The following is a 118580-nucleotide window of genomic DNA, read 5'->3' as shown; positions in this document are numbered from 1 at the left end:
AATTTTCATAAACTAATAGACGTTGAATTCCTCCTGAAATAATATCCTTTTTCACATTTCGTAAGAGGTTTCTCATTATGTCAGCAAAAAACAAAAACATAAAATGTTAAAAACCTGAAGTTACGTCTCAACCAAAACTATACAATCCCTTTAAACAGTGGTAAGGCAAGAAGTAATAATTGCAACAGAGAAGACTGGGGTATAGTGAACACGAAGAGACCCATTATCGCCTCTATTTCATTGAAGACACTGCTGTCTTGATTTTCAAGAAACACCAATTCAATATGGCATCCGGCCACTTCTCTCATCGGGAATTATTGCCTTCCCTGACCCCACCCCTTCCCCAAATATTCATTATGATCCCAAGTGATATTGAAAGTCAAATGCAGGCAAGTGTGGTAATCATAATAATTAGTGTGGACTATTCGTTATGCGTCCTATTGTAAATAAATACACACACATGTATTTTGTGTCAATTGCTTTTAATAACTGCCTCGGACAGCTGTTGGAGGTATTAACTCACCTTTTTTTTTTTCTGTCGTCTTCACCTCTGACACAGTAGTTGTTCTTTCTTAGAATGTAATTTTGCAAAAGAGCTTGCAGGCATCATCAACTTATACAATCAATCCCTTTACAATGTACATGCGTATGATTCATTGAAAGTGTACTGAATCACGTCGGTGTTTCTTGCAACTCAAAATACATTTGTCATATAATATGTTACGAATGTACATAAGAACATGACATTGGATCCTAGACGAATTAAACGATTAAGTGACTGCAAGACTCCTTATAGAATTCAAATTGAAATTCAATCAAATTCGATCAAGTGAAACCAATATTTTCTTTTAATGAAAACTGAACTCCCCTTCTAAGCCTTCACTGCTTAATCTGTGTGAGTTGTATAAACCATGGATTTGTATACTTATATCATGGCATGCACTGATTGGTATAGAAAGTCAACAATGCAGGTGAGACTGTTATGTAGAAGTGACCTAAATGTTCCTCCTTTACGTATAACTCGTTTATTGTCATTAATTTCAAGCTTCGTTTATTTTACCCTCATGAAAAACAACAAAGCCAAGAGAGAGAGAGAGAGAGAGAGAGAGAGACAAAATCCAGCAAATGAACATATTTCATTAAAGTTTCCCACTTCAAAGTCCTCTCCCTGCCAGTAGATTGGCTTGTAGAATTACATGCACTTCAACGATTAAAGAAATTATTATGATAAACGATTGAACGACTCAATTTGCAGCGCACACTCCATCTTTTTTAGTGGAATGTTCCCGGTGAGTTGTAGCTGCTCGCAGACATCATGAAAATAACGAACTGTATGGATACTTTAATATAATATATTAATCCGTCACACACAATGAGCTGTCGTTTAATATACCTACCGAAACAAGTCGCTCCTGAGTGCCGCATTTTGTCGCCCAGAAGAGGAGGGAAGTTACGAAGCATCATGGTGATTATCTTGGCTCAAAAAAAGATCCAACCTTTTTTTTCTTGCTACTTCTTACAGTGTCATTGACATTACAGATTCAGCAACTTTGTCCACGCGATCGGTTTCACTCGGACGACCATTCGCATGGGGGAAACCATGCTTTTAATTACTCCACTGGAACAAGAAATCCGCGCAACGCTGCTTTTCTATATAGAACGACAAGTTGGTAGAAACACAGAGCGATATACAGGAGATGTTTAGCCCAACAATTCTTACGGCTGCCTCAGTTTTAGGTCGTTTTAGAGGGGTGAACAATTAGAAGACAAACATGTGGTTGGTTTGTTGGGGAGATACGCCTTTTGTTTGAATTGCGCTCGAGGTGCCTCCGCATTCTGTGTGTTACAATGGAATGGAACTCCTCGAAATCAAAGGAGGTAGTGATTGTGTATTAGCAAACGAGCCAGTCTCCGCTATATCCACGTTGCTTCGTTTCTTCTCGCGCCATTCGAGGATACAAACATCATTCCATTAAGGCATGGTTTTCCCTCGATCAAATAAATCATTGTTAAAGGATACAAAAGAACTGAAACTGGCATCACGGAGTAAACAGAGTGCCATCGACATAACGCATTATGACTTTTATGAGAAAATTGAACGTAATGTTATAAAAGAATGAAAACACACAGTCCAATCAAATGGACAGATTAATGACAAAGATCGAAGGAGAAAATCTGGCGCAAAATACAAGACACCAGAATACTTTAACAAAGAGTAAAAAATCACGAAGGGATTGCAATCAACATTATTATTACAATAGAGCTATGCACTTCGGGTAGTAGGCCTACCACTAACGCATTCCCCATTTTTATACGGTAGCTATCTATAGGGAATGATGATTATAAACCCCCTGCCAAACACTGCCAGTAGAAAAAAAAAATGCAATTCATGAAATCCGTCGAAAAACACCGGTCCATGCATGTGTGTGCCTGTATGTGTGCATGTTGTGTGATATATATTTTTCTCTCATTTTGTTTTCTTTGTTTATCATAGAAAGGTTGGTTTGACTTTGACTAGAGCAAATAGATAAAGCTCTAGCTCACACAAGTCATGTGCCTTCCTGATCTGATTTTGCTTAACGTCGACACTGCGTCATAATTTGTATATCATTTTTGTCATTTATCTTGTAACATAATGAAGACTAATGAAGCCCCCCCCCCAAAAAAAAAGAGAGAAACAAACAAACAAACAAACAAACAAACAAACAAACAAACAAACAAACAAACAAACAAACCCGTAATTTCAGTGATATGTATATTGCAGATATTGCTTTTTTTTTTTGGGAGGAGGTGGGGGGACCATTTTGCCAAATGATTTTATGTGCTAATCTGAATCAACTTATGAAACCTTGCTGGTAAATTGAAGTATATAATGTAACAAACACTTTGCCATAACACTCTTACTGGTCTGTAGCTACGCTCTAATGGAAAGACTGTTGAAAAAGTTGTTTCACAGGATTAAGAATTTGGTATATTAAGAATTATTACATTCTTATCACCATTCACATCTATAACACTTACTGAGTACAACATTTTGGTCGATGACTATTTTGTGTGTGTGAGCAGTTGGTTGTTGAGGCTATCACTGTTATCTCTTACAAGTTAACTAAGCTCTACCTCAAACACATGGAACATCAGAAACCGAGGTCGAAATATCGGCTGATATACTGTACTATACAATGCATGTAACTATGTTATAATGCTTTATCCCTCAAGGATACACACTGGATTTATATTGATTTGGTGAGAAACATTGATTATTATTGTTACTATTGTAATTACTGCGATTTCTAAATGTCTTTTAAAGGAAATTATATTATGTATACATGCATGCTGGTCACATTCTGTGTATTCATTATCGTATGCATTCTTATTTTACCTTGTTTAATACTAGTATGTCAGTGCTAAATCTGTGAATCTAAATGTCAAACTGTTCTCTGATATAATACATTGTTATTGTTATTGCTGTTAAACACCATTATTTTTATTGCTGTTATACAAATTAACTTAAACTCAAACCCAAAATCAGAGTTTCTTGAGTACATACAAAATAATACACTATTGCAAGGAGGAAAACGTGTGAATCATATACATATTTTTTGATGTACTACAGCTGCTTTCACAAAACAACAACAAAACGAACAAAGATTTAAGTTTTTGTTGTTGTTGTTGTTGTTGTTGTTGTTGTTGTTGTTGTTGTTGTTGTTGTTGTTGTTGTTGTTGTTGTTGTTGTTGTTAGTTTCCCGTCTGGGAAAAGTGATTTAAAAAATGTTCAAGGTATCACTTTTGATGCATATGTGAAGGTCAGTAAAGTATCACAAAACATCCTACCATATAACATTTTTTGCAAGAAAGCCTAAAATGAAAGGAGATATCACCATTTTTCTCATTAAACCATACTTACTGTAGACGGTTTACTCTAGAATTTTTTTTTTTTATATTGTAACTATTGTTCACATTTTGTAGGGATACTAATTAAACAATATACTTAACATCGATTATACTGGTTCAATTCATTACATTGGTTGTTTCTATCTCTAACTCAACTTTGAGAACTGTTTCGAAGCACTAATGCTGTGTTCTTGTTTCATCTGCAAATGGTAAATGATGCCTATAATGATGGAGTCTTTGAATGCCTGTCGAATGTCTGTCTGACACTCCTGGAGTAGAAAAGTGAGCTTCCTCTTTAAAACCTGTTGAGGGCGAGACGAGAGTATACTCGGGCATTGGTGTCTAAGGGAAATGCATGTTGTGGCAAAATCAGCAAAAATATTTTTTCTCTCTCTTCTTTCTTTCTTTGAAACAACAACAACAACAACAACAACAACAACAACAACAACAACAACAACAACAACAACAACAACAACGACAACAACCACAACAACAGCAGCAGCAGCAACAAAATCAGTCCCTTGTATGAGCAACGAGTAAAAGAAAATTAGCATGTGCGAGTCACTTGAGAACACACACACACACACACACACATACATACACGCACATACACTACATTTCTGAAGTATGTGAGCATCCTATGTTATCATCCTTGTTCAGTGTAATTTGTTTAAGATTTTACAAAAATTAGCATGTTCGAGTCACTTGAAAACACACACACATACACACACGCACATACACTACATTTCTGAAGTATGTGAGCTATCCTATGTTATCATCCTTGTTCAGTGTAATTTGTTTAAGATTTTACAGAGTATTGGTTTCTCTGCTCAAGGACCACAATAAATTCCGCAAATCTATACATGTAGATGTCGATTTATGTACTACACGATTTGAAATTATGAAAATCGTCTGGAATGCCCCTTTAATAATTTCTCATATACCAAGAAGTCAGAGAGTTCTATAATACAATACAACGAAGTACTCACATTCTCTCTCCGGAGTACCGGGATGGTGGGGCCTATTTTGGGGGCATTCTATCAGAAATATATAACTGTAAAGAGCATTGTAAGTTCTTTTTGAATGTCTCCTTTTGATAGGAATCGTTCAACTGAGTTTTACAACGGTTCTGGCTAACACATTACGTCGTATTAGTCTTGTCAAAGGTCCTCTTTTGCCTGCTTTAAAAAAAGCTAAGACAGCATGAGACAGGTCGGAGTAAAGCAAACAGCGAAAGGCAAGCCCCGGGATGGGCTCGCTATGCTCTCGGGGACAACAGCTTGAGGGTCTATGAACAAGACTATCGCATCATATGATCGGGGCGGATCCAGGAATTTCGTAGAGGCGTCTTTACAAAATTAAAGGGGGCGCACGTGCTCCCCCATTTTTTCTTTTTCTTTTTGTTTCAGCCAAAAAAGAAAAAAAATGAATAAAATAAAATAAAAAATAAAGAGGGGGCGCGCGCGCCATGCGCCCCTTTGGATCCGCCACTAGGCCTACATGATGTTGAGAACTCATTTCAGGACAATGAAGTGAAAATGCTCATTGACTGTGCACACAAAAAGGTTACCTATGGTCATGGCAGAGTTCATGCATAGCAGTATTTTGAGCTACAGATGGCGCTCACTTCATGCCATTTGGAACAACTACAGCTGTAGGAGGCTTCCGCTCGGCATAATTAATGACATTCACTATTGCCAGCTCAATCATCAGAATCATTCCCTGGTTCACGTCCCTTGCATTATTAAAAAAAGTGCATGTACAGTGTATTATTCTCTGTAGATGTTACTCGACACAAGCCGTCGGCTAACTTTCTGGCTTGCAAGGGGTGGGTAGATAACTTAGGCCTACTGGAGCAACTCAAAATTTTACAAACGGATTCATATTGATTATATCATACTGTCCAAATGAAAGATTTTATGGCACAATGCGTGACTCACAAGGTAATGGGTAAGAAACATATTCAATATACAATAAACAAATTGGTTTCAAGATTGTTTATTAGCATGAAATTGGGAAAAATCACAATGATTTATAAAAATAGAGTCTACCGACGCATTGGTCACATTCACTTAGAAAAAAAAAATCTGAATGGAAGTTTACTTTCAAACATAACTTTCCTGTTTTCACTACTCCCTTCTTTAACATGTACAGTACACACACACACACACAAATCATGTATGATCCACCTTTATGAATAAACGATGGTGAGTTGTTACCTAGGCATAAACATAATCTTAATCTCAGGATCACACCAAAAATTTTCCTTTGAGCTGTGAACTCATTTAAAAACAAAATTGTCTACATTGTGTTTCGGTGAATAAGTGCAAACACAATATTTGCCATAGCGTGCAGAGTGAGAAACTGTGACCAAAATGATGACACAGATGATAACTTCCAAAACTTACTGACACAGATGTAGATCTATGAGACCCGTAATAATTGCGTACCTGTATGCAATTAGTCTTTATACATGTTTGATATTCATGTCAACAAACTAAAGTCAAAATCTTGGTAATATTGCAGCTTCAGGTTCAGTTTTGCCAATCTTGCCCAGAAATATGCAATAATAATATTGCAATGAAATAACATGATAGTTTGATAACATCATGATATATCACAATAAATATAAAGCAATACTATAATGATAAATATATTTTTCTTACATCTCTGAATTTGACTGAATAAAATAGTAGACTTTGGTCATTTCTTATTTTGCATTATTTTTTGATTACTTTTGCCAGGAAATTTCTGACAAATATACTTCTAGTCTTTAACTATAGCAAAATGTTTGTTACAATCCCGTGTGTGAAATTGTCATGCTTTGCTAATGAGCAGTACAAATTAATGGATTATGGATTTTGACAGACCTATGACAATGCATAGTACAGCAAAGTCCACTGGTTTCGATATTGACAATTAGAATAAATACTGCCGTCTATCTGAGAAGGACAAAAATGCTGACATGTTGACAATATAGAATATTGAAATTGAGAATCAGAGACAAATTTTCTTGACATAAAGCATAGATAAAGCATCAAGATCTTCCAAACCCTCTACTGGTGGCCTTTAATCACTCTGCCTTTAAAGGGTGTGTACAGTTAGGGTCGAGGTGTAGAGTTAGCTTTTAACATTTTGTGAGATATTCAGAAACCACTCTATGAGATGCAAGGGGGAATGCAGTTCTGAGGGGTATCAAAAGTTTATTCGATGAAAATCGGTTTTGAAATGGCTGAGATATCCAAAGACAAGGTGAAACAAAGAGATCCTAATAAAGTTGTGGCATGTCGCCTTTTATTATTAGCACTTGTTTGGATATCTCAGCCATTTGAAAAACAAATTTCATCAAATAAATGTTGAATCCCTCTTAAAATTACATGCTCTTTCATATTTCATAAGAGGCTTTTCATTATCTCACTTAGGAATGTTCAAAACATGAATCCCTACCTCAACCAGTACTGTACAGTCCCTTTAAGCAATCTATACCATTGTACCGATATCATATCGTTCATTGTAATTTGACTATTAACAAACAGAGTGCTGCAAAGCTGCACAACAACAAAAGACCCTCTCATTTTATGTGGAGACTTTCTCCCTCTAGACTCACACCCCACAGTGTAAAACCAACAAGACTAACATATTATGTTAAAGCATCTTTCTAAAGACTGCCTGGCTGCAAGGTGGCTTCTGATAGACACCCTATGAACAACAAGAAAAAAAGATATTCCATAGAAGACTATTATATACATGACAATCTAAAAGCTGTCAAATCATTGGTCAAAATACAGAATAGGTGTACAATGCTTTGAGTGTGTCAGATGCCACACCCAATGAACTTAACAGGATGAAGACTTAGTGAAAGATATGCCCCCAAAATAATTTTTAATTGTACAGTAATAAACTTAGATACAAGACAATAACTCATGGCAAATCAAAATCCAGGAAGATATAGACTTACTTGCCCCCCCCCCCCCATATGGCACATTCAGCATTTCTACCGTTTCATAAAACAAATAAAACAAAACCAAACCAAACAACAACAACAACAACAACAAAAGAAAACAAACAAAAAGAGAAAATAATGATAGCGTAACTACATCCAACAAACAAATTTTACTAGCCTGATCAAAACAACGTTCATACTGATGGCACTACAGCATATCCCATGTCTCACATAAGGCATTGACTGGACATGGTTTGTATTTGTACACATTTACGAAATCATGACGTTCACTCTGTACATTAATTTGGGGGGGGGGGGGGGAGAATAGAGAAGACATTTTCAATATATACACACACAAACAGGTTTCCTGACTACATGTATTAAAGATTAGTACTGATTGCATACATCAGACAGATTGCATGTAAATTGAGAAACATGATAAGATATCACCAATGAGAAAAGATGACCGTTTTACATTCAGAGCTTATGAAGGACTGTAATGATAACAAATACGGCTGTGGGAAGAGTAATAATAATAGATCACTGTCAGTATGACAAATGTTTTCCCAACTTTATAATCACAATAGAATAAACCAGAAAAGCACTTGGAGAGCACAGACCTTCACCAAGAAAGCAACTCATTTCCACCCTTAAATACATGCATGCCATTTCCAAAAATTGAAGCATTTTGTTTTAAATAGTGACTTGCCCGAGCACAGCATGTGCTTCAGTGCGCATATTTATGTAAACCTCCAGGATGCACAAGTGAACCCCAAGTTTGTTGACCTTCTTTGCTAAAAGATTGAAAATCCTTAAAAAATTCATAAAAATTCCCAGATCACTACCAAAACTGAATGAGGTGTTTCTTGTGTCAATATCAATTTTTTATTGAAAGTTTCATTTGTCAAAATCTTTTTGAGTTATTTTGCAAACAGATAAACCAACAACGATGACCACTTAACCTTCTCCTTCCTTGGCGGAGGTAATCATCAGTATGATGATGTTTTCTAACATTATGGTCACAATAGCAATAACGTACAGCATTCATAGTCCTCACTCTATTCAAACCACTCTGAGGCAGAGTCTTCACAGTATTCAAAGTTTTGAAGGTTCTTACTTTCTTTCCCTTCAAACATTCATATCTCTCTTGAAGTAGAATTGGGTCAACTTGATATCCCTACATCGTGTAAAGGGTATTATCTGATTCAAATAATGTAATGAATTTGTGTACCACTATCATCAACGACTTACTTTGCACTATTTACACACAGTTCTGCTTGGCTTATATGTTGCTACATACAACTGAATGTCCTTGATTTGTTACTTTGTGTATTTTGAATTCATTGTTGTTCTTTCTTATTCTGTGAGAATAACAGTGTATAAACCACTGATGGGGCTACCCTGGGTAAGGAATACTGAATAAAATAAAATAAAATAAAAATCCACATATATGGCTGCTTTTATCAGGGACTGCTATAAAATTCTATGCATCAAAAAAGGACGATTCAACTAGCTACAATCTACTAGGTTGTTAAGATGAGGTGATTTTAATACACTTTGATTAGTTTGTGGCAGTACAATGTAGAGAAGACTTTCATTAAATTTGATATACATGTACAGCATTAACAAAATGAATTCATTTTCAATCGGATGATGGGCATCGTTCATAATATGATTAATCATCATAGCCAAATATGGCATCATCATGCTACTGTATACGATATTATACAATTGTATGTTTATGTTCATTCATTGTGGCCTCTTCAGTATAAGCACTGCTTTCTAAAAGTGCCTTGACGTTACAAATATTACTCTGGTGTTTTGGTTCAATTGCAAGAAAGGTGTGTGTGTATGTACGTGTTGTTTTGTTATGATGCAGATAAAGTTCTGAAAAATACACAGGTCTTACGCAGGCAGAAAACAAGATAAAAGCAAATAAGGCTGGCATTTGAGGGCAAGTTCCTGCTGAAATGAAGATACAAAATTCATCTATTTTAATTCTTTGTTTTTGCTAGTCATAACTGGGACCATTTTCTCACCTTGCATCTGCTTTATCCACAGCTTTCTACTGGTGTTGTTTTTATTTTCTTCTAATCATGACTGGGGTAGCGGAATATAAAGATGAGAAAGGTCATACACTCAAGAAATGACGATCCAGCCCTCTGAAGGTTCAGAAGACGGCAACCTTGCGCAGTCACCTTGACATCCTTACTCACTCATTATGTTCTGATCTGTGATTATACTCACAGCTCATCCGTTATCATTATCTTAAGATGGCGCCCGTGTGGCAGCATGCATCAGCATCACCCTCCACTTTCATTACTCCAGTCATCTTCACTGGAAGGTATTGGATGATATTTTCTGTCCTGTGTGGCACCCTGAGGAGTACAGAACCACTCAAACACCGAAAGGATCTTTGATGTGATGTCATTTTCTTGTTTCTTGTACTTGGGAAATCAGCTTCCAGTTACCTGATATGTACTGACTGAAGTCATCAGTCCCATACACAACGTTTGCTGAGGTGAATTTAGCTTTGGGACTTGCTGCTGGCAACACATGAACCTCTCACAATGTTCTTTGGAGCAAGAAGACCTCGCCTGAAAGGAAGTGTTGCCTCTTTGTTCTCTGGACTAATCCTCATTCAAGCTTGGATGGTATGCCTGGTGGCTTGCACACCTCTGTCAGACAGTCCTTTGTTCGCTATCTCATGCAACAATAGGCCTGATTACCGCAGGACTATGATTACCTACAGCAGAGAAGAACTATTGACAATCGGGAGTGGCTGCCCTGTCTTTCCAATCATTGACCCAAGTGTTATGTGTAGAATCCGCAGCTGTGGAGTGAATGTTATTCCCAGTACTCAGAGAGGTTGTCGCAGTGGCCAGAATAAGCGCTTCATTAGGAATCCTGTTTCAAATCCCAGTGCTCAAAGGGGACATTTTATATGTCAATGCCAAGATGGAGAGAAGTCAAATGTAAACAAGATGTTCCTCTTCCTCCCAATCCTGACACTGTAGCTCTAGCAAACGACTTTGGGAGTTTCTTCATGCAGAAAATTGAATCAATTCGCCTGAAAATTGATGAACTCACTCCAGATGGATGTCCCACTACACCTCCCTCCATGTCCAGCTCTGTGTCCTCATGTCCTCCTGATGACATTGTGCTTGACCACTTCTCCACCTTATCGGTCACAGATGTCAAGGCCCTTGTTGTGAGGTGCGGAAAAAAGTCTTGCCAGTGTGATCCAATGCCTTCTCAACTTGTTGTGAGTTGTCTGGACCCACTTCTTCCAGTCTTGAGAGATGTCATTAACTTATCCCTACAGTCTGGAACATTCACTGAAGACTGGAAAGAGGCCTTCATTACACCCCTGTTAAAGAGACATGGATTGGAGTGTGACTTCAAGAACTACCGTCCGATTAGCAATCTGAGCTTCCTGTCCAAACTGGTCGAGAGTGCTGTTTGTGACCAGCTTCAGCATCACATGGGCAAGCATTCTCTGTTTCCTCTCTTCCAGTCTGCGTACAGAAAAAATCATAGCACTGAAACTGCTTTGTTGAAAATCAAGAATGACATTCTCCTCAACATGAACTCGCAACAAGTCACTCTACTTGTGTTGTTGGACCTGAGCTCCGCTTTTGACACCGTCGACCACAAAACTCTTCTCAGACGTTTGCACACCAAGATAGGGCTTTCCAGACATACACTGGAATGGTTTCAGTCATACCTGCTTGGTAGGAGTCAACGAGTAACCATCTGTGGCTCTCAGTCTGAGAGGTTTGATCTGCACTGTGGTGTCCCACAAGGATCCTGTTTGGGTCCCCTCTTGTTCTCCATCTATACATCTGACCTGTTTGATGTCCTAGAAAAACATCTCCCGCGCGCCCACTGCTACGCTGATGATACTCAAGTTTACTTTTCATTCAGGCCTGATGGCAATGTTAGTGAAAGAGAAGCTGTAGAAGTGATGGAGTGCTGTCTCAGGGATATTCGAACTTGGATGGCAACAAACAGATTGTTAATCAACGATGATAAGACCGAGTTCGTCATCATTGGCACACGGCGACAACTCCAAAAGATCAACATTCCCAACATCACGATTGGCAACGCTAATATTGTTCCTGCATCTTATGTCAAGAATTTGGGTTGCATCTTCGATTCAACCTTGAACATGGATCAGCATGTCCTAATGACATGTAAGGCAGCCTTTTACCATCTGCACAACATCCGTCGAATTCACAAATATCTGGACCAGAGATCATTACTCACCATCATTCATGCCTTCATCACCAGCCGCCTCGACTACTGTAATGGCCTGCTCTACGGTGCCACTGCTACCCAGATTGAGAAATTACAGCGGGTTCAGAATGCAGCTGCCAGACTTGCCACAGGCACATCCAAATTTTCCCACATGCAACCTGTCCTCCGTCAACTGAACTGGCTTCCCATCAGGTCCAGGATCCACTACAAGATACTTCTGCTCACTTTCAAATGTATCCATGGTCTTGCCCCTCCTTACTTATCTGATCTCATAACCATCCGTCACCCATCCCGGTACACCCTCCGCTCCTCACAAGGTATCACACTGAATCACCCAACTTCCAAGATGCTGGCCACACTTGGTGATAAAGCATTTTCATCTGCTGCTCCCAAACTGTGGAATCAACTTCCCAAAACTCTCCGCAGCCAGCAATCTCTCGTCACCTTCAAAAAACATCTAAAAACCCACTTGTTCCGTTAATATCAATAATCCACTGGTAAAGCGCATTTGAACATGTATGTCTATGGAAAATGCGCTATATAAATGTATTATTATTATAAATGTATTATTATTATCACATGCACATCCTATCAACATTACACTTGTGGTCCTGCATCACCAACAAAACCAACAAAAACATTGCATGAGCTGAATCTTCAATGTGACTGTTTATTTCTAATACTAGTTCTATCAATCCCAATGTCTGAGGTTAGGATTTGTAAATTCAAGTACTACCTTTCTGCAGGGATTTTTACTTGTGAATTTTGTTTTATTTTGCATATTTTTTTTTTTTTTTTTTTGCATTTTTTTTTTTGGGGGGGGGGGGAGGTAGGGGTGTCCTTGTATGTTCAGGTGACGTATGGAAGTGTTCAGTGTTATTCTAAATATTATAAAGCAGAGAATCTCTCCCTTCCATATTTGACCCAAATTGAAAAAACAAAAGAAAACAATGAAGTTCAGCAAATTCAGGCAACGTTTTTGCTGGCCTTGTGAGGCAAGATCACATTTATGCATGAACATATCTAGGGGCTTTTGCAAAGTCACTGAACAATGTACCAGCTGTGTATGAAGGCAGCAACATAAATTGTAGCTGTATTAGATCGACAGCTCGGCGATGTCTTTGTTTCTCTAGGTTTACTTTGTACACTGCATGGTTTATTGCCACTTGGTCTAATATCAGATGGTCTACTTCCCAGTTTGTCGCACACCATTACGGCTAAACTCATTTGGGCTACTATCAATTTTGTTTAATGCCCATTTGATCTAATCGTCACCTAGTCTAATGTCCGGTTTGGCTAATTACTGTTCTCTCTAATGACCAGATGGTCTGATTGCAATTTTGTCTCCTTGGATTTTTCCCCACTTTGTCTAATATACTGTAGGTATTAGACGAAATGGGCATAGCCCATCTGGAAGTAGACCAACTGGAAATGAGGATAAGTGTGAATTGGACTAAATGGTCACTAGACAAACTGGTTGTGGATGAAACGGGATTAGACCATCTGGGTTGAGGCTAAACAGGTATTAGACAAAGCGGGAGTAGACCAAGTGATAGATCACCTACTATACATATACACAGTAGGTTTCACAAACCTAAGAGCATTGCTCGCAATTTGCATTTTTTTTTCATCAATTCCACAAGTGAGCTCATGCACAACATACACCATCCATTTCATTTCATATAATTCACTTTGATTTTTACATTGCATATGATATTCTGTTTTTTATGGTGTCTTTAGGTTACTATATTGTTGTCTTCCGGTAGTAATGGTTCCGTCTCATTATTGACGCTGAGGATGTCTGAGGTCGGGATGGGCATCTCTTTGTAGTTTGTCTTCAGTCTCTTCCACGATGCCAACACCATCAGCTGAAATATGGCAGAATGAAACAGAAATGCTCATTGCTGTAAAGTCACTCATAACACTCATAAGCCCTAATTACTGTATATCTAACCGTGCATCACAAAACCAACAAAAAGTTGCACCCCTTGATTTTATGTGAGGACTCCAAAACGGTGAAATGGGCCAACCAAGTCAATTCAAGAGCTGTTCTTCTTCTACATTACTCTAAAGTTTGGGGTCATAAAATTAATGGAAAAGTGTGTTTCCAGCAATTTTTCTACAACCTTCTTTTGTAGATTAGTGTGATTAGGTATAAGTCATAGAGGCTCCTTTTCATTAAAAAAAAAAAAAATTCCTTTGAACACCCTTAATTTTCAACTCTAATAACTTTTGAAAGGATGGTGCTACCACCTTGAAAGTTGGTATTAATCATGGACAGAATGTGTTAATAAAACATGCTCAATTTCAGCTTAATCTGATAATCCCTGCATTGTTGTTGGTACAGCGGCTTACATCCTGTTTTTTGTCCCATTCATGGCACAGCCAGAATGGTTTGGTATTAACAAATTAAAGTGCTTGAATAGAACCTGTACTTCAGAGCCTCTTTTCTCAGTTCACACGTTTCGAGATTGTAAGCTTTCTTTGCAGTATTTAGATATGTTAGGAGTGTCCATCTGAATGGAGTTATACGTCGTTTTAAAGCTTAGAGTCTGCTATTTCAGAATCTGCCCTTAACTAAAAATCCATGTCTGGCGACTTTTTGTTGGTTTTGCGATGCTGGGTCACATATCATACTGTATGATCTCTACTTCACATACCACGGCTGCCATTTTGCTTTTTACAGGCAATCTGATTACATCAATATACATTATATGTACTATGATTGGCATTTATCTTGTCACAATTCAAAGCTGCATGGTTATAATCAATCTTGAATGCTCTTCTTTTTACCCTGTAAAATTAGGAATGTTCGCGGGCACTTTAATTTTGCAAAGTTTGTGAGAGCCAACATTCACAAAATCAAACTGCATACAAAGTTCTTGTCTACACTATATGCAGTAAATACCACAGGCAATACACAAAAACTTCATGCGGTGAAAATATCTTATATTACAGTAATTCTGATACTTTATTGGAATTTCAATTATGAAGCTCAACAGAAATATCACCTCAGGTTTCTGTATTTCTCCTTTTTGTCATGTCTTGTTTTGCTTTGTGGGGAGGATTGGAGAGAGGATTTTTCACATCAGTTCTATCTATTAAAAGGGGCTTTCGCACAAAGCCTGCATAGAATTGCGTAGCATGGCGTACTGAGTGCGGTAAACTAGGCTGCTTACTCATTAAACAAAATTTTGAAGGCATAATTTACCATTTGCAGATGACACAAAAACCCAGCATTAGTGCTTTCAAATATTCTTACATGACTTCTGCACACAAAACAATGACAGGAACTTGGAATTTACTTGCAAATCCAGAAGGGAATACCACTAGATAGTCAATCAATGAAATACAAGGTACAAGTGGCAGGAATGAAATTGCGAGAAACGGTTTTATTATACTATGTCATTTGGTGACTTATTGATTGGTTTGGGCAGGTTTGCATGTTTGAGCAGAATATGCGAATTTGACTCGCTGTCGACTGAGTCGATGTGCGAACGTGGCATATAAACAGACAAAATTTTGGAGGAAGGAAGCAATCACAGAAATGAGAAGGAGTGTTTGGGTAAATCCTTGAATAATAATTATGTCGAATCTAAAGTAATATCACACAATGTTGTCACTATTCATACTGTACAATTTCAAACTAGGTCACTACAAAACTTCATTTCGCTTCCCATGAACTATCAAGATATTACGATAGTGCTTACCAGCGCCAGTGCGAAGAGTACCACCATAACGATGAGCATGAGGAAAGGTCGCTCCACCGTGGCCGCACTCCAGATGGGGCCCATGATGGTGGCCAGGCCACCTGTTGCTCGCCGGATGCCCTGACTGAAACCTGGAAGTTTGAAATACACAAGCACATCGAGATGATAGGAATGTTTCATTCAAAAATGCAGGGCTGCCAATATTAAAAAAGAAAAAGAAAAAATGATAATTTTAGATTCCCTCCAGAGACCTTTCAGGGTGATACTTGAGCGCCACATGAATCTCAACGGGCAACATTTCAGAAGAATGAAACCCAAACGTACATGGAGGACATGTATACTGGAGGGATCAATAACAGGAGAAATTGAGCTTTGTCTGCCAAAAAAGCTTATGCAAAATCAAAGATCTGAGCTAACTGCATGTTTGCTTTCTTGGAACTTTTAAAGGACAAGTTCATCCAAATATATTTGTGTGGATTGAGTGAATGCAGCAATACTAGTTGCACACATCAGTGAAGTTTGAGGGAAACCGGACAATCAGTCCAAAAGTTATGAATTTGCAAAGCTCTGGTGCAGCTATCGCTTGACAAGAAGACTACTACAGTTTGTGGCACCATGCACATACAACAATATAAAGGAAGGCTGAGAAAAGAGTGGAGGAAAATAATCACTTGACACCTCATTTCCTCACTAGTTACCATCCCCACAGTTTGGATGTTCAATCACTAACTCTGTTTGTTAGGAATATCTAATTTGGATGAGTACTTCTTCATTTTGAAACTGATAATCTCTTCAAACACTGACCTGAACAGAAAAAAAAACAACAACAACAACACCAAAACAAACAAAACTCATTTGAACATTCCCTGTTGGTTTTGTGATGTAAGGTAGCATATAAACTAAGTAGTCAACTTCACCTCAGTCCAAACCAATGGGAGTGGGGAAATTCCCTTGGCTTACATGAATTTTGTCTTTATACATGATTATAGCAATCCAGGGTAGAACACTTCTTCGACTTAGCCAATATCTTAACTTGTGCGAGGTCCAATTAGGTGAGGTTGACTGTGCATACAATGTGCACCTGACATTTTGTTTGGTAGGGTCGGAGCACCACAGGAAATGGAGACGGGACCCACTCACCTTGAATTTTTTCGGGAACAATCTTGGAGAAGAGGGAGATGATGGAGACGGCTAGAAAGGCGAGGCCTGAGACCTGGATGGCGCAGGGGATGATAAACATGGCAAAGTTGTGCTTGGGATCATCTGCAAAACAAGAGGTTAACCAGAGTCAAGAGGTTAAAGGCATAATTTACTATTTGCACAAGAAACAAAAACCCAGCATTAGTGCTTTAAGATAGTTCTGAAATGAGAGTTAGGGAGAGAAACAACCACTGTAAAAATTTGAATCCGTATAATCGATACTAAGTATCATTAAATACACAAAATGTGAATAATAGTTAAAATTAAAATGTTTCCAGACTAAACCGTCTACAGTTACGGTTTAATGAGAAAAATACTGATATCTCCTTATATTTTAGGCCTTATTGCAAAAATGTTATATGGTGGGATGTTTTGTGACAAAACAAACCTACACATATGCATCAAATGTGATATCTTTACAATTTTTTGAATCACTGTTCCCAAAAGTCAACAGGACCTTTAAAGTCTGGAAGGGTGGCTGTGTAAAATCAACAGTAGATCATTGGTTGGATGACCAAGTGAATGGGATTGAAAGATATGTGCTTTTAATGTGTGGAATAGGAGAGAATGAAAGAGTTTCAGATACTGTATATCAAGCTGTTATTTATATGTAAAGATATTTTCACAAAAGAGGAGGTCTTGGACATTTTCGCGATATGTTGTTTTCGCGAAGTGAAATTGAGGCTACAGTTAGTGTACCATCTCTCTGGACATGGTGACATTTTCACGTGTTGTTTAATCCGCGGTCCAACTGTGATTTGGCAACTTCGCGAAAATCAAACTCTTAGCGAAAATTACAGCTTATACAGTATATATGTGTACTCCCACTCTTTTTTTTTTTCTGGACGGACAGATGAATGGACAGACGGAAGGACAGACAACCCTAATGCATGATGTTTCTGTAACCTACTGGGGCAGTGGTCTTTGGTACAGTATTGGTGGAGATGAGAATTGGGCTTTTAACTTTTTGCGAAATACAAAGAAAACACTTATGATACAGTACAGAGCATACCATTTTATTAACCCGTTGAGGACGAGTCCTGAGTATACTCGGGCAAGCGTCTATGGGAAATGCGTGTTGTAGCATAATCAAACGGTCCTCAACGGGTTAAGAGGAATTCAAAGTTTATATGATGAAAATTGGGTTTGGAATGACTGAAACATCCAAAAACAAAGAAAAACAAAGTGATCATAATAAAAGGTGGGTCCCACAATTTATTAGAATCGCTCTGTTTTGGATATCTCAGCCATCTCAAAACCAATTGTCATCAAATAAACATTGAATTTCTCATGGAATTACATGCTTTTTCATATTTCATAAGAGGTTTCTCATTACCTCACCAAAAAAATGTTAGAAACCTGAAATTAGGTCTCAACCAAAACTATACGATCCCTTTAAAAAGCGACCTTTGTATTATCATTTTCATCAACTCACGTTCGATGGCCCTGGGGACGAAGATAGTTAGCAGGGCTAATGATACCAGCTCGATGACCAGGCCAACCAGCAGGATGGTGCGGTCAGACACTTTCTTACTGATCACTTTGACAACCAAGAAGAAGATTAGCAGCTGAAACAAGAGTTTTGAAAGACAGAAGTGAGAAAGAGGATGTCTTCTTTACCTCTCATACACATTCTGTGTCTCATGTTAGTCTCTGACATCCAGCTGATTGATTAAATGATGTGAAAAACAGACAGTAGGCAGGGGCTGTGGAATGATTCATTGAACATGAGGGGTTGACGGACTGAACGGTGGGAGGGAAAGGGGTTTGTCTTTTACCTGCTGAAGACGAGTCCCGCATATACTTGGGCAGGTGTCAAAGAAAAAGGTGCGTTTAAGAAGCAAAATCAGCTTGTCCTCAATGGGTTGATGCTTGTGGTGAACTCAAGGCAGAACTCCACCACCCCCACAGAGGATGAATTTGGACTAATCCAGAATATTCTTGGTTTCAGGAGGTTTGTAATTAATTTTGATACTGCAAAAGTATGGACCACTGCAGCCCCCAACCCTGCCCCAATTTCATGGCCCACACTGACAGCATGCAATCTCATGTCCCCGCAAACTACAAAAAAGGGGAGGGGGAGGATTATTGTCACTTCCTTGAGAAGTTTACAGTGTTCTTTCCCACTGTGGATTCTTCTGTTTTTAATTACCCGAGTATAAACAGTAGCATTATTCAGTCACAATTACTTTGTACGGCCCAAATCTTGTCTGATGTGGGGCTTACAGTCAGTCCGCAGCACCCGATAATTCGCTCGTATTTATTCAACTCGTATGCAAGCCCGCTTTAGGCTTGCATACGTAATGAGCTGCGTAAGGGGATTTTGTCCTTGGGCTTTCGGCTACAAAAATACACCTTATGTTCACAAATTTGGTATCAAATTCAAGGAAAATATGTAAACTATCATCACATGTTACTCAAATTATTGTAAATGAAAAATATCATAGCGTAATTTGAGCTTGAAAAATGATGAAAAAAGTACTTCGTGCAGTACACTTTCAAGACGTCAAAAAAATACCAAATTCACCTTGCGTCTCAATGAAAATGCTTTATTTGGTAGTCCATCTCCTAATCTTTGTATCCATGTAAATATCTTGACAATTTGTTGCTTAATCCGGTCAGGAACCAGTAAAATATACATTGATGTCAGTGCTGATCAGCTTGAAACCGTGCAATCTCAAGAGTAAGCTCTCTCATTGGACAGCGCCTGCACTCAGCGCTTGCATTACGTCATTACGCTGCTACATAACGGTTTCATGCCACTTGCGGTTTCTTGGCACGCATGTAGTTCAAGCGCTGAACGCACGCACTGTCCAATGAGAGAGCTCTTTCGCACCACTGTACACTTTGTGCGGAGCATACTTCTGGCTTAGGAGTAAATTTTACAGACATTTCAAAACGGAAAAACTAGTATAAATCATGCTTGCGTCTCCTTGACTCCAATATATGATGAGTATCTAAGTTTCTTCTCTACGAAAAAGCCAAAATCAGAAACAGTAGTTTCTTAATCCGGTCAGGAACCAAAAAAGAACTTTAGATGACAAAATCTTCTGTGAAAAGCAGGTAAAATTTACGCAAATTCAACTGATTATATAGTCATGATAAGATCCGATGTTATAGGCAAATTTAGTATCAAAATAAAGATCAAAGTCTGGAAAACAATTTACCGTGACTTGCAGCCACGACGAATGTATGTACAAGTCGCTACACTGTGAAAACCATAGCCCTATCAAAGTCTCGCAAAATCTCGCACGACGAGACACCTTTTCAAACGCAAAGATCGTTAACGAGAGTGCTGAATAAATCTTGCCGGATCGGCTCATTAGCATACGTGCTGCGGACTGACTGCTTAGAAGAACCTGGGGCGAGAAGACCTCGTATTTACAAAATGTCAAATGTTCAGGAGAGCAAAAAAACATGGCGGCCAAAGCACTATAACGAATGGGATAGCCTTTCCTTTGAAATGGCGTGGTGGCTTCATTTTTGGAGTAAGACAGTTGGGATTTGGACAGGACATAACTTAACCCATTATTTAACTATTAGTCCAAAGAAGTCATTTTCATCAAAATTGCAGATACAAGGTCTTGACACCCCAGCAACGATATGCATCTGGAAACATCGAATGGTGGGAACACATTGCAATAAACCCAAGCAAAAAATCCCCCCACCCCCACACACACAAAAAAAAGAAAAAAAAAAAGAGAAAAGGGATATAGTGCAAAACTGCTTAGGGGAACTGGAGTCAGAGCAAACCTATTACAGCCATGAAAGCTCTTTAATATAGCCAGTAGGATTATCTTTCATGGCATGACTACACCTGCTAATTAACTATTCGTGTGCCACCTCTGCTTGCCTGTCTCAGTGGACAGGTACCAAACTTTGCACACATTGTTAAGATGCACAACAACACAAACACCCATTAAAAAAAAATCAAAATATGCCACAGCACATTCAAAGCATCACTAGCTACTCAGTAACTCTGTTCCTCACATCACAGCAAAGTCTGCAATATTTTCTAAAACTCTGCTGGACTGCATATCTACCATAATAGTTCTACAAGAATTCATATGGCTTTGAATAATGAGTTTTCAAAAAGCACTCATCCCTTGTGGTCTTGGAATAAAGTGCCACATGGAGATTGCAATGTGGCACACAAAGACGTAACAATTATTCCTCAGAGGTTTGTTTTGTTTTGTTTTTTTAATACAGTTGACTAGAATTGGACATAGATTGAAAGCCTTCCTTTTTATACAACTCACCTCCACTCCACACACACAGTAAAATATACTGTTGTCGATTTCACTGAAATCTAGGTAGAGCTCATTAAGAGGAACAACAGCAGTCTGTAGAAAACAAATCAAAGAACAAGACAAATGATACTGTGGGTTGATAAAGTCAGAAAAGTGACAGTGTTATGGGACTTGTTGAAAGTCATCAATACATCAATAATGGTTCTGATGCTTCAAAAGCTTAGAATCAAAAAGGACTGTGGGATATACTTGTAGATGTACACATGTATCCAATTAAACGAACAGAAAAACAATCTCCACTCTTTGCTTTTCATTTTATTTTTTTTTCTTTACTCTTATTCTTCTGACCATTCTCAAAATTTCAGAAAATCAACAAATTTCAACAACATTGCATACCCTTTCCTGTCTTCTGTCTAATATGCGTAGCAATGAAAATTCCCTGATTCTATGGTTTGGTCTAATAGCTACATTATGTGTAGTGAAGTTGAATGTAGTGGCCCTTTTTCATTCAATGGACTTATCTTTTTTTTTTCTTGCAAGATTAGTAAACAATGAGTTCATGTGTTTCTTACCTCTAGACCAGGTTGGTTGAAGTAGAAAACAAATTGCACGGCAAGCATGACAACTATCTCTTCATTCAAGCATTCTGAGGAGAAATAACAGGATAAACGAGTGTTCCAACAATTATAACACATGGTTTTATGAGATACCACACAAGCAGCAATCTTTAAAATCATCTAACACTGTCAGGCTACTGCAGACACTAGATTGGGAAGTATATCATTAGAGAGCACACTCGAAATCCAGAATACAAAAAAAGAAAGGAAATTTGGATTTGAGCCTTGATATTCTTTTTAAAGTCAATAAAATCAAAAGAGTTGCGAAAACATTTTAAGGTTGATCATCTGTTAAGTAGTTACCTTTTGTCAAAACCTGAATACAACTATTTGTATAAAGAGACTGTAATATCACTGCATCAAATAAATATCACGTAGCACTGCATCATTTTTTTATTTATTTTTTTTACAATCACTTGTAAGAAAAAAAAATTATGATGGGAAAGCTATTTCTTTCTTTTTTTTTTGTAGCATCAAGTGTGTGCTGTGCAGAAAAACCACAAGATGAAACATTACATTGTGCACAACTAAAAAAAAAAAAAGGGTAACAGAAAATATGGATGAATAGAGGGGTTGATATCACGACCGCATGCTCACATAGTTGAAGAACTGTTAGAATGCATTGAAAACACAAATAAGTCAAAACATCTAGGGTAGCGCGATTCTATTATTTGCATTACTGATTGGTGGTAGAGAAATATAAAGTTTACGCCCCCTTCAGATCTCAGTTGGTGCATACACAGTAAATACGGTGTGGTAGGGTCAGTCGACACCACGGGGACACCACTTGAGGGAGAATTATGCAATGGAGATAACGTTTGTTGGTTTTCAGATATCATTTGGTCCACTGCTGCTATGCAAGTGCATATGAGTGCTGCTCTACAAATCTTATAGGCAGCTTTTTTTGTCACATTGGTCCACAATGAAACTGTCTTGACTAGTGATACGGAGACCACAATCAACTGAAACTGTACTGGGTCTATACTGATGTACGAGGTGACAACATTGCTCCTGTGACAATTGCTCCAGTCTTATTTTCTCCAAGGACTTAGGGTTAGGGTTAGGGTTGTGATAGGGTTTTAGGTTTAATTTGATGTGAAGATTAGGATTAGGGTTAGGGTTATGCTTGTGGGTAGAAATTATGTTTGGCTTAACGTGCAGTTTCTGCATGGGAGCAATTGTCGCAGGAGCAAAAACTGTCATGGAACCCAATCAATAGATATGGCAGAGCTATTTCACACTTGATTAAGTCAGAATATCATTGTTTGCAAATGTTCATAGTGGTATGTAGGAGTTTAATATGGTACCTCTATGAATGTACAAAGCCAATGATTGACATATAACAAAAGCATGTACAGCAAGCAGATCATTCCTTAGCTGACTGATAAAGTGATTAATTTCACAGTCAAAACATTTTGAATTCCCCTGACAAAAACCAAAACAAATCATGTAGAACTATACCAATGGACTAAACCAAGAGAGCAGAATATAAATTCTTCGTGGTATACTCTGAGTAAACATATTTGTAGCAAACTCTATTTTATTCAGTGTTTTCACATCCCAAATGGACATTACCGCTACATAACAACTTGATATATTTTTGTTTGTGTTTTTGTTAAAAGTTTACTTCAATCTCCACTGAAAAAGGTTGTTTGCTGTTGTCACAGCACATAGCATTAGGAGGGAATACAACTGATTTGTACAATAATCAAAGAAGACCAGCAGTTGTTGCAGGATATAAAGCTAAGAGGAAATAAGACTTTGTTTTGTACAATAACAGAAGATCTACCTTGGAACACTGTTGTTGTCAATGGATATAATGTAAAGAGGAATTAAGACTTTGATTTGTATGATAATAGAAGAAGGTTAACTATCAGCAGTTTGGGTCTTTTTTGTTGCTGTTGTTGCTGTTGCAGGATATAATGTGAAGAGGGATTAAAGACTATAGATTTGGACAATAATGGACATCACTAGACTGATTAACTTGCCAATGACAAGTCTTAAGTATACTTGGGTTTGGGTGTGCAGAGAAAATTAGGCCTTAACTCCATGTTATGCAGGGGTTAATAACTACCCCCCCCCCCCTTGGTTCCCAATGCTTAAATTGTGAGCCTGATTAAGTATAATTTTAGGCTCTGTTGAACGCTTACTGTGTCTTTGAAAACTGTCGGGCACGTACTAGAGTTATTTCCAATAAGGGAGACTTATTTGGGGACAGGATGGAAGACAATCACCAACATCATGATTCTTCACATAGACAGGATTAACAGCCAATTCTACTAAATATGAAGCACAACAGTGGTTAAGTGGCTATCACAGCCCACCACTAAAATTTCGACAAAAAAAAAAAAAAGAAGTCTGTGGTCTGTACAGTCATTATTATGTACGATAATTGCACTCTCCATACACCATGCCCTGAAATCATTAATACAGCGTTATCACAAGTCCTTATGCATAAAGATAACAAATTTGTGCCTATTGACTGAATTCACAGGACTAGACGGGAGGAAGGTCATAACTCCCTGTGGTCTGCAAACACTGGTGTACATTGCACTTCAGATTACGCACGATATGTTCAACGATACACTACGTATGGCAAGAAGAGTGACCTTTGGTACACAGTCACACAGTGTTGAGGAATCTAGTTCATTGTACATGGAAGAACATAAACGTGAATTACAGGTGATTGATCTACAAATGTATCCATATATGTGAATGTTCGAAAGCAATTAATTTTTGAAGTTTCTGCTCAGTCACTGCTGGATGAGAAGACTACTGCAGCTTGTGATGTCACATGTGTACAACGATGTGAAGAAAACATTGAAAAAAAAATCAACTTATCATCACTTTTCTCGCATAGTAAAAGAAAGCTTGACTTGCCTATTTCAGAAGGCAGGAGGAACAATATTACCCTTACATACATTAGTGAGAGGTTGACGAAATGTACACTTTTTTTTCAAAAAATTGAATTTTGTGAAATTCTCTTTTTTATTTTCCTTATATCGTTGTACACATGTGACATCATACACTGTAGTAGTCTTCTCATCCTGCAAAGACTGCATAGATACTTTAAAAATTCATAACTTTTGAACAGGTTGTCAGATTTTCCCCAGACTTTCACTAATGTGTTCTAATAATATTGATGCATTCACTCAATTCACATGTATACGAAGGTGGACTTTTCCTTTAACAGTTGACTTACCATTGAGAGACCAGCAGAACCCAGGAGGTTTCTCCTTCTCCTTACCATCCCCCTCATCCTCCTCCATGAGGGCGTGGCCATTGTGGTGCTGCATGTACGCCTCCTCCTGGGGGAGAGCAGAGATGTACTCCCCGGATCCTCCTCCATCTATTCAAACAGAGAGTAGCACAAAACAATGCTTTATGTTTTAGCCAGGACTCATTATCATCGGTGGCCTGTATGGGGCCACCAGAAACTAATGTTGGGCCACCAAACTTTAAAAACTCTATATTTTGGTGACCCAAATTAAATGGGCAAATGAAATTTGAAAATGAATTGTAATATTTACATTTACATGTACCCACATACCTGTTTATGGTGGAAACCGAGGACCTGTGTCACAAATGTACACACAAGTAGTTATGAACATGTATTAAGGCTGTATGCATGGTTGTTTTAATGTGTATGTACACAGGTAGACCAGATTAATGGAGAACATTCTATATGATATAGATATAGTACAATCTGTACATACAGGCTGACCAGATCAGTGGCGAAATTTCTATGTGGTATACAATGTAGCTACAGTACATGTATGCATGTGACAGGAAATACATTATAGCTCACTCAATCTAGAATGATTTAACCCATTCCAGAAAATTCTGGGAAGTGCTTACATATTTGGATGAGTGAGGCACTGTCCCTGTAGCCCAGTGTGATTGGTAGTTAATTTTGGCAATGATGTTATGCACATAGTTAGGCAGTCAGTCATCCAGGATTCCTGGAATTTGGACTTGCTAGTATGTTCAGGTATGTGGCCCCAGGTTGGAGAAAATTACAGAACATACTAGAAAGGGGTGAATGGATAGTATATAAGCTGGAGATATTCTGCAGTAGGCAGAGTACCCAACACCTCTGCTCTGAGAGATACGTCACTTCTGGCTCTGAAGCGACTTGTTATAGTCAGTCCTGTGTTACCTGCTGACCTGTAATGTTTGTGGAGATAAGGCCTGGGAGACATTTTGCCTGCAGAGAATTAATTTGCCTACATTGGAGATAGACTCCATATTTTAGTGTCAACGGACATTATTACGGCAAAGCTGTGACGGGCTGGATTCCTTGCTGGACATTATAAAGTGAATCATCATTCAATGCATCAACGGGACATGGTCGTCATAACATTTGGATTCTGCACGTTTCGCTGTGGACGTATATCCTGGATTTTTACCCGGATTAATACCGAGGATTATCACAACCTGCGCCTTTGGATTTACGTCTGAGGTATCATTCATCGGTGCATCGCGGATCATTCATCTGTGCATCAAACATCGTATCTGGACACTGTCAAAGGATTACTTGCTTTCAAATTTGGCTGTACTACGTGTAAGTGATTCCACTACCGATTTATAATTGTTTCTATTGATCATTATTGTACTGATGTGAAAACCGATTACGAGTCTGTACCCACAATATCACTGTTAATAAACCGCCTGAACATTAGTTGATTGTTTCTTTTGTGCGATCATTCTCAGAGTGATTTTTGGTCGTAACACCTGTTTTACCCACAAGAATTTTACCACATAACTCAGGACCTGTGTGTAAGTAGGAATCTTGTCAACTGAGGACTCATTTGTACACTACCATACAGCCGAGGACTTACGTACTACAGTTATGTTAATCGAGGACCTACAAACATATCCCTACTCCTTTGTAAATGCAAAAGTAGACTGTCTGGAATGGTCTGCGAACGGAGGATGTTTCATTGTGTGTCCTCGGTTTAATTGTAAAGTTCATGTGTATGTCATTTTCCATCATGGGTAAGAGCACTGTATTCATGCCCTGTTTCAGCACACTAGTTTTTGTCACTGTTATTGTTTGTAACCACTTGCTTGAACATTGGAGTTTGTGCTTCCCATGGTCATTTTACTATGAATACAAAGTACATACTTGGGTATGAAGGGGCAAAGGGTAAAGACAGGGTGCAGCTGTTTGTGCATGGCAGAAGATGGAAACATGGGTACTAGCCCAGCTGTCCATGGGTGGAGTGAGGATAGGGTTTACTGTAAAAGAGGATATTTTCGTGCAACTACTTATGAGGAGAAATTTTGAGAAGAGTTTCACATGTTTTCGATTCTGCGGAAACAAGACATCAACTACTGGAACATATGGCAAGAAAAAAATATTTGTGTGCTTTTATTTTCGCGCTACCTTCTGCTTGCGCGAAATACGCGGAAATCTTAACATCGTGAAAATTTCCACTTTTACAGTTACCAAAAATTTTAAATATCAAATTTGGCCACTACAGGTCAGGTTTGGCCACTATAGGTCAACATTGGCCAGTATGGGTCTAGTCTGGTTTGAGGGAGTCAGTTTGGGCAGTAAGGGTCATTTGACCACCACTGGTCAGGTTTGGCCAGTATTGGCCAGGTGTTACAGGGTCAGGCTGGGTTAAATACAAGTAGATTGTTACATTTGGCCAGAATGCAAGATGGAATAATGCCTTTAAAAGCAAAAGTGGGATAGTCAGGCTGCCTGGATTATCTGTCAATGGAAATAAATGATTACAGGTCATCATTACAAGCACTGAAATCACTGACAAAACAAGACTTAACTTTACACTTTAGTACTGTTTTGTTAGTTTTCAGCTGGTACCAAGGTGATAATCCTCTTCAGCCAGATTCATTTGAAATCTTAGAAGATATAACAATAGTTGATTCCAGCAAAAATGTACTAGCAGGTAAATGGGTAGGAACTTTGGTGCTAGGCAGTGGCTTAAATGAACAATAGAACCAGTAATGTACATTGAGTACCAGGTACTATACCATGTAAAAAGAAGGCAGTGAAGCTACATGTAATATTATGCTGATGGTATGAAATCATGCGCACACCATTCTCCATACATACTGACTTTAAGATCAAACACACACCTTTCATTTGGATGCTACACATTATCACCTATAATACTACAGCAGCTTTTGAGTTAAATTGTACATGATGCCTTTAACGTGCTGGCAAAAGTGAGACTGAACTACAGTATGTTTTTGACTTCTATGAGGCCGGGTAGGATCACTAAACTCTTTACGTACTAAAAATGTAGCAGGTGTATAGGGATTGTGAACATTGTGCAGCACCATGTGTTTACAGTGCAATCCAACACCATGCTAAATTTGGCTTTTAAAGGAAACCAAAACCCAAAGAGCAATGTGGATCGAGTGATAGCAGCAAAATTATAAGAACACATCAGTGAAAGTTTGAGGAAAATTGGACAATTGAGGCAAAAGTTATGAATTTTTACAATTTTCCTCAAACTTTCACTGATGTGTTCTACTATTAAATGTTGCTGCTTTCACTGAATCCATATTGCTCTTTGGGTTTTGGTTTCCTTTAATTCAGAGTAAAACCAAGTTAACAGAAGAGTAAAATTTTAACCAACATCAGACCTTACACAGGAAAGCTTTCAAATTCTCAATTCTCCCTGTTTTCACAAATCAGTTTTATCAGTCACAACCACACACTCAAATTGGAGAAGTAATAATGTCACCTCTTAATCCGTTGACGATGAGTCCCAAGTATACTCGGGCAAGTGTCTATGGGAAATGCATGGTGTAGCAAAAAATCAGTCTGTTCTCAATGAATGAGTTACGTGTATAGAGTTGTCTGTAAAACACGGAGTACAGCATGAAGTGGAAATTGAATCTTAAGCCACAGAGTGTCAGAGGTGAGCCCTACCAATTGCATCAGAGAGGACGCCATGTTGACCAATGGCCTGCTCGTAGCGATCCGTGATCAGCGTCTGGCCTCCGTTGCTGATCCCCCTACCGCTCCCGCCATTGATGCTGCCTGCGGACAGCGTGGCGTAGTCGCGGCACGGCCTCCCGTCCTCCTGCTGCTCCATCCGCTTCTGCTCCTCCAGGGTGGGGATGTCGAAGTAGATGAAAAAAAAGACGATATTCTGCAGCACCCACAGGATGGCCATGAAGAGCTGTGCAGGAGACAAAACATTTTCAAATGAATGGCCTCACACTGATTAGAAAATATAATAACAACACTAAAATTCTATTGAACATTGCTCTTTATAGACTTTTGAACACTACTGAACACTGCTCTTTATACAAGTACCATTTCTAGGCTTTTATAGTGGGTAACGTATGTGGACAGACAAAACTGTCACACTTATGTAAACTATTTTGTGGTATAAATTCCACCAGTCTGCATATGGCATAGTTGATTTGCATGTACTACATGATGTGAAATTATATACATAAAATTGTTTGGAATGCCCCATTAAGGAAAACGTTTTAAAATTAAATGCACTGACAACATACCCCAGGCGATGTGTACTTGTTGACCGGAAACTTGCCGATGTAGAAGTCACATTTTTGCAGACCCAGGTTGAGTCCTGGTCCAAAGAGGAGACCAAATTGTCTGGCAGCCATCAGCAGCGAGATGGCCGATGCCCTCTCTGCCTCTGTCGTCGTCTGGGCGATGACCGCAAAGATGGCCGAACCAACACCAGCACCCACCCCTAATAGGAATGCCATTACGTTAAAGAGTTATTTGAAATTTCAAATTGTTTCAATTTTTCGAAAGATAAACTATCTAGATCTATTAGTAGTATAAAACATTCGTCTTCCACTAATATGAAGAAATAACATAACATACGTGTAGCAGTTTCAAACAGCTCTTCCTTGCCCAAATCGGAAAACGGCTTCCGATCTACAATGTAACTTATGATAAGGATATGCAGAGACGTCATAACTAGGAAACAACACAGCAGGCGTGCATTGACCGAACTAAATGTGTGTTCACTATCCATGCGAAATTGCACATGAAAGATGTTACTGGGAGGATCATTGTTTGGCAAATTAATGCAGTTTTAGTGTGATATGTTGCAATTCTTTCTACAGTAGGTGTAGGAAATTATAGTTTTCGATAGGGACCACCACGCCAGGACCACAGCACATTCATTTTTGGTAGCCCCTACCAGGTAGAATTGAGACTTTCGTATCATGATGTCTACAAGTTCGCCTTGTTCCTTTCCCTCTTTATTTCATTCCACAAGTTTTGACTGGGGTTTGTCTACTTATTCATATAGGATTTCACCCTTGCTCTTGGATATTTACATAGACAGAGCCTCATGTCTAATCTACACATTGTTATCATTCTTTTTAGTTCTTTTAAAGGTCACAGAAAGGATCTTTTCTACATAGTAACTTTAGAATTTGACCTTCACCCGCTGAAGACGAGTCCTGAGTGTACTCGGGCGGGCAGGTGTCTATGGGAAATGCGTGTTGTAGTTAAATCTTTATTCTTTATACACTCAGAATAGGGGCACTCTGTATTAATGATCATATATATGTCCTGTCATAATTCATACTCATGCTCTTGCCAAATTGATCGGGAATATTGCAATACAATGTAACCATTGGCATCTCCAGATATTTCATGCATCAACTGTATACAACGTAACTGAATTGGACTGTATTTAAACAAGAAGAGCGTAGTTTGATTTGCAAACTGCTGTAAAAACACCATTTGATCAGCAGACTGAATGTCAAATGCTTTGTAATTGGCAGTGTTTGCAGTGTCTATAAAATGAAAAGCATCTCCTGAAACTAAAAGAATATTTCGGTGGACATAAAAAGGAAGGCATGAGAACATAACAAGAGAACAACTATACAGTGTGGTTTTCACGCATACAACATAATTATACACAATGTGAACAGTGACATCAATCAACTCTACCATTCCCATTTATAATGGTGAACACTCACGCATCGTGAAAGTGATACTTCAGCACTTGACTGATTTTTTTTTTCCTTGAACTCTATAAACATAATGACATATATTATGTGAAATATCACAAAGTCAGACTAAGTATTCTTTTTAATGATTCTGTTTATCAACTAAGTGCGTTTGTCATTCAAAGTGTACTTGATATGATCCCCACTTGTTTTTTTTTTTTTTTTTTTCTATTTTACAGATTTTCTTCTGTATCATGTCCCACAGATATCAATGTACAATGTATGCAAATTTAGATTTGCTTCCTGGCTGGTTCTTTTATTTTCTTGTTATCTCTCCTACAATGTACTCCATAATGCATGGTTTAGTACCAGTTGGTGAGCTCTGAAGCTTTCACTGGTAGAGTGTATTAATTAGTGTCTAGGTTTTGTGTACACTGTAGTAGGTTTACACCAACAACAACAACAAAGAAAAATCTTCTTCATATGTTTATTGCTCACCTGCAAGAAGTCTGCCTCCCAGGACGTAGTACTTGTTGAGACCGATGAAGTAGAGGATATTTCCTGGAAATTTGAAAGGGGGGGGGGGGGAATGATAGGGAAACACAGGTGATATGGATGGACTGTCCTACAAGCCAACATTTTTTGAACATCAATGTCTTACAATACAAACAAATCACAAAGCGTAGGGTTACGTTTTTAAATAAAATGGATGTCTTGAATAAAGATCTATAGGTCTCCCGCTGTACTGTAATTATCATGTCTCTGTATGTTTTGTTTTTTTCCTTTGAGTGGTCAGAGTCATTGCAATGGGGGTGAAACATTAAAATCATTTCAACACACCTAATATTTTTTATTTATGAATATATCTTTACAATACTGGAGAGATTTCAGCACAAGAAATTATAAGTTTCTTATTTGCATTGCTTCATACATCCCACTGAGGTAAATACTTCAATGATTTCCTTTGCTACAATGTACATGTACAGTGTCTGTATACAGTACGCAGTAGAATTGGCCAATTTTACTCAATTTGCTTTCAGATGAATAAATCTACATATTGGAATGGAATTTCCCATTGTGTCTCGGACAATTTCATACGCTCATTATCGATACAAAAATCCCCATTTTTTTCTAACCTCAATTTTTTTTTCTTTTTTTTTCACAATGATTCTTGAAGAGAATGGGCATACAGCTGTATATATTTTGTATGCCCCAATTCAATATCCGGACAGGTGGAGAAAGAGGAACAACTGCCATCAAAATATGAAGAGCTGCCACTATTATGTTGCCTGTGTTAGTGTGTACTACAGTTTACACACAATCTTCATATTCTTCATGTCTCACACAATGAAAAAAGATGTAAACTGAATGCCATTACTATGTACAATGTAGCCTACAGCCTCTGGAAATTATGTGAATAGGAACACGTGTAGCAACATTTTGTACCATTAGCATGAACATCATTTACATTTTATGATTTAATGTGTTTACATGAGAACAAAATCACACATTGTTATCACCAAATGCCACAGTGAACATGTCTCTAAATATCATAAACGTCTTACGTCTAGCAATATCCACTTGTTACTATATATATCGGCTTTTCCCAGCCAAGCAGTATACATTGTACTGGAAGACAAGAAATATTCTGGGCATGAAATTGTTGTAAATCGCAGCGGATGGCCTTCTCCGTGGCATGGAATTTTGGTTGACTGCCCTATAATGTACACAAGAACTTTCTCATGCATATTAATTTTGCAAATCTTGGCTCTCGCTGATTAAAATGCACGTAAAATTTTCTGGTTTGACAAGACTTATCTATTGCAGCTGTGACACAATGACTCCTGAGAACAGTGGTAGAAACAATACTTGTAAGCCATTGCTTCTATGACATTGTATTTACAGAGCTGTACCTTGTGCTACTAAAAGTCTATAGTCCATTTTATAGGAATCATATCTCAAAAGCAAAGGGTAACTGCTTAACTGGAAATCTTTGTGGTGTGGAAATTTTTGTGCATTTGGTGCAACATGAAAGTAGCGTGAAATTGAGCCTGAGTGTACAAGTTGCTTTTGCGCTTCATAATTTTATGTTATTTGATCTTTGATTGATGACATTAAAAATGTCAGACTCAGCAACATTCAGTTTGCCCAGCTCAGTACAAAAGAATTTACTTCCATGAAGGTTTTTACTTTGATAGTAATGGTTTGAACAGTGTTCGATCCCGGAATTCAAACAGAATTTACATTGCACCCTTATAGGAAGCAACCAAACTATGAAAAAAAAAAGGCTGCCAAATCATTTGCACCCACACCAAAGAAAACACCATGTGAGTGACATTTATTAGCTTTTTTAATAGTTTCAAATGATAGTCTGCTAGTGTCCTTCTGACAATAAATGACCAAAAAAGGGGACATCTTTCATTACTGCCAAACCATCACTTCCTTTTATTTATATTTCCACCTGCCCATATCAAACATTACTTTTCAGGTACTTTTAGTGCAAAGCATACATGTGCACAACTGTCACTAATTTTCAGACACTTCCTACAATGTAAACTATGTACACGTACTCTACAACAATAGCCAAGTGCAGGTATTCAACAAGCTGTTATAAAGTACAAGTGTAAAATGTTGTTCTTGATTTTGGAAACAAACAGTGCTTCATCGGCACTAGATTTTCCACAGGGGCAGATCCAGGAATTCTGTAAAGGGGAGGCGCATACAATATTTCTGGTGCTACTTCCACATTTCATCTCATTTTCTTCTTTTTTCTTTCTTTTTTAAAAACAAATAAAGAGGGGCGCGCGCGCCCGGTCCACCCCTCTCTTGATCCGCCACTGTTCCAATAGGCCTACACTTCTTGCCAATACAGCAAGGATAGACAGAGAGAATACTCATGTATTTGTGAAAACATTTTCAGCCCCAAAACTTGTTGCAAATCATAAATTGATATGAATTTGATAAATCTTTTGGATTCATGTTGACCAAGCAATCAAATTTGCAACAATTTTTTACTTCTTTAGACAAGTCATTGGAAAGAAGAAACATTCAACTGCAAAATGAGAACACACCATAAAGGAAAAAGAATCCTTTAATAGTCTAGTTTGACTGTAAGACAACAATCATGACAACAAAACAAACCAACAAGCAAATCTAAAAAGTAAGATATTGACACACAACCCAACTTCCTAGGCCCAGCCATATTTGAAACTATGTAGGCCCACAAGTACATTTTGGATTTAAAGGGGAAGGCTAGTAACTGATCAGTGGGAATCAGTGGAAATGCTGGGAGATGATTGTTCCAATCCTTATGGGATTCATTCAAGAGTTCATTGTATATCTATTGTTGTGTGAAAATGATTTGCTTCAGAACGGTCTCATATTCAAGTAATGTGCAAATTAATGCTCCGTCACTGACCAGGGACGCTAACCTGGAAGCATTACTAGCCTTCCCCTTTAAGGTAAATAAAAGCAACAAAATGGTTTTGGGCCAACCCTGCCTAGCTTGATCTTGATATGAAGTAAGTTGATCAGAATTTTGTAATCATGACAAAGCTAACTACGAATGTCGCTACAGTGACTGGTTATACCCCCGCCAAACAACATTTCATAAGCTTTGGTCAAAACAACATTTCATAAGCTTTGGTCAAAAAACTGAGGAAGTAGTTAAATCCGCAAGATCTTTCCTTGATCTTCTGCCATTAATATGCCGTTACCATGGCAACATACTTTCGGGTACTGTCGAAAAATGCGTCTTGCACATCTACAACCAAAGGCACACATCTGTACCAAGTTTCATGGAAATTGGGCAAAAACTGAGGAAGTAGTTTGCAACACAAAATTTTAGGCTGTGCGCGAGCACTCAAATATGCACCAAAGTGAACCAAATCCTACCACACAGTTTACCGTGCAAGACAGGCCAATGGAGCATTTGAGCACTCTGTACAGAAAGTGTACCTCATGAGTTATTTTTGGACTCGAGTCACAGTAGTCACATGTTTTTTAGCAACAGGGTCGTGCACCTGATGATACGCGACGTACATGTATGTACAGGTGTCCTAAAGAAAGAGAATCAACTCCTCATCAACTCTGCATTACGACGTCACGCATGTTACTCACATTCTTCTCTCCGATGCTAACTTTTGGTACGGTTAAAGGTACATTGTACACAATGTACATGTACATAGTGTATTATTATGGAGCACATCTGAAAGTGGTCTACATTTGGCAATTTTGGCAATTTAAAATTGAATCATTATTAAAGACTTATAGGTGTTGTGTGGGCATGTGCTGTTACATCTAAGTAAAAGTACATTTATCAAAGTTTGAAACAAACGTAGTGTGAACATACAATGTGTAACTAATAATGCTGGGGTCAACTGGGAGAAGAGCAAAATACAGCTTTACAAGTGTATCATATTTAAGGAGTCTACCATACATGTTCATAAAATGTCATACTTCAAGATTTAAATCATGATTTGTTTTGTTTGAAACATGATTGCTAAGGAAGCAAGGAGTTAGTAGGTATTAAAGGAAACTTTGTACCGGTAGTGTACCGGTAGTGTGCCGCCCTACGTAACTTGAGTGCACATGCGCCAAAACTGGGGCAAGTTTGTCCGTAGAGCTATCCCACAATGCATCTAAAATGCTGCTCTGTGCCCAGCACCAAGGTATGATACCGAGAATTGGACTACTCATGTTTTGCCGACTTCCAGGTGTTTCAGTCCTCTCTGAGGGGTTGGGTAATATTAGGAAAGAGAGGCTTGCCTGAAGGCATCACCACTGCAGCTTGGGGTCTTGAATCAGGGACCTTGTGATTGAATGTCCTTGATCATATCCACTGGGCCACAACAGATAATGATTAAAAGATAAAAAGGAAAAAAAAAAGAACAATTTGAGAGAATGTGGAGAAAATTTGAAAGAAGCTACAGCAAATTGTAACTCACTCCTATATTTTGACATTTGTCAAATGCTTGCCAATAAGTCTCACCTGCAATCTCCCACATGTTGGCAAACAGAATCATCATTTTGGTCTTGTGCGTTCTGTCGTACCAGATCCCAAAGAATGGCGCCACCAAGAGGCCCGAGAGGGAGAATGCGGAGAGAACCAGACCGTAGAAGAACTGCTTGGCATGGAATTCATTCTGCAGGTAGTCATTCAACGTTGGCAGAATCACAGCTGGAAAATACAAGGGCAGGACATAAAATGAGAGACAGTGTAATTATGACTTTCAAAAGACCAATCTATGTACAAGGTAATTTCCTGCTAGAGCAGATACATGTAGTACATACTGTATGTCATTAAATGACAATGTGTGAAAATGACATCCATTCCCATTACTGGTTCATTTCACTCTGTATTATTCTATAATGCTCAATTTGTCTGATATTACCCATGCAAAATTGTATGAAATTAAGGCTCCTTTAATACAATAAGATCTATATAAGTTGATGTTGACTCAGCATGAAACTTGCACACAGGTGCTAACAGGCTTTAATGTTATTCACTGGAAGTAAATCCACTCTGCAGAGTGGATTTGGCACTATATAAATCATATCAAGTAGTATCAAGTAGTATACAATTGTAAATTTTAGTTGACTATCTGGACACATTGTAAGTTTGTCCAAAAAGAAAAAAAAATAATCGTCTTGTACATAACAAGTAATCCCCTGTAAAAAACAAACAAACAAACAAGAAAAAAGAAAAGTCAGAACAATGAATGCGTACAAAAAATATTACTTTCCATGCCACAGAAAATGTATTATTAACAAATGTCAGTATGCTTGAAAGCAGTAAAGAGCAGATGGTAAATTTGCCGTTAACATCAAATCTTTTTCAAACTCAGACAAGTTCCTACATATTGAGGATCTGATCTTCATTGGGAACATAAATTACAAGGACAAGTGCCATGCCAATTTGTAAAATGTTTCCTGATTCCTGGCATATTTTGAAAATCTATAACTGAATCTGTGCTCGTTTTGCTTAAATGTCACATTTCGTATGACTAGAATATTTCCAAATGATTAGTCATCCATACTGTTTACATGTGGCTTGAATGAAAGCTCAACAAAATAGTTCCAAATAAAAGACACCTGGCAAAAGAGAGAGAGAGAAAGAAACAAAAACAAAACAAGAGATGTTCATTGCAAACAGAGATGGCTCAGGAAAAATAGTAACTAAATATTGGTACAAATTGTATGTAGGCCTACAACAAGCATATCCACACGATCACCGTTCTATCTAATTCAAGTGCAAGCATTTTGTATTTGATCGCAAACAATGGTCTTTAAGGGTACAAATGATGTATTGATGCTGCATAACATTGTATATGAATGCACTTCTCAGTTCTGTCACCCTTTTTTTTTTTTTTTTTTTGCAAGCAGTATGTGCTGTCAATTACATAAAGAATTACAATGTACAAGGTACGTGTACACATACGTGACTGTGAGTACAGTAGTCCTCTCTGGAAAGTTTCAAGTTTAAAGTTTTTATTGTAAAGCTGCATACTAAATTGTTATTTTTGTGCTCAGCAGAAGATCATCAAAGCCTAAGGGTATTGATAGTTTATGACAGTGTAATTTTCACTCTTGTGTCCAATATTGCATTTTCTTTTGATACGTAATACATAAAAATGTACGTATGCAAGGTCAGATCAAAATGCAGCGTCATTGTGTGTTGTTGTTGTTATCATTTACAGAAGTAATCACTTCACAGTTTTGATTTTAAATAACACACAATACAGAGCATCTGTACAAACATGAATGTCATGATGCACGCCCCACAATCATCAGTGTAATGCTCATGTGCAGTTTTTTTAAAGTTAAAAATCACTAAAATTTTCACTGTACCAGTAAAAAACAACAACACTAATTTCTATTTGTTGCATTGAATATTGTGGACTAAGATTTAGTGAAGTGGGTTATGTCATAACTCTCACTGTGGTACAAAATTCCATGCCAACTAGACTGGCAGTTTTCTTTCATTTCTACCGAAATTTTGTTGAATAACATAACAAATAAACAATAAAAAAAACATAGAGAGGATAATGTTGCAGCCTGAATTTTTACTGCGTTGTAACCGGAATTTCATTATAACTATGTTCTCTATAACAGGAGTGCACTGTATCATACACAGTGCATCGTATTCAAAAAGGGAAGTGAGTTGAACAGCAAAATGAATCTCATTGAGTGGGTGTGAACAGGTTAGTTTAGATTTGACTTGGTACAATACGTCCTCTGATTACGGTATTGCATGCACCTGTGCGGCAGGCATGCGATGATTCATAATCGGAAGACCAAGATACAATGTAGCTGACCCTCACTATGAACACTATCATCCAAAACAATGAATATTCACTGTATCGTTATAAAGCCAGGCTGTTTGGGAGAGGAGAGCGATGTTTACGGCTATGCTATTTTGGAAAGCCTTCTGTCACATTGTTTAAAAAAGAAAAAGAAAATCCCTTAAGGCTGGGATGAGTTTTGTTTCTACAACAATATAAAAACATACATAGAATTTGTTGTCACTGGTGTTTTGAATTACATCTACCATGTACTCTGTACGTGTGAGTCAAAAGAAATCAATGCCATGATTAAAAGTTGTCGCAATACTATGAATAATATGAATATCACGCAAGCACATAAAAATAAGTTTCCGAAGATTATTCTGCACAAGTCCTGGTAATACATTTTCAAGAAAAAATAAAATTGAAATATTCCTTCAAAAAATGTTTATTTCAAACACTTTCTGAAACTGGCCTAAATTGTTCATTTAGCAACACAGTGTAAAATTGCACAAAACTGTTTCCACTGTGACACCACTTACAACCTTGTAAATACTATTGTATTTTCAAGGTGTTTCTGTAGAGGTACTGTGAGTTTTGTTTGTTATCTTGAATTTCACCAGCAGGCCCTGTCTCAAAAGGGGTGCTTCTGTAGGATGGGTCCAAAGGTTGATTCTTCGTTAATGTCTAGAGATGATGCAAGGGTAATGAACTACAAAGTTTGATCTATCAGTATGTGTACACACTGTAGACTCCTGACAAATAATGGTCCAGGCACAAATTTGTGTGTCAGAAGGGGAATGGCTCGACCGGGCACAAACACTTGCCTCATTTCAGACTAGTGCAGCATTACATAAGCACATTTTTACCTGGAAAAGTACAACTGTGTATTCTAATCACCATCTTCCCTTCTCATGTTAAAAGAGGTTCACCACTTTGCTGATGCCTTGTTTTCAAAAATTTGCAAATCAAAGACATTTTACAGTATATTAACTGTCCTGCCATCTTCAAGTATGACTGTACATGAAGTGCTTGTTGCTTACAGTTAATAATGTTTGCCTTACTTTAAAGGGTGTGTACAGTTCTGGTCGGGGTGAGGATTTAGCTTTTAACGTTTTGCGAGATATTCAGAAACCACTCTATGAGATGTCAAAGAGCATGCAATTCTAGGGGTATCAAAAGTTTATTTGATGAAAATCGGTTTTGAAATGGCTGAGATATCCAAAAACAAGGTGAAACAAAGAGATCCTAATAAAGGTGGGGCATGTCGCCTTTTATTATTATCACTTTTGGGGATATCTCAGCCATTTGAAAACCAATTTTCATTAAATAAACGTTGAATCCTTCTTAAAATCACATGCTCTTGCATATTTCATACGAGGTTTCTCCCTATCTCACTTAGGAATGTTCAAAACATGAATCCCCACCTCAACCACTACTGTACAGTCCCTTTAAGAATTCTATAATGAAAGGCACAGTACACCTCAAATGTAATGGAAAATAATTCTGTCATTGGATAAAGATAAGACAGATAATGGGAAAGTTTCTGGAGTATATCAAGTACCGGTACTGTACAAAATCAATGTGAGATTTTCAGTGATACTGCAATTTGTAATGTGTATTTCTTTACTTTGATAAAACACCCGTCTGTTTAAAAAACATAAAAAAATGGTAGGGCCTACTGTAAAAGTTGATACTTTTGCACGAGTAATTTTCCGTGCTCAGCCAGGTAAGATGAATTTTGTGCGTTTTTAATTCAGGTATGGTAGAAAGCAAAAATATTCATCTGGATGTGCTCTTCCCTTCACACTACACTAATAGCAGTTGCTCACTTTTATTTACAAAATGTTCACTTTTATTTACAGTAAGCTGTAAAGATGTAAATAACACTATAAAAAAAAAAATTGATCATAAAACTCACCATATTCGATTCCTGCAAACAGGAAGAAGATGGCGGTGCAGAAACGTGTCAAAAGCTTCTTCTTCTGCAGACTGATGTTCATTTGCCACTTCATGTTTGCGGCCTTGCGTCTTTCAGACTCAACACAAAACCTGCACAATAAGGGAAACAATGAAGAGGGATTTTGAACTGCCATGGACTCAAACTTTTCTACTATTATCAGATTAGAGACAAATCAAATCATAGCTACATTACTATTAAGTAGCACACTGTAAAACGAGGAATGTTCGCGTGCATTTTAATTTTGCGAATTTTGCGAGCGCCAGGATTCGGGAAATTAAAATGCATGCGCAATTTCTTGTCTACACTATGCATTGAACTCCAGTGGCAATTCGTGAAAATTTCATGCGAAGAAAAAGGCTGTCGGCTCCAATTCCCGAAAATTTTGTGCCAAGAATATAACGTATGTATTTCATGTTCATTACAGTACTTACTATGGTACACACTTCATGAATGCCCTTTGTATGAATGTAATCCTAATATCACAAAATAGGACAGGTTGTGACAGTATTAATGTAAACCTGTTTGCAAATGGGGGGGAGGGGTGGGTTGGAAAACTGGACTACAGGATAGCCTTACCCGGGGTAGCTCATCTACATGTACATTACTTTGTACATTGTACAATGTATACGTGTACAGTGTTGAGCACTAGAACCCTGGCCTGGACAGATCGACCTGGCCGAGGTGTCCAGGATAATTTAAAAAGCAATTGGACAACGTGACCCAACGCAATGGCAGAGGTCTAGATCATAAAGTTACTAATACCGTACTACAATGTGGGTCTAGGGCAATTACAATGTACCCCCTGAGCAATTACATGTACCCTGGACCCTTCATCTGGCCCTTATCCTGATCTTAATCCTGAACCTAATCTTAACCCGAATCCAAACTCCTAACCCTAAACCCACACTTGTAACCCTAACCCTAATCTTCACTCTAACCTTACCACTAATTCAGTATTTAGCTGGGGGGGGGGGGGGGGGGAGAGTAATTGCCCTCTGGGGGTAATTGCCTGGATGCGCTGCAATGTGTACGTAAAAATTTACATTGGTTTCATGTTTACCTACTTGGTTAATTTTTTAAAGATCAACACGTGTTGATCTTTTTAATTTTAAATTATTTAATGGTTAATTTTTTTTAAAGACCAGCATGATTACAAAAGATCAGTCTGTCCGCAGGAGTCTTCTTTTGACGTTATCACTCTCGATTCTTTGTCAAAGCCAGATGATCATGTCTCTACGGAGCCAAGGAGGTTTAAGGGTTGGAGTTCCAACTGGCTATATTGTTCAAACAGTTGTCAGGTTTTCTTGTGCATTGGATGATCTATGTTTGACGACGCTGCCTTGCTGAGCAATCTGTAGATTCATTTTGAAGGTTAACATACAGATGATACACTTGCAATGTGGGCTATATTTTGCTCATTCATTTATCAAATGAAATGAAATATCACATAATGATAAAGCATGTAAAACAAAAGTCAATTCTGTCCAGATATTTGTGCAAAAGTGTAAATCAGAGCTGTATCATGTGAAAATGTTTGAAACTGTATTATCCTGGAAAGACGGTTTTATCACTTTTCCACTTAATTTCCACAAATAAAACTAATGGAATAATCTTTAAGTATAACACTGATAGATACATCAGATTAGTGCCCGGGTATGCCCAGTCAAATAATTTTCATCTTTATTTCAGCATATTTTTGCACATCCTCGTGTCTGTACCACCTAGGCTCCTGAGTCCTACGTGTACCTTAAGGGATGGCAAAAAGTAATTACCATCACAAAGACGTATTCTATCTTCCTTAGAAAGTGGCTGGTGATGATGCAATGAGACACAAGTAAATTGTCTTCCTACAAGTGTATCTGCGTGGCAGATCCTGCTTGGCACTATAAACTGCGAAACACAGCCCGAACGCCGAACACGAAGCCCACAGACAGTATAAACTGTGTACAAGGAGCGCCCCCGGGGTTTACAGCCCCAGGCCGGGCTTAGTTTGGCACAATGCTTCAAATATTTTTGAGCGGCGGTATGGAACATCTATGATCTAGCAAAGGAAATAAGACGGTCATGCCTCCTTTCTCTTGTGAACCTCCTTGGGCAGTTGGGGAAAATACATCTAAGGGGCGACCAGATACAGACCGATTGACCAGATATGGGGGGGGGGGGTGGGAGGGTGTTGCACAAAGCTGCTCTTAAAAGTTAAGATTTTTATAAGAATGACTTAAGAACAACTGGTGATCAGTTCTTGTGCTGAATTATTGAGATTCTGATAAGTAGTCTAGTCTATACATTCTATAAATAGCACATAATGTCATACTCATATTCCTAAGATAAGAACTGATCACCAGTAGGGAGCTCCTATGGCAGTAATTTTACAGTAACTTTTAATTACTAAAATTAGTTCCATTTTAAGTCCTTCGCTCCGTAAATTTAAGAACACTCAAAGAACAGCTTTGTTTGTTTGTTTGTATGTTTGTTTTTTCTTTTTTTGTGAAACACCCCCAGACCAATCTTTCAGTCAAGGACAGAAGTAACCGCACCAGCGATCCCCAACACGCACCGTGTTCATCAACAGCGCTCCGCGCCGGGGTTGCTAAAGGACTAAATACACCGCCCAGTCGCCGCTGTACATACGTAGCGCGACACAGCGTCTGGTCGGGCTACTAAAGGACGGAAGATGCTGTCCACAACCAAGTGCTGCAGAGATCGGCCCCCCGCCGCAGCATCAAATCACGCAGAAACGCTGGGCCCCTCCTAACCGTTAGCTAGACCCAGCTATGGGATGGCATAAGATTTATGCTAATTCTATAGGGCTTTTTACACTTGTAAATTTTTGCTTAGCCCCGGACCAACGGTGGGGCTAAGGGGGGGGGGGGGGGGGGGGCCTTAGCCCCACCGTTGGTACGGGACTATCCTTAGCCCACTTTCTGTTTACACTCGTTTTTGCCAAAGTGGGCTAGCCCCACCGATAGTACGGTACTATCTGGCCCTGCAAAATAGCAGGGGTTAGCACCGCAATTGCAGCCAAGCAAGTGAGTGTAAACAGAACGAAAAAATAATCCTGGGCTAAGCGACGGAGACGAAGTCCGACCCTCACTGACCAATCAGAAACGAGGTAATCAAGTGCTGCCGGTGCGTGCGTGTACGTGTACAGTAGGGCCTACACAGCGTAATTATGAATATTCATGTGGTTTGGAAAGTCCGGGGCTAAGAAATACGAGTGTAAAAAGGTCAGTTTTCTCCTTAGCCCCGGACAAGAGATAGTACGGGACTAATTGGCGAGTGTAAAAAGCTGAAAAAATTGGTACGGGACTAAACTTTAAAGGCATGATTTACCATTTGCAGATGAAAGCATCAGTGCTTTAAAATAGTTCTAAAATGTGAGTTAGGGATAGAATTACGAACAACCACTGTCAAAATTTGAATCCGTATAATCGATGTTAAGTGTTGTTAAATACACGAAATGTGAACAATAGTTATAATAAAAATGTTTCCAGACTAAACCGTATACAGTTACGGTTTATTGAGAAAAACCCTGATATTTCCTTATATTTTAGGTTTTATTGCAAATATTTCATATGGTAGGATGTTTTATGATACAACAGACCTACACATATGCATCAAATGTGATATCTTGAACATTTTTGAAATCACTGCTCCCAAAGGTAAACTGGACCTTTAACGATAGTCCTGGGTCAGAGAAAGTCCGGGGTTAAGAAACACAAGTGTAAAAAGCCCTTAAGAGTATGATTGACTCTTTTTAGCATTTTTTGAACAAAATGACGATAAAACAACAACCCAAAAGCAGAAACGTTTGCATGGTTTGAAAACGATACAACGACAGGAACCTCGCATACCTTTCACTGAAATGCCCCTCTGTTCATTGACCAGCACAGCACAGTCCACAGAACTGCGTGGCGTGGTTGCCGAAATTTGTAAGGCGATGCTGAAGCTGCTAGCTGTAGATATATGTAAACTAGAAACAAATGCTTCGACTCTAGAGTCTAATGTAGAACGTTAGACCATGTTCGACCACCGGGTGTTGGAGAAGTTGTGTAACGACGATGTAAATGGGTTCTTTCGGCTGCAGCTAGTTGCGGTGTTTCCGCTGCATAAAAATCCCCGTCACGTCACTCTGCTACTGATCGACGTCTGCAGGATCAAGGAAGCGCCAAGCTGCCTGAAGAATCGAGTCGACATGATCAATATGACAGGACGTCCAGTTAGTGTTCGTGAAAAGGTCAGGTGGTACGTGGGAACAATCAGCTGACCTAATCGTACACTGTAGGGCGCAACGGCGCAGCGAGCAGAAAGCTAACTTATTAAAAGAGTATACGGTAGCTCTGCATGCGCGTGCGCCTCTGCGCGGCGCTATCTCTACGTGTTATTGCTGCAAGATACAGTAATCGAAAGAAATTAAGTTTATTGGCTGAAAGATGGCAGAAGACACCTCCAATATTGTGGCTGAAGTCCGCAAACTCCGAAAGAAATTGCGTCAAATTGAAACATTGGAACGTCTTGATAGACCACTCAACCAAGAAGAAATATTAAAGGTACATTGTACTTCTTGTGTGCAGTAAAAATCAGCCGTCGTGTCACTACCATGAAACAACTTTTGAGAAAAGTCTTTCTTGTGTGTGTCAATTGTTCATTGCAGTACGTATTGTTTGTATACGATTGCGAACTCAGATGATGTCGGTATGACTGGTTTGATGAAGGACAGCCAGCTCCAGCCAGCCGGCCAGCCAGCCGGCCGGGCCGGGCGGGCGCGGGCGCGGGCCGGGCAGCCAGCCGATACTAGATAGTATAAGTTTTAATCACTTGTATAACTGTTAGAGTACTAGCGTTAGTATTCAGTAGGCCTACACCATTAACATTGTACACATAAATTAATTCTTAATTTAATATAAATTAAAGATTTTTGCGAAAAACTGCTCGATTTTCACCACAGTTTGCTTGGTTGTGGTAACCCTGTCAAGTTTCAACTTTCAAGCTTACTGAGCACAATGTCCCAGGCATAATTTTTTTTTTTTGTTCAACGCGCTTGTAACAATTTTAAGCAGGGTGGCGGTATTCGGGCCCCTGGCGAGGTGCGGGCACCTCACTATAACTTGCCTTGACTAACTGAGTTAGGGGCTCCAGACACTTTTCAAAACACAATTTATACCGGGTACCTTACCTGTGTACAGAACAGCGTTCCAAATGCCGAAATTCGTCTTTTTCACTGTAAAATTTCCCCAAAAGGCTTAAATTTCCGAGTTAAAATGACACCAGTTTTGCACCAAGTGTCGGCAAATCAATTAGACTTTCGTGCGTGCTATGTAGTAATTAGTATGTGTTCGATATCGGTGTTCAGATTTGGCCAATTCACGTGACTTTATGGGTGGAGCTATGTCAGGTATTGATCTTGATCGAAGTTGTTTGTTTACTTTTCTGCAATTGAAGATTAGTTGACATAGTTCGGTACCTACAGTTCACTCCTCATTGTAACCAAGTATTCGGGATCGGCGATTTTCTTCTTTTATACCGACCTTTCTCGTAACTTACAGCCCATACCGGTGGATGTGAAAATTAATCTTCATTTCGTAGTAGTAACCCAACTGCGAGTCGAACGTGAAGCATGTTCCGGCTGCAGATGTGTCTTGTACACTGTTGAGCGATAGGACTTGGTGATTCGTAAGTGGTGGCTTTGCCCCTAAATTTCAACTTCAAGATGAAAAGCAATTTCAATTTGAATACGTGGAGATGTTGTTTAGTCGTTGCCGTATTATGACTTGCAAAATTTGGTTCATAAAAAGATCTCTTTCTGTCTAGATTAAGATTTTTCTTGATTTGGTTAATCGTGAACCCTTCCATAGTATGACAACTGATGCTGGGAATGAAGGATTGGGGACTTGTGCGCAAGTGTATAAGTGTATAAAGCACATTGGTTTAAGTGCATCGGCAGTATTAACTACGGACAGGTTTACGATTGACCGGATCAAGAAAAATCATCAATATGGTCAGAAAGAAACCATATGAAGAACCAAATGTAACACGTCGTGAGTTAAAATCAAATTTTCAAGTTGAATTTCATGGGCAAAGCTACCACGTACGAAGCACCATATTACTTTGCTGTCAGGCTGGCCGCAGTCAGTTCAGCTACTGTGTTTTGTGAGATGTCCACTCTCCATGATGAGAAGAAGAAAAAATTTGAACTTATTGTTTTGGAAAAAAATTGAGTTTTAATTAAAACAGATCGATAGATTGCTTGTTTGAAGCAATTTGGCATCAAAATTTTCGTTCATTACATATGTAAGTGTTCTAAAAGATCATGGGAGTGGGGGGGGGGGGGGGGGTAATGCCCAGTTGAAACATAGGATTTTCATATATCCGCATTTGACTAAACCACCGGGACCATGGGTGCTGTGCCTTTAACCCCTCAATTATCCAGATGGCTGTCAACAACAACAGCAAAAAAGAAAGAAAGAAATAAATTTTAAACAGTAAAACATTGAATGATGTGTTAGCTACTTAATTGAAGACAACATATACTTTCTTGTCCTTTGTTGAAGGTGTCAAAGAAGAGGTCCCTACGTGTTCTAATCCGAGAGAAACTCAAGGAGTTACAGGATGATGTGAATACTCCAGAGAAGTCTGCCAGTGCACCGGAACATTCTACAGCACATAGCGAGCCTTCGGCATCTCATCGACCAACATTAACACCGGAATCCGACGGGAAAGAGAGCCGGACAGGAGGAGAGGAAGCTGGAGGTATGATGAAAAGATCCCATGATGGTGATGCAGCGGTGGTGAGAAGGCAGGAAGGGGGCAGATTCAAGGAGAGCACTGGGGAAGAACTCACAGTCAAGAGGCCTAGAGAGGAGAGACACCCAAAGAACCAGCAAGCTGAAAGCACATCGGCATCACCCGTTACAGGCCCGACAGGTAGTAAGCATTTATCGTAAAGGCGTATAGTCCCGGTGGGTTAAGAGGGCGCTGTTGTATGATACTGCCAATCACCGTTAGCATGATACGAAGATTGCCGAAGTTGAGCTGTCATCAAGAGTAAAGCGTGTACATGTAGGTGTTGCTAGGTAACATTGCCTTAGTTTTCTTCTCTGCATGTCACGTATTCTGTAGTGATGCCAGGAAGCATGTTTATATGCTTCTGAGTATGACATCACAAAAGAAGTTTGCTAAAGCTGCCATCCCCCTCAGCCGAATCATGAGCCGAGCTGTGATCGGACCAATGCCTACAGAGGATCGGACTTCTTTGGACTCGGGGGAAATGGGCCAAAGCGTAAGCGCTAAAGAGGAGTCGATAGCGTAGGTTTCTATAGGAAATTTGCTCCGTGCGCCGGCATACACATTTGACTAAAACACCGGGACCATGTGCCTTTAAACTTCACAGCATGCTGTTTCCAGTGCATGATCTGTGTATTTGCATTTCTGCGCTTCTGAAATATTGGGAATTTTGTGAAGGAGAATTGCTGTGATATTTTCATGTTACTTACAAGTGAGGAGGATGGGTTTCAGAATTAATAGTTGACATTCCCTCATTTTTGTCAGTTTCCAATGAGCGCATTACAATGAACTTGCCATTTCCCTGGAAAGTATAGTGTCACTGGGGCGACAAGACCTCGTATCTACAAAATGTCAAATGTTCAGGAGAGCCAAAAAACATGGCGGCCAAAGCACTATAATAGCGAATGGGAAAGCCTTTCCTTTGACATGCCATGGTGGCTTCATATTTGGAGTAAGACAGTTGAGATTTGAACAGGACATCACTCAACTCATTATTTGACCATTAATCCGAAAAAGTCATTTCCACCAAAATTGCAGATATAATACAAGGTCTTGTCACCCCAGCGATGATAGATTCAGTGGAAAGTAAAGGAATAAACAGCTTTCTGGCCTACATGTATTTGTTGCCCCAACAACCCAGCTCACACTTGCCTGCCCTGCATCAATTTTCTCACTCCTCCCAGGGAAAGTAAAAAATGTGGCACATTCAATGTATGTTGATCAATAATAAACATCAGATGGGAGGCTCGCTAATGCTGAACTGTGTACAATGGCAAACCTTTTCCTTTAATATTCTATTTTTATGGATGATGATATCTACAATGTACATGATTATATCAATGCAAATGACATTTTTTTTTTTCACTTTCAGTGTTCTAAATAAACATATCCTTAGAAGTCTCTAAACATTCTGTCATCAGTTTCAGTTATACAATGTAGGTGTCAGTCATACATTCAAGATTTATTCACCCTTGACCAAAGCTTGTGCAAAAATGCTCAAAATGATGCCATTTACTTAGGACCATCTTCCATGACAAATACAAAGGAATTCTACAACTATTTTCAAGTATAAAATGTGACCCGCTACAACAAAAAGGTCCTAAAGTCGCGCACGGTCGAAGCCGTGAAAATCAAGTTTGAAGTCAGAGCATTAAAATTGGTCAAAACTTACGATTTTCTGATTTTGATATATTATTGGAGTCTAACATGTCTTCTATCATCTGTCGAAATTTTGAAGCAAAATGATCAAAGGAAAGACTAAAAAATAGCGTTTTTCTGAGCCATGTTTTTTGGCGTTTCAACGAAGCAGAAACTGGTTCGAAAATTTGGATTGAGTGTCACAGATAGGTTCCGCCCCTAACAACGACCAGAGTGATCTCATTGGTCAGTTTGCTGCTTGCTGCTAACCGAAGCGTGAAGCTCGCACACTGCCCAGTCGACTGGTGCGTGCGGGCGGGGTGCGCTATGCTCAGCCGCTTCTCACATCCTGGTCTCTGATTGGTTGGTGAGGAGACCGCCAACGCTGATGTGCTTGAATGAACTCTTCGGGGGTTGCTAGGGCTTACCTTCTATTGTCCAGAGGTGAAAGCTGATTTGCGTGTCCGTTGATAGCGATTGCCTCGAAAGGAAGACTTTTAGGGCGCTTTTCTCGAAACAGTGATTTTCCAGACGTCTCGACATGCTCTCTTTTAAACATCGATATCTCCGCAGCCGATTATTTTCATAAAATGTGTTATATATCAATCTAAAGCAGAAATATTAGGGAATTATATCATGCAATTTTCAAATAATCGACCTCGCCCGACTTTAGGATCATTTTGTTGTAGCGGGTCACAAATGTTATAATAGGCATTATTGTATGAACCAAACTGCACAATATTTGTAATCCCCATTTGACACTGCTCCTTCACAGTTACTCCAATCCAGTGGAGGAACTAAAATACACTGTAGCGTAGCATCTCTATAAATTTACAGCTCCATGAGTTTACCTGCTGGGTACTTAAATACAAGATAGAAACTCCATTGTTGACTTTGTGTAGTACATGTTGTGCATACCTTTTTGCTGTGAATATTGATAGCTCCACTGAGGCCCCCACCAAAAGGGAAATCAGAGTTGGCCAAGAAGAGAGAGCGTTGGGTGACGTACAGGTTCTCGGTGCGAGATGTGGAAGGACACAATGATCTGATCTCCAGCGTTCACTGCAGCGATGGCATCATTCTCTCCGGCAGGTACAGTGTACAAAGGGATCAGACGACTGTTTACTTAAGTTTTCTGGTATTTTTCTGATTATCAGAAGGAGTGATATAGGCCGAGAACGTTTTTAGCAAGTCAGTATTAAGAAAATATCTCTTATTGAATAATGTTTAAAGGACAAGTTCACCTTCATCTACACATGTGGGTTGATTGAATGCAGCAATATTAGTAGAACACATCATTGAGAGTTCGAGGAAAATCGGACAATCCGTTCAAAAGTTCTGAATTTTTGAAGTTTCTGCCCACTCAAGACTGGATGAGAAGACTACTAAAGCTTGTGATGTCACATGAGTACAACGCTATAAAGAAAGAATGAAGAAAATTCAACATATTTTCACTTTTCTCGCATAACAAAAGAACACTTGACTTCTCTCTTTCAGAAGGCAGGGGGAATAATAATTACCCTTAACATATGTCAGTAACAAGTCAAAGAAATTTGCACTGTATTCAAAAAGTAAAGTTCTATGAAATTCTCTTTTTATTTTCTTTATATCGTTGTACGCATACATGTATGACATCAGGATTACACTGTAGTAGTCTTCTCCAGCAGTGATTGCACAGATACTTAAAAAATTCATAACTTTTGGATGGATTGTCCGATTTTCCCCAAACTTTCATTGATGTGTTCTACTAATATTGTTGCATTCACTCAACCCACATGTATATGAAGGTGGACTTGTCCTTTAAAGATAATAAAAAGTTTTGGTACCTCAAAAGTGTCCTTGAAATTCCTTGTCTTAGTTTGTGTTTCAGGTTAACCCTATTCTAACTGGGGGGGGGGGGGGGGTCAAATTGACCTCCCCCTCGACGTTTCGCGCCACGGGTCCGCAACGCGCAAAGATTTTGCCGCGTCGTTTCATGACTTTTTTCATTTGAGTCTCCCGCATATTTTGAGACCAAATTTGCGACGTTCGGGTACACCGTTCTGAAGTTATGCAATGTTTTGCATATATGCATGTCAACCCGAAAAACGCTCGAATTCATGATTTCGTGTGCAAATCCAATGCAAACTGTGTTTTTTTGTTTAATTGATATAAATTAGATTATTTCAACTTTTAACCATTGAAATAAATCAATTCTAATGTAGATAAGCTTGAAAAAGTGCCTCCAACAAATTTTGGCAAAAAAACAATAGAAAACAAAAGATCGAAAAAACAATAAAATACATAAGAAATTAACAAAACAATAAAAAAGAAAAGAAAATGATTTTGATTGCGCTATTTTTTTACTAGAAAATTGTTTGATGTGTCTTGAGGAACTCTGACACAAAAATTAAATAATCCTTCAGTCTTTTTGATGGAGTTATAGGTGAAAATATGATTTCATGCGTTAATTTGCGTAATTAATTTATTAAAAAATATGAAATCAAAATTTTTCTATTGTATGACCATGTAATCTTGTAGTTGACATCCGGCTCTGTGTTCACGCAAAATTTTGCGGCGATCGCGCGATCGGCGGCCGAGATCTGAAGGGGGGGGGGTCAAATTGACCCCCCCCCAGTAAAAACTTGGTCTCAAATAGCCCAGTTAGAATAGGGTTAAAGTACCTTTCATATAACTAACACTGTGAGACTTACTCGCCCCAAAGTGCTCTCATGTCTTAGTAATCATGCAATTAACTGCGATCAGCAGCCCCATACGCATAGCGATTAGCAGTCCCATACGCATAGCGTAATCGGGCTTCGCATTGTAGCATTCACGATCATGACAGATTTAGTATCGCAGGGTAAATGTCAACTTAAAATCCCATAAATTCTTCAATTTGAAGACTTACCAATTAACTTGAAGTATTGAAAACAGGCTTCGGGCAACGTTTGGTTCTGCCTATAGTCCCTTTCTGTTCGAATTGATGACTGAATGTGACTCGGTCGACAGGACCTTAGGAGAGCTACATACAGTACACTGAATACTACAGCCAGTGCATGCGAACACATCACATGCACACAAATTTCAAATCCATGAACGGATAAGATGTTTGTGTGCGCATGCGCTGACCATGGTATCCAGTGTATGTAGCTCTCCCAAGGTCCTCTCGACCGAGTCACATTCAGTCATCAATTCGAACAGAAAGGGACTATTGGCAGAACCAAACGTTGTTCGAAGCCTGTTTTCAATACTTCAACTTAATTGGTAAGTCTACAAATCGAAAATTTTTTTTGGATTTTAAGTTGACATTTACCCGCGATACTAATTCTGTCATGATCCTGAATGCTACATTGCGAAGCCCCATTACGCTATGCGTATGGGGCTGCTGGTCGCAGTTAGCTATGCGTACAATGGGCTGCACGCTGCTGGTCGCAGTCAGTGGTTTCGTACAATATTTATCGACGCTGGTCAGCGTCGGCTCTGGTACGAAACCATTATTGCATGATTACTAAGACATGAGAGCACTTTGGGGCGAGTAATTCTCACAGACAACGTACTTTAACATGAAACACAAACCAAGACAAGGAAATTCAGGGAAGCTTTTGAGGTGCCAAAACTTTTTATTATCTTTAAGCTATTCTCAATAAATCCTTTATTAGAAAATGATAACATATGTAAACATTACTTCTGTAAAAATTGCAAAAATGTAAATTGTTGAAAGGACTGGCCTTGGCTAGCCTGCTTGCTATTGCTAGTTCTTTTTACCAACTGTACAGTGTAGTGTTCTTTAATTTTTTACTTTTTCATGTTTGTTGTCGATGTTTGCTTGGGAATCACTCATTCATTCATTCATTTCATTTCGTAACTTTGGTGATCCTATGTGACCCCTAAAGCAGGGTTAGAAACACTTTGGCTCAAATGACACATTGAAGTGCGTGACATCCCCACGACAATATAAAAAGGAACATAAATATAAGAAAGTTTATGCACATGCATTGTACAATGTATCCTCATGTGTGAAGGCTAGCATTGCTGTTTATTGCCTTAATCTGATGATTCCAACAGTGTTTTGTTTATTACTATGTTTTCTTCTTTAGTACTTCTTTACACTCAGCAGCAGTGGAGATACTGGTATAGTGGTTGATGTGCTCGATTCTTGATGACAGGATCTTTGATTCAGATCTCATCAAATGACTGCCCCTGTTCAGCATCTATAGATAATTCTACACCTTACTGTTCCTCTATTGTGGATATTTAAGTAAATCAATATTTTTTTGCCTTGAGCATCATAATGTGTTGAAATCTCAGCTGTGTGACTGGAGTTTTTAAAGTACAATGCAAAATGTCAAGAAGCACTTTCAGTCCGTCCCCATTAGCCAGAGCAAAATAATCATGTTGTAATGTGAAAAAAAAAGGGAGAAAAAAGATTGAGATGTGGTATAATGTCAAATCACCTTCTCAACACCAATCAACCTTTGTTAAATTCCAACTCTCTATCTAAAACTTTCAATCATCAGTCGGGACACAACTGTGAAAGCCTGGGATCTGAGCACAGGAGCGGAAATATGTAATCTTGGTGGACATAGTGGTGCAGTGACTTCTGTCTATCTTCTGTCCAGGGAAGAAAGCAAATCTTTAGGTAAGTCTTTAGGGTTTTCTTTTTCAACATCAAAATATGGTACACATACTTGTCACAGCTGAATGATATTTTATATGAGAAGAAAAAAATGTAAGGGGTAAGATTGAAGCTATCTGGAATCTGTGTAAAGATTCACTTTACTAAAAAGGTCTTTAAAAAAAAGGCATAGTAAACTTATTTTCTTTTGGTATTATAAGGAATATAAAAGCTAAATATACAAAGGGTGGATATTCATTCAATTTGGCAGTACTTCAGAGTGTATCTAGTTTAGATATAAAGTAGTAACTAGTTGTACTTCATTTTACATTTTTTATTTCATTTGGAGTGAGAGTTAATAGCCATAAATTGAAATGATTTCGGAGACTGTTGAAAGTAGCAGAGGACTTGAGTGTCATGAGTTTGAAAGCAAATGAAAATGGCTTTTTGGTTGCGTTGTTTCAGATACTTTGATTTTGTTCCACCAGGGGGCCGTTTCATGAAAGTTGTCAGCCCTGACAAGTTGTCAGTCTCTGACAATCACCATGGTAACAGTCAGTGACCACAGATTTTGCTGAAATTGTCAGAGACTCACAACTTGTCAGTGCTGACGAAATTGATGAAACACCCCCAGGTGTCTTCTGAATGATAATGTCATATCAAAATAAATCAAGATATAGGTACTCCTTGCTTTAGACGTTGGCTTCATCAATGTGTAGTCCTTGACAAAGGCCGTGCTACAGTTGTACATGGGCAAGATGGTATTGTAATAGATACAACCAAAACATGCATTATCATAACAGAAGAAACAAATTGGTGTGAAATGTAAGCCTAATTACTGATCATGAATAATTTATTATGTATATTTAATAGTTGCATATCATTTTAACTACAGCCAGTCACTTTGACCTGGATGAAGCATCGTGTCGGATTGCTCTCAGCTCCTCCATGGACTGCAGTGTTCGGGTGTGGGACCTAGGCTTACACAAGGAGATTTTATCCATTTACACATACAACCCTGTCACTGCTATGGACTTTCTGCGTGCAAATTCCTGCGTAGTGACTGGATCAGGTAAGTCTAGTCTTTACCATATGCCAGTATGTTACAGCTTATGTTAAACTCTGTCCTTTCTAAACTGTAATGAGAGCAATGTTTTGGAATCATTGATGGTAAGGAAAGGAAATACCTCAGAGATGCAGTGATTGCCTGCTTTCTTTTCTCCGTATATACATATGTACACTTTGTAATCATGTGGTTACTTCAATATTTGATGCATGCTATGATGAAGAAATAGAATCCTTACATGTTTTCTGCTAACAGTATGTCCTCCCAGGTCTTCCCGGCCTAGTTGGGGTTAAAAGGCAACTGCCCATTTGTATTGCTTGCCTGACGGTGAGTTTTGGTTACCCTTGGCAAGTGGGTGAGTGGGTTTTGCAGCATCCGGCTTAAATCATTCTCATTCATTTGTTGTCTCTAGATGGGGGTAAGGTTGAGATGTGGAACATCCAGTCTGGTGCAAATGAGTTTTCTTCGTTGGCCCATGAGGGCAGTGTTACCTGCATCAAGGTGAGAGTCAAAATAGTTCTTTGTAAGTTTGTGGCATACTGTAAAAGTGGAAATTCTCACAGTGGGGAAATATTCATGCATTGTGCGCAGCCAGAAAATAGCTAAAAAATAAAAAAAGCACACAAATATTTTTGCGTACATTATATACCGCTATGCAATGTTTTGATTAAATGTAAGTAAAAACATGCACAATTAATCTTCCTTGGTAGAGCTAGAAAAATTACTCATGTGAGAACATTCTCTTTTACAGTACAGCCTTTCTGTGCATGTAGAACATGTTGACAAAAAGCATACAATTATACTCATGTAACATACAAAACTGTACATGTGCACCAGATTGTGTACAGTGAAACCCCGTTATAACGAGTTCGGTTATAACGAGGAACTGCTTATAACGAGGTGATCGCGTCGGTCCCGTTTTCCTTTGCGTGTAAACCTATGGCAGAACGAATCGGTTATAACGAGTTCGGTTATAACGAGATTCCGGTTATAACGAGGACAATTTCGGTGCATCATGATAAAGAAAAACATATTATAAGCAATTTGATCGGATATAACGAGGTTCCATTTCTTGACTAAATTGCCGCTTTCAAACACGCGACAAACGAAACACTGAAAACCGAATTCACGCTATCCACGTCTTTTTCCGTTTTGCAGGGAACCATTCCTTCTATGTTTTCTTCTAAATCACGCGATAAGACACAGGAATGCCTTCCGATGTTCCTACTAAATCAAACATAATCATTCGATTTTCTTTTCCGCGAGATAGGCGTGCGTGATATTAGGGCAGACCACACCGCAGCGAGAAAAAAAAAAAAGAAAAAAAAAAAGATAACGCATTCAAAAACTTTTCATGTAGCGACACTTGTGGCCAAAAATGGACAATTGGAATGCGTGTGCAACTCATTATTATATCCTTTCCATTTTTAGTTCCGACTTCCAGTTCTTTTGCTGCTTAGCAAATATGAGTGTGGATGATTAAAGCCGAAACAATTAATGAAATCATCGCGATCCCGTCGGGTGACAGTAGCGTAAAAATAGTTGAATAACGCATGTTAACCTCCTTAATCGGTGTTCAGAAAAAGAAACAAACGCATTTATTAATTTGAATAGATCTGGATTTGTTCATTATCATTTAACAAATGATAATTTAAATATGAGTGTATATGATTAAAGCCGAAATAATTAATGAAATCATCGCGATCTCGTCGGGTGACAGTAGCGTAAAAATAGTTGAATAACGCATGTTAACCTACTTAATCGGTGTTCAGAAAAAGAAACAAGCGCATTTATTAATTTGAATAGATCTGGATTTGGTCATTATCATTTAACAAATGATAATTTAAATATGAGTGTGTAAGATTAAAGCCGAAATAATTGATGAAATCATCGCGATCTCACCGGGTGACAGTAGCGTAAAAATAGTTGAATAACGCATGTTAACCTACTTAATCGGTGTTTGGAGAAAGAAACAAACGCATTTAACAGTTAAAGGATGTACAAAACGCGAAGAGATTTTCGAAAGAAAATAAAGAACGCATTTTTAATCCCGTCGGACGCAACGATCATACATTGTATAAAATTACAGCCGAAATGATTCATGAAATTATCGAATTCCCGCTGGGCTCCAACAGTGTAAAATACCTCTCAACGCATGTATGTTACTCTGAAATTATCGCGAGATCTCTCGCCAGGTGACAGTAGCGTAAAAAATAGTTGAATAACGCATGTTAACCTAAATCAGAAAAAAGAAACAAACGTCAGAGACTCCAACCCAAAGTACCTTCTGATCTGGAGATTCTCCCGCCGGAAACCCCTAGCAAACGGGAGACTCAAAGTTGATGTGTGCGAAGCGCGAAATTCCCAGGGTTCTAGATGCTCTCTGGTGCTATCTAAGACTTATTTTTTCAACATACGATAGAAATATGTAAGAAATCCTTTCCAACGGGAGACAACGAGCCAGGGCGGGAGAAATTAAATCTCAAACGGGAGAACGGGAGATTTTGCAAATTTGGGTTTTCGGCAGGAGATCTCCCGTCGAAAACGGGAGAGTTGGAGTCTCTGAAACGTATTTATTAGTTTGAATAGATCTGGGTTTGTTCATTATCACAATTTTAACACTGCATTTCACAATGAAGATTTTTCTTTCTTTCAGAATGGTCTATGAGGTACAGATTGCGTAAAAAGGGTCACAACGTAACCTTCCACATTCAATCCTGTCGCATATTTTTCAAGAACGGATGTACAAAACGCGAAGAGATTTTCAGAAGAAAATAAAGAACGCATTTTTAATCCCTTCGAGCGCAACGATCATATATTGTACAAGATTACAGCTGAAATGATTCATGAAATCATCGCATTCCCGCTGGGCACCAACAGCGTAAAAATACCTCGCAAGTTATGGTAAACAACGTCTGTATTTTACTCTATTTGCGCTGGTGTTAGGAAAAATTAACAAACAAGAATTACAATAAAGAATTATCTCATTTCATCCCCTACTTTTTCGTCTAATTCACAAATAATTTCCCTTTATTATCTCAATAATAATGATCCATAATTGTGTAATAACAATGCAAAGGATGTTCTTAAGTTTCTTTCATTGATGGGTATATTCCGATGTCGTGCTTATGTTTTTCTTTGTTTTTGATGCGTACGGTTATAACGAGGTACCGGTTATAACGAGGTAATATCGCCGGTCCCACGGACCTTGTTATAACGGGGTTTCACTGTATAGTGTACATGTATATCTCGGGTCAGAAAAAGTTGCATCACAAAAATAGGTGAGGGCAAGATGGCAGAGAAAAAAAAATGAGTAGTTTTGATGTGTTCTGCAACAAGAGTGTAATGAATTTTGCCTTTTCTTTTTTTAATTTCGGAGTTTTGCCCAACAAATGTTCAGCAGTGAAAGTGTTATTGTAGACAGTGTCTTTGATCTGACACCTTTGTACTGTCGAACAGATTCACAAATAATCACTCTTTGCATTGTGTATTTCTTTTTTTTTTCATTTGAGAAATTACCACAAACAGACCAAAGCAACATACTTGTTTCAGTCTGTGAAAGTTCAATCTTGCCTTTTTCCTTATACAACCCAATTTTCACTGCAGACAAGAAATATGATTTTTTTTTTGTGTCTTTTCTTTTCTTGCGTGTGTTTGTGAGCTTGTGAATCTGATGTCCTTGTAAATCATGCAATTATGGGTGACAATGAATTTCCGCAGCTAAACTTCAAGTACAGGACACACTGTTTTCTACAGCTGTATGTACTAGTTTTGCCTTGTAATTATACAAACAGTGTACTACGTACTGAACTTACTGAAGCGCCAGATCTGTCTTGGTAGTGAACCAATGTAGTGCGGCTAGGGTAAGGGGGCTATTCGCCCTTGTATAGTAACCCATTAAGTCTGATTATTAGTATTTGAAAGAAAGCTACCAAGGTTTTTTTATGCCTCCGCCACGAAGTGGTGCCGGAGGCATTATGTTTTCGGGTTGTCCGTCCGTCCGTACGTCCGTCCGCTTTCGTTTACGCGATAACTTGAGTAATATTTACTGAATTTTACCAAACTTGGTCCAAGTATGAAGTATGATGGGGCAATTATTTGATTAGATTTTGGGTGAAATCGGCTAAAGGTCAAAGGTCAAAGGTCAAGGTCAAATCATGAAATTGTATCCGTTTACGCGATAACTCAAGACTGGATGGAGCAAATTTCACCAAACTTTGTTGGAGGATGATGTATGATGGGACAATTACTTGATTAGTTTTTCAGTGAAATCGGACAGAGGTCAAAGGTCAAAGATCAAGGTCAAATCCTAAAATTTATCTGTTTACGTGATAACTCAAAACTGGATGAAGCAGCTTTCACCAAACTTGGTCCAAGGATGATGTATGATGGGACAATTAGTTGAGTAGATTTTAGTGACATTGGCAAGAGGTCAAAGGTCAAAAGGTCAAGGTCAAATGCTACAAATGTTGCAATATCCCCCATATCTATGCAATGCCCAAAGGTATTTTCTTGAAACTTGGTGTGGACATGTACTACTGCGTAAAGATTCTCCAGAGAGAGTTTCATGTCATAAGGTCAAAGGTCAAAAGGTCAAAGGTTAGGTGAAAATGTTGCAATATCACTTTTCTTGCAAATGGTTCAATGTATCTTGGTGGAATTTGGTACATATGCATGTACTGTCTGGCAGGGATTATCTAGGGAATTTAGGGGTCATGGGTCAATAGTCAGGGGTCAAAGGTCAAGGTCAACTCCTCAAAATTTTACTATTTCCCTCATATACTAGTATATGCAATGCTTGTATTATTAGTTTCAAAACTTAATACATGCATTACCTAATGGAAATTCTCCGGGAAATTTCCAGCCAGAAGGTCAAAGGTTAAGGGTCAAAGGCCAGGTTTCAATGCCCCCCCCCAAAAAAAAAAAAAAAAAAACACACACACACACACACACAAAATCTATTTTGTACCATCATCACACTCTTTCTTCATACCTTGGAAATTACTCAATGCATAAACTTCCCCAAAATTCCCCAAATATGTGTACCTGCACTCTTAGAAAATTATACCAAACCCAGTTCAAGACATTTCTGACAAACATGTCATTTCAATATTTGGCAGTTATGTGAAACTGTCATGGATCACACATTGTGAAGACATTGTACTATACGCCTGTTGGGAGAATCATGCATTATGGCGGAGGCATCAGTCGCCATAGCGACATTTCTAGTTTTTTTCTCAAACATCATTTAAGGCAATCATAAAACTTGTAGCATTTGAAGTGGGGAGCACTTGAAGGACGTATTCTTTATGTGGGCAACCAGTAAAACATGTTTATCGAGTGAAATACATCCAGAATTAAAAGTGTGTAATTTGCATTTACCCTTTTTATTCTCAACTACACACTTCATATGCCATTTACAGGATTTTTATTTTGGCAAATTTTGCAAGTCGGGGGCTATTCGTCAAATTTAAAACATGAAAATATTGACGCTGATCTAGAAATGAATATAAAGCACAGGCATACATTTCCATATATTGCTGCACTCCATGATGACAAATTATACAGCTTGTGAAATTGTTGAGAAGTCTGGATTTGTGAAAAATTGGACTTGCTGAATATGTAACACATACTTTATAGAATGAATGATATTTGGGTGTTCTCTTGCAGGTCAAAGGTGAGAAAGTGGTGACAGCTTCTGAAGATGGAGTCATTAAACTCTGGGAACTTAGAGACCAGTCTCTCCATGTCATGTTTGAGTCAGAGAATGTCCACAACCAGTTGGGCGAGGGCGCCCTTGTGCAGAGACCAATCACCTCGCTGGGCATTGCAGGTGACTGTGTGTACTATGGGGACGATGGGACCAACGTTAAGGTCCTTGACTGGAGGAACGGTGAGCTCTTAATTGATGTGTCATTACTCTATCCTCAGTAGTAGTTTCTTTTTCTTCCTGTCACACATTCCATTATATGCAGACTAGCTGTGGATGATCGTGCAAGTACATGTACTGGCATATGTATGAATGTGACCCTGCATCACAAAAGCAACAAAAAGTCACCAGACATGAATTTTTAGTTAAGGGCAGATTCTGAAATAGCAGACTCTAAGCTTTAAAATAATGTGTAACTCAATTCAAATAGACTCTCCTAATCTACCTAAATATTGCAAAGAAAGCACACACTGTTGAAAAGTGTGAACTGAGAAAAAAGCTCTGAAGTACAGGGTCTATTCAAGCGCTTAACCCGTTGAAGACGGTTTGATTTTGCTACAACACGCATTTCCCATAGACACCTGCCCGAGTATACTCGGGACTCGTCCTCAACGGGTTAATCTTTCACCAAGCCGTGCTAGCTGTGCGATGAATGGGACAAGAAACAGGATGTAAACCACAGGAACAACGACAATGAAGGGATTATCAGATTAAGCTGAAAGTGAGCATGCTCTATTAACTCATTCTGTTCGTGATTAATGCCAACTTTCAAAGCAGTAGCTTTATCCTTTCAAAAGCTATCAGTATTGAGAGTTGAACGTGGCGAGCGTGCAAAGGATTTTCAAGATGTGAAGAGCCCTCTATTATTAGACAAAGATGATATCATTTCTTTACAAAAAAGAAAAGGTTGTAGAAAAACTGCTGAAAACACACTTTCCCATTCATTTTATGATCCCAAACATAGGAATAAAGTAGAAGAAGAATAGCTCTTTCAGAAAAATATGAAAAACTGGAGACTGACTTGAGTTGACCCATTTCACCTTTTTTGATTCCTCGCATGAAATCAAGGGGTGTGACTTTTTTTTTGGTTTTGTGATGCACGGTCACATACAAAATGTACAATTCTCGTAGCTGAACATACATGACTATCTGTGGAACTGCTTGTATTTCACCCCTTTTTTCACAATAGGTTGAGAGATTTGGGACAGAATTTGATCAATCTGCACCTAAAGAAAACATGCTTTAAGCCCTGTTTTAACAGCACTTCCAGCAACAATGTCACAGCAACTTTGGGAGAACAAAATTCCTCTAGAATTCCAGTATACCTGGTAACCACAGGAGAGAGCAAGGGGTACATTTTTTACAGACTCACATTGAAAGCCTTACCCAGGTAAGTTTCTATGATCTATGAAGGGGGCTGTGTTTACTGATGCGACTACCCCACCCACCGGCCTGCACTGTGTGTCTGTAAACAAAATGTTGATACAATCAGTGATCAGGGGCCCGTTTCATAAAACTTGTCATCAGTGACAACTGCCACATTTCTATGGCAAATTTGCTCTCAGCCAATCAGATGCAAGGATTTCAGTAGCTTGTCACATCTATGTCAACTTGTCACTGATGACAAGTTTTATGAAACGGGCCCCTGAACTACCCGGTACGTAGAGATCAGTGGTTACAGTCCATGCACGTGATTGCGCACAGTGTACCAATCATTCTCTGTCTGCAATCTTTCCCATGCACATTGAGTGTATCAAAGGAATGGTACTGCAGTTGCATTCTAATAGGAGAGTTGCCAGGGTAGCGTCGCGGTAATGTCGCGGCAGTTACCTTTAGCTGGCCAGTGTAAAATTTGGCACTGGAGGTTACTGTGGCAATGTCCAGGCAACGTTTTGCTACAACTGGTTTAGCAGGCAAGGTGAAAAAAGATTACCGTAACGTTACCCGGATGATGTCATGGTACAATGCAACTCTATAGTTTGAAATGCTCTGTTAAAACAGGGCTTAAAACACAGTATGTTGACGTTGTCTCTCTATCTTTCTTTAACCCACAGCTACTGTGACAAAGCTAAGGAACCATCTTGGAGAGTTTGGGAGCACGGATGCCATGCTGCTCACAGATGATGTCTTTCTCTTCTCCTCTTACGACCTGGATAATGGTGTTGGCTCCATCAACTGTAAGTTGGGAAGATGGAACAGTTCAGACTTAGTCCAGATTTAGTAAATGGAGATAAGGGTGTGTGGGTAATGTGAAGTGCTGTTTTAAATACAGATGCAACATAAATTACAGTGATATTTCAGTTGGTGTTGTTTTGGTTTTACAAAAGAATTAATCCTTTAATTCTCTTTTTTACCTTCCCAATTAACGCTCTGTGATATTTTCACTTAGACAATTGGAAACCAAGAGTTATTCTGTCATATGATTTCTTTTGTTTTGTGTATTTTTTTAAATTTTATTTATTATTATTATTTTTTTGCGCTGCTGTACACTGGGTGCAATATAATGCATGTATTTTGGACCCCTACACAAAGTTGATTCACCGATCCAGTGTTTGGCATTGGGAGCATACGCGTTCAGTCACACTAGCGACTTCTAGTACCAACTAACTGTTAGCAGTCAGTTTACGTTTTTCCACTCCAACCACTAATACTGTACTGAAATGACGACAGGATGAACAATTGTACATACATAATTGGTTTAACACCAGCAACAGTGGCAACAGTTTTCATTCCAACATGTATCAGGGATCATACTCTGCATTTTTGAGTTGTACAGTGCATTCCCGTGAATATAATGACCACAGTTTTACCCAAATTCCTGTTCAGACAAAGTTAAAATTTACGACGCAATATTATCTGCTCTGTGCTTTTTTATTGTTTTTCTTTTGTTCGGTTATAACAAAATTTTCATATAACGAAATAAAACTGGCAATCTCAAGGACCTCATTATAACAGGAGTCCACTGCATTAAGATTTTCTTTTGATCCCTGCTAGCAGAAACAGAAAAAAAAAAATCCATTAGGAAATGTATGGGAATGTCCATTAACCTATGATATTTCTTTCCCCCCCCCCCCCAACTTACCCTCTACACGTACAATGTTTGTCATTTTGACTTGGACAAAGATTCTGCCTGGATCGAAAGCTGAGGCCCCTTTTGATTTCATTTTCTTTTCTTTTTTAAATAGTTTTCTCTTCAGATAATCAATACGTGGGGACGCTCTCTGACCCTGACCTGAGCCGCATTGAGACCATCTCCTGCCCCAACACAGACAACTCTCACAAGTGTTTCATCACGGGGGGACAGGAGCTCAGGATATGGAGACTCGTGGCTGGACAAAGGTAGTGACTGTAAATGTGAAGCTGTTGCCTCGATTTGTCACTTCCAAACAATGAGCTGTACTTTCAACATTTGTTTTATGATATTTGCAATAATTTGCTGTAATAATACAGTCAAACCTGTTGATGTATAGCAGCCACCGAAGGAAAACCAAAAAAAAAAACCAAAAAACAAAAAGAAGTGGCAGTAATAGGCAGGTGGCCGCTACTGACAGGTTTTTTAACATGCCTTTTTTTTCGGAGGGAATTGTTTGTAGTGGCCATATACAGGATGTGACTGCTATAGACAGGTGGTCGTTAAGACAGGTTTGACTGTAATATATCGTGTTACAGCAGTGAGCTGTACAATTAGCCTTTTGCCTTACAGCACTATTCACTGCATCACTATGAAATAAGAAAGGCATTTCTACAGTTTGTTTTGTTTTGCTTTTTATTTTTGCTCTTTGTTGGTTTTTAATAGATGATGAGGAAATAAAGCTGATTATTAAAAATGACTTTTTTTTTCTTATTCACTCAGCTCACTACTGATTCTGATTACTTTGTCTTTCTGAGTTTGTTTGTTTTTTCCCAAGAAAATGACTAAAAGTTACAAAGTCCCAACAAAGTTGACCCTTTAATTTTTTTGAATGAGAATGTCACCCTTAATTATGGTTTAAAGCAGTAGAGTTGCATATTGTGTCTTGGTAGGTACATGCATCTATTTTGTGCTGCCAGTATAAATGGTTCAAAGTAGAGTTGCATATGATGTGTTATCATGGTAAGTGCATATACATCATATTTTGTGTGTAAGCACACAAAATCAAAAGAGTTCTGATGGCATTATACAAATCAAGTAATCATTTCATAGCTCTTTTATTGCACCTACTTTGCTACAATGAGGTAAGGTTGAAATAAAAATTGGAAATGCTAATTGCTGTTAGTTTGTGAAACTTGCCACCAGTGTCAATCATTTCATTATTGAAACCCTTGACAGTGCCGGCGATGCAGTGCACGTGACCTTTGACCCAACTTTCACCCTACCGACAGAAGACTCAGAGGATGACTCCAGCGAATCAGAGCTGAGCAGTGATGAAACGCTATCAAGGGGATCGACACGAGGCTCGCATCGGCGGTCAAGAAGGCGCGGCAGTAGCACTTCTGAGCAGCAGCCGTCATCATGGTATTCATGGTGCTCAATTATCTAGGCTGATTAAAAGACTTCCATCTCCAGTTTGCTTTTGTATCAGACATTTCTAATATCAGCAAATGGGTAGATGTTAACTACAGTACTTGATAAAAGAAAGATGTCGTAATTTCTCATTGAGGAAGTAGATTGGTAGGTCCCATTCACTCGCGCTACTTGTTCCAGAGCGGCTTGTCAACCCATTCAAAACGTGCAGAGAAAGTTGTAGAATTCATGCTAGCCAAAAGTTGCAAGAAATACGCAAAAAATTAATGTGACGCTGAACACTGGCACCAGTCCGATGGTCCCAGACCAGTATAAATCACCGTCAGACTAATAACTTTTTAGGAATTACTTGATTTAGTAGTCTGATATTACAGGTAAAATAACAAAAAATAACATTGTTGGGACCAGTTGAAAAAAAAAAAAAGTATTGGACCAGTAAATTTAAGGTTCAGACCACTAGGAAAAATGGGTTAGCATGCAGCCCTGATTAATGTACCGTGAGCATTTCCGCATTTGTAGTAACTGAATTGCAAATTTGCTTTTTATTCCATCATTTCAAAATGGTCAAGTCCAGCTTACAGGTTCCAGCTTTTCAGTTGAGCTGGCTGTATGCTTAGATGCAGTGCTTGCCCTTGGGTACATGTGTGATGTACTCTCCACCTTTTCTAGTATTCAGCCATATTGACAAATTTATATGTTATGTGGTAATTATTGTCTTCCTTCGTGCATGTGTCCCTACTTTAAAAAAAAAAAGGAGGAAGTTAAATGGTCTTGCCAAACTGATTTGATAATTGATTGCAACACAATGAACAATGAAATTGTAAAGTTGCTCTTAAGCTGCAAAGGTTCAATTTCTGTAATAAGAAACTTGTTTTTTTTGTGTGTTTTTTTTTAGCTTTCTTTGTGGGGCGGGGTAGTAATATAATGTCCACTTAGTAAACAAGTCTACAGCCTTCACTAATCAAATTTCTTAATTGTGACTGCAAGGTTTTTGATATAATGTGTGATAGGTGTGATTGTTTAGCAAAGTACTGCTGAAAGAAGATGAGAGTTTTTGTTTTTTTTTAATTTGATGTTACAATGAGGAAGAAATTTGATGTTTGGTTGAATTGGGCAATTACTTAAATTGGTTTTGGCCTTCGGAAGAATTGAGGTATTTTCAAACCATTCACACTGATGAACCAGAATATCAGGTGATCGTGGAAACGACCTTTGACATCGTATAAAGCCCTCTAATAGTTTATGATCGCATACAGTATGTTTCTTTTGGCTCAGTGCTATGTTAGATACATTGTACTTCATCTCACAAAACCTGGTTCACATAAAGGGTAAGCAGTGGTAAATTTTATACACACTGCACCAAATAAAAAAAGAAGAAAAACCCTATGGTTGTTACTGGCATTGAGTAATGTAGTTATGAATCCACTCAGATACCTTAGCTTTCTGATTTTGTAAGTGGTTAGGGGACACACCAAAGGTTTAGATTTACAGATATTCATATTTGATAGTCGTCATCATGTTATTAAGATCCTGTGCAATATACAGTTGTATAAAGTCTCTTAATTGTTATCAAAGGCACACATTGTCAAAAATCCGCTAAGCCCTTTTTACACTTGTGTTTCTTAACCCCTTACTTTCTCTGACCCAGGACTATCGTTAGTCCCATACCAATTTTTTCAGCTTTTTACTCTCGCCCATTAGTCCCGTACTAAGCTCTTGTCCGGGGCTAAGGAGAAAATTGACCTTTTTACACTCCCATTTCTTAGTCCGGTACTTTTCAAACCACATGAATATTCATGATTACGCTGTGTACTGTACACGTACACACACGCACCAGCAGCACTTGATTACCTCGTTTCTGATTGTTCAGTGAGGGTCGGACTTCATCTCCGTCGCTTAGCCCAAGATTAGTTTTTCGTTCTGTTTACACTCACTTGCTTGGCACCGCAATTGCGATGCTAACCCTGCTATTTTGCAGGGCCAGATAGTACGGGATTAAAGTGGGCTAAGGATAGTCCCGTACCAACGGTGGGGCTAAGGCCCCCCCTTAGCCCCACCGTTGGTACGGGACTAAGCAAAAATTTACAAGTGTAAAAAGCCCTTTATAGTTTACATGGTCAACACTTCTTGCTGACACTAAATAGAGTTTTCAGTTTATCTGTAGTCACTGACTGATGATGGTATGCCTGTCCAAGAATTGTTGACTCATCTCGTCAACTTTTCATCATTGTATGAATTCTTGGCTCACTGCTGCAATTCTTTCTAAAGCCCTGTTTTAGCAGACTTTACCCTCATGTAGCAACGTCTGGAGAACAAAATTCCGCACCTTGGGCAATAGGGAGCTTTAGATTTGTGGCGCGGACATTTGAGACGACACTTGTGTTGGACGTTTTTCTCTTTCCTGCGTCGTGTTGAAAAGTAGCTCTAGATTATGCTAGGACCCAACCTATAAAAGATAATATTGCGCCCCCATATGATCGGTGCATGAATTAGCTCTCTATTTCATGAATTGAGCGGATGTAAAAATAGCCCAGAACGCATAGTGAAAACTCAGCGACCCGAGCTATAAATAGATTAACTTTGATAAACGATTCTGTGCATGCTCAGAATAGGGTTTTTTTCCCTCTGAACGTCTTTGTGGCAAAAATTTAAAGCTCCCTAATAAACTGCAAGAGAGAGCAAGTGGTACTGTTTTAACAGACACACTTTGAAAAACTTCTCTTTTTAGGTGTCCGTAATAACCTATCTTTTCATATACTAAGGGCGTGTGGTTACAATCCAGGCATGTTATTGGCGAGCAATGCGTCATTCTGTTTGGACTGTTGCACATGCGTGTGGGGTGAATCAAAGGAATGTTACCGTACCACAGGAGCACTTTATTAGAAGGGTTGTCAGGGTGATATCGGAGTTAATGTCATGGTAATTACCCTAGCTGTCTAGGGTAGAGTTTGGCACAAATTACTGTTACGACGTCTGAGCAACATTTTGCAGGGACTGTGTGTAACTGTTGAGGACGAGTTCCGAGTATAGACAGGCAAGCCTCTATGAAAAATGCGTGTTGCAGCAAAATCATCCTATCCTCAACAGGTTAACAGGCAGGGTAAAAAAGAATTATCTGGATGCTACCAGGATGCTACCAGGATGTTGCCGCGGCAACTCGAGTTTGACAGGCTCTGCTAAAACAGGGCTGTAGAGTAGCATGCAGTGTATACTGTACTGGTAGGATTATAATACATGTTCTTGGAAAGTTGTACCCCTTTCATATTGGCATCCTCGGATGTCACGCCAAACTCCAGCCTGGGATGAACATGGCGTGACTGCCCTCCCAAATTCTTATGTAAACACGAGGTACTGCCCGTGGTACCCTTTCATACTGATCTCGAACACGGCACAAACTCGGCACACGTTCCTATAGCAACCCGCTCGGGACACGGTCTCGTGATTACTTGCGGCCATCTTCCCGCGCCTTTTTTTATGAAAGCGACAGTCTGGCAGTCCACCAAAATGCCAAAACTACAATTTTTTCCGAATGCATTACAGCAATACTACATTTTACAGCTGACAGCAATAAGTACAGTGTGTGTATAGCCACTTATGGCAGTCAGTAATTACTAGCGCAGACTGACCCAATTCTAAGCAGGCGCACCTAATTGCCTTGTAATTTTACACGTGAAATAAGTGTAAAAATTGTTGAGACATAAATAAAACATTAACTCTATTATTTTGTAGTCAACATATATTTTTTTTTTTGTATTACTTTATCATTCATTGTTCTTACAAATTTGATATCTTTGCAAGTCAGCAAACAATGTGCTATGGCATACATAATACTGGACAATATTATTTGTTCATTGACAAAGCACACATGTGAAACTGTTTGCTGTATACATACTACAGTGAAACCCCGTTATAACGAGTTCGGTTATAACGAGGAACCGCTTATAACGAGGTGATCGCGTCGGTCCCGTTTTCCTTTACGTGTAAACCTATGGCAGAACGAATCGGTTATAACGAGTTCGGTTATAACGAGATTCCGGTTATAACGAGGACAATTTCGGTGCATCATGATAAAGAAAAACATAAGCAATTTGATCGGATATAACGAGGTTCCCTTTCTTGACTAAATTGCCGCTTTCAAACACGCGACAAACGAAACCCTGAAAACCGAATTCACGCTATCCACGTCTTTTTCCGTTTTGCAGAGAACCGTTCCTTCCATGTTTTCTTCTAAATCACGCGATAAGACACAGGAATGCCTTCTGATGTTCCTACTAAATCATTAAACATAATCATTTGATTTTCTTTTCCGCGAGATACGCGTGCGTGATAATAATTAGGGCAGACCACACTGCAACGAGAAATAAAAAAGGTAACGCATTCAAAAACTTTTCATTTCACTTGTGGCCAAAAATGGACAATTGGAAGGCGTGTGCAACTCATTATTATATCCTTTCCATTTTTAGTTCCGACTTCCAGTTCTTTTGCTGCTTAGCAAATATGAGTGTGGATGATTAAAGCCGAAATAATTAATGAAATCATCGCGATCCCGTCGGGTGACAGTAGCGTAAAAATAGTTGAATAACGCATGTTAACCTCCTTAATCGGTGTTCAGAAAAAGAAACGAACGCATTTATTAATTTGAATAGATCTGGATTTGTTCATTATCATTTAACAAATGATAATTTAAATATGAGTGTGTATGATTAAAGCCGAAATAATTAATGAAATCATCGCGATCTCATCGGGTGACAGTAGCGTAAAAATAGTTGAATAACGCATGTTAACCTACTTAATCGGTGTTCAGAAAAAGAAACAACGCATTTATTAATTCGAATAGATCTGGATTTGTTCATTATCATTTAACAAAATAATTTAAATATGAGTGTGTATGATTACAGCCAAAATAATTAATGAAATCATCGCGATCTCGCCGGGTGACAGTAGCGTAAAAATAGTTGAATAACGCATGTTAACCTATATACTTAATCGGTGTTCGGAAAATGAAACAAATGCATTTAACAGTTCAAGGATGTACAAAACGCGAAGAGATTTTCGAAAGAAAATAAAGAACGCATTTTTAATCCCGTCGGACGCAACGATCATACATTGTATAAAATTACAACCGAAATGATTCATGAGATTATCGAATTCCCGCTGGGCTCCAACAGCGTAAAATACCTCTCAAGTTAACGGTAAACAACGCATGTACTATGTTACTCTGAAATTATCGCGATCTCGCCAGGTGACAGTAGCGTAAAAATAGTTGAATAACGCATGTTATACCTAAATCAGAAAAAGAAACAAACGTATTTATTAGTTTGAATAGATCTGGGTTTGTTCATTATCTCAATTTTAACACTGCATTTCACAATGAAGATTTTTCTTTCTTTCAGAATGGTCTATGAGATACAGATTTGCGTAAAAAGGATCACAACGTAACCTTCCACATTCAATCCTGTCGCATATTTTTCAAGAACGGATGTACAAAACGCGAAGAGATTTTCGGAAGAAAATAAAAAACGCATTTTTAATCCCTTCGAGCGCAACGATCATATATTGTACAAGATTTCAGCCGAAATGATTCATGAAATCATCGCATTCCCGCTGGGCACCAACAGCGTAAAAATATTTCGCAAGTTATGGTAAACAACGCCTGTATTTTACTCTATTTGCGCTGGTGTTAGGAAAAATTAACAAACAAGAATTACAATAAAGAATTATCTCATTTCAACCCCTACTTTTTCGTCTAATTAACAAATAATTTCCCTTTATTATCTCAATAATAATGATCCATAATTGTATAATAACAACGCAAAGGATGTTCTTAAGTTTCTTCCATTGATGGGTATATTCCGATGTCGTGCTTATGTTTTTCTTTGTTTTTGATGCGTACGGTTATAACGAGGTACCGGTTATAACGAGGTAATATCGCCGGTCCCACGGACCTCGTTATAACGGGGTTTCACTGTAGCATGCACTCGCAGTTGTGTTTTAATCCGAGATTTCCAGTTCCGGTTGTATGCCGTGTCCGTTCATATTGACAGCGTCTAGCACAAACATGGCACGTCCTCTGGTCTAGCACGAACTTCACCCCTTGTTCATCCACTGTACATGCTGTGTTCACGCCGAGTCGAGCTTTCATATTGACAGCGGTCTGGGATGAACACGGCACGTCCTCTGAAGGACGTGCCGTGTTTTTGGCCAATGTGAAATGGGTATTGGTAGACATGCCGTTTTTTGGCCAATATGAAAGGGGTATTGGTAGAGATCCTTGAGAATGATCAAGTGTCACATGAAAGTCCTTGAACCTTTCCATTTTGTGACTTTCAAGTATATGGTGTGATGTAAGAAATCTGTTAATATTTCATGAGAGAAAACACAATATAAATTTATGAAGTGTAATGCTATACTTTTTCAATTTCAATTCTGATTTTCATATTTCTCGAAAAAAATACATCAAATATAACAAAATTAAATGAAATACATGATATCCGGCAAATAATTAAATAAAAACATATAGTGGGCGATCTATGAAGCTTGAAATCTGTGAATGAATGCTAAAGATTTTTGCCTTGAGATAGTCAGTAATTTGATATTTTGTCATAACTTAAATTTGTGTTGTTTGCAATCAGTATTATCAGATGTGTGAAGAAGACTGTTGTATCTCATAAACTATTATATGGAAGTAATGCTGCCACATAAATAAACTGAAATAGCTCATAAAAAGATGAATTATACTTCCTCTCAGTTACAAATTGTACATCCTGGCAAATAGTTTATTTCCTTTACCTTCAAAGACTCACTATTTTGTCATCAAAGATTTTTTCTTGTGTGCTAGAATCATCTGTGATGACATCATAGTTGGGGACGTTTCCAAAATTCTTAATTACGGCAGTTTGTATTTTTTAGGAGACTCAAGAGTACAGAACTGTTGATTTAGTTTCCTACAAAGTAAAAATTTCTAGCTACTGGTATGATGTACAGCTCGGTGCATTAGGCTAGTATAGTCTGTAGATTTATATTAAATATAAATCTACAGACTTTACTAGCCCAATGCACCTTCTTTTTCCTTCTCAAGTTGTTACACATTTTTGTACTATGTGGTAAAATCATCTGAAAATTTGGATTTCCATTTTTTCTTCCTTCAAACAACCTCAGTATCATCCTTGTGATGTACAGTGTATGTAAAACCCTCTATTATGGATATTCCGGAAGGAAGTGAATGTTCCTTGGCTAGGATAGTGTATGGATACCCAACATGTTTGATTTCAGTTTGTCCACGGCAAAACAGCGAAATCATTCCATTGTCACTCATCCAAAAGTCTGCATTTAGGAGATATCAATAGCACTTCTTTGCCCACTTACTTAAGACATTTTTATTGGTGCTTTCAAAGCATTGTGGCATTAGGAGCACACTGCAGCAAAGCTTTCTTGTACAGCTAGCTCTCGACGAGTGCGGCATGAAATTCTGAAGGTAAACATATTCTGCACCATTTTAAGATACACACAAAGCAAGGTAAAAGCATTAGCATTCAGAATTGCTTTATAGAAGATGATTGATGCCTTTTGTGTGGAAATCTGTGAATGGCCAGAATTGCCATGCTCTTTGGTTGACCATAGTATTAAAATAAACTTTTTCTGAAGCACAGTTAAACTCTTTATTTTAATTGATATCTCATTTGTGACAGCATAGTGTTTTCAAAACACTTGAGTGTTCCTTCAAATCCATTATTATATGGAGCATTTTTGATCAGCCAGCAAAATTCAACTTGTTTTGAAAGTGTATAAATCTGCCATTTACAGTATTCATACAGTGTAGTGTTATCAACTTTGTGAAAAAAAACCCCAAACATATAAAGTATACAAATGAAATAGCTTCCACTTTTCTTTTCTCCAGAAAGGGCCAAAAATGTACAAGTTTCAGCTAGCTGTGATTCTGCAAACAAGTACAACCTACATCTTGCATTTTTGAGATAATTTACCGAGTTGAAGTTTAGCACACTCTTTTTGGAGTGTTACGAGATGAAATGAAGCATTTTGTTCTCCCTACTTAGTATGGCACTTGTAAATGAGAATTTTTATTTGAAGTGTAAATAAAATGCAGTATCATGCAGTGTAGAAGCTGTCTATGTATGTGTATCATTTGTTTGTTTTAGCTGTCGTTATGAGCTAAACTGTATTTCTCTAGGAAGGGACATGGATGCAGAGAATTCTCATGGTTGGACATTGAGGTGTTTAGCAGCGACTAGAGTGAAAACAAACAATTTACATATTTTTGAGACAAAATCATCTACTTTTCTTCCATAATTGGCTTTGAAATTCAATGAAACTATCAGATATGTTCCATCTCGACATTTCTGATAGCCACAAGAAATGTCAGTGATAAATTAACGAACACCTTTATAAAGAAATTCCGCTTACAACAAAGTAAAAATCAGGGCTGCAATGTTATCCACCCTTCATATGTATTTTTATTGTTTATTTGTTTGGGTATAACAAAATTTTGATATGACAAAAGAAAACTGCCGTTCCCAAGGACTTTGTTGTAACAGGAGTCCACTGTAGAGGATTCTTAACACTGATGCCATGTCATCTGTATTGCCACATACACGTAGATTCGTACACAGTCTTGTACCCTTTTGCATGCACAGCATTCACACCGCATGGGATTCACACTACAGCTCTTAAATATAATGTAGGCCTACTGGAGAGCTGTTTGTTTTCATTATATCTACATGTACTGTATACCACAAGTGACGTATACACGACCATGAGAATGAGTGAATTAGTGTGAGAGAAAGAGGGCGTGTGTATGGGTTGCAATAGTCTGGCTTCCAGACCTTCTGCCAATATTATTTCGTTATTCAGGACATTGACGGCCTCAACGTCAAAAACTAGTATAATTTAAGGTGGTTTTGTCCTGCAGAGGCGCCTTTGTCGCCACGGAGTCCAATTGGCAAAGGGTCTGGAAACCAGACTAAGGTTGCAAAAGTTCTCTGTTTGTGAACTTCGTGCCCTTCATCATGTCATGGAAGGCAACACAATCAATGGGGACTTGACCGGACTCATTGGCACTGCTTTGCAATATTTTTTGGAGATGACCAGTCTGTAGGAGGAGGTTATCATTGAGCCAGACATTGACTCACCTTACAACTGCAATTTTATATGTGGCCAAAGATGGTCATTACTGTAGACGACTGATGTACCACGGTATCTGAAAAGGGCCTGAGCTTGTCATCCCCTACACTGTAGCAGAATACACTGTAGCAGAATCTTTGTCAGAGGAAAATAATGACAAAACATGTATAAAGGAAAGCAGTCATAGAGATGGACTACACAAAACAAGCAGTCTAAGGAGGGCTAGGGGACATGGAACAATGAAAACAAAAGGGGTGAGTTAGAAGTCAAAGGCAGGGAGCCAAACAGGTATTAAGGAAGGGGGATTAAAGGAAGGGGGAGTGAACAGACAAAAGGCAGTGGTGGGCTGGTGATGATCCCAAGGATCATAGGGGGGCAACCTGTGAAGGATAAAGATGAATAGGGAGGCAACATCAAACAAGATATTAAGGAAAAACAGAGAGATAAAGAAGAGGAAAAGAATGAAATAGCATCTGCTCTTGCATCACTTTCAGGTGATCCTTCTTAGCCTCTTTGTCTTAGTATCTGCTCTGTCTTTGTTATTTGTTGTTTTGTTTGCCTTTCATTTTAATTTTCCTTCTTTGCTTTAATAGGCTCCCTTCCACATCTGGACTTATGGCCCGTTGTGTAGGTGCCTGTTTTGATTGAAGGCTTCGACTATCAATTTTCATTACAGCACTACTTGGAATGTACAGTGTAGAATTTCTACTAAATGCACAAAACACTAGCCATCTTCCGTGAAACGCACAATGCTCAAAATACTACTCAAATAAAATAAAGATAAAAATAAATGAAAACCAGAAGGTAATTTATATGCACTCAATGTAAAATTCATCAATGCCCCTCTGCCACTCGAAAAACACTCACAGTAAACATGAGTGACCTCTTTTACAAAAGCTATCTTTGTGATTTGTTGATTTTGAGGCGATTGCGCATTGTTAAAAACATAAAGTTGTTTTCCAGACTATTCCGGCTCACTTGACACAATAGTCATAAGCCGGATGATGGCAAGTGGTCTCTTTCTCAAATTTTATAGGTGTCTTTTCATTGTCATGTTTTGTCATTGTCAAATGTCCCTTTGTGGAGTCGGTAAGAAGTTTTGAGATTAAAACGGTTGAGATGCATGTTAACGAGTGGCATACCTGTTAACACATGTGTATAATACTTGTGGGGAAAAAACAGTCTTTGCCACGCAGTAGATTTAAAGGACAAGTCCACCTTTGTAGAAAAGTGAATTGAGTGAATGCAGCAATATTAGTAGAACACATCAGTGAATGTTGGGGAAAATCCGACAATCCATTCAAAAGTTATGAATTTTTGTAGTTTCTGCTCAGTTCATTCTGGATGAGAAGACTACTATGGCTGGTGATGCCACATGTGTACAAAGATATAAAGAAAATATAAATTTCATCATATTTTCACTTTTCTTGCATAGTGAAAGAACACCTGACATGTCTCTTTCAGAAGGTAGGGGGATAATATTACCTTCAACATGTATACAATGAAATGTAAGTCAGTGACTAGTCGAGGAAGTGGGTACTTTTTTCAAAAAATAAAATTTCGAAAAATCTCTTTATATTTTCCTTTGGATATCATTCTACACATGTGACATCCTACACTGTAATTATCTTTTCATCCAGCAGTAATTGCGCAGTTACTTTTAAAAATTCATAACTTTTGCATTGATCGTCCGATTTTCCCTAAACTTTTTACTAATGTGTTCTACTAATATTGTTGCATTCACTAAACTCCACATGTCTATAAGTATGTCCCCAAAAAATTACAATCAGATTTTTGCATTGATAACACCCAATATGATTGAACTGTGTAAAAGCTACTTCAGGGTCTTCAAAATATAACATCTTAGCTCTATTCTGGAGAAAATGCCATTCAATTTGGTTAAGCGGTCACAAAGAAATGAGGATTGTTGTAAAGCATGTCACGAGTCTGATTCTTCCAAGTTTAGCACTTGGATGCTCTTGTGTGTGAACACAATATATAACTTGGAGGGAAGAGATTCCCGACATGCTCTACAAAATTCATCATTTTTCTTTGACCACAGAAGCGAATCGAATGGGGTTTTCTGCAAGATGTGGGCAGTGAGTTATAGTTTCGTACCCTGAAATTGTGTTTGGATTGATTAACTATTTCTAAAGCACTTTATCATTGTGGAGGGTCCTGTTGTAATTATTTTTGGGACATACAGAATGAAGGTGGACTTGTCTAGGACAAGTCCACCTTCATAAACATAAGGATTGAGAGAATGTAGCAATATTAGTAGAACACATCATTGAAAGTTTGAGGAAAATCGGACAATCCGTTCAAAAGTTATGAATTTTTGAAGTTTTTGTGCAGTAACCGCTGGATGAGAAGACTACGGCAGTGTATGAATAACTTAGATGTCACATGCGTACAACAATATAAGGAAAATATAAAGAGATTTTCACAAAATTTCATCTTTTGAAAAAAGTACACATTCCCTTGACTTGTCACCGACATATGTTATGGGTAATATTATTCCCCCTGCCCTTAGAAAGAGGCAAGTCAAGTGCTCTTTTGTTATGCGAAAAAAGTGAAAATATGTTAAATTTTCTTTACATTTTCTTTATACTGTTGTACGCATATGACTCATAAGCTATAGTAGTCTCCTCATACAGCGGTTCCAACACAAAAATTTGAAAAATTCATAACTTTTGCATCGATTGTCCAATTTTCCTCAAACTTTCACTGATGTGTTCTACTAATATTGCTGCATTCTCTCAATCCTTATGTTTATGAAGGTGAACTTGTCCTTTAATAAATGTTCCATATCAAGCGGTGCACTCCATACATTGTAGCACACAACAGGATTACACAATGATATCACCTCAACCATCTCTGCAAAATATCAATCTCGACAAATCCCAAATCTAAGACAGTCAGAAAAACAAGTCGTCTTTGGCATTTTCAATTTCGTAATGGAAGTGTATTGCCAAGATTACATAGTACAGTGTATTATCTTACACTCACATAGTCAAACAAGACGCATTGCATTTGAATTGATGTCATGATTATTAACAAGATAAGAATGCATTCCATTTCTGCTATCGTCTCTTTTTGTTCTGAGGAATATAACCAGGTCATTATACTTTTCTCTTCACTTTTTCCCTGGTTGACAGAATAACAATCAATTATGCCAACACACACACAGGTGCACAAGCATGCACATGATTATGACAAAAATGATATTTTTCTTTAGATGGGAATATTCTGCAAGTTCATTGATTCTTGCAACTGCCAGGTCTTGTGAAATCATGCAAACTCTTGCACAGTTAACAAAATAATCCATAATCTCTGGTCCTATGGCACTTAACCTTTACTGTGCCACACACTTGGGCAATGTACACAGCAATATGGCATTTTCTGAGCCAATTGGCAATCAACTAGCACACAAAGGTTTAAAGGGATCGTATAGTTTTGGTTGAGACCTAATTTCAGGATTTTAACATTTTTTGGTGAGATAATGAGAAACCTCTTATGATATATGAAAGAGCATGTAATTCCATGAGGAATTCAACGTCTATTTGACGAAAATTGGTTTTGAAATGGCAGAGATATCCAAAACAGAGCGATTCTAATAAAGTGTGGGACCCACACTTTATTACGATGGCTTAGTTTTACTTTGTTTTTGGATGTGTCAGTCATTCCAAACCCGATTTTCATCAAATAAACTTTGAATTCCTCTTAAAATGGTTTGTTCTGTACTATTTCATAAGTGTTTTCTTGGTAACTTGCAAAAGCTTAAAAGCCCAATTCTCAACTATCCCTTTAAACTTGGTACAGTCCCTGAATTGAACTCATGGTTGGTACAGTGCTAGTGCTCCACACCGAGTTACACCTTTTTGTGCCAGTGACTTCTGACGGTGTATACAGCTCTACGGACTTGTCTTTGCCAAACAGATCTCAAAGTGCACAACTGTTAAGGTGTTCCTCACTTTGCTTTAAAAAGATGCAGGATCCCAAATATAAAAATAATATCAAATTCACATTAACATATTGAGATATGTGCTGTTTCATATGCTAGAGTTAAGAAAAAAAAAAACATGTCTGGCAATTTATCTTAATTATGACCACACTATGAGGACTGAGCAAAGTAACCTTGGCGTAGTTTTTGTCTGTACATGGCCTTGGTTTCCTCAGAGCTGGCATATACATTGTAGAATGGTCTTGTCCCACCTTATTAATACTGTAGATTGGAATGACCCACACAGAAGTTGTTAATAAAACGAAGAAGAAGAAGAAGAAAAAAGAAGGGACATACCACTTCAAGCTATTGTATTCCAAATTTTGGATGTTCACTGAAACTGAAGATTTAATTATATTTGTATTATCTGAATTACACTAGGTACATTGTACTTGAAAGGATCCCTCAACTTTAATTAGTTAACAATAATTTTAAGATGATTACATGTATAGTTTTCCATATGAGAAGCATGAATATGAACTATAATGATAAAAAAATCCATGCAATGTTGTGCTGATACATGTAACTCTTCATTGTCAATTGATCTTTACTATTACCTTTTTTTTTTCAATAAACATTTGGACTTTCTACTTGAAAGTGGCAATTTCCAATTTTCACTATTAAACTACTGTATAGCGAGCAAAGTCAACAAAAGTCATGTTGTGACTGTTTGGGCTGCTTTACTGTACATGCTCATTGAATAATGGGTTAATTAAAATCATCTTAGATATGGTATTTAAACACCGAGAAATAGACTGGGAAAGAATATTAGCAAAGCCATAAGTTGGGTCACTGTAAAAACCCAAAAGCGTGCACATTATTCACTGGATAGGATCTCTCTACAGAGCCCTTTCTGGGGAAACTTAACCCGTTCCTTACGGGAACCTGGTATACCAGGTTCCCTTGGGAGCAACTGATATACAGGAACCTGGTATACCAGGTTCCCAAAATGAAGACAAGAGTGCCTGCTTTAGTGGGCTAAATTCGTGTTTCTTTGTGTTAAATGCCGAGAACAGTGGATATGATAGAAAGATTAGAATTTATTCTATCAGCATTTTGTTCTCCTTCTGTTTCAAAAATGCGTATTTCATAGAATTATGTACCTTTTTCCTAATTTAGTTTTTGCTTGTTCTACTGTAAACTCGTACGAACATGTAAATAGCGATGAAGGCTGTTACAGTAGATATCTGTGTTCGCTGACCCCAGTCACCCCATTCAGGTACCTGATTTTGTGAAGAACAAAAGATTCTGTGAGCTCATCAGTGCACGCTCTATTTATACCTCACACTCGATCGATATTTCCATTGTTCACTGGCACATGTAGTTGACCGTAGAAAGGGGGATACAATGTACCGCTTGACTGCCTTCACACAGGTGGATTACCAACCTGTCTGCCTCTCTGTCGACTGGCAATAAGAATCTCATTTGGGGACAGTAAAGGTACTCAGAAATTTGCGGAAGGAACGGGTTAAATCCTGCATGTCTATAACAGCAGCTTGTGTGAGAGTACATCAAGTAGGCTTCTGTATTACATCATATTAACTTCAGGCAATTTGTTGGCAATATTGGTAAGACTGCAATACAAACATACACATTTTTTTTTTGGGGGGGGGGTCAAAAATATCAAAGTATTGAAGTTTAGAATAAAGAAATAATGATCAGTCTACAAATTAAAATGAGTTCACATTTGAATGTGAAGTCCTTGATTACAACTTTTAATTTTGAATATATTCATTTATTAAGGTAATAGTACTTTTTTTCCCAGCTTTTCATTTTTTTTCAACGTATTTCATCTGCAAATCCTTTCAATATTAAAGGGATTGTACAGTTATGGTTGAGACCTAATTTCAAGTTTCTATCATTTTTTGGTGAGATAATGAGAAACCTCTTATAAAATGTGAAAGAGCATGTAATTCTATGAGGAATTCAACATTTATTTGATGAAAATTGGTTTTGAAATGGCTGAGATATCAAACAAAGAGCGATTTTAATAAAGTGTGGGACCCACACTTTATTACGATCGATTTGTTTTACTTTGTTTTTTGATGTTTCAGTCATTCCAAACCCGATCTTCGTCAAATAAACTTTGAATTCCTCTTAAAATGGTATATTCTGTACTATATTATAAGTGTTTTCTTGTTATCTTGCAAAAAGTTAAAAACCAAATTCTCATCTCCACCAAAACTGTACTATCCCTTTAAACTGACAGGCACTTCAGATGTAACTGGCATCATTATGTAGATTATGCAACATTGAACAAATTTCTGACTTTCAATTGGCATTATATATGGCTAGCTCAGTCCTAGGATAAAAAAGAAAACAACAGGAAGTTTTCCTACACCAATAAAATGAAAAAGAATAATGCACTTTATAAATTGTTATGAGCAAATGATTTCTAATTGTATCATTCTTCGCTCACTTTGAACAAATGTCTCTCAAGTTGGCTGTGAAGTGGACAAAAGGTCATTACCTACACTGTGGCTCATGACTGACAAATAACGTCACAATAAAAAGACACAGGTTTCAGATATCCTAAACAGAAACACTTTACAAATTGAAGGCCTGTGTTAGATTTTTAGAAATCGGTCATTTGGTCATGACTGCTAATCAGGCATTGCACAACAATGCAGGCAAAAAACTGTACCCTGAAATATCAAAATTGTACAACATGGCTACTGATAGTCATGTAGCATGTATCTTGAGATGCAAAATTTTTCCAAAAAAAAGGAGAAAAAATACAATAAAACGTCCTCTGAGCTTTGATCCAGTTGAAATTGAGATGACCTTCGACAGTGGCTACTCGTCCTTGGTGGTGCCGGCAGTGGTCTGGCGGACGGCCACCCGCCTTAAATCCTCCTTGTTGAGCCAGAGGCCCAGGAGGATAAGCAGGTGGCAGGCATGGAGAGCCCCAGAGCTCAGGGAGGTGGAGGGATAGGTATTCCAGCACATCTCAATCACTCCCAGGATCAGCAACCTGTTGATTGTGAGCCAGGAGTATTAACACCTCTGATAATGTTGATGATAACAATGATAATGATGCTAAACATTAAAGGGGATGGCTAGTAACTGATCAGTGGGAATGCTGGGGGATGATTGTTCAAATCCTTGTGGGATTCATTTACAGTAGAAGTGGAAATTTTCGCGGTGTTGAAATTTTCGCGCATTTCACGCAACCAGAAACTAGTGCAAAAATAGAAGCACACGAATATTTTTGCTTGCCATATGTTCCTGTGCATGATGTCTTGATTCCGTGGAATTAAAAACACGCAAAACTCTTCTAACCCCGCCAAGCACAAAAAATTAATCACTTTTACAGTCACAGTACATTATATATCTATTGTTGTGTGAAAATTATTTGCTTCAGAATGGTCTCATATTCAAGTAATGTGCAGTTTAAGGCCCCGTCACTGTACAGGCATGCTAACCTGGAAACATTAAACTGCACATTACTTGAATATGAGACCATTTTGAAGCAAATAATTTTCACACAACAATAGATATATAATGTACGGTACTCTTAAATGAATCCCACAAGGACTGGAACAATCATCCTCCAGCATTCCCACTGATTCCCACTGATCAGTTACTAGCCATCCCCATTAATAATGATAACAATAACAGTAATACAGACAAGTCATATAAGTAACGGCATACTCCTTGTATAGTGCATATCAAGGAGTCTAAAGGGCAGATAGGACTTGAGGTGAGGCTAACCAGCATAAATTATGCACAAAACATCTTGTCAAACTACTCACGGTAGTAGCGATCTGAGCGATATACAGCTATTCAACCATTCTTGAATTGCTCTTCTACATCATGTTCAACTTGGCTTCAATTAACCCTAACTAGGCCAGGGAGGGCCTCAGAGGCCCCCCCTCGACGTTCCGCACGATGTATCGCTAACGCGAAAAGCTATCGCCGCGACGTTTCATGACTTTTTTCTTTCGAGTCTCCCGCATCTTTTGACACCAAATTTGCGATGCCCGGGCGCGCGGTTCCGAAGTTGCGCATAAATATGTACGTGCATGTCAGACCAAAAATTGCTCAAAAACATGAATTCGTGTACAATTTCAATGCAAACTGTGCTTACAGGCAAATTTCATAAAAGCATGATTATTTTGGGGTTTTATTGATTAAAATCAAATAATAACATATTTTCTTGTTCGGAACAATGTCGCGGACAAGTTTCTTTGAAAAAACAATGAAAAACATGAAGTCGAAAAAACAAAGAAATACATAAGAAATTCAAAAACAATAAAATACTTAGGAAATTTTTTCTAATGGCGCAATTTTTTCTCTTATATTTGCTCAGGACACTCAAAAGAATATTTACACAAAAAATGTGCCCGTTTTGAGCTTTATTTAGTGATTTATACCAAAAATAGTATGATTTCATGCATCATTATGCATAAATTAGCATAATTTAGCATAAATGATAATTCTAAAAAAATTTCACTTCGTGGTACTTTAGATTACATCACAGGCAATGTGTGTGCCAATTTTCATCGCGATCGCGCGGTCGACGGCCGAGATCTGGAGGGGGGGCCTGGGAGGCCCCCCCCCCCCCGGCTCTATGATCTTCCTAAATAGCCCGGCCTAGTTAGGGTTAATGGAGGAAAATCTCTGGAATGGAATGATAAAGACCTCATAAAAATCAGTTTGGTAAACTATTGTGCATTATCTTGTGGATAACTTCTGAGTTGATGACATCATCATTTCAGCTAATTTGCACAGAACGATGTGGTTGCCATTCCTTGACACAATTTCCAATATTCTACTACTAAAGTTTGATTTCGACCCAAGTCTTCCGTTCTGTTTGTCATTATTTTTTAAAGACCATTTGCACATGTAGTGTCAGACAAAATATCACTTTTAGGTGACCCTTTAAAGGACAAGTCCACCTTCATATACATAAGGATTGAGAGAATGCAGCAATATTAGTAGAACACATCAGTGAAAGTTTGAGGAAAATTGGACAATCCGTTCAAAAGTTACGAATATTTTAAGTATCTGCGCAGTCACTGCTGGAAGAGAAGACTACTACAGTATATGATGTCACATGCGTACAACTATATAAGGAAAATAAAAAGAGAACTTCACAAAACTTTACTTTTTGAATAAAGTGCACAGTTCTTTGACTTGTTACTGACATATGTTAAGGGTAATATTATTCCCCCTGCCTTCTGAAAGAGAGAAGTCGAGTGTTCTTTTGTTATGCGAGAAAAATGGAAATATGCTGAATTTTCTTTATTCTTTCTTTATATCGTACTCATGTGACATCACAAGCAATAGTAGTCTTTTCATCCAGCCATGACTGAGCAGAAACTTCAAAAATTCATAACTTTTTAACGGATTGTCCGATTTTGCTCTAACTCTCACTGTTGTGTTCTACTAATATTGCTGCATTCACTCAACCCACATGTCTATGAAGGTGAACTTGTCCTTTAATTATCTCCGCCAAGGAAGGAGGAGGTTCACTGTGATCATCAGGGTTGGTTTGTCTATTTGCAAAAACATATCTAAAAGTTCTGGAATGGACTTGAATAAAACTTGCAGGAAAAGTTGATAATGACACAAGGAACAAATGATGAAATTTTGGTAGTGATCTGGGAATTTTATGGATTTTTGATCTTTTGGCATAAAAGGTCAATGAACTTGGGCTGCGAGTTCTAGCTGCGCATACTGGATGATTACATTCGCCGCTGGGGTGACAAGACCTTGTATCTGCAATTTTGGTGAAAATGACTGTTTTTAGATTAATGGTCAGTTAATCAGTTAAGTGATGTCCTGTCCAAATCCTATATGTCTTACCCCAAAAATTAAGCCACCACAGCATGTTAAAGGAATGTCTATCCCATTGGATACTGTGCTTCGGCTGCCATGTTTTTTTGCTCTCCTGAACATTTGACATTTTGTAGATACGGGGTGTGCGTGCTCTGCTTAGGCAAGGCACCAGGCAGCTGACAGATGATGGCGTAAAAGGCTTTTTTATTTGCAATTTGTAAGCGTGAATGGCTAGAAATGAGTGGCTGGCTTGGTGGAGATCTGCGCTTTCACAGTGCCTTTCTAGTTTTCTTTCTTTGGTGAAACTTCTTTGATTTTTTTTTTTTTTATTAGATTCAATTGTTGATTACAGTGAATGAAACTACCGTATTTCAAAGTTTGCTGCTCTTGTTGGAATTCCTGTGCCTGCCTCCTTCAATTCCATTTCATCTACCTCATCCACTTTATTTACACAATATTGCTACAGGACAAACCATGGTGAATGCATTAAAGAAACTTTCAATGGCAAAATTATGCACAGTCTGCTTTAAAAATATTTTTGGCGTTTTCTCTCTTTCATTCACTCTGTCTATCTTGGCCACTTACCTGAAGACATCTGGATAATCCGTGCTCCATAATAAGTATGGCAGGGTGTGAAAATACCACACGTAGAACTGATAATGAAGTGTACGGCTGAACACCATACCAATGAAGTTGGAAGCAAATAATGTGCCAACAATATGTACTGTGGTGTCAAGGTAAAAATTTGGAATCAGATGACAAGACTGATAAACAGATGACCTCTTAGCTTCTAAAACCAGCACTGAAATAAAAGTAACAAAATAGAGAAAATGTGCAGCATCATGTCATGTCCATATTGACCCCTATTGACCCGTTCCATAATGAATTCTTAATTCCTGTAGACTTAATACATAGGCCATCAGGTTGCCGTATGGGACAGGTTAAAGATAATATAAAGTTTTGGCACCTCAAAAGTTTCCCTGAATTTCCTGGTCTTAGTTTGTGTTTCAGGTTAAAGTAATAGTAATGGTTTCGTACCAGAGCCGCCGCCGCCGTACGGCGGCAAGGTAGTACACGTATTGTACGATGCATGATAACTGTGACCAGCAGCGTGTGGCAGCCCCATCTTATCTATTCATGGATTTGAAATTTGTGTGCATGTGATGTGTGCGCATGCGCTGGCCGTAGTATTCCGTGTATGTAGCTCTCCCAAGGTCCTCTCGACCGAGTCACATTCAGTCATCAATTCTAACAGAAAGAGACTGTTGGCAGAACCAAACATTGCCCGACAGCCCCGGTGCTACGGTGCAATTAACTCACTGATAAGAGGCCAAAGCTTTTGAATTCTTAACGGTCATCGAAGCGCTGTGCGGAGGGAAGGACAAAAAATCTCGAAAGTTCACCTCCTCGTATCTCCCTTATTTTACCACCAAATCCCTTGAAACTTCACACATATATCAAATATGAATATATCATCCTTCATATGATTTTTGGGCGAAAACGCTGATGTATCTTTTGAGATATGTGTATTTTTCTGCTTGAGTCGACTGTGGGAAAGGGTTACGATTTTTTCCCGACACAAGTCTGCGCCTGCATGAATATGCATTTGATCAACATATTACTAGTCTGTATACACCAGACTCACTACCTGCGAAGTCTCGTGTTTGTGCAATTAGTAGTTAGGTGAAAATAAGAGCAAAAAGACAACCAACTTTAAGAGAAGATACTGGACATGCACAACTAGATCATCCTCCTGCGCATGCGTTTTCTACTGGTGAGTGCACGCTTAGCCAATCAGCGGTGTCAGGCTCGGCGCAATGCGACAGAGGTCGATTTTCGGTCAGCAGGGTGGTGAGTGGGCAAGAGAGGAACCCTGCTTTGTGCTTCAACTGTTTCAAGCAGCACAAAAACCAATACATCGGACTGCGTATTCCTTACGCCATGGATTTTACGTGGGTCACAAGTGACAGTGATCTCGATTTTTTCCAGACATAGCTGTGCGCCAAATGATACAGAAAAGATATTTGGAGAGCAGCATGGATATACTACCATAAGTCATATACCGAAGTTTCATTTTTGTGCAATGAAGGAAAATGTGAGAAAATAACACTTGTTTTGAGACCAAATTTTCTGTTTTGGAAGCTAAGTTTCGACATTATTTTCACACGTTTATCCTCAATAAAACCCCAAATAACTAACATTACGAGTTAGAGAATAGTTTCTTCTTCAGTTTGCTGTATAGATTTAATCATTTGATGGCTTTGAGGTGAGATATTGCGATTGTCCTGCAACACTTCCCCAGCGGTTTTACGCACACAAGCTGTCTACTTTTTGCAACTGAGGCTTCGAGGTCATAAGCTTTTGGCGAGTTAATTGCACCCTAGCGCTGCGCCTGCCGAAGCCTGTTTTCAATACTTCAACTTTATAATTGGTAAGTCTTCAAATTGAAGAAATTTTTAGATTTTAAGTTGATATTTACCCGAGATACTAAATCTGTCATGATCCTGAATGCTACAATGCGAAGCCCCACTACGCTATGCATATGGGGCTGCTGGTCGCAGTTTATTGCGTGATTACTAAGACATGAGAGCACTTTGGGGCGAGTGAGTCTCACAGTGTTAGTTGTATGAAAGGTACCGGTACTTTAACCTGAAACACAAGCTAAGACAAGGAATTTCAGGGAAACTTTTGAGGTACCAAAACTTTTTATTATCTTTAACCTGGTATTTAACATGTTCCTTACGCTCCTTAATTTTGTGCTAAATTTTATTCCAGTAAACAAGAAAACAAAAACATAAACATTTTGTTATGGTTTAGAGGGAAATATCACGGCCATGTCTTTCTCCAAGCACTGGTACTTTACAGCCTGGTGTAGTGGTACTACATTGTATGTTATGTGATTAGTAAAATGCAACACAGCACACTAAAAAACTAAAGAACAAATATACAAACAAACAAACAAAAACAATGCATTACCTGAAAGAAACTTTTGCCTACAGATGGGAAATGGACAAAAAAAAAATAACTATAATGACTTCACTTCTGTTGCTAAAAATAAAATGTTCTTTTGTTGGAAACCGCACATTCAATTTGTGCATTACAGTTTTAAAGCTACAATTTGTTTGAACCCTCTTTACTTGACAGCAACAACAAAGCACAAAAAGAAAGATATTCATATAAGAAACTCTAATCTTTCGATCCAAGTCATTTTCTGGTCAGCATAACACAAATAAACATGAATTTAGGCTATGAATGCTGAGACTCTTGTTCATATTTTGAGGAGCTGGTAAACAAGTTTCCTGTACATGAGTTGACGCACAGTAACAGGTTAATGTCTTATCTGAGGGAGGCAATGTTATTGCCTATTTCAAGAGGGGAAGGCATGAATATAACTAGAAATGTCGCTAAGGTGACTGGTATGCCTCCGCCATAATGCATGGTTCTCCTAATAGGGCTATAGTACATGTGGACAATGTGTGATTAAATTTTCACAAAATTGGCAAAATATTAAAATGACAAGTTTGTCACAATTGTGTTGAATGTTCACTTTCCTTGACCTAGGTTTAATTGGATGAATAGGAGAGCATGTATTTGGAGATTTAAGAACTTTAACTTGACTTTGATCCATTCATAAGTTTAAGCACTGAGTAATTTTCAAGGTATGGAGAAAAAGTGCAATTTCTGTATTGAATAGTAAATTGTTGCCATTTTCATCTGGCCTTTGACCCTTAAATTCATATTAAGATAATCACTGCCAGGCAGAACATGCATAAATATGTAGTATCAGGATAACTTGAACCATTTCCTAGATATGGAGGAAACAGTCAGTTCAGCACTTTCACTTGATCTTTGACCTCTTGACCTTTAAAAAAAAGAAAAAAAAAACTTACCAGAGAATCTCTATTGGGTTTACATATACATGCATACACTAAGTGTAAAAAAAACATAATCCTGCTGGCATTGCATAAATATGAGGGAAATAGTAAAATTCTGAAGTGTTGCCCTTGACCTTTGACCCCTTACCTTTGACCCCATGAACCCTAAATTCTCTAGATAATCACTGCCAGTCAGTACATGTATACATACTATGTTCCGTAAAGATATCTTGAACAATTTCCAAGGTAGAGAGAAAAAAATGAAATTTTAATATTTTTACTTGACCTTTTGACCTTTGACCTCATGACCCCAAACTTTCACCAGAGAATCTTAATTGGGTAATACATGTATACACTAAGTTTCAAGAAAATATATTCAGGCAATGCATAGATATGGAGGAAATAGTGAAATTTTATGTATTTGACCTTGACCTTTTGACCTTTGACCTTGAGCATGTGCACCCAAAAGTTGATAGGCACAACTTCACCCCCTAATACACATACATGCCACGTTTCATTCGGATACCTTTAAAGGTTTTTTAGTAATGCTTGCCACAAAATTCATTATCGATGGACGGAAGGACGGACAGACGGAAGGACGGACGGAAGGACGGACGGACAACCCGAAAACATAATGCCTCCGTGCCCGGCACCACTTCGTGGCGGAGGCATAAAAACAATAATACCCAGCTAGACTCCATGGGAATTGAACCCAGGCCCTTTAGATTGGGAAACAGATGTGTTGCCAACTGAGCCACCTCATAACCTTAATGCTGGATTTACTCCCATGACCAACAAAACAATGAACTCCACACACTCCAAATACTAGAGAAAGGGCTCACACATGTACAAAGAAAAAACACGTCTTTTATAAAAGACTTATGGCATACATTGTAGATATGATAAAAGTGATAATGATAGGTAACAAAAGGATATAATTGGGAGTGAGAACACTTCTATCTGGAATGGACGGTGTCTTCAGTAGCGCAAATATGCCACCATTCCTCCTGTTGGTTTTGAAGAAGAGATAAGGAATATCAAGAATATATCATGATAGATTCTATATGAAGCAACACTTTGCAGTTGCTACATGTACATGTAAATGTCTGTGCAAGCACTATTACCCCGCTGAGGATGGGTCCCGAGTATACTCGGGCAGGTGTCTATGGGAAATGCGTGTTGTAGCGAAATCAAACCGTCCTCAACGGGTTAAGGGATAAAACAAAAACAAGTAAAACAAGGGTTAAAGTTTTATGTGACATAATTAGGGCACAAAGACAAGATCTGCCTCTTGTAACGCCAGTAAAAATTATGGCACTGATATGACACACTGTCCAATTAAAAGTAAAGAATGTTGCTGGATTTTGTGAAAATCCTGTATTAAGCTTCCTGTTTGAATTAGTGAAAAGGCACAGCTTGTAGGCTACTTGCATGTTCTGTACAGTGCACTTCCCAAGAATTTCATTTGGAGTAGTCACACAAGAGTCATCATCTTTAATAGAGGGATGGTAGTATATGTTGAGATGAGGATTCAGCTTTTTGTAAGATACTTAGAAACCACTTTAAAGGGTGTGTACAGTTCTGGTTGAGGTGAGGATTTAGCTTTTAACGTTTTGCGAGATATTCAGAAACCACTCCATGAGATGTCAAAGAACATGCTATTCTAAGGGGTATCAAAAGTTTATTTGATGAAAATTTTTTTTGAAATGGCCGAGATATCCAAAAACAAGGTGAAACAAAGAGATCCTAATAAAAGACGTGGCCTGTCGCCTTTTATCATTATCACTTTTTTGGATATCTCAGCCATTTGAAAACCAATTTTTATAAAATAAACGTTGAATCCTTCTTTAAATTGCATGAGCTCTTTCATATTTCATAGGTTTCTCATCATCTCACTTAGCAAAAACATGAATCCCCACCTCAACCAGTACTGTACAGTCCCTTTAAGCATACAATTCTAAAAAGAGTTCAAAGTTTAAATGATGAAAATCAATTTTTGAAATGGCTGTGATATCCAAAAACAAAGTAAAACAAAGCAATCATTAAAAAGGTGGGTCCCACCTTTTATTAGAATAGCTTTGTTTTATATACCTGAGCCATTTCAAAACCAATTTTCATCAAATAAACATTGAATTCTTCTTATATCCCTTTTATACTGGGCACAACTTTTAGCTCGCTTCTGAAACGAGCTAACTTTAGCTCAGGCCAAGTCGTTTTATACTGCCATTCTTGACCACCCAAGGTTACGTGCAAGACCAGACCTATCGCCCCCCCCCCCCATTACCCTGCTGTCCTTTTAACGAGCGCGAAAATTCAGTGACAGTCTTCATGCTTACTTGCGAGTACGAATACAGTTCTGTTGTTATACGGTACGCTACTCGCAAAATTCAACCTGTCATTGGCATATATATATATATATATGTATAGTGTATTCGTACTGAGCTGGTCTATTTTTTTTTTTACGATTTAATCATGTCGTTTGCTGGTTCAAAGAGTTCATTGCATTGAGAGTTTTACCGAACAGTGAACACACCAATGCGCTGCGTAATACACAGCCCGCCGGTGGCAACAGTACAGCAGTAAACGTACATATTGGCAGCCCGGAAGCACTGTATACGCTTTCTGGTCACATGTCAATGAATTAAGCCGCAACTAAACTCGCTAACCTTTTATACCGAAGTTAGCTCGCTTCTGAATCTGACCTGAACCACCCCCCTAGAGGGGACTAACTTTAGCTCGGACTAACTATTTTTCGACCTTTTAAACTGAGAGTTAGCTCGCTTCAGGTCCGCACCCGAAGCATGCTAACGCCCAGTATAAAAGGGGTATTAGAGTCATAACTTCGTTCACATTTTCATAAAAGGTTTTAATCATTTCAAACACTTATCGCAAAAAAAAATATATATATATTAAGAATCTGAAGCCCCCACTCGACCAAAACTATACCACCCCTTTAACCCTTTGACATCTGTTACCTGTTCCAGCGGTGTACCACAAAGAGGAAGAGGACGATGATGTGTAGAGCTAGGAGGGTCAGCTGAAAATGACGATTGAGGAAGATCTCCTCCGGAAGGAAACGCCAGTTGACTGTCCACTTGAAGAAGAACTGTCGGCTGAGCTCGAAGGAACGGAGGAGGTAGCCTTCCGGGTTCTCCAGCAGAAAGGGCCAGGCAAGACCGAGCTGTGGATGATTTCAGGGAATCATTATATTATGTCAACTTGGCCCTTAAATCTCATTTTAACAATAAGAAAAGAACACCAGGTCACCGTTTCATGAAAGTTGTCAGTCTCTGACAACTTCAGTATAGAAATAATTGGTTTTGTTTGTTCATTTTTTTTCCATTATCTGGGAAGATGGCTGGATAGCCCATATTCAGTTTTGCTAAGCTGGTCTTCCATGGGGTCCTGTTGGATGTGAGGCTGGACCACTGCATCGGGTTAAACACCCTGCACTTTGAGATGAATGAATGAAGTGGGATCTTTTACGTGCGTGAGTTGTGATTCTCTCACACGGGACCTCCATTTTATGTATGTCTTATCCGAGGGATACATTGTAGATTGTTTTGCCTCTTGCTAGAGGGGATGGTATGATTACACACAACATTGCTCATTCTAGACTCTGGATCGAACCCGCATCGCTTGGGTCAGAGGTAGACGTGCTTCCGACTGAGCCAACTCACCGCCCTTTGATTTTGATTGGCTTAGATGCTCTGGTGTCTTGATCGTTACCACGGTGATTGTCAGAAACTGAAAACTTTCATGAAATAGTGCCCAGGAAAGGGTGCCTCAAACTCTAAACTTATTTGTGCAATTACTTTCACTCTTAACAAGTACAACATCTGTCATAAAGAAAATGAGAGAAAAAAAAACACCAAAACATAATCAAAATGAATTAATTAGCTCAATGAACACTGTTCAAAAATGATACAACGTGCCTCAAAATATAAAAATCATAATGGAGATGGTTGTACGAAATTAGATATAATGACAAAAATAGGAGAGTAAGAAAATCAGGAATGTTACAAAGCATAAAGAGGCATCATTGTGTGAAAGACTGTAATAAATAAAACAAAGGAAAATATATTATAGAACTTTATAAATCAAGACACGAATCACATGTAAAAATAGAGAAAATTGAACAGAGTATGATAAACAGAGCAAGACAAGGAAATCTAAAAAAAAAGTAGGAAAATAATTAAAGATACTAGGTATTCGGGCCCATTGATATAAATACAAAGGTGAGTTGCACGAAGCATTTGACAGAAAACATGTTTAAAACATTTTGGAGGATGTTTGAAAATAAAAAAGTTATTCACTGCCATCATCATTTTCATCACAAAGATGATAATGATAACGTTTTCAAATATCATTACAACTTCTACTGCATTTTATGTATTCTAAATATTTAAAGAAATAAATGCTTCTAATTCACCTGAATCAGGCCACAGATTGCTAGCATTGGAATGGTTAACCAGAAGCCGTATTCCGTAAGTAGAAGTAGAAGTAGACCCGGGGCAAACAGGAGAATGTTCATCTTGATGCTCACTGCAAGGCTATGGTAGTGCAGAGTTACAAAAGAAGCATTCCAATCCATTTACTAGATTACAAAATGTCTAGATAAGTTTTGAAAGGGAATAAAATTCTTCTCATGTCTTGTGAGCCATTATGAATGAAAGTTATTTTGGAGACATTTCCAACATTTTTATTTAAAAATTTTTTTTTTTTTTAAAACAATGTAATAACTATATCGAAAGAAATTCAAAATGAACATAATACACGTAACTGCTAAATTCCTATTTTATTGAAACCTGTAACTGATATTGAGAAGCAACACAAATCTTTAATTTAACTTTTGATTGAATAATACTGTGATGAAAACAAGGTTATGATACTGACATCTCATCCTTTTTGGGGTTTGCCCTACTGATCTTTAATGAAATCTAAAGAAGGGCAGTACAAATTTTACTTGTGTACTAATGCTGTCTCTACAAATACCTGTGGTGACCTTATGATTGTAGAGTTGTACATTAACTGCACACATAGACATATTTTTAGATAATTATCTAACAATCTGTGTATGTGTGCAGTTAACACGTTGAGGACAGACTGAACCCATAGACCCCGGCTGAGTATATTCAGGACTCGTCCTCAATGGGTTAATGTTAATTAAATAATTAATTACATTAATGGAATGTGAATAAACAACTTAGCACATTCAAAATTGACTCACATACAACAAAAAGGGGAGAAGAAAAATGGTACATGGGCTCCTCTAAATCACTTCTCTATGTCAAGTCCAACAGAAACTTAAGCCAAAAGTGAGCCTGTTATTCTTGTTCTGATTTCACGGACTAGTTCCATAAACCCTACCTGAAAAACATGCAGCCAACTGTCCATCGTCTGTCCATAAAGAGAGCCACAGCAACATAGAGGAAGTACATAGCCACGGGATCATTGAAGAGACGGAGGACGAAGATTGAATGGATTCGATACGATGCACAGCACATGAAGAAGAACACATACGGTGGAGTCTGCATATGAGGTTCCCACACAAACATACACAGAGAATTACTTTATCTTGGGATGCACACAGAATTAGTTTATCTTGGGATGCACATAGAATTAGTTTATCCTGGGATATGATCAAGCACACCAGTACAAACTGTGTACGGTACATTAAATTGCATTTGCTTCTACCACCTGTTGTGTATCTATCTCTGTATCAACGAAAGGTTAGTGTCATTCTTTCCTGGAGGAACAACGCCTATCACTGTGAATACATGTAGGTGTCGAATCTGAATTGAAACAGAAACAATGCAAGGGATCACTTGTCAAACAAACAAAATGTACACTCTCAGAATTTTGGAGAGAGTGCACATTACTGTAAAACTTAAACATTTGCAGCTTGAAACTTGCAAAATGACACTGGCATTCAATGCATTGTAAGACAAAACCTTTTTACTTTCATTAATCTTAGCTCATTGAAAATTAATGGAAATTTCATCCATGTGAAAATTTCTGGATTTACAGTCATGCATATGCACTTTTATACCTGCTACAGGGCACACAAGAAATCTTGATTTGATGACACACTCAAGATTGAATAAGGCTTCTTCATTGGCTGTGTGAACATATCTCAGCATCTCCCAATGTTAACATTAATGTATGACAAGGAAACAAAGATACACTCATTCACTCGTCCAATGAAATCTGCTCCCAAATCTCATGCCATTATTTGGACCTGTGAGAAGCCACATTGGGCCACTCTCAAAAGTCAGATCCACAATTATCCTCACTGCCTAGTCCCTTTACAAGGACCAAAAGCCATTCGTAGTCCCTGTGGACAACACTTGCTCATACAAAAGATTCAGGTGCTTCTTTCTGAATAGTGACCACATTAGACAGATCTTAATCCAACCTTTATGTAAAAAACAAATACCACAGTAAAGAAACAGCAATTTGACTAAACCATGCACCTGATAGAGGACTACAGCTGTACCACTGCTTTCTTTAATACATCATCTACAATAGCCTAACCAGTGAGATTTTGTCTATTTAAAATGTAAGGTATCACTAATCATGAAAAAATAAATACTTGTTTCTTCTTATTCTCTCGAAAATATATGAGCACATTTCCCACCATGACTAAGTTTGATATTGATCATTAAACAGACATGTCAACAAAGAAAGAAATGGAATTTAACAAAATCATTGTCACAAAGACAAAGGCACTTTAGCTCACAAGTCACAAATTGATCTTTACCACTGTACTTTACTGAATTCTGTTTTTGATATGAATAAGAAAAATAAAATCAAATTGTATCCTTCACAGTATGAAATTACTGCAGTGTGGTATGAATCTAGTGATGGTGACTTGTACATGATAACGGGCTGCAGTGCTTAGAATACTGCCAATAGACACAATTTTTTATACAGCACTGCAGTCTCCGTATAATCTGCTACTCCACTTTATGCGCCATGGTGTAGACCCCCAGTGAGCCACATTACATGTATTCTGTGTCTGCAATGACATACCACGCATGCTGTACATTGTATATGTAGCGTAGATACCGTAGGTGCATTATCAGTGTATGGTGGATGTGAGAAGAAAGAAACAGTATGCACTCCAGCTGAGCATTTAATTGGATAAGAAACTCCCCCCCCCCCCAGAGTACTAACATAGGTTGTGAAATAAAAATACCATCACCTCTTTATATGCATTTGTGGGGAAAAGTTTTAAAAAATTCTATAACATTCTTACATCAAGTTGAAGTGAATGAAACCCATACCAATCTTTTTAGTTGATTTTGCTTTTTAACTCATTGAGGACAAGCTGATTTTGCTATTTTGCATGCATTTTCCCCATCGATTGATCTGCCTGAGTTACACTAAGGACTAAAACTGGTTAAGATCAACATGGACATGAAGTGAAACTGCACTCAGCTGCACTCACTTAACATAAAATCGGAAACAAACTGTGTTACATGTACTTCAGAAGCAACTCTCTAACCTTCTTTGTCCTGATGTAGATTCGAAACACCACAAGTATGGTCATCAAGTACAGGCCCATGAATATGTACTGGGCAAGCTTGATATTAACACCTCTGTCAGTGGCATAGTACAGAGCCATGAAGATGTACACAAATCCTGCTGGGTACCTAAAGTGGGGCATGATGGAGTAAGGAAAACAGAAGAAAAGATTACTCAGCATAAATGATGCAAGAGTTACATATAATTCAGCTTGATTTAGTTTATTTCACTGTGAATTGCTTTATTTTCATAATCATTCATTTTTTGATTTATTTTTGATTTCTGATAGCTTTAAAATGGCTGTATCTCAGTGGAACCACTGCTACCTACGTTAGTGGTACAGAAAAGGTTAATTTATTTTCACCTGGTTTATCATAACACTGATCTATCAATGCCACCTTACCTATGGCTAGTTACAGCAAAATATAACTGATCATAAGAAGTGAAAATACTTGAATGATATCAACACCATGATCTCGGTGTGAAATGTGTGCCAATGTAAAGGTTTGTGACTGTATAATATACTATGGGCTATTCTGTGAACTCTACAGTAGTATACATAAAGATTTAGATGGTACATACATTGTATGTAAATAGATAGGTGGGAAGTGGTGTCCTTCATTAATTAGTATCCAGGAGGATGCCGGGGTCTACTTACACGAGAGGACCAGTGTCTCCCTTAAGCTGCATGTAGTTGTAGGAGCCATTTACCACACCCTCTACTTCTTGCATGTACGCCTTCCAGTCAATCTCAGTATCTGTTGGTATTAATAATCACACAATAAGACACATTAAAACATACAAACAGTCATTAACTCAGCCAGGGCTATGCTTTAATTTGCCTGGTCATTCAGCCCCCCACTTTTTGTGCAGCATTAAAAGGAATAGGGCCTACATAAGGTGTCATCACTTTGCCCCCCCCCCCCCCCCTCAATTTTTTACCCAGGAAGTACTGTACATGTGGCACTAAAAAGAAATAGACAGAGATCTTGAAGTGTGAGTGCGGAAAGATTAAGTTTTTGCACTGAAGACCCCACCCCCTTTTTTTTTGCTTGTCAGCTGAAAAAGCTAAAATTTGAAGTGGAAGGGGAGAGATGAGCTGAAGACCTTTTTTTTATTTTGCGCGTCGCTGAGGAAACCCAGAAGTGCCCCCCCCCCCCCCAAAACGCTCTGCCGGCTGTGTGATGTTACTGGATGTAGACCTCTAGACCTATCATGCTATGTGCACATGGTGCATGTTGTCGTTCATGTTGCATGCATTCTCACATGCGAACTTTTGGTACACTTATGGTACCGTATCCTTTTGGAGCACATCGGGAAGGGGTACACTACAGTATGGTACGGTACACAAAGTTTAGGCTATGTAGGACTTTAAGAGCGTTTGAGTGCTCCTCTGGAGCAGGTACAGTACAGTACAGTATGATTAACCCCTGGGCGCTCCTTGTTCATGGTTAGCAGGTTAACGTTTAACACCGGCGCGGGGCGCTGTAACCAGTAACAGCACTCTGACGACTGGTATGCAATTTAGTGAAGTAATCAAGTGCACTGCGATGCTTGCAATTCAGTAAACAACTCATTGTTCAAAACGACACTTGGGTTCGCAACGAAAAGTCACATGTTGTGATACCATAACAAGATAAATCGTCATCATCTTTGAGACCGTCTTCGCGAGATGCGAATCGCCATTTTGAACACATCATGAAAATAAAATTATTTGCACATGCGCGAATGAATATTCATTTCATTTCTCGGCTAGCCGTCCTTTTTTTTTTTCCACACGCAAAATTGTGCATTATATGTGCTATGTTTTATCCATACCACTTACCAGATCAACACAGCAAGGCTGTTAGTGTTAGCGCATGCGCTGTGTAAGTTGTACTACAATACAAAGTGCGGAGGGACTAAAACCTTGGATAAAATCTTTCACTGGGCTCTTAAAACAGATCATAATGTACAATGTAACTGTTAGATCTATATCAGTGTATATGTAAATCGATTTCCGCGCCTCTGATTGTAATATATTTAAACAAAGACACAGTATCTTATTTAACAGTACTGGTATAGCTACGAATTAAAACCCTGTATTTTGGTTTCTGGTCACCAAAAAGCCATATCAGGTAGTACAACAGTCATCAATACAGAGACTCCAACTCTCCCGTTTTCGACGGGAGATCTCCCACCGAAAACCCATTTTTGCAAAATCTCCCGTTCTCCCGCTTGAGATTTGATTTCTCCCGCCCTGGCACTGTGTCTCCCAGTGGAAAGGATTTCTTACTTACATTTGAGTATATGAATATAAGAACGACCCAAGTCCAATTTTTGGCCAAATTCAGTTTGACATGGGAAATTGTAGCTTATGCATGGACTCATCTTGTGTATAAATGATAAATCCTAATTACCCCCCGAAGTGCCTGAAATGAATGAGTTAAATCTTATATTAATGTAAGAATGAAGGACTTGGGTCATTTTTACATTCATATAATAGCGCCCTCTCTCATCCTTCTCCCATCTCTATAGCAGAATATCATGTATATGAATCAAAGAACGACCCAAGTCCATATGAATCAAAGAACGACCCAAGTCCACCACACAAAATGGCCTCTCCACAATTAATGTAAATATTAATTGTCATAATAATATATGTTCTAATTTGTATACACAATGTTGCCTTCCCATCACAGTTAAATAGAATATCATTGGACAAATAAAAAAGATATAAATGAAGTTTTTTTGTTTAGTTACTCGAAATGATCTTCCATGGACTTGGGTCGTTCTTATATTCATATACTCATTTGTATTGCTATCGTATGTTGAAAAAATAAGCCTTAGTCTTAGCACCACAGAGCATCTAGAACCCTAGGAACTTCGCGCTTCGCACACATCAACGTGGAGTCTCCCGTTTGCTAGGGGTTTCAGGCGGGAGAATCTCCAGATCAGAAGGTGCTTGGGGTTGGAGTCTCTGTCAATAGACAATAGCCATAACAGAGCTGCAATGGCAGCTCTGCAATGGCGACCCCGACGTCGACTTGGTACGGGTTTGGGTCGCTGCGCTGGTGCGGTTAGACTAGTTAAGAGTTATACCACAATACAGTACAGTACTGTGGGAGCACATGCTAGAGTTTGTACGTACGGGTGCGCTCGAATAATGTGCGAACGCACCCCATAATTCTAGACTAGGAAGCCTATATTTTACATTTAAAATCTAAATAAATTAATGTATCTGTCCTTCGGCTTTAGAAACTATGCCATGAGTGACTCAGTAAAATGATGGTGAAGCAATTATAAATGTACATGTACATAAGAATTTGGAACTGGTACGGATTTTCCAAGAGGCAAAGTTTGCGAGACAAACAAGACGAGAAACTAAATTTCTTAGAGGTGACAAAATTTATAATATATGGGACTGATATCGTCTTTGATGCGCTGTGTACTCACATTTTACTTTTTCGATGACCAAGACATTGACAAAAATCTCGGCGATAAATAATATTGCTGCAGAAAACCAAAGATAGTTTCTATCTTGAAGAAGAACCTTAATTGGAACGAGACCACCTTCTCTTGAAGTGGTATTTTGCTGAGCCATTTTATCAGCGCCTTTCTGCCAATTCAAAGGATAGAAGCCGATCACTCCTGACACCACATCAACATCAACGGGAAGCGTTTTTTTTTAAGACGGCACAGATTGGGGCATGGCGCGTGTTAAACCTATGGGAAAAACGTTGGGTTAGGGTTTTTGGTTATGGTTTATGGTTATGGTTAGGGTTAGGGTTGGGGTTAGGGTTAGGGTTAGGGTTAGGGTTAGGGTTAGGGTTAGGGTTAGGGTTAGGGTTAGGGTTAGGGTTTGATGGTTAGGGTTAGGTTTAGGGATAGGGTCCCCGATAGATTTTTAGTTTCCCCAATCTGTGCCGTCTAAAAAAAACACGCCAACGGGAACCTACTAACAGCGACTAGTCTTCTGGCAGCGATAGCGCGAAGCGGCATGTTGAAGTCTACACATCGCGCGCATAAAACAAAATGTTCCTTGTGCATCCGGTGGAGGGTACTTAGCCCAGGGGTAAGTGCCCGGATAGACTAGAATGCTAAAAGAAAAAAAAAAAAAAAAAAAAAAAAAAACAACAAACAAACAAACAAAAACAATACAAACACTCATGACTGATTCGTACAAATGCCCTAATTGGCCCTTCTTTCTCTTCGTCAGCATTTGTATCATGACTGTACGTCCAGGTCCAGTGACTCCAATTAAACAAATAAAATTAGATAAATAAATGGCTATGGGAGATATCTTTTTTTTCCCCCCTCACTGGGATAGTTATTATTCTCTTTAATCTGTACACGTATTACAATATATTTCAAATAACATCATACTTTTTTTCGAATTCAATACAGATTATACATCCAAGAAAAAAGGTGTCTAAGAGACACAATTTTTTCTGAAACACTTGCAACTTACGATTATTTTTTAGGAAGAATTGGTATAGTTGTAATTGTGAGAGTGCTTGTTCTTGTTTTTTGCTTAAGTTGCATGCGCAAGGGTAAATAACCAATTCCCCTATTTTTTGTTATTTTTTACGAGACAACGAGGTTAAAGCAAAGACATGTGAGACAGTTCAGTTTACACTTGCAATGGCCTTCTTAATTGAACGGACTTTATTTACAATCGATCAGGATCATACCTGTATCGACACTCTGTCAATTATATAGCGTTGTAGGGACAGACACAAACCTTACTTAGTATATTATTCTGGCGTTCAGAAAAATACTTTTTACAACTAGGTATAAATTGAACAGATGTGCATGTACATTACCCCTCTTGACTTGTTCAACATCGAGCTCAATAATGTGGATCCACAGATATTATCCAAATGAGGAAATTCCAAACATTGACATTAAACATTCACCACCAATTATCTAACACGGTGTATCAGGGCGAGAAATCTCCAGTTTACGTTAAGTCCGGAATGTTCCGCGAAAATCCACTGAAGGGCATGCGTCCACTCGCGAGTACGGCGTCGTCGAAAGATGAGCGAGAAGGACGAGATAGGGGCGAGCGCGAATGAACTCGAACACGAAAGGTCCAGAGCGAGATGAATCGGGAACGGAATGACAGTCGACTGGATGCTCAGCATGAAGGGGGCAAGGAGCAAAGAGTCAGAATTGCCTGAAATGATGTAGATGCCGCATTGTGACAGTCATCGGAAAAGATTGAGCGGACATATAATAATCCTCTTATACACGTGTATGTAGAGTCAACAGTTTCTAATTGCCGGTTGTAATTAAATACTGATTTGGGCTGCGGTGCTGTTCTCCTCCCGGGAAAGATGCTTATTTCCAGGCTGTTGAGGCATCGGGCAGAAAAGCAAGGACTGCCAGGCGAAACAAAGTCCTCTCAAAATTTTCAGCCCAGTATTGTGGAGAAATAAGGACTGCCTGACGAAACGAAGTCCTCTCATAGTTTTCAGCCAAAAGTCATGAAGTTGAGGAGAAAATATCAGCTGATCTCGGGCAGCATAGTCAGCGGTCAATGGCAATTTCAAAGTCTTCCTAATTCCGAGTTTTCAGGGTTTTTATATGGTTCGATCATGACAGCGAAGTGGAGGTCGTGGTCGAACTCACTTCCTCTGCAGGGGTCAAAGATGCACACGAAGTCTCCGTCCAGTCTAGGGTCAGATTTTGTTTTTAGCTGCCTGGCTTTATTAGGAGGCGTCAATCAGACAGCAACTGGTATATTTCCCTGTCATCTTACCTGTTTTCATTCATACACACACAATGAGATCTATTTTCCGTGAACTTGGAAGAAAAACGACCCCGGAAACACTAAAGAGTGAGGGGTCAGTGGCGGTATTCTTCCCTAAGAGGTGGTGATTTGTTATGGTCAGTGATAATGAGGCTTTGGGCCATGGGGTACTTTATCAAAAAGTCAGGCAGAGCGGTCAACTGTCAGCTGTGGTGCTGTGCTGCAGTGTGACATTTTGCAGTGCCCATGCACTTCTAACGCCTATATCATAATAAGAAACTGTACAAATACAATATCAGGCACCCGTCCTAGTTTTAAACAGACTTTCCTTCTCTTTTCCTACACCAATGTAAATACAAGCTGCAAGAGGGTTTTGCACATTTTTCACTTTCAGGACAGAGCAGTGCACTGTGGTCACCATGGTAACGCTGTACAGCGCTGCTACAATTTCTTGCGATAAATTTCTCTTTATCATAATATTCCCTTATATTACATAAATCAAAACGAGGTATTATTTTTCTTATTTTACAAACATAAATTTCATTCACTTTACTATACAGTATATCAGCCGTTGGTATGCGAGTTTGTCAAAAACGAAAATAAATAAGAAAATTTTTAAAACAAAATGAATTGTAAATGTGAACCATTTATGTTTTGCCTCCTTGTGGTAGGATATTTCCAGCATTTCCGAACTTTCAAATAATCATTTTAGATTTAATAATATTAAAGGTAGTAGATCCGATTCGCAAACATCTCCAATATCAGTCAAATGTCATATTAACCATCATGCTAAGAAGGTTTTCTTTGTGAAATTTGGAGGTCAGTGAAATTCAAACATTAAACATCCGTTAGCCATCATGGAAGAAGTTGAGTGCAAATTCAGACCTCAGGCTTAGTGCTCAGATGTTTTCCTATTTGATTTGATCTGTCTTACTGTGCACACTAAGATACATACTGGAATGGTTATTTCTTATTTATGAAATTATAGTAGCATATTTGGTTACTAGCTGTCTCTAGGCATTTTCGAATTTGGGCTGCAAAGAGATCCACTACCTTTAAGTTAGAAGAGAGATAAGTAAATAATGATAAAATAAACAAACAAAAAAGAATGAGTTTCTTTTGTAATACTATCTGACAAACTTTTTACTTTACCATTTTACTTCATAGCTCAGCACTTTCCATTCTCTCTCATACCCTCTTACCCATTACATTTAAATGAAATACAACTAAAATGAGTTTGCATGCCTGCATAATACTCTTTGGAAATTATAAGTGAAAATGTTCTTAGGTTTTGGCTCACTTTAAAATGAGAATCAATAGAACTGTCACAACATGAGAAAATGTATAAGTAATAATCAACACTACATTTCCGAATTTGGCCTGCAAAGAAATCCGCTACCTGTAAGTTAGAAAAGAGATTAGTAAATAATGATAAAATAAACAACAAAAAAGAATGAGTTTCTACCGCCGTATCCAGAACAGAGCCTGAAAAGGTGCAGGCTCAAGAAATCGTTTGTACTATAATACGTCTTGAAGTACTGTGTGATACTGTTGACTCAGACTTCTACAAAGCTGTAAGTGAGAATTGTAATCCAATCCGACTCATTACCTGAGATATTTATGAAAATATATCAATAAAGAATGTAAATTAAATAACGATGCGTCACAATGCAGTCTAACGCTCTCACAATGCTATCATACATAGGGGTTTTCACTGACTGTTTTTACTCCGGAGCTCTTGCAATATTCAGGCTTTTGTAATACTATCTGACAAACTTTTTACTTTACCATTTTACTTCATAGCTCAGCACTTTCCATTCTCTCTCATACCCTCTTACCCATCAAATACAACTAAAATGAGTTTGCGTGCCTGCATAATACTCCTTGGAAATTATAAGTGAGAATGTTCTTAGGTTTTGGCTCACTTTAAAATGAGAACCAATAGAACTGTCACACTGCTGACAACGGCAGACAGTGAAGGTCAACGGCTCAAATTTTCGTTGGTAGTCTCGTCACGTGATAGTTCTGTATGGATTGTACACGTTCCCTATGACAGCAATTGTGAATGGGTAGTCTAGCTTTACTGCAAATTTGCGTCAGGACTGCTCAACCAATGGACAAGATTCTTATGTCACAAAAATGGGCAGAACCTCTACTTTCTGAAACCGTGCGCCCCAAGTTTGTGCGATCTTCCGTTCTCGAGATATCCCGTCTGGAAGAATTGCAAGACGGCAAAATATGCTCAAATTCGTCAAATTTGGACTGTTCGCCATAAACAATTCTACTCATAAGGTACTTTTCTGATCTAATTTGCGTCACTGCTACAAATGTTACAATAAAGATATATACACATAAATAATCCCTAAAGTGTCCACTTTCAGAATCCGGGCGCCCCAAGTTTGCTTCTTAAACAGTTTAAAAGTTATGGCAGATTTTGTGGAAAAATGCGTCGATTTTTGACCCGTTTTACGTGTTGTAGCGTTCGCGCGGAAGCGCGGCTTCGCAGATGACCGAAAGTTTTCAATATGTTATAGCTCGCGCAAATTGATACATAACATTTGTGTTTGTGTGCATGGGGACGATCCGATGGTTCATACAACAAAAGGGTTTCGTACAATTATTTTTAACATTGTTAAACGTACTCTTCCACATTTACGTAGCATATAATGTGTCTTTATATTTATTTGGATTGTTATCTTGAGAATTGCTAAAAACCGTTATCATGAAAAAGTGGACCTTTCAGAATTTGGGGGGGTGCGTACGCACCCGACGCACCCCCCCCCCCCCCCCCCCCCCCTGGCTACGGGCCTGGGACTGTAGCTACTATCAATGCAACTTAGGGGAGATTGGCAGGGATGAAAAAATGGATATATAACATTGGATGTGCATATCAGAAAACGGGTCATTGAGTGAATTTAGGTATACGTGCTTTTTTCTAAATAATAAGTTGTATTTTCTCATTAACATACATAATTTAGTGCTATAAGATGCATTTTGTGCGCTTGTCAGTTCAGTTATTATATTAATAATGTTATTATTAATGTATATCTTTTTCAAGAAGGGCAAGATTTTCATTTTTTCTGAATATTTTCATGCTTTTTATCAAAATCCCCCGGTGTTTTACTCCGCATTTCCCCTTATTGCTGGAAATATCGTTATATAATTATATATATATATATATATATATATATATATATATATATTCAGAGGAATACCTCTTTTATGGTTCACTGATTATTTATATAACCGTGAGCAATATGTTGAATTTGATTCATGTTCTTCCAGGAGGTTAAAAATTAATTGTGGAGTACCACAAGGGTCTATTTTAGGCCCTCTGTTATTTCTTATTTATGTTAATGATATAATTAATGTCTCACCAATATTAACTTACATTTTGTTTGCTGATGATACAAATATATTTTATTCACATAAAGATCCACAGATACTTATCCACACACTTAATTTTGAATTAGGTAAAGTTTCTTCCTGGTTCAAATGCAATAAATTATCTTTAAATATTGATAAAACTAGTTTTATATATTCTAAAAATGCTCATTCTTTTGATATGGAATGTAATTTATATATTGATGGGGTACCCCTTGTAGAAAAAAAGTCTACGAAATTTCTTGGTGTAATTATTGATTCTAATCTTACCTGGAATGAACATGTAAATAATATAAGTAATATTGTATCAAGAAACATAGGTATATTGTTTAAACTGAAAGATTTTTTGATAGAAAAGTCTCTTTTTATCTTATATAATGCACTGATTTTACCATACATCACATACTGTAATATGGTATGGGCAAATTCTAACAAGACAAAAATTCAATCAGTTCATCTTCTCCAAAAAAGAGCACTCCGCATTTGTACCAACTCACATTATCTTGCAAATTCTGAACCACTATTTTTTAAATTGAAAACTTTGAAAATCCACGATGTTCATACATTACAAAGCGCAATATTCATGTACAAATACAAATCCAACACCCTCCCTTCCTCTTTCCACAACCTATTCACTGTGAACTCCAGCGTCCATGCTTACCCAACTCGACAGTCTAAAGATTATCACCTCCACAATCCCAAGTTAGTGATAGCTCACAAGTCAATTAGACATCATGGACCTGACGTTTGGAACAATCTCCCTGAGCAAATTAAGACAACCACCAAGTTACATATTTTTAAGGCACTTATGAAAAAATATCTTTTATCGAAATATAATGATATATGAGTGCTAAGAAGTTTTGGGGTTTCTACGTTCACTCATAAAAAGTCAATATTGATATAGTATTAGTTTTAGTACTTTGCTGCGCATCAAAATTGTTGATACAGCTGTATTGTATACAGAAGTATGTAGAAGACATACATGTGACACAAAGAATAAACCAGAATCAATTTAATCAGGTATATATACCCAAACATTAAATTAATAAAATTGTATTGTATCACATGCACAGCTCCGCACAGCACAGCACAGCACAGCACAGCACAGCACTCACCTCAGCACAGTATTATGGTAAAAAATGCATATTGATAAGAAACAAACGAAAACTATTTTGAATTTCTCCTTTACTTTTAATTTCATAAATTATTACAATATTTTTGATTTGACTATTGATTCTGTTTTTGTAGACACGTCCATTATACAGATATGTAAATCGATTTTAAGTTTTGAATTTTACCCCGAGGCCTCGATCCATGTCAAGCTGCAGCTTATGATCGCAGTCTCCTGCTTTTCTGTTATTATAATAACCAAAATGTTTAATTTCTGATATCAATTTATTTAAATCCCCTCTGTTATATTCTTTTCTTTGAAATTCGTTTAATGAAACGACGTGATCATATGCTCTGAATGAATATTTCATTATTATTCATATAATCTACAAGTGTTGATTTGATGATTCTCCTCCGAACTTTCTTTTTTGTGAGTGATATGCTACATGTTTTATACATCGAATGCTGTCATGTTCATAGTGTGTATGTGTATATGTACCTTGAATTAATTTGTAAGACAGTATACTATGCTTGCTTAAATGTCGTGTAACGTGATTTCCAAATATGTGTATTCTTTTGTTATGTGTGATTTGGAAAAAGGCAGAAATAAAATCAATCAATCAATCAATCAATCAATCATTTACACTGTATAGGTGTACCTGCGCTTTGGAATCTTAACTGTCCGCTACCGGCGGTTTCACGCTGTGTGGCGATCTTCAGGTACACTGACTTTTAAAATGATGCGCTTCTGTGTTAATGTGGCGCCGTGGATCGGCTTGACGCTTGGATGGTTTGTCTGTTCCTGTGTCTACAATTAGATATTGGTTCGGCCCTTCGGTTGAGCGCGTTTCTGCTTCGAATGATTATGACCTTCTCATCGAGGCAGAGATTGCACAGGCCACTCTTTCTTAGGGTTAAGTTTTACCAAGGAGGTTCTAGAGAATGGAGTCACAACCGTCTTATTTCCTTTGCTAGATGTTCGAAGCCGCCGCTCAAAAATATTTGAAGCATCTGCCAAACAGGATCTGCCGCGCAGATAGGAAGACAATTGACTCGTGTCTCATTGCATAATCACCAGCCAATTTCAAAGGAAGATAAATAATGTCTTTGTGATGGTACTTACTTTTCCCCATCCCTTCTTATGAAAGTTAGGTGGTACAGACACGAGGATGTGCGAATAGAAATTGAGCAAAAAATGCTGAAATAAAGATTAAAATTACTCGACTGGGCATAACCTATACCCGGGCACTGATTTGATATATCTATCAATAAAGAATTATACTTGAAGATTATTCCATATTAGTTTCATTTGTGGAAATTAAGCGGAAAAGTGATAAAAAAAAACTTTCCAGGATGGTACAGTTTTAAACATCTTCACATGATACAGCTCTGATTTACACTTTTGCGCAAATTTCTGGACGGAATTTACTTTTGTTTAACATGCTTTATCATTACGTGAAATTTCATTTCATTTAATAAATAAATAAGCAAAATATGGCCAACTTTATAACGTTCAAAATGAATCTTCAGATTGCTCAGCAAGACGGCGGCGTCGAACATTGATCATCAAAGGCACAAGTGCACCTGTGGAATTCTTTTGTACATCAATAGAAATCTGACAATTGCTTGAATAATTACAGCCAGTTGGAACTCCCGTGTATAAAACCTCCTTGGTTTTACAATGTTTTGATGTCCCACGTTAGCGTACAATCTACATGACGTTTGTCTCTCAGGCTCCAGATGTACTTTGAGAGCTGGGTCTCTCTTTTTTGTATAGATTTTCGTGCTAGATCGATTTAACATGGTTCCTGTATATATGTCTTTGAATGTATCACCACCAGTCCGTAGTCACATTTTCCTCATTGTCTTGTCTGACGGTTGACTTTACACAAGAGCCGTTTCCATGCATCCTAATCTCAGCGGGCATTAGTCTTTTTGGCGGCAGTTGCATTTGGGTTTGGGTTTCGTGTCATATAAATTGGATTGACTGATAACATGTTGTGGATATTTTATATACATATGTAATATATATATATATGTATATATATATATATATATATATATATATATATATGTATATTTTATATATATATGTATATATATATATATATATAAATGAATATGCAAATGTACATATGATATTTAACTGTACAGTTCAAATGACAAAGTAAAATTCAGAATAAAAAATACATACATTAGAATAAGGAAACATATACAGTGCATGCGGATATGCACATGATGTGATTTAACAAACTTTTTTTATTTTGCATTCCCACTAAGCTAATATCACTCACAAATAATACATGGCATAAAAGCAAGAAAGGATAACGTACTACAAAAAAAATGCCCAAAGCACAATCAAGATACACATGTAAAGGATTTTTTTTTTCACACATGTTCTGCAAAAAATGCAAGGGGCTATTTCTAAATCTATCAAAATGAAAACTGCTATACAACGTACATGCGTGTTTTTAACAGTTAATCTTAAATCAAAGAATAAAAAAAAGGTGAGCACAAACTCAACTTGATAAAGAAAGTGCCCGAATGGACTAGGCTGATTTTAATTTAGTGTTAACCGAAATCATGAAGAGTTACAAATAGTTTTTTTTTTCCAATTCTAGATAGATGGATAGCATTACACACTGCTTAAAATTCCCAGATGGCACTTCAATCATTATACCGAGAATAGAGATTGCTGATTCAAATTACAGATCTTTGATCGTCAGCATTCAGTAGTCCACTCTGGCAATATCTGAGTGTTACTCTCAAATAAGTCTTGAGCATGGCTGTTTTAACTGTGTAGTTTCAGTGATTGTACGGATAGCTATTAACAATACCATAAACACATTGAATAGACTGGTATATTGTTTATGTATACAGAAGTTACAGACACAACAAGAACATATCAGCTAAATTCTTGGTTTACAAAATATAGAACATGATATGAAACAGTGGCATCACAAAAAAGAAGCGAATCGGGCAATAATCTAAACCAACTGACTACAAAGTATTATATTTACAAGTGATTTATGACTACAAACTACTGTACATTGAAAAAAAAAATATGCAGCATCATATCCCAACATACGAATATTCCCATACACATGTAGGGATATTAGAACATATCTCCTGTCACCATAGTTAAATTATAGCGATAAAAAAGTGATAAAGTAATATTTGCGTATAAAGGTGGGAATTCCTAAAATGCTAACAAGTTTGGTAAAGTATTTTATGCTTATAACCAGTCATGTCCACGTTTGAGTGAAATTCCAGTTATATACATTACCTATACTTAATTCAGCCATTCTACTGCTCCTGACTAAAAAAACAAAACATTTTACATGTATTGTACTGATGATTATTATGATGGTGAATAAATGCGACTGAAATTGAAAAACAAAAGTTGGAGCTTGTCCATTCTGTTCTTGAACGTATAGTAATGTATGAAAAGCTATAGATGCACCACACGTATTATTTCTGGTTTGTGAGCAAAATAGTTCTATATAAACATTCCAGCATCAACAGGAGAGCGCGCTGTTACTTCTATACTAACTTGTTTCTTACATTTTACAGACATAGAAAGAATCGCTTCCCGAAGCCATCAAAATAGAGAGATATATGGAAGTCATAATTTCCACCATCTGAACGCACTGTACTTTGTTTCTGATCTGTAATTTATTACATTCTACATGTCAACTCATCGACACTCAATTCATTATCAACGATTATAACCGAAGGTAACGACCTGCATGCGAAAAAAAAACCCTCAAGCATACACACACATACATTATATATTATCATACTGCTTATCAAGAAAGAGAATTAAAGGTCATTTCTCAATGTTTAACTGGAGTTTAGATACATAATCAACTCTTTGTCTTCATGGTTAGTATGCTCATTCACATAATAATTAGTGTATGTATTACGTATTCATAAATGTAGGTGCAGGTCTATGTGTATTATACTTTTTGTATATTGTTTGTATATAGAAGGTATTTGCATTTGATTTATGACATTACACCTTCTTGTACAAATTGTTAATGCTACTTTGCAATAATTTCGCATCATTTGTATTCAAGAAATGAATTAAAGAAATGAATAAAAATGCAAATAATTCATGTTGTAAAATTGCCTATTACCATACCTTCCACTTGGCCTCTATGTAAGAGAGAACAAGTCATGGAAGTTACAGTCACACTAGACATTCAATCACGGAAACAACCTTTTGGATAAGAATAATCCTACGATGGCTATTTCTGATGCTATCAGCACAAAGTGATATAACATCAAAATGGCAATCTATAGGGCACTAAACTATAAACGTGTAACAGCGGAACAGTTACAACTTGTGAAAAAGTATGTTTCATATTTGTTTTTGGTTGAGATATAATCATTAACGTTTGATATCACATATCAATATTGTTTTTGTTTACAATTTGCAATCATGTATATACACTGTAATGAACCCCATGTGACAGATCACGCTCTGTGTTTATAAAGGATACATTGCTTAAAATCAATTGATAATTGCTCACCCTTGTGAGGATTTTCAAAAGAAAAATATTTGTTGCTCACAAGCAAGAAGTTTTATTCAAAACAGGCAATAATATAACCGATTCATATTTACATTTTTGATATTACTAAAATTTCTTAACCTAGGAGACACAGAGATATATTCTGAGCATGATGTCAACGGTGTTTTAACATCAAACTTAAGTCACATCACTATCAAGTAATGTACAACATCTAATCCTTATTTGTATAAGAAGAAAATGAAAGCATTAATCATTATTTGTAAACACATTTCCATTGAACTTTCTAACAATATGACTGTAATAAAGAGCAACGTTTCTATTCTATCCTCCAAATAATTCTCTTCTCTTGCTAAAAGTCCATTGTAACAATTTCCCGAGTACAATGCATCATCTCTGAAATTCTGGTCTACACAATCAAAATAAATCTGTGTTACTGAATAATGAGCAAGAGAACATTACTAGCTCTGATCTCCACCATATGAAGCCAGCATCAGTCTGTCGTAATTCACAGACATTTCAGATTTGTATTATCTCATTCCCGTGTCCTTCCATTCTGCAGAGTTTTAAAATCAAACTCATGTCGTTAATGTTACAAATAAAAATGTGTGAATCACAAAACGATACATGTACATTGCAGATAATCATACTCTGGTAAAATATACAAAGAGCACTATATCTTCATTCCATGTGGCAACGCTGTTACGAAAAACTCCGCATGACAGTTGCTCTATTGTCAAACACTTCATTTTCATACATTTTTCTACAATCACATTTACCGTTTGATGTCTAAGAAAGAGGAAGTCATACAAGTTAAATTACAATTTACATTCACTCAAACAATAATATTATCTAAAGAACCTTAAATTGAAAGGCTTACAGTGGATTACGTTATTTACAAATTTTGAGATAAAACATACTAAATGCATTCACTACATGGAAGTATAAGGCATGAAGAAAACATTGTAGTAAGGTATACGACAACTTGTGAAAAGAGCATTATTTTCACTTTTCAGTTCATTCTGATAAATAGTCATTGCAGATTGATATCAGTTATTGATATTTATAGTTTTCAGTTTTGAATCATACAAAAAAAAGGAGATATATCAACATCATAAAAATGGAAAACTTTCAAGTATTCAAGTTACCCCTGGCATACAATGCTTATACATTGTGTAGAATAATGTGAAATTCCATGCATGGGTTATAATTTTTCAGTGTTTGTTCATCAGTTTCGCGAGTCAGAACTTTCACCAAAATCTGTAGCTCACAATTTACAAGTGTCATTCACATCACCAGATTGACTTCATAAAATACACTGTCTGGTGCAAAACCTACACATACTTGTACCAAAGGAGGAGATATTCTAACCATATGAAACAGTGCCTTTAACTTGAGACCTAGATTGTGTATAACTATCCCATAGTACTATTTACATAATGAAGAAAAATAGTGAAACACATAACTAAAAATATACCAATTTGAAATGATCTACAATTTCAGCACAGTGTATAAGACACTGCATTAATAAGGGCAGCAGAGTTGTGATAGAGTCATTATTAACATAAACAGTCAGATTAAGTGCAATGTACCTCCAGTCTGCCAGTGAACACATGCAGCCATTATCAGCATCAATCCATTCCTCCAAATAACACACAGTACAGCAAAAGTTGACACAAGACCATTTACTATATTCTTTTTTACATACTGCACATTTTGATTGCATTGAAATAAACACTTCTGTAGAAGTAGTGATAAAGGTGTAATACACTTATTTGTAAATGATTGTTTATATATTGCGGCCACGACACTTTTACAAATTTACACCTTTACATTAAATCTTGTGCAAACTGTAAGTAATAGCATAAACATGTGCTGCTGTTAACTTTTTATTTTAAAAAAGTACACATTCTTCGGACAAAACTACACATTATAATTATATACCATTCTCCACAGAAGAGAGCTAAGCTACAGAGAAAACGTCTAAATGGTTGGAGGATACATTACTATGCCAAATTATCAATATATCACTTGCCAACACCATAAAATGTCTAACAAACTAACATAAGAGTAAAAACTTATCAGTTTACAATATACTTTACAAGCTGGCATGTGCATTGCAAGTACGTGTATGACGTACAAGACAAATTTCCATCTACAGCTCTACATTCAGACATTAAAATGATCAACGTTAAAGGAATAGTACAGTAGTGGTGGAGAATGAAGATTGGACTTTTAACTTTTTGCGAGATACCAAGAAACCAGCTATGAAATAACATACCCTTCCAAGAGGAATTCAAAGTGTTTTTTTTTTTTGATGAAAATTTATTTTGGAATGGCTGAGACACCTAAAAAAAAGGGTAAAACAAAGTGATCCTAACAAAAGCTGGGTCCCACCTTTTATTACGATTGCTCTGTTTTGGATATCTCCGTCATTTCACAACCACGTTTCATCAAATGAACGTCGAATCCCTCTAGGAATTACATGTTCTTTCCTTTTATAAGAGCTTTATTACTATCTCACACAAAAAATAAAAACCTGAAGTAAGGTCTCGACCCAAACTATACGATCCCTTCAAAGTAAACCACATTATCTCTTTGCCATATGAAACATGCAGGATCCAACACAAACAATTTAGCCTAAGCTGTGAAACTTCTTTCACAACGTCTCGTCCAAGCAGCATAATGTCTAGAAGATTAAGATAGATAGATAGAGGAATCATAGGCGATAACCTCCTTTCATACGGTAAACGTTGTGATTGCAGTTGCTCACATTCAATACATGTAGTTTTGCAATTTTTAACGTCTCTGACAGATTGTGGGAATATGGAAATCATCAAGTACTTGCGATATAGGAAAGAGTTAATGATACTGTCAAACCATTGCACAGTGCAGCTAAAAGTGATATACATGTGTTGATTTACAATGATAAAATGGACATTTATATTTCATTTCTTCATTTCAAACCTGTAGACACCTCCATAATGTGTGAGGAAAGAGAAAAGAAAATATTAAATGGAACCCAAACAACCCCGAATAACTGCATGTAACTGAAAATTGTGAGATTATCAAATTCTCAAGAATGTATGAAATCTTATTCCCCTGAAAACACAGACATTACATTGTATCAACATACAAAAACGTGGCCGGTGCCACGTTTTTTTAAGGGGGGGGGGGAGGGGTGGCAGTTTATCATTTCTGGAGTAACTTCCGGTTCCGGGTTTTATCAGCTGAATAGCAAAAAAACCAAAAAAACGAAGCCTTCAGCACAATTTTCTGTTCCCACTTCCGGGTTTCTTCAGCTACCCGGCCCCCGGTTCCGCCTCCCCCAGTAACCATTACATAAGTTCATTCTCATGCGCAACAGAGATTATGAAACAGGGACCATACTTTCACATAGGAGAATGAAACAAGAACAAGAGTTATGACAATTTACATAGGTCAGAGGTCAGATCTGCTTCTGTGTTCAAAGCAAGCACAGAGGTGGCAATATCATGGAACCAAGTCAAACACCATTGCAGAAAAGCCGAACACAGAGTCTTGATTTGTCTTGGTTTGAGTTATTCAACATCAAACCATCACATCCAACATTATAAATATTGTTTTGAGCACATTTTTTTTTTCTTCGCTGAAATGATACACATTCTCAACAATTAATGTATGAAAAGTAAACATGCAAAATCAAAATTGTTAAAAAGTACCCTGGATAATGAAAATCTCCGTGACAAAACCAATTACACATAATGGTAGTATATGAATTGGAAAGATTATTGCCAACATCCGATCCAGGATTGTCACAAGCTGGTGTATTACCAATGTTCACCAACATCTGTCCTGTTTATTCACGTCCGTGGCAATTAGAGTCCATTGAGAACCTCGTCATTGATTTTCACCAAGAAAGCTCTGAAACATTAAATTCAAGCAACTGACAATGATCAGTTGTGTTACAACCAATGACAACATTCACATCTATAAAAGTACATATCTTTAGATACCCTTCAACTAAAGTTTGTGTATAATTTGTAGCTCTGTTTCTCATCTATGATTTTTCACAGTAAACTAGAAATTTCCATTGCCGCGCAATGCGATTAGAGAGGGCACACAAACCTTCCACCAACAATATGACCTTTGACCCTATAAAAGACGGAACACTGGAGGCAGCACTTCCAAAATCAATAGATTATATCATGGTAGAGCTTCGTATCTAATTTGAACAAATCTATCAAATCTGTCATGTAGCCTATAGAGCGCACACAAACCATCCATCAACAATATGACCTTTGAACCTATAAAAGACGGAACATGGGGGCAGCGGATCCAAAACCTGGGTGCTGTTCGTTATTCCGAAGGTTTGCTATTTCGAAGGTTCATTATTCCGAAGGGTCGTTAATCCGAAACAAGCAAATTACCCATACCTACAGGTTCGTTAATATGAAAATGAAAAAGGGTTCGTTAATCCGAAAATTTGTGGCGCTATTCCGAACACTGTAAAAACATCGGTGTTAGATTTAACACCATGGGTGTTAAATCTAACACCGATCAAACTTCAATAGAGGACCACACCCACAGGTGTTGAAAATGTATTGTGACGGTGTTAAAAAGTGTTCCCCTGGCACTTCGTGGTGTTAATTTGACACTGTGGCTGGTGATATTTTTGACACTGCGGTAGAGTTAATACAATAATGACACCGCATGGTGTTGATTTGATATTGGTGGTGTTAATTTCAATGGTTTAACACCCGTCCAGCTTTAATAGGGGACCACACCAACTGGTGTTACTGTGGTGTAAATGTGTTTACACATTTTTTTCAAAAATCAAGTACTTTATCGGAAAATTCTTTTATCGTCTCGTCGAAGTTCAAAATTTACAAGAAGTGCAGTAACTAAGAAACTATTCAAAAAACAATTTGAAATTTTGCAATGACACCCGGAGGTGTTAATCTAACACCATGAATGAGCACTGGAAATTTAACACCAGCTCGGTGTTTCATATTTAACACCGGACTTTTTGCAGTGAAGGTTCGTTATTCCGAAGATTGGTTAGTCCAAAAATGAAATTCGGAACAATGAACCTTCGGAATAACGAATCTTAGGAATAAAGAGCCTTCGGAATAACGAACCTTCGGAATAACGAGCTGTAACCCAAAAGCCTATGGGCTTGATTACATCATGAGAAACCTCCATACAAAATTTGAACAAAATCTATTAACAAGTGTATATAGCCTATAGAGCGCACACAAACCACCCACCAATAACATGACCTTATGACCCTATATAAAAGACGAAACACTGGGGTCAGCACATCCAAAATCTATAAGCTACCTTGTAGACTCCATCATGATAAACCCTCATTCCAAACTTTCAGGGCAGATTACAGATTACACAGAATTGCATTTGGTATAACACTACATCTATCTATATTTACGGGGATGCATACTTGGTTCTCCGTGCTCAACAGAAATGAGAAGCCGCCCTTCTGCGTTGACTTCTCTGCAGAATGGATCAAGATCCTCTGAGGTATTACATCTGATCAGCCTGAATTAAAAGTAACAAACAAACAAACAAACAAACAATAAAAGCAATGTGAACAATAACCCGAGTGATGCTGGAAACTTATGACAAGCAAACAGTATGTAGCCGGTGAGTCATTATTGATGCTGCCGTTTAACTGCTTCATAACACTACGCATCATAAACCTATATCAATATTCAATGACAATCCCTCTTAGTCCATGGGCGAAGAGCCGAAAATGAGTTGTTGGTACCACCAAATGAGTAGCTTAGTCATGATAAATGAATTTTTAACCAATTTGGTCTCGTTGTTATATCCCTGTACTTCTGAATCGAGACCAACCGCTATACAAATAGCTTGATAAGCATATCTATGCCCGACAAACAAAATGACACCAAAAAGGTATTTCCACCTCAGATGGTACCAATATCTGGCCTGGCCCATGGACTATCTTGTTCATAACCTATGCTCTTTTCTTGCTTGTTAACACGTTTTCTAAGGCGAAAACCAGTCTCTTCGCAAAGAAACAAACAAAAGGTCACACATTTCTTATGGGTCTTGATTATAGGAACCCTATCTAAAGGAACACATGCATCATCCCGACTGCTCTGTAGTTTCTTTACTACATAAAAGATATATTTTGGAATGTAATATGAATTCTGACTTTCTACATCCTATTCCCTTGATCGTTCCTTCAGAGAAAGTGACGTATGTTGAGACAAGGATTGTCGCTTCCGGCTCGGGGCGACAATCGTTGACGGAGTTGACATCAAGGATTCTCGCCCCGTCAAAGATTGTCGTCTGGAGACAATCTGTGACGCTTGTGCAGTTCCCAATTTTTGACCTCGATGGCGACAATCTATCATGACAAAAAAATTGTTGCGACAAAGATTGTCGCCCCGTCAAAGATTGTCACCCCCGGCTCGGGGTGGTTGCTCCGGTGTTATGCTTTGGTGGGATGGGTATGACTGGTAAGTTATGCGTACATGTGTGTGTGCGTATGTGGGTGAGTGTGTGTGTGCGTGTGTGTGTGTGTGTGTGTGTGTGTGTGTGTATGTGTGTGTGTATTTGTTGGGAGCTGCATGGTATGTGCTGAGTATGATTTGTAGGTGTGTACAATAAGTGACTTAGCAAGGGGGATGAGTTTCCGTATGGCTGTGTGTGTGTGTGACTGTGTACTGTGTGTGTGTGTGTGTGTGCGTGTGTGTGTGTTTGGAGTATGATATATACAATATGTAGAAATTGTGCATGTGTGGTGGTTGTATAGTGGTAGTGTTTGTTTTTCTGTGTGTATACGTGTGCCTGTATGCGTACGTGTGTCTGTTTGTGTTTGTGTTTTGATCTTTGTGCGAACAGACTTTTTTGAGCAGCAGGCACTATTTTGGCAATGAAAATGCCTTAAACGTGTATGAGCACGTATTTATAGAGTTCCCAGCAGCGTTGATTTCAAAATAGTATGGGTGTGTCAATTTCAGCGGTGAGGCGGGCTAGGAGAGAGAGACCCAGAGAAAAGTCATACGAGGGAGGTACCCTCCCTTAAATGTTATCTGTCTTTGTTCATTTTTTCACTGTAGTCATATTCTTCCATCAGTCTCAACTATAACTTCCATATCACTATTCTTTGTCATATGCACACCGCCAATACATACGTATTGTAAACAAACACCAACAAACTCTCAAATCCTCATAATGCAAATAAACCACCTCAACATTTTTTTTTGTTTTTCCTTGATGTTAATTGACTTCATTCAAATCATTCATAAATCGACCCATTCTGGGTGTGACATGAACAAAAACGTTACAAATGGCAATTCGAATCACAAACAAATCCATTTGTCAATTTATACTACAAATAATCTCACTTCAACATATTCAACTCGATTATAGACCAACCCTACTAACAATTTCTTCACGAGAAAGTTTTGACGTGTAGGGCCCTACCAAAACTATATCCCTTGAATATATTGGTTTGGATCATTTAACACCCTCTTACTTACAAGGGCATATACATAAAGAACCACAAAAATACATTATAAAAATGTAAAATTGAATCATTCATAAAAAACCGACCAAACCCCCAACCCCCCACCGAAACAAATCTACATTGATTCTATCCTAAATATTAATATCTGTCATAATACATGTACCATTTATAACTATCCTTCTTAATAATAATAATAATAATAATACATACAATTTCTATAGCGCCGTTCTCCACTTTGATTAAATGCTCAAGGCGCTTTACAATTGTTCATCAAAGCAAACAGATTGAAAATACAAGTACATCACAGTAATAGAAGAAGGATGAAGAAGCAGAAAAAAAAAAACATGAAAGTCTGTCTTCAAAAGACACTGGTCTTCAAAATGCACTGCTAAACAGATAGGATTTTAAATTACTCCTGAAAGATGTTATAGAGCTCGAGTCTTTCAGCTCACGAGGAAGTGAATTCCACAGTGTTGGTCCAGCGTGAGCGAAAGCTCGTTCCCCCCAAGATTTCCTAGAAAACGGAATATGTAAGAGACCTGAAGTTGAGGATCGAAGAGTTCGTGAAGGTTGGTATTGACGAAACAAACAAACATTGTAATCAGGAGCTGTTCCCTCAATAACATGATAAACCAAAAGAAGTATCTTAAACCGAATACGCTCCTGTACAGGCAACCAATGAAGACTCTTCAGGATAGGTGTGATATGACTGCGTTTACTTGACAAAGAAACAATACGTGCAGCGGCATTTTGTAGCTTTTGTAATTGGGCAATTTGCGAGTTTGGTAGATTGAAAAACAAACCATTACCGAAATCAAGGCGTGAAGAAATAAGTGCATGAACAAGTTTTTCCGTGGCAGAGCGAGTCAAATACTTGCGAATAAAACCAATATTGCGCAATTGATAACGGACTGATTTAGAAATGTTGGTGATTTGATCGGACATAGCCATGTGAGAGTCAAACGTAACACCCAGATTGCGACATGACTTTGACAGAGGAATATCATTACCTACAATCGAAATACAATTAATATCCAACTTATTCAAGTGAGATTTAGAACCAAAAAGGATAAATTCACACTTGCTGTGGTTTAGAAACAATGAGTTAGACCTCATCCAAGCATCAATATCAATGATGCAATTTTCTAGACAGCGCAGTGCATGAGATGCTTGGATTTGATGTGGTGGAAAAGATACAAAAACTTGTATGTCGTCTGCATATAGATGATACCGAACAGAATGCCTTTGAAATATTTTCCGCAGACCGATCAAATAGATAGAAAAAAGGGTGGGCCCGCCAACAGAGCCTTGAGGTACACCACAGCCTAATGGCTTTGAAGACGATGTGACACCATTCAAAAGAACAGACTGTGAATGGTGTGATAGGTATGATTTAAACCATTCGAGAGCTTGTCCCTGGATACCCAAACTTCTAAGTGTATTGACAAGAATTCTGTGATCTACAGTGTCGAAGGCCGAAGACAGATCTAACAAAACCATTGCTGTGACGGATCCGGAATCCATTTCCCTTAAACATATAACTAGAAACATTTATCAAAAGGGTCTCCACACTATGGTGAGGGCGATAAGCCGACTGTAAAGGATCGAATAGACCATGTTCCAGCATATAGTCTGAGAGTCTCGAGAACACAACT

General features: G+C 38.0%; 4 protein-coding genes across 4 annotated transcripts; 2 read left to right on the top strand and 2 right to left on the bottom strand.

Annotated features, from left to right (window-relative positions):
* Positions 1 to 13830: 13830 nt before the first annotated feature.
* LOC140239245 (major facilitator superfamily domain-containing protein 8-like) lies at positions 13831 to 43972 on the bottom strand. Its single transcript, XM_072319121.1, has 13 exons — positions 43897 to 43972; positions 40001 to 40131; positions 35787 to 35975; positions 31295 to 31357; positions 29378 to 29577; positions 28782 to 29034; positions 25074 to 25220; positions 21827 to 21900; positions 21264 to 21347; positions 18440 to 18572; positions 16945 to 17067; positions 15805 to 15935; positions 13831 to 13962 (listed from the first exon to the last, which is right to left on the bottom strand). The coding sequence occupies exons 2-13, from the start codon at positions 40092 to 40094 to the stop codon at positions 13831 to 13833; spliced, it is 1623 nt and encodes a 540-aa protein (XP_072175222.1). The 5' UTR covers positions 40095 to 40131; positions 43897 to 43972.
* A 479-nt stretch (positions 43973 to 44451) lies between these two features.
* On the top strand, positions 44452 to 46986 carry LOC140239199 (uncharacterized). The gene is made up of 2 exons (XM_072319080.1): positions 44452 to 44592; positions 46594 to 46986. The coding sequence occupies exons 1-2, from the start codon at positions 44476 to 44478 to the stop codon at positions 46984 to 46986; spliced, it is 510 nt and encodes a 169-aa protein (XP_072175181.1). The 5' UTR covers positions 44452 to 44475.
* Positions 46987 to 47246: 260 nt separating this feature from the next.
* On the top strand, positions 47247 to 64356 carry LOC140239198 (uncharacterized). The gene is made up of 10 exons (XM_072319079.1): positions 47247 to 47347; positions 48010 to 48014; positions 49405 to 49555; positions 52963 to 53084; positions 53956 to 54132; positions 54539 to 54627; positions 59797 to 60019; positions 61891 to 62013; positions 63022 to 63178; positions 64146 to 64356. The coding sequence occupies exons 1-10, from the start codon at positions 47247 to 47249 to the stop codon at positions 64354 to 64356; spliced, it is 1359 nt and encodes a 452-aa protein (XP_072175180.1).
* Positions 64357 to 80277: 15921 nt separating this feature from the next.
* Positions 80278 to 98253, bottom strand: LOC140239196 (dol-P-Man:Man(5)GlcNAc(2)-PP-Dol alpha-1,3-mannosyltransferase-like). Its single transcript, XM_072319076.1, has 8 exons — positions 98106 to 98253; positions 95329 to 95428; positions 94651 to 94798; positions 92511 to 92671; positions 91573 to 91693; positions 90116 to 90321; positions 88067 to 88147; positions 80278 to 80455 (listed from the first exon to the last, which is right to left on the bottom strand). Exons 1-8 carry the CDS (start codon positions 98251 to 98253, stop codon positions 80278 to 80280), a joined length of 1143 nt encoding a protein of 380 aa, XP_072175177.1.
* Positions 98254 to 118580: the final 20327 nt, after the last annotated feature.

Source organism: Diadema setosum, chromosome 15 (genome assembly GCF_964275005.1).
Source record: "Diadema setosum chromosome 15, eeDiaSeto1, whole genome shotgun sequence".
Classification (NCBI taxonomy): domain Eukaryota; kingdom Metazoa; phylum Echinodermata; class Echinoidea; order Diadematoida; family Diadematidae; genus Diadema; species Diadema setosum.
Note: the sequence above shows the minus strand (reverse complement) of the source record. Positions and strands in the feature narration are given on the sequence as shown.

What these genes read in the sequence shown, in the direction of transcription:
- LOC140239199 (XM_072319080.1), top strand. Translation starts at nt 44,476, where the DNA reads ATGGCAGAAGACACCTCCAATATTGTGGCTGAAGTCCGCAAACTCCGA. An exon ending in ACCAAGAAGAAATATTAAAG is followed by an intron (nt 44,593 to 46,593) that starts GTACATTGTACT and finishes CCTTTGTTGAAG; the next exon opens with GTGTCAAAGAAGAGGTCCCT.
- LOC140239245 (XM_072319121.1), bottom strand. Translation starts at nt 40,094, where the DNA reads ATGAAGTGGCAAATGAACATCAGTCTGCAGAAGAAGAAGCTTTTGACA. An exon ending in GGGAGGCAGACTTCTTGCAG is followed by an intron (nt 29,578 to 31,294) that starts GTGAGCAATAAA and finishes CATTCCTATTAG; the next exon opens with GGGTGGGTGCTGGTGTTGGT. An exon ending in CGTCCCCAGGGCCATCGAAC is followed by an intron (nt 17,068 to 18,439) that starts GTGAGTTGATGA and finishes CTTGTTTTGCAG; the next exon opens with ATGATCCCAAGCACAACTTT.
- LOC140239196 (XM_072319076.1), bottom strand. Translation starts at nt 98,253, where the DNA reads ATGGCTCAGCAAAATACCACTTCAAGAGAAGGTGGTCTCGTTCCAATT. An exon ending in CAATCTGTGGCCTGATTCAG is followed by an intron (nt 90,322 to 91,572) that starts GTGAATTAGAAG and finishes AATCATCCACAG; the next exon opens with CTCGGTCTTGCCTGGCCCTT. An exon ending in ACTCCCAATTATATCCTTTT is followed by an intron (nt 80,456 to 88,066) that starts GTTACCTATCAT and finishes CACAATCAACAG; the next exon opens with GTTGCTGATCCTGGGAGTGA.
- LOC140239198 (XM_072319079.1), top strand. Translation starts at nt 47,247, where the DNA reads ATGAGCCGAGCTGTGATCGGACCAATGCCTACAGAGGATCGGACTTCT. An exon ending in TGGTGTTGGCTCCATCAACT is followed by an intron (nt 62,014 to 63,021) that starts GTAAGTTGGGAA and finishes TTTTTTAAATAG; the next exon opens with TTTTCTCTTCAGATAATCAA. An exon ending in CTCGTGGCTGGACAAAGGTA is followed by an intron (nt 63,179 to 64,145) that starts GTGACTGTAAAT and finishes AACCCTTGACAG; the next exon opens with TGCCGGCGATGCAGTGCACG.